General features: G+C 39.9%; 1 protein-coding gene across 1 annotated transcript; it reads right to left on the bottom strand.

Annotated features, from left to right (window-relative positions):
- Nucleotides 1-49,736: 49,736 nt before the first annotated feature.
- Nucleotides 49,737-139,295, bottom strand: ELOVL5 (ELOVL fatty acid elongase 5). The gene is made up of 8 exons (XM_036767848.1): nucleotides 138,878-139,295; nucleotides 79,038-79,103; nucleotides 76,677-76,864; nucleotides 63,075-63,152; nucleotides 59,027-59,198; nucleotides 56,722-56,846; nucleotides 53,272-53,406; nucleotides 49,737-51,713 (listed from the first exon to the last, which is right to left on the bottom strand). The coding sequence occupies exons 2-8, from the start codon at nucleotides 79,093-79,095 to the stop codon at nucleotides 51,582-51,584; spliced, it is 888 nt and encodes a 295-aa protein (XP_036623743.1). The 5' UTR covers nucleotides 79,096-79,103; nucleotides 138,878-139,295; the 3' UTR covers nucleotides 49,737-51,581.
- Nucleotides 139,296-144,179: the final 4,884 nt, after the last annotated feature.

Genomic DNA, 144,179 nt, shown 5'->3' with positions numbered 1-144,179 from the left:
AGGTGGTGTAGAAATATAACTTGTGTACCATAACACCTCTTGCCTGTTGGAGCTTTATTATTATTATATTCTAAATCAAGGTCTCCTAATACAGTGACCAAATATTTTGAAAAAGGGGGGAGGGAGAGGGAACAAGCATTTATTAAGTGCCTGTTGTATGTCAGGCACTATGCTATTTGTTTTACAATTCTATTGCGTTTGGGAAATTAAAAATTCTGGATGCTTTTATCTACATACAGCCTAGGGTTCTTGTCTTGGCTCTGATCTTGTCCAGACTCTTTGTGACCTGGGCAAATATTTAACAGTCTAGCTCTGCTTGAACAGGGCTGTGTGCCATAGGGAAAATGGTGGCAGTACCTGGGAGCTGAAACGTGTTGAATAAACAAGGAAGGTATTGTTGGCTTTGTGTGGTGCTTGTGGAGTCAAAGGCCCTGAGTTTAATTCTCCCCTATGATACTTACTATCTATATGATTTTGAGGAAGTTATTAAACCTTTGTGGGCCTTATTTTTCTCATCTCTGTGTAACAGGAGACTCACCAATGAGAATAAATTTTAAAAAATAAATGGGAAGATAATAACTGCCACTGGCAATTGATATCGGGGAGGAAACACTGGAATGGGATCTCGTGTCAATAGCAGCAAAATGCCCCTTAGCTTATTAGGGTACCCCTGTAACCTGAGGGGATGTGTAGCCAGCACATCTGCGGACACAACTTACAAGAGTGGATGTGTGTTGGCTAAAGTAAGTCTGGACTCTTGTTACATGTGAAATGACTGTGGGTTGTGAGGGAGGGGAGGACTAGATGATCTCTGAAACCCCCTTCCAGCTCCAGATCTCATATGTAGTCTTTAAAGATGCAGGTACACTCATCTTGGTTGTTGAACACAGGATTATATACGAACTTTTTCGCTCCAGCTCAGACCTTGATCACCTGGTGTCTTTTAACCCCAACCTGTGTTTTTCCCCTCACTTAATAGTATTTTATTTTTTCTAATTACATTTAATGATGGTTTCCAACACTCACTTTCATAAGATTTTGAATTCCAAATTTTTTTCTCCTTCCCTCCCTCCCTTCCCTCCCCAAGATGGCAAGTAATCTGATATAGGCTATATGTGTACAATCATGTGAAACATATTCCCACATTAGTCATGTTGTAAAAGAAGACTCAGAACAAAAGGGAACAACCACAAGAAAGAAAAAACAAAAACAAAAAGAGAGAGAAAATAGTGTGCTTTGATCTGCATTCAGACTCCATAGTTCTTTCTCTGGAAGCGGTTAACATTTTCCTTTATGAGTCTTTGGAATTGTCTTAGAACAGATCATTGTATTGATCAGAAGAGCTAAGTCTACCAAAGTTGATCATAGCACAGTGTTGCTCTTACTGTGTACAGTGTTATCCTGGTTCGGCTTCCTTCACTCAGCATCAGTTCATTTAAGTCTTTCCAGGTTTTTCTGAAGTCTGCCTGTTCATCATTTCTTATAGCACAGTAGTATTCCATTGCATTCATATACCACAACTTGTTCAGTCATTCCCCAATCGATGGACATCCCCTCAACTTCCAATTCTTGGCCACCACAAAAAGAGCTGCTATCAATATTTTTGTACATGTGGATCCTTTTCCATTTTTTTAATCTCTTTGGGTTACAGTCCTACTAGTGCCAACCTTCGATCTCCTGGATATCTTTTTGCTGACCTATGCTTCTTAGAACTAGTCCATCTTGAGTGTCTTTTACAATGGGATAGAGTCATACCTTTAGGATGTCTGTAGTTTAGTGATTAAAGTCCATTATCATAGCTACCCAGGCCATGTCAGGGAGACATTTGGAGTGGCTAGAGTCATCGGGGGTTTGGGCCTAATCAGGCAAGCAGCTCAGAGGATCAAACACAACAGATGGAGTCCTACCCTAGATAAGGCGAATAGTACATAGTCACAAACCCAGTAAATGTCAGAGGTGGGATTCAAACCCAGGTCTTTTGACTTAAGACTTTGTGCGCTTAGCTTCATAACAAAGCAGGTAAGAATATAATATACAGGATGAATGAAATTTTTTGCAGAGGTAAATAATGAAATCAGAAGTCAGCAGATTTAAGGGTAAAGATAATAAGTTTAACTTGGGACATGAAGAGGTAAAGGTGCCAGGATTCTAAGTGGAGATAGCTTATGTTTTATTTGTTTAGTCGTTTTTTCATTCATGTCTGACTCTTTGTGACCCCATTTGGGGTTTTCTTGGCAAAGATATTGGAGTGATTTACTATTTCTTTCTCCAGCTCATTTTCATAGATGAGGAAACTGAGGGAAATGAGGTGAAGTGACTTGCCCAGGGTCACACAGTAGCTGTCTGAGGCCAGATTTGAACTCACAAAGATAAGTCTTCCTGACTCCAGGCCTGGCACTCTATCCACTGTGCCACTTAGATACCCCAGACATCTTATAGAAAGTTGGAAATGTATTTCCTAGAACTCCAAAGACTGGTCAGGACCAGAAATATAAATATGGGAATCTTCTCCAAAGAGTTGGTGGTTGAAGTCATGAAGCGAGTGACATTACTTGGGAAAGTTGTGTAAAGACAGAAGAAAAGGGAGCAAGGCTAGGCATTTGCAGGATTGCCCACATTAAAAAATTGGGAAGGTAGGGGTAGGCAGTGTTATAGAGTAGAATGCTATCTCTGTAGTCAAAGGACTTGGGTTCAAATCCTACTTCTGATGTTTACACCCCATATGACCTTGAGCAGGTCACTTAATTGGATCTCAATTTCCTTATTTGTAAAATGAGGATGTTGGATAAAGTGACCCCTGAAATCCTTTCTAGCTCTAGGCCTATGATCTTTAAGGACCAGCAGCAGAGACAGGGCTAGGGCAGGTAGGTAAAAGTAAAACCAGCAGAGTGTGAAATCAAGGGAAGAGAGTGTGATCAGGAGGAGTAATCTGTATCCCACATCTTTGATGTGGGAAGTCCCCCATGCATCAGCAGTAGCAAAAGATGCCAGGAAGAATGAAGATTGGGGAAGGGGCAGGAAGGACCTTGAGTATGGCAATTAGGGCACTGGAACATTTCAGGATTTCCTCTAGAGTAGTTTCAGTAGAGTCATGGGAGAAGAAGCCAAAGTGAAAGGGCTTGAGGAGAGAGTGGGAGGTAAGAAAAATGGAAGTATTTCATGTAGATAGATTTTGAAGATGTTCAGCACTGAAGTAAGGAGATAAAAGGTCCAGGGAAAGGTGCCTTTTTGTGTTTCTTTTAAGGAATGGGGAATCGAATATTTTTGTAAGCAGATGGCAAGGAGCCACAGATATTGGCGATACAAGACGATGATTACTAGAGTACGGTCCTGGAGAATCGCAGGATCACAGAATCTAAGAGTTGGACTGAACTTTAGTGGTCATCTAGTCCAACCTATATACAAAAGAAACCTCTACTATAACACACTAACAAATGTTTTCCTGGTTTCTACTTGCTGACCACCAAGAAGCAGGAACTAAGAACAACCCAGTTCACCTTCAGATAGCTCTGACTGTTCAAAGTAGTTTTTTCCTGACATCAAAAGCCCAAATTTGCCTTTTTGCAGCTTCCACCCACTGTTCCCGGTTCTGATCGCTTTGGTCAGATGGAACAAGTCTGCTCCCTTTTTCATGTGACCATCCTTCAAATACTTGAAGACATATCATGTCACCCTGACTTGTCTTTTCACCAGGCTGAACATGCCTAGTTTCCTCAAACTATTCTCATATACTCAATGCTGTTCATCACCCTGGTTACCCTACTTTGGATGCTCTCCAGATTATCAATATCCTTCTTAAACGGGGACACCCAGAACTGAATACAATCTTACAGATGAAGTCGGAAAAGGTAAGAGTACAGTGGGACTATCACCCTGGATTTTGGAAGCCATGCCTCTCTAAATGAAGCCTAATATTAAATTAGCTTTCTTTTTTTCTGCCACCTCACACTGCTGACTCATCTGGAGCTTTCAGTTCACTAAAAACCCCAGATCTTTTTTAGAGCAATTGCTATCTATCCATAACTCCTCCATCTCATGGTTGTGAAGTTGATTTTTTGCACCCAAGTATAAGACTTTACATTTATCTCCACATAATTTCATTATATTTGATCTTGCCCAGTACCCCAGCCTGTAAAGATCAAATGAGGTAATATTGATAAAAAGCACTTAACACAGTGCCTGGCACATGGTAGATGCTATCTTTAAGAGCTTATTCTTTTCTCTTCCTCTTTCGTTTGGTATGACAGTTATTCCTCAAAGATTTTTTCATTTTTAAATTTGATGAACATGCCATCTATGTCTTTATTCAAACAATTGATATTAATTTTAAATGGCGCTAGGGAGTGAGATCAAGGGTTCAGGTAGGGAATTAGCCTTAATGAAGAATACAAATGCCTCTTCTATGACTAGAGGGATAGAGAAAAGTGTAGACAGGATCCTGAAAAATTCAGAGGAATAGAACAGGGAGAACAGAGAGAATTCATGTTGTTTAGCCCCAATTTTATAAGTAAAAGGTTTTGTAGAGGTTAAGTTGAGGTGCCAGAGGGATGACCCACTGGTTAGTCTGGTCCTAGGCGGCTGGAGAGGTGGATCCAGAGTTTGGGGCTCAAGATATAGATGGGAGATTCGTTTGTTTATAAGAGGTAGCTCAAACTGTCCAGGCTACTAATTCTTGCCAGTGGGGATTGAAAGAAGAAAACGATTTGGAATCATTACTATGGTAAATACGAAATGGAGCTGATAATATATGTTAGAATAATTCTTGAGCAACAATAAGGACTCAGATGATATTATGTACCATTTACTTGTAGTGGTGAAACCAGTTTGATTTTAGGATTGTTTTTCTCTATTTTGCTGGAACAAGAGAAAAGATACCAGATGGGCAGGATTACCCAGGGATAAAGATTTTGTGACAGGAATAGAAAGTCAGAGGGAGTCAAGTATCATAGGATCACAGATTGTACCTTAGTGATCATTTTGTGTAACACTGTCTTTTTATGAAAGAGTTAAGCCCAAAGGCATTATGGTCATACAAGTGGTAAAGGTCAGATCCAGCATTTGAACCCAGGTCCTCTGACTCCAAGTCTGTATGGAGGAAGAATGAGATTAAAGTGAGGAGGTAGAAACATCGCGTTGGCTATAGTGTTTGAGGATAGAAAGGGAGCTTGTTGACAATAAAGTGAAGACTTTAAAAGGGAGTTTTGGAAACTGAACATAGGCTGAACTATAACTAGGATGAGGTGACTGGGGCTATGCTTTAGGGCACTGAAATTTAGGAGTGCTGACAGTGCTTATATAACTTCAGCAACTTAGAAACAGTTGAGCTTAGTGCCTGGTCTGCAAGAATAATCGGCAAGATAGAAAGCTTCCAGGAGGCACTCATTTTTTCCCTGTGGTTGACAAAGCTCAGATGAATTCTTCTCTGTCCTGACACCTTTTCAACCCCTGCTTACTTTGCTAGCATTTGTATACGTTTTGTGCTATTTGTCCCAGGTGCAAACATTGTTCGTTGCAGATCTGAATAGAGATATAAACCCCTGATAGATGTGGTTTTGTTGTTCAGTTGTTACAGTCATGTCTGACTCTTCGTGACCCCATTTGAGGTTTTCCTGGCAAAGATACTGCAGCAGTTTGCCATTTCCTTCTCCAGATCGTTTTACAGATGAGGAAACTGAGGCAAAACAAGGTGAAGTGACTTGCCCAGGGTCACTCAGCTAGTAAGTGGCCACATTTGAACTCAGGAAGATAAGTCTTCTTGACTCCAGGCCTGGTACTCTATGTACTGTGCCACGCAGCTGCCCTTTCATGTAGGTGGTTAGGTAGAAAGAATTCCTTGTCAAAAAATTTTAGACTTGCGAAAACTGTCATCTCTAGCACTTTTTAGGGTGGGAAGGATATGAGGCAGCAAAGAGAACCTGATAGCTAGCCTACAATCTCTATGCTCAGAAATTGGTGGGTACTTTAGGACTACTTCACTGAGCCCAAGAACACGGGCAGAGGATCCTTGACAAAGGGCCAGGTAAGGAGTGGGATGTTGGAATGAGGAAACCAAGCAGCAGGTGAAGATTATTTTGGGAAAAAGGAGGGTATGGTTAGCACCATACATCCAGGCTTCAGAGAACACAGGTACAAAGAATGTGAAAAAGAGTTCAAACGCTTGGCTAAGTACGGACTTTATTGGGCACCTGGTTTGAGTCATTGTAGTGAAGAAGACCGACTCCTGCTGAGGTCATGGAACTTGAGTTAAAATTCTGGCTCTGACACTTTTTGTGTGATGTTCAGCAAGTTGCTTAACTTCCTCTTTAAAAAAGTGGGGTTGGATCTGATGGCCTCCAGCTCTAGATCCACAATGATCCCATGATCTTCAAGTTATAGCCTGACCTCATACTATTTCTTTCTTTTACCTTGGGTCTCAGTAAGACTCCATGATGGACCTACTCCTCCAAGGCCCAGGTATGTCCCACTGCTTACCACCATCAATGATGGCTGCCACTTTTGCTCCTGGTCCCTCACCAATGGAAACTACCTTTGCAATAACCTACTGGTTCGTCTCCCTGTCTCAGATCTCTCCCCATTCCAATCCATCCTCTACTCAACTATCAAATTATTCTTTTTTTTTAAAAAATAGTATTTTATTTTTTCCAATTACATATAAAGAAAATTTTCAACATTGATTTTTTGAAAGATTTTGAGTTCTAAATTTTCATCCCTCCCTCCCTTCCTTTCCTCCTCCCCAAGATGTCAAGCAATCTGATATTGTGCTAACATGTAAAACATATTTCTACATTAGTCATGTTGTGAAAGAAGAAACAGAATAAAAGGAAAAAAAACACATAAAAAAGTGAAAACAATATGCTTCTATCTACATTCAAACTCAATCAGTCTTTCTCTAGATGTGGATAGCAACAAATCTATCTTAAAGCTCAGGTATGAGTGTCACTGGCCACCCCCATTTCATAAACTCCAATGGCTCCATATTACTTACAGCATCAAATATAAAATTCTGTGTTTGGTGTCCAAAACCTTTTATATCCTCTCCCCCTTTCTAGGCTTCTTACACCTTATTCCCCTTCCTGTATTCTGCAATTCAGTGACACTGGCTTCTTTGCTCTTCCCAAAATAAGGGACTCCATTTCCTGACTGGGCATTTTCACTGGCTGGTACCCATCCCTGGAATATTCTCCCTCCCTATTTCTGCTTTCCAGCTTCCCTGGTTTCCTAATATCCCACCTTCTACCAAAAAAGTCTCTCCTGGTACCCTCTTAATTCTAGTGCCCTCCCCCTATTGATGATCTCCAAGATAGCCTTAGAGTTCTGGGGCTACCAGTCCTTATTTCCTGATGCAGGTCTTGCCATCAGACTCTGATGTTCTGGGGTTGTTGTTGTGTTTGTCCTTTGTTTTCGAAGAGGACCACGGCATCAGGGAAATGATGACATGACTTACAGTTGACTTTGATTTGAGTGAGGGAGGGCTGCGCAAGGTTACCAGCCTCTCTTTCTTCTCCAGAGCCATCTGGGGCCAGTGGCCAGATATTCATCAGGACAACTGGAGATGACACAGGATTCAATGGGAGACCCTGGCCCTTTTAGGCTAAGGCCTTTTCATGTACTCACTTAGAGTGAGGTGACGACCATTCCATGAATAGGCCTCTTTAAGAAGTGCGTCTAGAGATGGCCTCTTTAATTAGAAAAAAAGAAAAAAAATCAAGCTGGAAGGGATGGGAAGACCATCAGGGTTGCTCTTCCAAAGAGCAAATTACCATTGACATTCACTCTTAGCCAGGAGGACCCAAATATTTGCCCAAGATGTTCTGGGGACTCTGCTATTGATAACAATGGGAAATCCAGGTCATCGGATTCTCCATGTGGGTGAGGGGAGAAGACAGAGATTTTTTTCTCTCCCCTTTCCCTCACCCCAGAACTTCCCTCTCTGGGGTTTATCTGCATCTGCTCAACCATTAGGCTTACTTATTATAATGCTAGGTTCTGAGGTCGCTTGCTGTTTTATCCAAGCCTTATAGGGCATGACTGAAACTCTGAAAGTTTAATTAAAGGGTTAGTGGAAATTCCTGTTTATTGGGAAGGTGGAGTTAGCACCAGAAATTTAGTAATTACTGACACTGGGAGAACTTAGGGATGAAGCTTCAACAATTAGCTTTGGTATACACAGTATCTCCATTTCCAAAGATCCTCGCTGGGGTCAAAGATCCTATATTTCAGCTATTATTACCGTCAAATATATTTCTTTTCAGACTTTAACCACACCAGAGTTCCTGTATCATGAATACATTTGACCAGGGATAATTTAACTTGAGAATCTACAGGCATAACTAATCAGAATTTAACCAGACCAGAGTTAGCAGAATCTGAGTGATCCCTAAAATAATTTATGACTATTCAAGGCAGGATTGAGATATATGTCAGCTTTATATCATTAGTGATAGGGATCCTTTTAAAAATTTAATTTATTTTAAACTTAAGTACTAAAACTTAAATAACAGTAAAGAAGAAATATATTATAAACAAATGCAAAATAAGAAAAGAAAAGCATTGCCATGTGCATAGCAGAACATAAAAGCAGATTCAAAATAAACAGCAATAAATTTCCATTTTAAGAAAGCCTATAGAAGATGATGGAGTAAAAGCAGGGATTAGCTTGAGCTCTCCCCCAACCCCCTCTGAATACCTGTAAAAAATAACTCTAAACAAATTCTAGAGCTGCAGAACCCACAAAATGACAGAGTGAAACAAATATCCAGCCCAAGACAACCTGGAAGGACAACAAGACAGGTCTATCAGGCAGAACTGAGAGCAGAGCTCAGCTGCCACAATGGCACAGATGGGGCTGGAGCAGGCCTCAGGGGACTGAATCACTGGCAGTTGCAGTGGTTTCCAGACTTCTCAACCCACAAACGCCAAAGACAACACAGAAGTTCAGTGGGAAAGGTTTTTTGGACCTGGGTGAGAGAAGAGCACAGTCCAGCCCCAGCCCCAGAGTAGTGGAGGTGGCTTTCCTTCCAAGGAGTAAGCATCTTTTAATTTCATGGCTTCAGTCTCTATCTGCAGTGATCTTTGAGCCTAAGAATTTAAAATCTTATACTGTTTCCATTTCTTTTCCCTCTATTTGCCAGGAAGTGATGGGACTAATTGCTAAGATCTTAGGGGTTTTTTTGAGATTGAGTTTCAAGTCAGTTTTTATATTCTCCTCTTTCACCCTCATCTAGAGGCTTCTTAATTCTTCTTTACTTTCTGCCATCAGAATGGTATCATTTGCATATCTGGGATTGTTGATATTTCTCCTGGCAATATTAATTCTAGCTTTTGATTCATGCAGCCTGGCACTTCACATCATGTGTTCTTCATAGAAGTTAAATATATAAGGTTACAACATACAGCCTTGTCATACTCCTTCATCAATTTTAAACTAATAAATTGTTCCATGTTCAGTTCTAACAGTTGCATCTTGGCTTGTATATGGGTTCCTCAGGAAACAAGTAAGATGACATGATACCTCCATCTCTTTGAGGACTTGCCACATTTTGTTGTGATCCACACAGTCAAAGGCTTTGGTGTAGTCAATGAAGCAGAAGTAGATGTTTTTCTGGAACTCCCTTGCTTTCTCCATAATCCAGCAAATGTTGGCAATTTGGTCTCTAGTTCCTCTGCCTCTTGTTTTAACAATCTGGCTAGCAGCTTCTGTGGAGGTGTAAGATCCACCCACAGCCAGCACCCAGAAAGCTGCCGGCACGCTGGGAAAGCACAGGTTCTTTTGATCTGCTTAACCAAGGAAAAGCAAGGCGAAGGGGTTGACAAGCCTACTTTAATCCAGCATACAGACAGCATTCAGTTAGTTCAGGGGAAAAAGCCAGCACCCTGAACTTCAGAACAAATACGAACAAATTACAAGCTTACTTCAGGGGAAGAGACCAGCACCCTGAACTTCAGAACAAAATACAAATTACAAACATCAACAGACAGACCCAATACAATTCATAGTTATCAACATCTAGGTTCAGCCCGAGAGCTCGGAACAAGGGCTGGCCCAGAGTCACACTCGCCACCACTGCTGCTCCAACTGAAAGGGGATCTTCAAGCTGTCTTCTCTCCTGTTATAGGGTTTTTGACATCATCAAGCATCGTCTGAATGACCAGAGCCGATTAGTTCTTGAGTTGGCCCCTCCCCTTAGGACCCTGGGAGGTTCACATCCACGTAGATTAGGTTAACACCCAATAGGGAATGGCTCTGGAGTTAACACCTCCCCTTAGCCGGCCCCATGAATCATCACAAAGAGGCGGACTTAAACCCATGTGGTCTAAAAGCCTCTGCTGTCCCAGACATGCAAATTAGACCCTCCCTGGAGTTAGCCCTACCTTGGGCCCCAAGGGCCCAGCACCTAGTATGGCTTAATGAAATAAACTGAGGCCATTTTGCCTACCAACACACCTCTTCAAAAACCAGCCTGTTCTAATAATTCTCAGTTCACATACTGCTGAGCCTAGCTTACCGAATCTTAAGCATAACCTTGCTGATGTGTGAAATGAGTACAATTGTTTGGTAATCAGAACATTCCTTGGCGTTGCCCTTCTGTAGGATTGGGATGTAAACCGATCCTTTCCAGTTTAGTGGCCACTGTTATGTTTTCCAGATTCACTGGCATGTTGTGTGCACCACTTCAACAGGATCACCTTTTAGGGGTTTAAAGAGCTCAGCTGGAATTCCATCACTTCCACTAGCCTTATCGTCAGCAATGCTTCCTAAGGCTCACTTGACTTGATTCTCCAGAATAAAGTTTGGCTCTAGATCATTAACCACACCATCAATAGTTATCAGTAATGTTAAGATCTTTTTTGCATAATTCTTTTGTGTATTCTTGCCGCCTCTTTTTAATCTCTTCTGCTTCTGTTAAGTCCTTAGCATTTTGGTTTTTTTATCATGACAATTTTTGCATGAAACTTTCCCTTGATATCTCTAATTTTCTTGAAGAGATCTCTATCTTTCCCATTCTATTGTTTTCTTCTATTTCTTTTTATTGATCATTTATGAAAACCTTTTTATCTCTCCTTGCTATTCTCTGAAATTCTGCATTGGGCATATCTCCCTTTCTCTTTTACTTTTCACTTTCCTTCTTTCCTCAGTTATTTGTAAAGCCTCATCAGATAGCTATTTTATTTTCTTGCTCTTCTTTTTCTTTGGAATTCTTTTTATTGCTGCCTCCAGTATGATACGGTGAACCTCCGTCCATAGATCTTCAGGTACTTTGTCAGATCTAATCCTTTCATAGGTTCCCAAAGTGGGCAATACTTCCCCCTGGAGGGCACTGGAATGATCCAGGGGGGTGGTAGCAGTCTCTCGTGCAATTGGGGGGTGGTGCATTAAATAAAAATAAGGAAGTGGTGAAAACATAAGGAAAGAAGAGAAGAAAATTTTGAAAAACCGTTTGCACATTTTGCATCTGTTGTGTAACAGAGTTAAAGCTGTAGTGATTACATTATTTTTCAAATAAACACACAAAATGCAAGTTATAACTGATCAGTAGTCAAGTCCATCAACAGGTCTTAACAAGCAAGTCTTGACAGGTAAATGTATGAGCACTGTTGGAAAGTCCAGTATGCATCAGCAGGAATATGTGTGTGTAATGACTTGTTTACGACATGATACTATATGGTTACATTATTACATCATCAAAATTTCAATGCAAGAAAAAACCTACAAATTTACAATGAATTATTAAATTTAAGATAGGTCATTTAAAAATATATATTTTTTTGAAATGACACAAATTTTGAAAAAATATGTTAAAGGGTTAAAGAAACTAGATTTCCAGGGGGTCACTGAATATTTTTTTTAAAAGGGGGCAATAGGCCAAATAAGTTTAAATCTATTCATCACCTCCACTTCATATTCGTAAGGGATGTTATTTAAGTCATACCTGTTATGGTCTGATGGTTTCCCCTATGTTCTTCAATTTAAGTCTCAATTCTGCAATCAGAGGTTCATGATCTGATCCACAGTAAGCTCTAGGTCTTATTTTAATTGATTGCATAAATCTTCTCCACTTTTGGCTGCAAAGTATATAATTAATCTGATTTCTCTATTGACCATCTGGTGATGACCATGTGTAGAGCTGTCTTTTGCGTTGTTGAAAAAGAGTCTCTGCCCTGCTTTATTTTGTACTCCAAAGACAAACTTGCTTGTTATTTCAATTGGGTTGCTCTGTTGCTTACTCGCACACCAATAATAGTTTCCCACTTTGGATCAATGCTTTGTTATGGCAGAGGGGGCTTGCATAGCTCAGTGAAACGATGAGCTGTGCTGTGTAGGGTTACCTAAGAGATAAATCATAGTGGAGAGTTCTGACAAAAGGTAATCCGCCAGAGAAGGAAATGGCAAACCACTCCAGTATCTTTGTCATGAGAACCCCAAGGATGATACTAAAATGATAAAAGAAGTAACATTGGAAGATGAGCCCCTCAGGTTGGAAAGTGTCCAATGCACTATTTGGGAAAAGCAGAGTACAACTATAATTAGCTCCAGTACTAATGAAGTGGCCAAAGCCAAAAGTAAGCTCAGCTGTGGATGTGTCTGGTGACAAAAGGAAAGTCCAATGCTGGAAGGATCAATACTGCGTAGGAACCTGGAATGTGAGATCTCTGAACCAAGGTAAGTTGGACGTGGTCAAACAGGGAATGGAAAGGTTAAATGTGGACATCTTGGGTGTTAATGAACTTAAATGGATGGAAATGGGTGAATTTAATTCAAATGATCACTATATATACCACTGTAGGCAAAAGTCCCTTAGAAAAAATGGAGTGGCCCTCATAGTCAATAAAAGGGTGAGAAAATCAATACCAAATGGTATCTGTTTGAATCCAAAACAAACCATTCAATGTTGCAATAATCCAAGTCTATGCTCCAACCGCTGATGCCAAAGAGGCCAAAGTTGATCAGTTCTATGAAGACCTACAACATCTAGAAATAACATTTAAAAAAAAGATATGTCACATTCATCATAGGGGATTGGAATGCTAAAGTAGGAAAGCAAAAGATAATTGGAATGTAAACACATACATAAGCAGCAAAAAAAATGGGATTTTATAGAAAGCAGGAGGGGAAGATGAGGATATACTTGTTTGGAAACAGGTGACAGAAGCAGGGAAGATGAGGACACCTGCCAGCTGGCCAAAGCAGAAGTTATGCCTTCTTCCCAGGCCTTGATTCTGCAGATGGTGTGACCTTCTAGCTTCTAGGAACAGGTTTGGAAGCTGAAAGCAGAGACTGGGACACTGTCCTTTTCTTATCATACTAGTGGCAAGAAGTCTGGGCCAGATTTTGTTTCCCATCATGGTCTTTCTTTTTGTCACAATGACAGCAATTTCTGAGCCAAAATTCTCTTGTCACAATATCATATAGGATTACCAATAAAATCTGTTTTTTAAAAAATATATAATATTTTATTTTCTCCCAATTACATGTTAAAACAACTTTTAAACATTAAAAAAGTTTTGAGTTCCAAATTCTATCTCCACCCCCACTCTCCCCGAGATGGTAAGCAATCAGACATAGATTACACATGGATCACCAATAAAATCTTTAAAAAGATGGGCCTTTTCTATAAAAAGGAAGCATGGAGGTCAGTTTTCCAGAATGCAAATTTCTCTCTTCCTCCTTTGTAATTCTGAGCTATATTAAGTCAAAAACTACCCCACACTGAGAAATCCCAGATGTTTTGAATTTGGGGGTATAATATATTTTCTCATACTTACTGTGGATTATTCCCCAAAATCTGTTGATTTATTTGTGTGGACAACTCCTTGGTGGAAATTTCCTCTACCAAAGCAGACTGGCAACTGTTGGGTAACTATTCTGTATATGTTTGCATTTATTCACTTTATATTTAAGCTCTATATATTTCTATATGGATTTGTCTTCCCCATTAGAATGTGAGCTACTTGAAAGTGGAGATTGTTTTATTCTTTTACTTACATTCCCAATGCTTAACACAGTGCCGGTAGGTGCTTGATATAATACTTGTTGATTGATATTTTTTTTGGCATTTCAATCACTATTCACCAATTTATCCCTGTAGAAGCCCTCCTTTGCAACAGAAATACACTTCTTTCCTTCCTTTCTTTCTTTTTCTTTCTTTCTTTTTTTCTTCCTTCCTTCCTCCCTCCCTCTTTCTCTCTCTCCGCCCCCCTTCCTTCCTTCCTTCCTTTCCTTCTTTCTTTCTTTGAATTAATATTCTTTTATCTGGAATCAGTCATAGAACCTTAGAAATAATTTAATACAGCACCTTCATTTTATATAGAAAACTGAAGCCCAGAGAGGTTAAGGGACTTGCCCAAAGTAGTAAGTGGCCAAGGAGGATGGGAATCAGGAGAGCAATCCCAGTGCTCTCTCCACTTTAGAGATGTCTGAGGGGCAGAAAGACAGAACTAACAGCTCTTCAAGGACTTTTGCCTGTATTTTCCCATTGACTTTACTGATGGGGAAATTGAATCACAGGTGATTAAGTTACTTTGCCCAAAGTCATATGGCTAAGCTATAGCAGAGTTGGAGCTGGAAATGAAGACTCAGTGACAGTCCCAGGCTGGTATAACCAGGTCATGCTGCTTTAGAAGAGAAATAATGAGCTGTCTGCAGTTTTCTCCACTTCTCCAGTCTCTTTCCCTGCTTCACCTACTACCACCCCCTACTCCATCCACTGCCACCTGCTCAAAAGAAACTAAATATTATTTGAAGCAGGAAACATAACAAGGAATACTTAACATTGTGTGACGGGACAAAATTCTTTCTTGTAAGGAAACAGTTTAACCACATTACAGGTATGTCTGTAGCTTGCCTATATTCCCCTTTCCCCTCCTACCTTCCACCCCTCATGCAGACATAGCTTGTTTCAAAGATGAATCAGGAAGTGAGGGACCATGTTTGATGTAATGGAAGGATGTCAAGTCAGTTTTGTTGGGATGACTTTATTCTGCACATGAAAAATCTCATTGATCCAAGAGATCTGTCTTCCTGTCCTTCCTATCCAAGAAATCTGTCTTCCTTCCTTTTCTTCTTTCTTTCTTTCTTCCTTTCTTTCTTTCTTTCTTTCTTTCTTTCTTTCTTTCTTTCTTCCTTCTTTCCTTCTTTCTTCCTTCCTTTTTTCTTTTTCCTGTCTTTCATTCTTTCTTCCTTTCTTTCTTTCCTTCTTTCTTTCTTCCTTCCTTTTTTCTCTTTCTTCCTTCCTTTCTTTCTCTCTCTGTCTCTTTCTTTCTCTGTCTCTTTCTCTCTCTTTCTTTCTCTCTTTCTTCCTTTCTCTCTTTCTCTCTCTGTCTCTACCTTTCTTTCTTTTTCTTTCTTTCCATCATCTCTATCATCTATCTATCTGACTATCTATCTATCCCTCTGTCTCTCTGAAATCTCACCTTCTACAAAATCTCTTCTCTGGTCCACACATGCTGCTAAAGCCTTCTCCTCCAAGGTTCCCTTCCATCTATTATTTCTATTAAAGCTTAGGGGCGGCTAGGTGGTACAGTGGATAGAGTACAGGGCCTGGAGTCAGGAAGACTCATCTTACTGAGGTCAAATCTGACCTCAGACACTTACAAGCTATGTGGCCCTGGGCAAGTCGCTTAACTCTGTTTGCCTCAGTTTCCTCATCTGTCAAATGAGCTGGGGAAGGAAATGGCAAACCATTCCAGTATCTTTGCCAAGAAAACCCCAAATGGAGTCACAAAGAGTCAGGTCTCACTAAAAAAGGACTGAACAACATTAAAGCTTTAAAAGACTATTAAAGCTTAAAGTTGCACTAAGACTTTTGGAACACCCAGTATGTATGCCTCTTGTCATCCCCTCCATCAGAATGTGGACTCCTTGACAGTAGAGACTGATTTGTTTTATTTTGTGACCCCTAGTGCTCAGTACAGTAACTGACATGAATCTCTGTGGACTATCTATCTTATTAGGCTTCAGAGCTAGGAAGAGCTGGATTCAAATCCCTCCTCTGACACATACTAGCTGTGTGATACCCTAAGCAAGTCACTCAACTTTTCAGTGCTTTAGGAAACCCTCCTAGACTCTGAATTGAAGAGAAGCTGCCCAGCTGTGTTACTAGAGGAGGAAGCTTCTTACCCGTATCAATGAAATCACTGGTCTGGCCTAAATATACACAAGCAGATTAAAAAGATGCTTACTGAATTTACCCAAATGGTATTTCATAAAATTGTAGTTTGAATACTGAGTGCCATTTTCCTTCCTTCCTTTCGTCCTTTCCTTCAGGAGCCAGAGTGCGCTCTTCTATCTGTTAGCCAATCCATTTGCTTACGCATCTCACCCTTGTGATTTAATGCTTTTCACTCATGGCTTCCTAAGAATACTTTGCAAAAGTCAAGCTCAGTTTATATAAGTGTGAATACCAAGATTTGGCTACGGAAAGAGGCTTCTCTGAGATCTCACAGACCTATTTAGAATTCTGGATTTGTCTTCCCACTTTCTTTCTTTATTTTTTTCCTGAGCATAAGATGGATCTATCAGCTTAAGTTAGCATTAGCATCTAAGTTTAAACTGAATCATCTCCTAAGAATGGGGGAAATGGCCCAGGATGAACCCTTCCCTGCATCAGGGGGACATTTAATACTCAGACCCTGAGTTTGGAAGACCTTCTGAAATATAAATTGCTTCTGCTTGGGTCTAGTTGGTTCCTTTTAACTCCTACTCTGGGCTGGGGCTTTGGGAGGGCTTTTTAACCTGGGATCCATGAACTTCTTTTAAAAAACATTTTGATAACTGTTTTTCAATGTAATAAGTTTCCTCTGAATTCCTGTGTATTTTATTTTATCCATTTACAAAAACATTCGTAGAAGGGGTCCATAGATGTTACCAAAGGGTTCCACAACACAAAAAGGTTAAGAACTCCTGTTTTTTTCAGGGAGAAAAAACCAGGGAAGCATCCTGCTTCCTGCTATAAGAGAAAGGAGGAGGAGGACTCCAGAGATTTTATTGTTCATTCATTTTCCTGTTATGTCTGACTCTCTGTGACCCCTTTTGGAGTAGTTTGCCATTTCCTTCTCCAGCTCATTTTACAGATGAAGAAACTGAGGCAAACAGGGTCAAGTGACTTTCCCAGGGTCACACAGCTACTAAGTGTCTGAAATGGGAAGTGAACTCAGGAAGATAAATTTTCCTGACTCCAGGCCCTGCACTCTATCTACTGTGCCACCTAGCTTCCCAGAGATGCCCACCTAAAAAATAAAAGGATTCCAAGCTAGGCCATAAGATTTGGGCTGGCCTGACATTGGAAGGATCTAAAAGAAGGGGAAGCAGGGAACAGCTGGGGAGGGGTGGGGATGGAGGAAGGGATAAACTAAGAGGGAACAATAGGATTATCCACATATGGTTGGGACCTCAGAGACCCTAATTTTACAGATGAAGAAGCTGAGATTTAATAAGTGCTCTTCCTCACAACAGCACCATAAATTAGGTAATGCAAATATAATTAGCCCCCATCTTCCCGATGAGGAAACTGAGGACCTAAGTCATTTGCCAGTGATAACGTAGCTAAACAGTATCTAAAAGAGGATTCAGATGGGAGTTGCTTCATTCCAGGTCTAATAATGCCACATTATTCCTAATGTATTAGTGTGAGCAACCAGGATTAATTGATTGACTTCTATAAAGCTGAAAATTTTCCCTTCTGTTATTTTAATCTCCTATGTTTAACCTCCTGCAGTACAGAACAACAAACCCCTAAAAAAAAAAAAGCCTGAAGGAAGACCGTGTACTATTTTCTAGAACAATTGCCCAAGAACCTGTCCTTCCCTAAGGCTAGAGGCAGAAGGAGGAATTTAGAAAACAAAAATGCTAGCAACTCAAACTGGAATAGGATATGAATGGACCCCTAGGATTGAAAAAAAAAAAGAAACAATGAGGCTATGAGGTATAGGATCAGCACCTCCCACCCTCACGACAGAAACAAAGGTGCAAATTAGATCCAGGAAAAAGAGAAGTGAACCCAGCTTGAGCAACCGGGCTGATGGATATAACCCACATTTGCAGCAATTTTAATGTTTCATCATTCACCAACAAATTACCTTCCCAGTTTGGCAAGTGCCCAGAGGTCGAGTCAGGAAATCAAATCTGAGGCGGTCTTAATGCCAAATCAGATATCAGACATCCTTGACCTTGGACAAATACCTTATTCTTTCTGTGCTTCCATTTCCTCAGTAGTTGTTATAATAGTAGCAGTAGTAGGAGTAGGAGTAGTAATAGTAGTAGTGATAGTAGTAGCAGTAGTAGTGATAGTAGTAGTAGTAATAGTAGTAGTATTAGTAATAGTAGTAGTAGTAGTAATAGTAGCAGTAATAGTAATAGTAGTAATAGTAGTAGTAGTGATAGTAGTAGTAATAGTAGTAGTAATAGTAGTAGTAGTAGTAGTAATAGTAGTAGCAGTAGTAATAGTAGTAGTAGTAGTAGTAATAGTAGGAGTAGTAGTAGTAGTAGAAGAGTAGTAGTAGTAGTAATAGTAGCAGTAATAGTAATAGTAGTAGTAGTAATAGTAGTAGTAGTAGTAATAGTAGTAGTAGTAGTAGTAATAGTAGTAGCAGTAGTAATAGTAGTAGTAGTAGTAATAGTAGGAGTAGTAGTAATAGTAGTAGTAGTAGTAATAGTAGCAGTAATAGTAATAGTAGTAGTAGTGATAGTAGTAGTAATAGTAGTAGTAATAGTAGTAGTAGTAGTAATAGTAGTAGCAGTAGTAATAGTAGTAGTAGTAGTAGTAGTAGTAATAGTAGGAGTAGTAGTAGTAGTAGAAGAGTAGTAGTAGTAGTAATAGTAGCAGTAATAGTAACAGTAGTAGTAGTAGTAGTAGTAGTAATAGTAGTGGTAGTAGTAGTAGTAATAGTAGTAGTAGTAGTAATAGTAGTAGTAGTAGTAATAGTAGTAGTAGTAGTAGTAGAAGGAGTAGTAGTAGTAGTAATAGTAGCAGTAATAGTAATAGTAGTAATAGTAGTAGTAGTGATAGTAGTAGTAGTAATAGTAGTAGTAGTAGTAGTAATAGTAGTAGCAGTAGTAGTAGTAGTAGTAGTAGTAGTAATAGTAGGAGTAGTAGTAGTAGTAGAAGGAGTAGTAGTAGTAGTAATAGTAGCAGTAATAGTAATAGTAGTAATAGTAGTAGTAGTGATAGTAGTAGTAATAGTAGTAGTAATAGTAGTAGTAGTAGTAATAGTAGTAGTAGTAGTAATAGTAGGAGTAGCAGTAGTAGTAGAAGGAGTAGTAGTAGTAGTAATAGTAGCAGTAATAGTAATAGTAGTAGTAGTAATAGTAGTAGTAGTAATAGTAGTGGTAGTAGTAGTAGTAATAGTGGTAGTGATATAGATAATAGTAGTAGTGATGGTGGTGGTGGTAGTGGTGGTGGTAGTGGTGGTGGTACTGGCAGTAGTAGTATTATTAGTAAGAGCCAGCATTTATATAGTGCTTTGGCTTTTGCAAAGCCCTATACATGTACAGTTATCCTTTCCAAATCATGGGGGTTAGAGGTTCAGCTCCTCTGGCAATCTAGAAAATCTGTGTAGAATTTTTTGGTCCTCCTTTCATACCAGAGAAGTCTGGATTACTATGGTATTAAAGGATAAAATATGTTGACATTATACAATACTATACATATATTTTACGCATTTCTGAATTTCTAAACTTTATTCTCTGTTGTCTTCTGGCCTTCACATGTCATCTATGGCTTCTGCAAAACTACCCCCAAAATCCCCTTTAATTTCTTATGCTGACCCACGCATGATACATTGAAAACACAATGGGGAAAGCTGCAATGTGGAAGGGGTAACTGTATTAACTTATTTGATCCTGTGAAGTAGGTGCCACAATGAAGCTTATCTGGTCTGTTTCACAAAGAGGGCTTTAGGAATCACTAACAAAAGACATGTGATAGTACTATGACATGCGACTATTTACGTAGCTCTTTAAGGTTTATAACACACCTTACATCCCTTAGTTGGGGAAGCTAGGTGGTGCAGTGGAGAGTACTGGGACTGTAGTCAGGAAGATTCATCTTTGCCAGTTCAAATCCAGACTTAGTTTACTAGCTGTGTGAATCTGGGCAAGTCACCTAATTCAGTTTCCTCATCTGTAAAATGAGCTGGAGAAGAAAATGGCAAACCACTCCAGTATCTTTGCCAAGAAAACCCCAAATGAGGTCACAAAGAACCGAACACAAGTGAATAATAAAAACAGGCATTTGCTTTAGTCATTCATCACCATAACCGTGGGAAATATGTAGGGTAAATATTATCATATTTATTTTATAGATGAGGAAACTAGGGCCAAGTAACTTAACCAAGAGAGGTCAAGTGACTTGGCCAAGGTCACATAAGTATGCAACTCTCCTTATGTGGGGTATACTAACTAACCATATATATGTATATATGTGTATACATACACATACACACACATATATGCATATGTGTGTGTATATATATATGTATATATATATGCATATATATATATACATATACTAACTTTATAAAACTAACTCCCCTATTATTCTTACACCTTATACCCTCCCCCAGTGACACCCACCTCCTTGCAATTCCAGGAACACTGCAGACATTTTCACTGGCTGTTCCCTCTCCTTGGAATGCTCTCCCTCAACTTCCTGGCTTCTTTCAAGTTCCAGCTAAAACCCCACTTTCTATGGTAGGCTTTTCCTCATCTCTCTGAATTCTAGTGTTTTCCCTCTGCAGATAATCTCTAATTTATCCTGTATATATTTTGTTTGTACATAGTTGTTTGCTTCTTGCCTCTCCCATTAGACTGTGAGCGCTCAGAACAAGGACTGTCTTTTGCCTTTCTTTGCATCGCCGGTGCTTAGCACAGTGCCTGCCACATAGTCTTTTCTTAATAAATACTTGCTGACTGAGTGACTCGATGAAGGTCACCCATCTAGTAAGTATCTGTTGCAACAATCTGCTAGCAGCTGCTGTAAGGGTGTAAGACCCACCAACAACCCAGCACACAGAAAGCTGCCAACACAGATTCTTTTGATCCACTTTACTAAGGAAAGTAACGTTAGGGGGTTAACAATCCTATTTCAATCTGATGTACAAATATCATTCACCTAGTTCAGGGGAAAAAGCCAGCATCCTGAACTTCAGAGCAAATGCAAACAAAGTATAAACATCAACAGACAGACCTTGTCTGATTCAAATCTCAATGCATAGATACCAGAGTTTAACAAAGTCCAAACATCTGGGTTTACAAGCTATAGGGCTCTTAACTACAGCTGCCCAGAATCTTCACATCAACACACCTCCAAGAGTGAGAGCCCCAAGCAAATAGCTCTGTTTTCTCTTTTTATACTCTTTAGCCGTCATCTGAGAGACCAGAACTCAGGCTCTGGTCTTAGCAACTCCCCTTAGGACCCTGAGGGCTTCATGCCCACATAGGCTTAGCACCTAGTAGATAGGGGTTTGGGCCTGGGGCTTTGCACCTAGTAAGGCTCAATCAAAGACACCCAACTTAACTGATATTACAGTATCTAAGGCAGGATTTGAACTCAATTCTTCCCACCACCCAAGTTCACGTTTTACTATCCATGCTGCACAGCTTCTCCAACTCTCCTAGGGACGAGATGAGAAGCAAAGGACAAAGTAGCAAGGGATTAAATATGATTTTGAATGAGGAACTAGAAAGAGCCGCAGGGTAAGATGAAGAAGAGCCAAACAATGAATTAATATTTGCAGGGCTTGACTTAAATCAGTGTTGAAATTTGTCGGCACATGGCCTCTGAGAACCACGTTTAGAAACCTCTATCTTCTATGGCAATCTTTTCCACCACTGGGGCCCTAAAGGCCTTTGGCCCTAACCTCCTTTTATCTCTGCCGAAACCTGCTCTTAGAAAAGAACCTCATAAATATAATCACACAAAGGTTTAAAGGACCGAAAAGGCTTAGTGTATTTATACTTGGGAATTATTTGTTAATGCCTTTTGAATCAAACAAATTAATCTCTAATTGTGAATTCTAGGTATCACAGAGTTGGGAAGGGAAAGGTAATTTGAAGGTCAGGATAGCTTCCCAGATCTCTGAAGTAATTGAGTGTAGATGGTTATCTACTCTTCCTGGGTAGAAGGTGAGGACTTCCTTGAGGCTGGGGGTTAATCTTAATCACTTCTAGAAGCCAGTTCCAACATTGTGAGTCCACATATTTCTGGTACAGTAGCTCAGGATGCACTCATGTCACTGTTCAGGTTCGGATAGCAGGGTAGAAATTCCGTGACAGAGTTTGTGGCTTACAGCACAAAGACCTTGGTCACTGATGAAGAGAAAAATTCAGTACTACCTACAGAATAGAAATGTCCCTTAAAAGATGATGACAAAATGTTCAAATAAATCAAGTGCCTTTTTCCTACTGACTCACACTATTAAATGCAAGCAATAAAACTAAATATAGAGGCAGCAAGGTTGTGCAGTGGATAGAGCCCATGACCTGGAGTCAGGAAGACCTGAACTCAAATCCAGCCCCAGACTCTTCCTAGCTGTGTGACCTTGGGCAAGTCACTTAACTCTGTTTGCCTCAGTTTCCTCATCTGAAAAATGAGCTGGAGAAGGAAATGGCAAACTACTCCAGTATCTTTGCCAAGAAAATCCCAAATGGCATCATAAAGAGTCAGACATGATTGAAATGACCAAACAATAACAAAAAAGACTAACAAAAAGCCACAAATAGCAGTGATTGTAGTAATTCAGAAAAGTTCAGCCTCATTGTTCATGGAGGAAAAGCCACGTGAATGGAAGAGTTCCCTTGTGAAGGCCAGTGTTCTCCAAACCTTGGTGGCCACCTCAATCAGTAAGAAATTCTTGAGCATGTGCCCCTAGTTTCTTTCCAGGTTCAGCTCCACTGTCACCTTCTACAGAGAGCTTTTTCTGATCCCCCAAACCTTGCTGGTGCCATCCCTCCCCACTGTCCCACCCCACCAAGTTATCTTGTACATACCAACAGGCAATATGGCATAGGGGAAGGAGACCTGGGTTCAAAGCCAGTAAGACCTGGATTCAAGTCTCTGATACATACTAGTAGGGAAGCATATTAGAAACCTTTTTCATTTGAATAAAAATATTAAACTGTAACATTTTCCTCCAGCCTAAGACCTTTTCCAGACTTTTCCCTTAAAAAAGTGACAGAATAAAAGCTTTTTTTTATTAAGAGAAATGACTAAAGATGTTCACCGAACTTACTCTAGTCTAGATAAAATCATTGCCTCCCAGACTCAACTCACCGGAAGCGATTCCTGCTGTGAACCATCCAAAGGACAGAATTCTGCTTTGCATTCAAGGTCAAGATATTGGTAAGGGAAGAAACCTTTTTCAATATTCAAGGAGAGTGGTCCAAGAAGGAATTGAATAGGGACCACTTATTCTGAAATGTTGACCCCCAAACTGTATTTTTTACATATTGAGATTTTTCTTCTTCACGATCCCTATAAATATTATGGCAAATTGTCTTGGCGTAGAGAAAAACACATCAAGCGACATGGGAGAACTATACCAGTTCAGATATTTCTCTCTCTTTCTCTCTCTCTCTCTGTTTCTGTCTTTGTCTTTCTGTCTCTGTTACACACAGAGCTAGAAATGCTTGGATATTATTAATGTTAAAATAAATACTATCGTTTTTGGCGGTCTTGTGCCTAAAATGCTGAGTACAGTATTTACATTTTTTTTTCTTCAAGAGTAGCTATGTGACCCAGAACAAGTCACTTGACCTCTCTTTTCTCTAGGGAACTCTCTAAGACTATAAGTTACAAAAGTACCACTTTACCTGGTAGCGTAACTACAGCTGATTAGGTTTAATATTTTAAAATGGGATGGAACACTACTGTGCTGTATGAAATGATCAAGGGGATGATTTCAGGAAAACCTGGGAGGATTTGTATGAACTGATGCAGAGTGAGACGATCAGAAGCAGGAGAACAACCTACACAGTAACAGCAATATTGTTGTTCAGCCGTGTCTGACTCTTCGTGACCCCATTTGGGGTTTTCTTGGCAAAGATACTGGTTTGCCATTTCCTTCTCCAGCTCATTTTACAGATGAGGAAACTGAGGCAAACAGAGTCGAGTGACTTGCCCAAGGTCAGACAGCGAGGAAGGGTCTGAGGTCAGGTTGGAATTCAGAAAGATTCCTGAGTTCAAGCTCTATCCACTGAGCCACCTATTGTAAGGCTAATCAACTGCAAAAGACTTAGTGATTGGTCAATACAATGATTCACCACGGTTCCAAAGGTATGATGATGAAGAATGCTATCCACCTTCAGAACGAGATAGACTCAGAAGTCAGATTGAATCACATTTTTCCTCTTTTTTTTCAGAATATGACATGTTTTGCATGACTTTACACATATAATGGATATTGTAATTCTCGCCTAAATGGATGGTGGGGGGGGGGCTGAAGGGAGGAAAAGAATTTCGAACTGAAAATAAAAATAAAGTTGAATTTTAAAAAGAGTTAATAAGGAAAAATGACTTGAAACTGCACAAAGATTTTTGGGTCATCTCCCTTAATTCTAATGCTTTCCCACTGCTGATCATCTCCAATTTATTCCACATATAGCTTCTCCATACGTAGTTATTTGCATTTTGTCTCCCTATTAGACTGTAACTTCTTGAGAGCAGAATTATCTTGTTGCCTTTCTTTGTATGCCTAATGCTTATCAGTGCCTGGCATATAGAAGATGCTCAAAAACGTTTGTTGTTCTCTGAGGCACCACCTCACACTTGTCAGATTGGCTAAAATGACGGTAAAGGAAAGTGATAAATGTTGGAGAAGATGTGGGAAAATTGGAACACTGATGCATTATTGGGGGAGTTGTGAACTGATCCAGCCATTCTGGAGAGCAATTTGGAACTATGCCCATGTGTGGGATGGATTTTACGAATCCAAGAATTAAAAACAGAGGCATCTCAAGGCGAAAGTAGAAAGGAAAATTTATTACGATCCCATGGGAAAGGGCCACCTGGACATCGAAAGGACTGGGGGGTCCTCTCAGTGTCAGAGCACACTGGACACAGAAAATTGGGGTGTTTATATAGGTCCCTAACTGCAATTCCCCCTCCCAACCTCCTTCCTCTCAGCTTGTAGACGTAAGCTTTGAGGGTACAATCTGGACGCGATAAATCTATCCAGGGACAATGGCAAGGAACAAACAGTATGGTTATTTTTGACAAGCAGGTGACAAACATGAACTTCCCACCATTCTTATTTCATTCTACTATCAACCTCAAGGTAGTAAATCTGTCTTAATAACAATGACAATGATGAGTGAACAAACAGTTCGGTTATCGGTAACAGGCAGGAATTAGTTGTTAGTTACTTCATCTTCACATCTGTGGCTATGACGGATATCCCCAGCACCCTTACACCTTGTCTCCCATCATTCATACCTAACTGGTCTTGCACGTCTATATTGCACCTGGCTTTCCGGCTTTTCATTCATTTTTCTGCTGAGCTGAGGGTCCATTATCCTGGGGTCAGTACACAGGGGGTGAGCATCCTGTGTCCTATCCTTACTTTAAGAGGATTTTATGGTTGCTGATTTATTCACCTCAACCCTTCTTTCTTTCAGGCCTCTCACCATGTGAGCATCCTGTGTCCTGTTCTTAACCTTGGGGGCCTTACGGTCACTAGCTAAGCTTGTGGAGGGGAAAACATCTAAGTAGAGAAATGACTTTACAGAAAGGAAAATATCTAAGTAGAGAAATGGGACTCACTATCCTACTTATTTCTACTTATTTAATTTGTTCCTTTTTATGAGAGGTCTTCACTCGTCCCACACACCCAAAAGGCTATAAAAATCTTCATACCCTTTGATCCACCAATACCACTCTTCCAGTTCTGTATCCCTAAGAGGTCATAAAAAAGGGAAAAGAACCCACATGTACAAAATATTGATAGCGGCTCTTTTTGTGGTAGCAAAGAATTGGAAATTGAGAGGATAGTCAACAACTGGGAAATGGCCGAACAAGTTGTGGTACAAGAATGTAATGGAATACTATTTTGTTATAAGAAATGATGAGCAGGCAGACTTCAGAAAAACCTGTAAAGACTTCTATGAACTGATGCTGAGTGAAGTGAACAGAACTAGGAGAACACTGTGCACAGTAACAGCCACAGTACACGATGACTGACTTTGATAGACTTGGCTCTTCTCAGCAGTGCAAAGACCTAAAACAATTCCAAAAGACTCTTAATGGAAAATGCCATCCACATCCAGAAAAAGAAATATGGAGTCTGAATGCAGATCAAAACGGATTATTTTATTTTTTGTTTTATGTTTTTCTTTCTCATGGTTACTCCCATTTGTTCTAATTCTTGTATACAACATGACTAATATGAAAATGTTTAATAGGAATGTATACGTAGAGTGTATATAGAATTGCATGCCATCTTGGGGAGGGGGAGGAGAGGAAGGGGGAGAAAATTTAAAATTTATGGAAGTGACTGTTGAAAACTAAAAATAAATAAATTAGCATTACAAAAGAAATGATGAACAGGTGGCTTTCAGAAAAACCTGGAAAGACTTATATGAACTGATGCTGAGTGAAGTGAGCAGAACCATGAAAACATTGTACACAACGACAACATTGTGGGATGATTAAGTACGCCAGACTGAGCTCTTCTCAGCCATACAATGATCCAAAACAACTCCAAAAGACTTGTGGTCAAAAAATGCTAACCACATCCAGAGAAAGAACTACAGCGTCTTCGTGCAGATCAAAGCATGCTCTCTTTTTTGGTTTGTTTTTTCTTTCTCATGGTTTTTCCCTTTTGTTCTGATTCTTCTTTCACAACTTGATTAATATGGAAATATGTTTAACATGATTGCACATGTTTATCCTATATCAGATGGCTTGCTGTCTTGGGGAGGGGAGGGAGGAAGGGAGAAAAACTTGGAACCGAAAATTTTACAAAAATGAGTGTTGAAAACTATCTTTCCATGTAATTGGAAAAAATAGAATACTACTAAGGAAAAAAATTAATGTTGCCATTTTTGTTGTTTGCCCTTTGTTCTCAAAGAGAGCCAACAACATCACGAGTATTGTGTCTTGACTTGCACATGAGTTGGATTTAAGTGGGTCAGAATTGTGCAAAATCATTAGCCTCACTTTCTCCTTCCAGAGTCAACAAAATCCAGTGGCAAGATAAAAGTCAAGACAACTGGTGATGTCCACAATGCAGTGGATGACCCTGGCCTTTCTAAATTAAGGTCTTTCCCAGGTTTGAATAAATATTCATTGACTGGCTGACTATCCCTGAGGACCTTATAATCTATTATATTTATATGTGTATGCATCTAGCCGTCAGTCAATAAACACTGATTAAATGCCTACTATGTGGTGCAATGGTTAGAGCAGGGGTCTGGAGTCAGGAGGACCTGAGTTCAAATCAGACCTCAGACACTTACTAGCCATGTGACCCTGGGCAAGTCACTTAACTCCATTGCCTTCCAAAAAGAAATATATTTTTTAAAAAATGCTTACTATGTGCCTAGCACTGTTCTAAGTACTGGGCATACAAAAAGAGGCAAAAGACAGTTCTTGCCCTTAATAACCTTACAATCTAAGGGAGAGACAATAAGGAAATATGTACAGACAAGCTATATAACAGATAAATTAAAAAATGAAAGAAAGGCACTAGAATTAAAAGGGTTTGGGAACGGCTTTTCTACAGAAGATGGGACCTGAAGGAAGCCAGGAAGCAGAGGTGAGGATGGAGACCATTCCAGGCAGAAGGGGCAGCCAGTGAGAATGCCCAGAGCCAAGAGGTGGTGTGATACAGCCAGGGGGCTAAGGTCATTAGATTGTAGGATAATTGTAGGGGAATAAGATAGAAGATGACCAGGGAGGTTGAAGGAGTCCAGGTTATTAAGGGCTTCGAATGCCAAACAGGATAGGGATTGTTTTGCTGTCACCTTTGGATCCCCAGCACCTTGCACAATATTCAGCACATAGTAGGCATTTGATGAATATTTACTGCTTGATTTTAAGTAGTCTTGCTAGGTCAGAGAACTGGAAGAGACTACAGAAATCACCGAGTTCCTTCCTCCTTCTCCTGTTTTATAAGTAAGAAAAGTGAGGTTCGCCCAAGGTCATACGGAAGAAGAGAAGGAAGGGAATATTTATAAAACACCTACTATGTGTCAGGCACTTTACAAGTTTTATTATCTTATTTGATCCTCACAACAATGCTGGTGGATAGATGCTACTATTATTTTTTACATTCAAAGAAACTGAGGCAGACAGAGGTTAAATGTTTTACCCAAGGTCACATAGCTAGTCTAAGTTCACATTCGAACTTGGGTCTTCTGAACTGTGACCCAGCTCACTATCCACTGAGCCATCTCACTGCTAGAAGAGGTTGAACTATTTCCTTGGTCTCCTGATTCCAGATCTGATATGTATTTTTTTTTTTTTACTTCCCAACATGGGACAACATTAGGACAAGGGAGTAGCCCCTACCACTTGCTGAAAGTTTGCCCTGCCTTTTTGCTGATGTCTTGAATTAATTTTTGGATAAGTATGACTTAAAAAAAAAGATGGGCCAATAACAGGAAGAAGAATCAATAGCTCTGAATATCAAGGGAATTAGGGCACGGTCTCTAACATGGTGGGGGTGGGGCAGTCTGTGGACATGCTTTCCACAAAATGGTCAGGAATGGTTGAGTGGCAGTCTATACCACTGCAGGAAGTTATCTGCAACAATATGATCATAGATTCCTCGAACAGGAATACAGCCTTTCCTTCCACAATTAGACTTAAAATGTATCTTTGGGGAAGGTAGCGAGGGCATCTAGAGAGGAAGCATGTTGTAGTACTGCATCTGGACCCAGAAGACCTGAGTTCAAATCAGCAACTTCTCTGTCATTGTGACCTTGGGCAAGTCAATTTATTTCTATCAGTCTTAGCTTTCTCATCTGTCAAAATGAGAGTGTTGGATTAGCAAACCGCAAGGGCCCTTCCAGCTTTCTCCCTCTATGATCCTGCGATCCCTTTGGGCCTGAGGGGCTACAGAAGGGTTTGACACCATCAAGGAATTTGGGTGTCATCCCTGTCCTGCCCCCAAACTTCAGTCCCCAGCACCTAACCCAGATATGATTTACCCTCCTAATAGAGTATAAGTCCACCAAGGGCAGGATCATCAGTTCCTAACACAGTGACTGGAACACATTAGGTACTTAATAAATGCTTGTTGGTTGCTTGATTGGTTGTATGACTTTAGTTTACTAAGGGCTAAATGAATAAAGGGCAGCTATACAGCACAGAGCACAAAGTGCTAGAGTCAGGAAGACTTGAATTCAAATTTGACCTCAGAGACTTACTAGCTGTGTGACCCTAGGCAAGTCACTTAACCCTGTTTGCTTCAGTTTGCTCATCTGTAAAACACCCTGCAGAAAGAAATGACAAACCCCTCTGGTATCTCTGCCAAGAAAACCCCAAATGGGGTCAGGAAGGGTCGGATTAAACTCAAAAGACTGAACAACAAAACAACAAATGAATGACTTGAGATCCCTTGAAAGCAGGAAAAAGATGGAATGAAGACAATGGGCACCTGAGGCGTAGAGGCAAAGGAGAGGGAAAAGTGGAGTCCAGGGGTGTGGAAGTAAAATTTCACAAATTTTGTCTTGATTGAGGCCCTTTTTGCTAATAAAGCCTTCTGGGTAGGCCAGTTAATATGACCCATCAGTTATTTTTTCTGTGAAGAGACAGCAGCCGGCCTCCTGCGGGAGAAAGTCTGAGCACCAAGCTTGGAGTTACTCAGACCTCCAGATGGCATGGTGATCAAAATATTTAGCAACAATACTTACTCCCTTGTTTTGGAAGATGCCGGATTTGAAATCTTGCCACACACCTTGGTAGGCGACCCGATTGATAAAAATTTTCTGCTGTCTCTGTACTTCTTGGCCAAAAGCTGGGTTTAGTCAAGCATGGGAGCTGCATTCTTGTAGCTGGCAAGTCTCCCCTAAGCAGGGATTTGTCCTTCTCAACCGGCCTTGGCCTTCCAGGGCAAGATGGATGCCTTGTGCCAAAGACAGGAGAAATGCTCATGGTAGAGATGGTGTGGAGGAGGCCAGTAGGGATTACATTTCCAAAGGCTCATCCTCCTCGTTTGACAGATAACCTTACTGGTACTTCCCACTGCTCCCGTATTATCCTTCCCCTGTGCCTGCCCCAATTCCTCTTATCTAAACATTAATAGAATGAATCATTCATGTAACATGGCGTTGTTACTATTATTCATCAAGGGCAGAGAGTATGAGATAATTCAAGGAGTTAGTAGCTGACACTTCATCGTCAGCGGATTTCCCTGAACTGGAGGCCAGCATGGTAGGATGATAAAAGTACTGTCTCTAGAGTCTGAGGACCTGGGTTCAAATTCTGCCTCTGACAAAGGGACATTCCTACCTCTGATCACCCTCTAAAATGACCTTTATGGTTTGTTTGTTTGTTTTTTTGGTGGTTATAACTTCGAAATTTATTTTTTTAATTTCTATTTTTGGAGGGAGGAAGGCAGGACAATTGGGGTTAAGCGACTTGCCCAAGGTCACACAACTAGTAAGTATGCCAAGTGTCTAAAGCTGGATTTGACCTCAGGTCCTCTTGACTCCAGGGTGGGTGCTCTACTCACTGTGCCATGTAGCTGCCTCTCGAAATTTATTACAACTAAAAATTAGAAAATGAGATGTTGAAAATCTCATAAACTATTTAGTTTTGTATTGTTGACTGACATCTTTAGATAGAATACACAATTCAATGGGCGGGGGGGGGGGGGGGAGGAAGTAGGAGAAGAGGAATGGGAGGAAAAGTTGTCAAAAATTTCTGCCTTTTCGCTTCCTTGTTTTAGGACCTCAGACCATACCGACCTGGGATGGGAGCAGGCTCTCTTGATAAGAGGAAGTCACTGTCTCTAGCATGAAGCTCCTTGTGACATTCAGACAAGATAAGCGCTCTGGCCGATGTATCACTGGATACACTGTATTGACGCCTGGAGCAGAAGCAATTCTAGGAAGGGGAGCAGATACATTTATCACTGCCTTGCCCTCATGCCATGAGCTGCTCTGCAGAAGAGATGGGAAAGCTGGCTGAAAAAGGATTAACTGTTAATGACTAACCTCTGTCACAGAGAGGATGAAACACACTTCTTCTTGATAAAGATATAATGATCGCAGGTTATGCTGTTAAATTCATTCCTTCCCGTCAGCTGATTTTGCTTGATTTTGGGCTGTATGTTTGTTTACTCATTACAAGGGAGGCTTCAGTAGGAACAGGGTGGGCATGAACATGTAAGAAAAAAAGACTTCGATAAAACCTTTTGTTGTTTTTGTTAAAGAATATCGTCTTTCTTGGTTGGGAAAATGTAAATAATGTTCCCATCCTGCTCAGGAATGGACTCAGTGGCTAGAAGGTCATGGCCCAGAAAAAGTGAAATGGGTCCCCTTATCGAGGGATAAGGGTTAGAAAAAGAACAAGATGTCTAAGTTCGGGGAAGACAATTTCCTAGGCCGGAGATAACAAGAGCTCAAATACAACGAAGAAGTTAAGAAACAAAAAGGGAGGGAAAGGAAAGAAGAAATGTGGTAGAGGGGCAGCTAGTGGATAGAGCACTGGCCCTGGAGTCAGGAGGACCTGACTCAAATCTGGCCTCAGACACTTACTAGCTGTGTGACCCCGGGCAAGTCACTTAACTCCAACTGCCTCTAAAAATAAAAGAAAAAAATGCGATAGAATGGAAAGAACACTGAGTTCACATCCTACCTATCTGTATGACTTCTGGCAGGTCATTTACCTCAGTTTCTTAATCTGTGACCATGTTCCATAATGGACAGAAAGTCAGCCTTGGAAACGGGAAGACCTCAGTTAAAGGCCTTCCACTGACACATACTGCCTGTGTCATCCTGGACAAATCACGTAAACTCTCAATCCCACTGCCATTGTGGAGAAGATGCTGAAACCTTAACTCATAGAAGTTTCCTCATTAGGGAGTTCCCAGCACCAAAGAAATCATAGGTCTATAGTTATTTCTTCCACATCATGGGGGTTAGGGACACGCCACTGCCCTCCTTTCCCCCATCAGGAAAATTCGTGTAAATTTTTTGGGGCCTTCCTTCATACCAGAGAAGTCTGAATCATTATGGCATTAAAAGATAAGATATGTTAATGTTATCAATACCATACATACATTTTATGCATTTCTGAGTTTCTGAACTTTTTCTGTGTCATCTGCTGGCTTTTACATGGCATCTGCAGCTTCAGCAAAACTCCCACAAAATTCTCATTTAATTTTTTTATGCTGACCTGAGATATATCGAATCCTTAATGAGGAAAGTCACAATGTGGAAGTGATAACTGAAGTACCTTTCCCTAGTCCTTTTATTCTTAAGTGGTAAAAGAAGCTGGGGGGGGGGGGGGATGGAGGAGGTGGGAGGGTGGGGTGGAGCAGGAACTAAGGTCCTTTCTAACTCTGAGTATAAGATCCTATCAGGGGTGGGGAAGGGGTGCGAAGGGGAGCAGAACAGGAAAGAGAAGAGAATTTGGGAGGAAAAGAGAGGTCAAGAGAGGGAAAAAATTTAAATGACCTAGACTAATTACTAGTATTACAAGTCTTCAGATTGCTGGAGTGGCCTTCCTCTGTATAAGTAAAGACTCATTTTAGGAGAAGCATTCATTTTGAAATAGTTCTGGTTCTTTGCAGTTGGGACAAAAATGGTCCCATTCAGATTAAATTATGCTCCCTGTTTTTATTTTTCCTCTGTTCCAGTTAAAGTGGAATTTAAGGATATGTTGTCAAGGAGTGGGAGGAGGGTTATAAACATTTGCTTTTCTTTCTTTTGTTTTCTTTTTAAAACTTAATACCACTACTAGGTCTATTTCTAAAGATGAGTAGGGAAAAAGGCAAAGAACCTATATGTTCTAAAATGGTTAGAGCAGCTCTCTTTGTGGCGGCATAGAACAATGGCTGAACAAGTTGTGGTGTATGATTGTGGTGGAATACTACCATGCTATAAGAAGTGCTGAGCTTGATGATCTTACAAAAACATAGATAGACTCGCATGAAATAATGAAGAGGGAAATGAGCAGAACCAAGAGAACACTGTGTACAGTAACAGCAATATTCTTTTAAGAATAACTTTGGGCAAATAAGTTATTTTGACTATTATAAATGCCCAGATTAACTACAAAGGACATACAAAGGAAGATGCTGTCTGCATCCAGAGAAGGAAATGATAAATAGATGTATAAAATGATTTTATATATATGTGTATATGTATATACATGCATGTATATATGTGCATGTACATATATGTGCACACACACATATTTGTGTCTAATGGTAGCCCACTCTAGGGTGGATTGGAGAGGGAGGAGAAAAGGGAAAAAAATTCAAAATTTATATGATCACTTTATCATATATCTAAAAGGAATAGCAAGTTTTCAATTTCATGTGCAATTTTTTTTATTATACTGTGTTATAGAAATGCTTATTTTATTCAACAAATTAAAAAATAAAAGAATAAAACTAAAAAAAAATTCCAATAAAAAAGAGACAAACAAAAGAACTTAATGTAAGGCCTCTATGCATTTCCAGCTTAATAAAATGTCCCAGAGCTTGAACCCTCTCCCCTTTCCCCCCAAAACCTTCAGGAACTGTCATCTCCATACAAATCAGGAGAGAACTTTAATATCTGACAGAGGCTTCATTTTCCCCAATTCAACAAATGTTTATTGAGCACCTACTAAATTCCAGGCACATCCCTGTTCTCAAGGAGTTTGTGTTCTACTTTAATTCTTTTCCTCATAGACTTTTTTTTTACAAAGAATATTATTTTGCAATGAAATTAACTGAGGTCTGGGTTTTATTTCCAAAATGGAGGGAAGCCTTTGAATGATTCTGTGGTGGTACTCAGGAGAAGTTATAATATTTCTTGTAGAATGGTACGATGGGGTACAAAGATTCTAGAGTTGCATGATATGGGTTCAAATCCCATCGCAAGTCCCATGCTGACTAGCTGTGTGACCTTGGGCAAGTCATTTAACTTTTCTTGCCTTAGTTTCTCCTTTGTAAAATGAGGGGGTTGGACTAGATGGCCTCTGATGTCCTTTCCGCATATAGCCCTTTGATCCTATGAATACAATGAGATTCCAGGTAGAAAAGACTTTGTCAGGTGGGGCTTTGGGAGAAGAGGTAGTAAGTGGGAAGAAGGCTCTTGGCTGACCCGACTCTGGTCCTCTTTTCTTTTCTCCTTTACTACAGATGTGAGGGGTAAAGTAACCTGTATTGTAAATTAGGCCCTGACACAAACCATACTCCATCCTCTGGAGTTACCTTAAAGAGAGAGCCTCCTTCATCCATCTATGATTGGGTAGAGGGCAAACTTCATCCCTGAAGTCCTGGGGTCCCCATACATAACCAAAATGCTAATAGGTACGTCACAATTGGGACCTTTGATGTCCTTTTAAATGACAGGCAAAGCTAGGTTTGTGGGGAGAAAGAAGGGTCAGATGCTTAGGTCTTTGGAGTTGGGGGGTAGAGAACTGGAGGGCCAGATGTTTTTATAGCTTTTGTGAGTGGTGAAGCTAGACTTGGATAACTGCATTCTCCCAGAGATGTTGTCAGAGCCTCAGTATGCAATCTGGAGAGACAACATCTCAAATATTGCAACATTTTAAGAAGTGCATGCTCTAGATCATGCAGATAAGAGCTAGAATGGTGTACGATCTTGCATTGTATAGTCACCATGCACTTCACTGCAATGCATTGCATTCATTTTGGGGCAACGTTTTAGGAAGAGGCTATTAACAGGCTATTGAAGGTCCAGATAAAAGCAGCCAGAATGGCCAAGGGTGTTGAGATCACAACATATGATTAGTTATCAGTGAAAAGGAATTAAGAATGTTTAACCTGGAGAAAAGAAGACTTGGAGGGTGGAGCAAAGACTGATAGCTGTCTTCAAGTGTTTGATGGATGGTTCTGTGGAAGAAGGACCAGATTTGCTCTGCTTGGGTCAGAGGGCAGAACTCGGAGCCATGGTTTGCAGAGATAAATTTAGGCTTGATGCAAGAAAAAAGAGATATTCAGAAGTGGAATGCGATTGCCTTTTGAGGTGGTGGGTGCCTCATCATTAGACTTCTTCAAGCAAAGGCTGGATGACATCTGGTCAGGAACGTGGTAGAGGAGATTCTCATCTAGGTATAGGTTGGATTAGATGCCTCAGAGGTTTCATTCACATCTGGTATAATGTATTGTCATCTTCTGATTCCAAATCCAGTCCTCTTTTCACTGTATCACACTATACCTCTCCATCACTGCCTACTGACAATATGTCCTTCCTTCAAGGCCAAGGTGAAATGCCCTCTTCTCCATGAAGTCCTTCCTGATAATAATAGCTGTAACACTTGCCTTTGAAGCTTTTTTTTAAAAAAATCTATCTTTCTATCCATCTAGATGGCACGATAAATAGACCATTGGTCCTGAAGTTAGGAGGACCTCAGTTCAAATCTGACTTCAGGCACTTAATAGCTGTGTGACTCTGGGCAAGTCACTTAACCCATTGTGCCTCAGTTTCTTAATCTGTAAAATGAGCTGGAGAAGGAAATGGCAAACCACTCTAGTATCTTTGCCAAGAAAACCCCAAATGGGGTCACAAAGAGTCAAGAAACAGTTGAAATTACTGAATAACAAAAAAATTATGCTATTTCTTTGTCCTCCTTTTCACACTGTTGATTTATATTGAACTTATACTCCAATCAATCCCATAGGCAATTAATAAACACCTACCTCCTAGGGTTGTTGTGAAAATCAAATGAGATAATATTTGCAAATTTCTTAGCACAGTAATTGGAGCAGAGTAGGTGTGATGTAAATGCTAATTGTTGTCCTCACAACAATCCTGGAAGGCGGGTGCTAATAAACCCCCATTTTATAGGTGAAGAAACTGAGGCAAAGTAAATGAGTTGCCCAGGGTCACACAGCTAGGAAATGTCTGAAGCTGGATTTAAACTCATGGCCTTCCTACTTCCAGTGTCAGTGCCCTAACCACTTAACCACCTAGCTGCCCAAATAAAATAACATTTTTTTTTCCTGAGGAAATCAGACTTAAGTGACTTGCCCAGGGTCACATAGCTAGTCAGTGTTTGAAGCCAAATTTGAACTCAGATCCTCCTGATTTCAAGGCCAGTGCTCTATCTAGTGCATCACCTAGCTGCCCCAAATACATTTTTTTTAACTGTACCATATATAATATTTTTCTCCAAAATCTTGTATCCCATTTTACAGATGAGGAAATTAAAGCCCAGAGAGATGAAATGATTTGCCTGACAACACTGGGCTGGTAAAGGGTAGAACAAGGATTTGAATCCAAGTCTTTTGACTACCAGTCTGATGCTCATGCCATTCCTTATTCTAATAGATTCTCAATAAATATTTGTTAAATGAATGGATAGTTGTCATTAGCCTTAATAATAACGATAACAAATAGCACTTTCAGGCTTTGTTTGCCAAGGGTTTTACATATATTATCTCACTTAGTAACTTAATAATAGGTTTTTCCTATTTCCTATTTCCAGGATAAACTCATTATCACAGAAAGTGCTTCAGCTTTGGTACTCATATCGAATCAGTAGGCTCAGTAGTCTCTGCCCCTCTGATTGGAGGGCTGAAGGGCAGAGCATAAAACTTTTCCAATACCCTCTTCTCTAAAGAAGGTTCAGAAGCCCAGCCAACTCTTCATTTCTGACCAGCTGCACTGCCTGGTTTTGACTCCACCATCATCATTCCCCCAAACTATGTACTTTCTGCTCCTCTCTCCCCTCACCTCATTTCAGCTTTCTTCTGTATTGCCTTCCTCCATTAGATTGTAAGCTCCTTGAAGCCAAGGACTTTCCTTTTCTTATTTTTATTCCCACTCTACTTAGCAGAGTGCTAGGCACATTGTGTTTGTCCTTCATTCTTGAAGAGGACCATGACATCAGGGAGATGATGACACGACTTGCAGTTGACTTTGATTTGAGTGAGGGAGGTGTGCAAGGTCACCAGTGTCACTTTCTCCTCCAGAGCCATCTGGGTCCAGTGGCCTGATATACATCAAAACTCCCCTCCCCCCCAAAAAAATCAAACTGGGAGGGGAAGACCATCAGGGTTCCTGGGCAAAAGAGAAATACTTACTATTTAGTATTTATTTTCACTCTACGCTGGGAGGGCAGGGACCTATTGTCCAATCTATGAGCTCCAAAGTGAGCTGGGTTTTGATTAAAGGGGCCATCCCTTGGTAAACTTCTTAAAGAGGCCTATTTACTGAATGGGCATTACCTCAATCAAAGTGAGAACCTGAAAAGACCTTAGCCTAAAAGGGCCAAGGTCTTCCTATGCATCCTGGGCCATCTCCAGGCATCCTGGTGAATATCAGGCCACTGGGCCCGGATGGCTCTGGAGGAGAAAGTGAGGCTGGTGACCCTGCACAGCCCTTCCTCACTCAAATCAAAGTCAACTGCAAGTCATGTCATCATCTCCCTGATGTCATGGTTCTCTTCAAGAACGAAGGACAAACACAACCTGTGAGCAGCCTCTTCTCTCCCCTCTTCCCTCCCCTCCCCTCTCCTCTCCTCTCCTCTCCTCTCCTCTCCTCTCCTCTCCTCTCCTCTCCTCTCCTCTGCTCACCTCACCTCACCTCACCTGAGGGTGCTATGCCCAAAGGAAGTTACACCTCGATGGCTAAAGGCTGCCTCCTTAACTTCAGATTTACTGGCTAGGCCCATAGTAGACACTTAGTAAATGTTTATTGTATTCTATTATTTCATTCTCACTTCCTTACAAAGTTATGAAACACCACTGTCATATCATTTGTTTATCCATTTATGATATTTTTAGTGTTATTCCAATTGAACTGTCCATTGCAACGCTGTTTCATCGAATACCTTGTATTCTTGGCACCAACCGAGGATTCTATGTTCACAATGAATGCTCAAACATACAACCAGCCAAGTCCCATTCTTCAATGTTTGCTGTCTCACACTAGCTTTTGAAATGCCATTTTCTAGTTTTCTCTTCAGTGCTTGAAAAAAAAATTAGAAACTAAATCATCAGATTAGGTTTATTTATCCGCCATTGCTGGAGGGGCGTTTCCATTTTGAACAATTCAACACACATATGTTACACTAAGTACTATGTACAAGGCATTGAAGATACGAAGGTGAAAAATAAAAATAAATAAAAAGTTCCTGCCCTCAAAGAGCTTACCTTTTAGTGGATTTGCTAGTTGGTGCACCAGTTTCTCAGAGGATACCTCAACCAACAGGTAAAATGTTTATAGTCTCTGATATTGGAAGTAGTGAACCTTTTATGAGCTTGTGGCTTGTGGATTTTTAAAAATTCTCAACATTAGAGATCAAGTTAATGTTTCTTGAGTTTACTTCCCACCAAGGACTATTCTATTATTCTTAAAAGTTGTCATTTATCATTCTCATACTATACATGAAGAGTTTGAGATGCTGGAAGGTGATCAAGTCCAGTAAAACCCAACCTGGAAGCCTTCTTCTTAAACTTCATTTGCCCTAGGATTCTAAAAATAATAATTTTCCTAGTACTGTCCTTCACCTTAAATTATTTTAGTCTTCCCTTTGAAGTCAGCACGTTATAGCATAGCAGCATTGATAAATTAAGCATAGAGGAGGATGGGAAGCTCATTAATTTTTGAACAATGTTGGTTTGGTGTTGACTCTTAACTGTGATGTGTTTTTTTCAGCAGAGCTGGGCCTAAGGGTAGGCAGGGTGGGCAGTTGCTAAGGTTAGAGGTAGGTGATGAGCAAAAATTTTAACATTACCCTTATTTTTATTTTTTTGTTTAAGACTATGACTTCAGTTATGTAATAGGGGATCCGAAACTCCCTCAACCAATATGGATCGACAACTATTTAGCAATTTATAGTTCCAGAGGCAGATATGTAGCAGAGTGTATAGAACGCTAGGCCTGGAATCAGGAAGAGATGAGTTCAAATCCAGCTTCAGGCATTTATTAGTTCTGTGACACTGGGCAATTCAACCAACCCATCTGCCTCAGTTTCCTCAGTTGTAAAATGAGCTTTATAGTAGCACCTACCTCACAGAGTTATCCTGAGAATAAAGAGCTGAAGGAGAGAGTGAGGCTGATGAATTTGTGGGAGCCCTGCTTCATTTAATAAAATTCACGGGCAAGTCAAGGTGTTGCCCTTGTGATGTCACGGGTCTTCTTCTTAAGAAGAAAAGATTAACAACGACAACAAAGTGCCTGGACACATAGTAAGTGCTTAATGAATGCTCGTTCCCTCCTTCCCTTCTCCCTCCTTTACTGAATTAAAGGGTTGTCAGAGACCCTCAGAGCAAAAGTGAATTGTTCTGAATCACACATAAAACCGGCTCATGTCAAAGGCAGAATTTTTATGTAGATACATATCTTAACGGCATAGAATTATGTGATTCATGGCACACGGGTATTTATTTTGGGGTTGTTAGGCCATATGGTGTCGTGGATAGAGGACTGTCCTCAGAATTTGTAAGACCTGGGAACAGTAGTCAGATCTCGAAAGGACTTGTCAGTCAATCGCCCCATGACTTCAATCACCATCCCTTTGGCTTCCCAGCCCTGAACACCCCTCCTTGACCACTACTCCCCTGTCCTCAGGTCTTCTACTACTAGAATGTAAACTCTTTGAGGACAGGGACTGACCCTCTGGCTGGTATTTTTTATCCTAGAATTTAACATAGTACTTCCTTTTGGAGAGGTATTAAGTGCTTAATAAATGTTTTTTTTTTTTCATTAATCCATGAAAAAAAAATGAGAACCTTATCTATATCTCTGGAAACGTCACATAGCTAGAATCCTGGCTCTGCCACTTACTACCTGCATGATCTTGGGGAAATCATTTCCTCTTTGTCATCTTCTGTTTTGATCTCTATAAAATAAAGGGATTGGATCTTTCAGTAAGGTCCTTTCCAGTTCCCAGTCTTTGATCCTCTCTCCTCCTGAATTTTCAGCTACTCAAGTTTCACGTGGACCTTTATGTCACACCTTGGACTTCTTCCACTCTTTCCCTGCCCCCAGGCCTTCAGCAAAACCTTTGAGGGGCCCCCAAAGGCTTTTGTATGTCCATGCATGTGTATGTGTGTACATGCATGCATGTGCAAGGGATGCATGTATACAGAAGTACACAGGCATATATTGTATTCATGTGTATACATGCATGTGTATACGTGTAGTCTGTGGATATACGTGTGTATATGCACGCATAGGCATACTGTGTTTACATGTATATATGCACATGCATTGTGTATACATATGCATGTGTTACCTATGTGTATTGTGTCCGGGCATATATATATGTATGTATGTGTGTGTATATATGTACTATATAAGCATCTACTATATATATATATATATGCCAGGCACCATGCTAAACATGGGGGATACAAAGACAGGCAAAAAACAGTGCCTGATGTCAAGTTGCTCACAGTCTAATGGTAGAGACAACATGCAAACAACTATGTGCAAACAAGCTATGTACAGGATAAATAGGGAATAACCAACAGAGGGAAGGCAACTAGAATTAAGAATTAATTACCTCCTGTAGAAAGTAGGATATTAGCTGGAACTTGAAGGATGCCAGAGAAGCAAGAGGCAGAGATGAGGAGGGAGGGCATTCTAGGCATGGGGCATAGCCAATGCAAATGCCTGGAGTCTGGAGATGGAGTAACAGCGACAGTCAGCCATTGGATCACAGTGTAAGATTTAAGAAGACTAGGAAGGTGCGGAGAAGGCCAGGTTATAAAAGACTATAGATGACAAACGATTTTATTTTTGGTGCTGAAGGTGATACACACAGATATATGTACATGTGTGTGTATCAAATCTTAATAGCTAAAATTTAATGAAGACTTTGGGGACACAATATACATGTACACACATGTATTTACATACAGGTATGCGTGTATATATATATATATGTGTGTGTGTGTGTGTGTGTGTGTGTGTGTGTGTGTGTATACACACACACCTGTTCCTGTTTTTTACTCATTTTGGTCATGCCCAACACTTCATGAACCCAGTGGGGGTTCTCTTGGTAAAGATATTGGAGTTGTCTGCCATTTCCTTCTCCAGCTCATTTTACAGATGAGGAAACCGAGACAAACAGGGTTAAGTGATTTGCCCAGGGTCACACAGCTAGGAAGTGTCTGAGGCCAGATTTGAACCAGGAAGATGAGTCTTCCTGACTCCAGGCCCAGCACTCTAGCCACTGCACTCCCTAGCTGCTCCTATACACAGACATACGTGTATACATATGCAGACATATTTATATATACACATTACATCCTGGTTTGATGTCTTGATGCCTAGGGGATGTTAGAGACCTTGAGGTTATTTTTAGTCTTCTGTTCTAATTTAGATCAGGACCATATTTCAACCACTCTAGATCTAATCGATCTATCCTATTTTTAAAAATAAAGCGAAATCGATATGGCCTGTGAAAATCAAGAAGTCGCCTTCTTAAAATCCATCTCCCCACCTCCACCTCCGAAGCAAAGGGCTAATCTGGATCCAGTACAGATTCTGTTGTGGCATAGAAAATATTAATGGTTTATTGTAAAAAAAATAACAAAAAACCAATTCACATTGCTATAGTGTTTTAATATTTGTGGAGCACTTTACAGCCGAGAACCTCAGGAGATGGCACTGGTAACAATTATTCCCATTTGACAGATGTGGACATTGAGACTTGGGTTAACAGACTTGCCCTGGTCACAGAGTAAATAAAGGGCAGAATGAGAACTTGAACTCAGGTGTCTAATTCAGGTCCGGGGATCTTCCCACAGTACCACAGACTCTCTCGACTTGGTCATGTTCCTAAAACTGCTAGCTTGCCTCTTTCCAAGCACTGGTATTAGATACATCCTTATTAAAAAAATAAAATAAAATCAAAATAAACATTTGGATTTTCCCCCAAGGGTGCTACTATTTGTGTACCAGTTTTTCCAAGATGTTCTAAAGGAGGTGGTGGTATGATTGTTGTCCTTCGTTCTCGAAGACGACTAAAATGACATCACAATGCTAGAGTCAAGTTTCAATGTGTCCCACTGTGGCTGATCAGAGCTCAGAATGCTCTACCACAGGGCAGGCACAAATAGTCCATGTAAACATTTGGGATGGATTCTCTAAATGTGCACATCTCGAGTTTCTTTGAACTACTTCATTTCTGCTTTGCTCCTAGAGCATGGCACCTTCTCTGATGAGGCCACGTCCTGCTGGGTGGTCCTATGCCAATGTCTCCCACATCATATAATCAATTCTAAAGTTCGTAAGAGTGTCCTTGTATTGTTTCTTCTGACCATCATGTGAGCACTCGCCCCGTGCGAGTTCTCCATAAAATAGTCTTTTTGGCAAGCGGACGTTTTGCATTTGAATAATGTGGAGTTGCGCTCTCTGCTCAATATGGCCTCTGAAGCTGAGATGCAACCACGCATGGATCGTTCCTCTGCTGCTTGTGTTAATTTTGGCCTGACATTTAACACCAAGAAAACACAGCGGCTCCATCAGCCAGCACCACACCATCCAAACGTCGAACCATCAGTTACAGCGAATGGAGAAACTCTGAATACCATGGATAAGTGTACTTTCCAGGGGTGCACACATTGATGCTGAGGCTGACGCATGCATTGCCAGAGCAGCTCAGTGTTTGGAAGGCTCCAGTGAAAGACAGGGGAGAGAAGAGGTATTAGACTGATTACTGAACTGAACGTCTACAGAGCTGTGGTGCTGACCTCATTGTTGTGTGCCCGTGAAACCTGGACAGTCTACCAGTGCCATGCCAGGAAACTGCATCACTTCCTTTTGAGTTGTCTTAGGAAGATTCTGGAGATCACCTGGCAGGATAAGGTACCAGACACGGAGGTCCTTACTCAAACTAAACTGCCCAGCGTTCAAACTCTAAAGGAGGGAGTACTTTCCGATTTACTCTATGATGGTGTTCTTGAGCTAAATAAGGGAGTAAAAGAAAAATGAGGTGCCTTTTTTGTGGTAGCAACAGGATTGAAGAACACATTTGGAAAAGTGGTCAAAACTAGAATATATCTATCCAATTAATATTTTGAAAAGTTTGTTGAAACCCAAATCTTGGCTCACAGTAAACATTTAATAAATGCTTGCTGATGATAAGTAAGCATAATGTATATATGCTAAAACATGTCAGCATGCAGAATATATCATTTAGGTTTGGGAGGATGTCCCTAAAAGGGAATGACTAAAATAAGCAAATTGAGGCTGTTTCTAGTGCCGAACGTAATCACAGACTCCAAAAGCTAAAAGAGACCTTGAAAAATAAACCCAAACCTGGAGAGATCAGGCAAGAGAGAATTATTTGTTAGTTTAAGACCTTGAGATTGGATAACTGTTGTTAGGATTTATTTGTGAACTGTCATATAAAAATCCTGGGGTGAGGCTAGTCCCCAGCTGCCAAATGTAAAAGATGTATAGATCTGAGCCTGTTTGAGTTATTTAAGGAAGGCCTCTATTGTTAACAGTTGATAACTATGATAAACCTCAGTTTAAACAAGTAGTGATAACAACTGTCAATACAAGTCTCAACGCAACCTGTGATAATTCAATTTGCTGATGGTTATTTCCTGATAACTGACTCCAGCTGGATCTTAGAAGCAATATATAAATATATAAAAGCATATTTATATGCAAAAAGTTTTGTATCTGTGCGAATATATACATACTCAGTACGTATCCATACATATATTATGTATTGTATTCATATATATGGAGAGGAGAAAGAAGAGAAAGAAAGAAGGAAAGAAAAAACAAAGAAGGAAAGAGAGAAAGAAAAGAAGGCAGAAGGAAGGAGAGGAGTGCAAGGTGGGGGAGAAAGCAAGCACATGCACATAAAATACATTCCACGTTAGACACAATATGTAAATGTTTCACCTGTCTCGTGGCCCAAACTTCAGTTTCTAAAGGGAAGTGTTTTCATGTAATATTAACTGGCATTTATATATCGCTTTATGGCTTGCAAAGTGCTTTACAAATTTGTCCTTCAATTGTTTTGGTGTCTGTGATCCCATTTGGGTTTTCTTAGCAGAGATACTGGAGTGGTTTGCTATTTCCTCCTCTAGCTCATTTTACAGATGAGGAAACTGAGGCAAACAGGGTTAAGCAACTTGCCCAGAGTCACATGGCTAGTAAGTGTCTCAGGCCAGGTTTGAACTCAAATCAGCACTCTATCCGCTGGCCGCTTGGTTGCCCGCTTTACAAACACTAACTCATTTAATCTTCACAAAAACCCTGGAAGGTAGGGGCTGTTATTATCCCCATACAGATAAGGAAACTGAGACAGACCCAGATTAAGTGACTCTCCCAGGGTTATCCAGATAACATCTGGAGCTGGATTTGAACTTAGGTCTTCCTGACTCCAGGCCTACTGCTCTATCCACTGAGTGACCTAGCTACTTATCTTGTCCTCAAACTATAACTACTGTGCATGTATGTAACTGTGAAAGTAAAATGTAATAATGTTAGCATTTTTTGTGGTCATTCAGTCACTTTTCAGTTGTGTCTGACTCTTTGTGACCCCTTTTGTGGTTTTCTTGGCAAAGATACTGAAGGGGTTTGCCATTTCCTTCTCTAGCTCATTTTACAAATGAGGCAAACAGAGTGAAGTGACTCACACAGCTAGTTTCTGAGGCCAGACTGGAACTGAGCATGAGTCTTCCTGACTCCAGGACCAGTGTTCTATCCACTGGGCCACCTAGATGTCCTGTTAGCATTTAGATAGTGCTATAAAGTTAATAAAGTGCTTTGCAAATATTATCTCATTTTATTATAACAACCCTGGGAGGCAGGCGATATCATCATCCTTACTTTACAAATGAGGAAACTGAGGCCCAAGTCAGAGTCACAGTTAGTGTCTGAGGGTGAATTGGAACTCTGGTCTTCTTGACTCCAATGCTCCATCCACTGTATCGCCTAGCTGCCATAGGAATACGAAGACCAATATGTAGGCTTTAAAGATTCATGCAGGGAGCCTGGATCTAATAAAGTACACGCCTCTTCAGTTACTATCCAGTTCTTTAAGGGAAAGGTATAATGTGGAGATTTGCTAAGAGATCACATCTTTGACCTAGTTTCTCTTGGCAGGAATAAGCTCTGTGCTTGGAGACTTGCTTCTGGATATTTGCTTAGAATTTGGCAAGGGAAGGGTCTGACTTTTGGCCTTGGCTTGTCTTGCAGATGTGATCCAAACTCCTAAGGCCCTAAGCCTGGTGTATTGTGGAACAAGACCCTGAGTAGCTTGAACCGGGACCTCTGTGCCCAGCAGGATGCACCATTGACATCTCTTGCCTAGGGTCTCTGATGTGTGTCAGGGGTTCTCTGTGTAGACATCTTCACCACCGAGGCTGTCAAAAGAGTACACTCACTGCTTGTGAGCAGGGACTACTTCATTCTTTGCATCTGTTCTCCCAGTACCTGGCACCTAGTAATAATTAACTGATAGAAATAGGCACCTATTTCAATAAACTCCAGGGCTCCCTATTACTTCCAAGATGAACATAAAATCCTATATGGCTTTGAAAGTATTTCATAACCTGGTACCCGCATACCTTTCCAGTCTTTTACACCTTATTGACTGCCACATTCTCTGTAATCCAGCGACACTGGCCTCCTTCCTGTTCCTCGCACAGGATGCAGTATCTCCAACTCTGCCTTTTCACTGGCAGTTCTGTTCACTGGCCTGTAATTTTCTCCTTCCTCATCTCTGCCTCCTGGCTTCCTTTTAGTTCCAGAGGAAATCCCACTTTCTACCAGAAACCTTTCCTGTCTCCCCTTAACACTAATGCCTTTTTAGTGTTGACTACCTCCAATTTATCACATATATCTATACATAGATACATGCATGTGTAATGTATATATAAAGTATGTGTGTACGTGTTTGTGTATATATGTGTGTGTATATACATACACACACACACACATATATATGTATATGGAGACAGAGACAGAGAGAGGCAAAGACAGAGAGAAGCAGAGACAGAAACAGAGAGAGTAGTTTACATTTTTATCTTTCTATGCACCCTCAGTACTTGGCACATAGTAGGCATATAATAGTAGGCCTAGTAGGCATGCTCGCTGACAGAGTGGAGCATTGTCAGTATGAAATGGGAAAGTCATCTTAGAGAAATGGCACACTGCAAAATTCCAGGGCTCCGTGCCTTTGACAGAATGGGTGCTCGTCCTTGGGAAGGACTGAATGCATTAGCTGCTGCTATTCTCGTATGCGATAATTTGTCAATTTTAAGACAGCAAATGAAATCAATCTGGACAGTTACATGGTATAATTAAGAATGGTGCAAAACCTAATATCATTCATAGGTTAATAGAACTAAAGCTGGAAAGGAGCTTAGAGGCCATCTATTAATCCATAGAAAATCCTGTATTTTTATAAAATACAGGGCTTTTCTTAAATCCCTTATTTTGCAGATGAACAAAATGAAGCCCAGGGAGGTTATAGTGATGTGTCCAATGTCACACAGATGGTAAACATCAGGTGGGACTTAAGCCCAGGTTCTCTGACATCAGCCAAAGCTAATGCTCTATCCAGTGTATTCTCTCTTATTCTAAAATAAGGTAGGTAGAGTGAGATAATGAATGAGATAGATACATATAGCTAGATGGATAGATAGGAAGAGATAAATATGGATAGATAGGGAACAACAGGTAGATGTAGCCAGATGGGGAGACAGTAAGAGATGGACAGATGGATGGATGGATGGATGGATGGATAGATGACAGAACATTTATTAAGTGCTTACTATGTGCTAGGCGCTGTGCTAAGCTCTGAGTACACAAATACTAGCAAGCAAGGAGTTTATATTCTTAATAGAAAGGGGAGCTGGAAAAGGCGGGGTATACAGTCATCATGACCAGGAAGGAGTATAAAGGCCTGGATCTGGGTAAAATAAGGCAAAATTTCACCTACTGGAACCTGTCGGGTTAACCCAAGTTCCAAAGGGTAGATATAGAGGTGTGGGGCAGGGAAGCCTATAGCACCATGTGGAGATGACTAGTTATGTCCTTCAGTGAAGGACATTGCCATTTTTAATCCCCAAAGCAAAAGATCACATCAGAGGGGAAACTGGTTAAAAACGTGGAGTATGAGACTACTGTAATCTTTTTCCTAAGGAGTCTCCAGAAAGCTTACATGAAAAATGGAAAAAACAGGAGAACAGAATTTACTCCAGAAGATGCTCTGATAAATGGTCTGACAGGTTCCACTGATTTTGGAAATAAATATTTCACTATTCATTATTTATTCCAAGGCTTTTTTTTCTTTCCAGTGCAAGGGGGGAAGGAGAGAAAATGGATTTTTGTTAAACTGAAAAGGAAAAGAAATTTAAAAATTACAAGGCTCAGCGTACTTTGATATCAAGATGCTTGCATTCATCTTGATTCTCCACAATGCTACTGGAGCATACAACCATACTCCCTTTATAACTCTGCAATCCAGCCCAACTAGCCTTCCTTCTGTTTCTCACATATGTTTCATGTCTTAGACATCTCCCAGTTTTTTTCACTGGCCACTTCCCATGCCTAGAATGTACTCCCTTATCCTTATCTGTGCCCCACAGCAGCCCTCTTTCTAGACACAGCTTGACCAGAAGCCTTTTCCAATCTCCTCAGCTGCTAGGCCTCTCCAATATTCTATATTTAACTTCATACTTATTACTTATTCTGCATAAATTTCTATATGTGCTTGTTTCTCCCATTAGAATATAAGTTCATTGTGAGTAGGGATTTTTTTTATTATTTATATATACCTGTATCTGCAGTACCTAGCATAGTGCGTGGCACATAGTAGGCACTTAATATTAATTTTTTGATCAAATGAATCCTTCACCTCATTTCACATTCTTGGCTACAAGTGCAAATCACTCTCCCAAAGCCTTCATACAGTTGGCATAGCTACATATTTTCTCCAGACATTGCACGTGTTGTTTTTGGGACTGGACCAAGAATAGGACCATAGGGCTTCAGGGGATGTCGAGTAGCCTTTTAACAGTTATGTATCTAGGTGGTACCGTGGATGATAAAAAGTACCAGGCCTAGAGTCAGGGATACCTAAGCTCAAATCCAGCCTCAGACACAGAGCTCTGTGATCCTGGGCGAGTCACTTACTTAACCTGTTTGACTCAGTTTCCTCATCTGTAAAACAGGGATAATAAAAGCCCCTACCTCTCAAGGTTGTTACGAGGATCAAGTGAGAGAACCGTAGCATGACATCTGGCACATAAGCACTACATAAATGTTAACAACTATGCTACATCAAGGGTTGGGAAAGCATTCTACTGTCTGTTCTGTTCCACTTAAATGGGAAGGCCAGGTGTACAGATGCCTATTCTTACCTGAGCATTCAGAAGCAAGCATAGCATTTCCTCTAGTTCAGACTTCTAGGTACCTAAATGAAGCCTCTAGATAGTAGTTCATTTTTATCCCAAGTCTTGGTTTAATCCTCATCTGGATTTTCACTTTCTTTCTTATGTGAGGGGACCCTCCGCCAGCTATTATATAAAAGGGAAAGGGTTTTCTTTGATTGGGTGGTAGCTGCTTTTAGTCACAGAACCATGAATCTCAGAACAGGAAGGGATCCCTAGAGATTACCAGTCTTGGCCTGATCAGGAATGCTCTTTATCTCTCTGACAAAAATGGTCATCCAGCTTCTACTAGAAGACCTCCAAGGCATAAGGAACTCACTACCTGCTGGGTCATAGCTGGTAATTTTGGCTCCTAGGGACATGTGGCCAAAAACTTCCTTTATACTAAACTTTGTAATTCGTGAAGTGAAATTAATACAAGTAAATTTGAATGGGAAGGGAGAGCCTACAGCAGCAGTCCAACTTGAGGTCTCAGAGACACCAGGGTGCCATGAAGCACTTTTTCTCTGGGAAAGGACTCACCAGGTTTGAGTCAGGGTACAGCGCAAGAGGGGTAAAAGGAGGAAGAATCCCCTCTGGAAGCTTCCTATTTTGAATAATTCTTGCTAGATGAGGTGCTAAACTCAGTTGTTTCTATGTTGCTGAAGATGTACACATACTGCTAACATGCAAATGTAGCTAATTTTAAAATTGTGCAATTTATTAAATAAAAAAACCACAACTTTTTATACCGTTTAAATGTCAGTGCCCTGGGACACGGACTGAGGTTTTGTAATTCCTTGGTTTACCCATCTTAGTTATCTCTGTACCCTGAGGCAGTCTGTTCTGCCTTTGGACTCTTAATTATAAGGAAGTTTTTTTCTTAGATTGAGCCAAAGCCTGCTTTTTTGTAATTTCTACCAATTGCTGCCTCCCTTATCTTGGATTTCAACACACCGTTAACCACTTTAGCCTTCCCAGTCCAAAGATCACTCTTGTTAAAGAAAACAGAAGCAAAATAGGAGATCTTAAGTTCTGTCCTCTCTGTCTACTATAATTGTCCAGTCCACCCCATGTAGCACTCCTGTCCCTCCTTTGACTTAACTCTTGCCCTGCTCCCCTCAAAGTGTCCTTTGTATTCCAGGGGGGGCCAGCACCTCTTGCGGCCCTGGCACCCAGTGACTAGTACAACTGGTTTGGAAAGATGTGGGAGCCCCTCTTACCAGTTTGAAAGCGCACAAACACCAAAGAGCCCAAGCACAGATAATCAAAAATGTTTTAATGATTAACGTTTTGACATTGTTTAACAATGTGGGTATATCCAGATGAGCTAAGGATTTACTTCTAGCACACTTAGCACTGTTGAGTATTATAGCTTCTGTACTGAAATATGTAAAGACTTTTGCAAACTGGTACCTAGGAATGAAGACGTACACATACACACACACATACACTCTCTAGTTTTGATAAGGTAAATGTAAACAGATGCCATGACTTCTTCAAAACAAGTAAAGAAAACCCACAAGACTAATAAGAGAACTCATTAGTTCTCCTAAGATATGGATGTGCAAAATTAAAGCATGGTAAACTGATATTTACATAAATATCAAACCAACAGTCTATACATTTAGGTCAATGATTCTCTAAGATATACTGCATGAGTGGTTAAATGTAATTGCTGCTCAGTGAATAAGGTATTTATTTATAGGCTAAGTTCCAACACTTTAAAGGACATATACAATAGTTCTTGTCTGTTTTTGCCACTCGAGTGCAAGACAAGATTTTACGGTAAGCAGTATATCATTTTTTTTTTAAATAAGCAGCTCTAAACAAATCTTTAGATACCAAGCAGGAAAATTACAGGTGATATATAAGACTTACACAAAACAGTCATCTCCAAATTTCCCAGTTCTCTCTTCTACTCTAGCTATCTGTTTAAATTTTACCTTTTAAAAAAAAAAACCCAAATTTGGGAAAGTGTTCTCTCTTTTCGGTAATCTAGGCACATTAAAAAAACTTTGCATCTGAACAGATAGCAGTACAGAAACCAATCAAAATATAACCCCTGCCAACCAATCATAGATCATCTGTAGGACTGTGTTATGTCAAAAGTACTCAGTTGTCTTTTTGGAAAGGTGTATATCCTACCCATGATGTGTGAAACGAAACCAGCATTGTTCCCCTGTATAAAAGCCACTTAGCAATTTGGAGTTGAGAAATTAAAAACAGTCGGTCCACCATACACTCTTCTTTAAACCTTAAAGACAAGCTCTCCCTATATATACATAGACATGCATGTGTGTCTATGTATACATACACACATATATCTATCTCCTGTCATGGTTGCTCTAGCGCACATTTTTATTTCTATTTTCTTACATTAATAGCGGCACGCAAAATAAAAAAATATGATCTGTTAAAAAGTTAAACTGATTGCTCCATTAGAATCCAGGCCTGCTTAAAGAAAGCCAATATTATAAAACTGGAGGTGCCATTGCTGATTTCACTGAAACTTGACAAGCCACTTAAAATTATGCTTCAGACATTAATCATCTCATGAACTGTGGTCTTTGATCTTTCTAAATGGAACAGATTAAGAAAATCAAATTTAAAAACAAAAAACAAAACTTATAACTTTAATTTTAAACTGAAAAGCTTTGGGCCCTGCTTTTTTTTTTCTGTTAAACTCTTAAGGCATGTGTGTTTATCTCTACTAAAACAACATACAAATTTACATTTACAATCACATGCATGATCTACGGTAAAAAAAAAAAATGAGACTGGATTACAGTGTTTGGAAATTGTGAATCACAAATTCAGCACCTATCGTATTGACTAATAAGGCAACAGCAGTGTCATTTACTATAATAATACTCCCTTCCACAGTCTAGAGCAGGGTCAGTAAGAGCCCAGAATTGTTAAAAAGTCTTATGCCTACTTTAATAATCTTTATACAGTTTTTCTAGTTTGCACTGGTTAAGTCCTACATGAATCACACTATTGCAGGCAGGAATAGTTACAGTAGCTGTTAGGAGTATCAGTGCACAACTCACATTGTGCTTACAATCAGATGATTTTGTTGTCTGGGGTTTCTAAACGTTTGGTCTTCAATCCTTCCTTTGTTTTCTGGGTTTCACATTGTTTTCCAGAGAAGAAAAGCTGTTTGTGTGCCCGTTCACGGCAGCCATGGACCCATTCTGATAGTCTTTCCTCCGGGCAGATGCCTTCTTGTTGTAAGTCTGAGGGGTGCAAGGGGAAATGGGATTTTAATATGGTGGCCAAAATGACCGCACGGGGGAGGGGCAGGGTGGGAAGGCTACTACTTTCCAGCATAAACCGGATGACGTTAGACACGATATAAAAATCCATTGCGGGGGACCCCCTAGTTTCTTCTCTTTTTAAATTGTAGTGTGAAATGACCTTTGAGGTCAATAACTAAACCTGAAGTTCTATCTTCTAGTTTCATTCACTCATTCATCTGTTAAGGCTCAGTACTGCCCTTAACAATACACCACGGCCTTCAGTAAATCAGCCAACAGAAACCTCTCATTATGTTCTCCTCCAAGTACCGAGATTAATAAGAAAATGAACACGCTGGGGGCAGGGCGGTGTTGTAGAGACGGTGTGGGGCTTTGAATTACGGAAGATCTGGATTTCAAACTATGTCTCTAACACCTATAAGATGAGTGACTATGGGCAAGTCACCTATCCTCTGAACCTCAGCTTTCCTGTCTATAAAATACTGATGGATAATAATGTCATTTCTTACCACAGTAAGTAGCTCTCTAAGACTCTGAGTTACCAAGCAGATGGTGGTTGTTGTTTCAGTTGTGTCTCACTCTTTGTGACCCTATCTGGGATTTTCATGACAAAGATACTGGAGTGATTTGCCATTTCCTTCTCTAGCTCATCTTACAAATGAGGAAACTGAGGCAAATAGGGTGAAGTGACTTGCCCAGGGTCACACAGCTAGTAAGTGTCTGAGGTTAGATTTGAACTCAGGAAGAGTCTTCCTAACTTCAGACCATGTATGCTATCCACTGGGCCACCTAAAGCAGGTACTGAGCTACATTGGTAAAAGCTCTTTTCCTAATGCATGAAATCACAAGTCTGATCCAAAAATACCTGCAGTATCTACGTGAAAGGAATCTTACAGTATCAGAGACTTGGTGTAGGAAATGCATAATGAACAAACTCCCTTTATCGGGGCCGATCTGTCCTGCTCTACAACTGAAAAGTCTTAGCTGGCTGCTCGGGACACTGAGTGACTTGTCCAGCATTCCACAGCTAGTGTGTCAGAGGCAGGGCTTGAACCCAGGTTGAGAGGCTGGCTCTCTATTCACTGCACCAGACTGCCTCATCGTCCTTGATCATCTTTAAGTGAGAGCACAGTAAAGGGTATGTACAGCAAGATCTGAGACTTCATTAGGGCGTACATACTAAAGGATCATTTCCTATTAGTCACTAAGAACATGTGAAAATCTTCCATTGGTGAGCCCTGGAGTGGGAACACTGAGGATTCTGGGTCATAAGCCTTGGGTGGAAATCACTATATATCCTATAAAGGAGCACTTCAGAAAGGAGTGCTCACTTAAAAACCAATCATTACATAACCTTCATGAAACTGGTTTTTTTTTTAAAGTTTCTAATATGGATTCTAAGGTGAGTTACCTGTAAAGCATCTAGATTCAAATGGCATTGGAGAAAGAAGTCTTTAAAGTCACCCTGGATATGCTACCAAAGCAGGCCCAAGTTACAATCAAATACAAGTTGATGGGTTCTTTTAAATGATTTTACCTGAATGTAGAAATTTGTGAAGAGGGTAATCAATGAAATCATGTAGCCAATTTGGAAGTATAACCAGCCCAGAGGGAATGCACAAGGCCACACGACACCACAGCTAGTCTGAACGATTGTCAATACAAACTGGAGCTGTTGGGAGAGTGTAGAAAGAGTTAGCGTCAGAACTCTTCATCATAGCATCATCTAGAATATAACATGCGTGGAACTGCCTCTACGGGTCTCTAGATAACCCAATGACAAGCCTTTCTGAGACAGTATATAAGAAACGTATGGACAAATTGGATTCTAAGGCTTTGTAGCTTAGAGGAATATGTAAACTCCTTCAGGGCAGGGGCTGTATTTCGTTTAGAGTCTGTGTATCCCTGGCACCTACTAGTACAGCAGTGATAAAAGCAGCAGTAGGAGAAATAATAAACTAACACTTATATGGAGGTCTACAGAGTGATACATACATACGTATACACACATACACGAAATATATGGAAATATATGTATATATGTATTCACACATACATACACCCCTCCATATGTATGCATGTATGATGTACATATATACACACACAAACATATAATCACATTTGATTCTCACAACAACCCTATGAGGTGGGTACTCTCAGTTTATAGTAAGAGAGTACTAAATGCTTGCTGAATTAATGAGTACATATTGGTAGGTTTAATTTTTTTTTTTTTAAAGGGAAGGAAGAAGGGCACAAATGTGATCTGGAAACGGGTGATGTGCTGTAGCAGGAAATGTGAAAAACAGATAATAGAATGTTGCTTATTTCTCATGCTTGTATATCTCTTTTGGGAAAAGGCACCCTCTGGTTTGAAAATTTTATGGGGAGGGAAGTTAAGCTAAATCTACGCGCCAGTTCTGATAAATAAGACAAAGGCAAATCGCACAAGGCAGCTCTTAGAAAAAAAGTTAAAATGTTGGAGACAGCATATTGCTGAGTTTATATTCTGTTAAATTAGCAACAGTGTAAGAGTGCAGTTCACTGTTTGAGATTTAAGAGGTTGTTCTTGCTGAAGATTTAAAGAAAAAATAATGTACAAGTGCATCTGCTAAGAATAGCCCTGAAAATAAAAAGAGGGAATTTAGGGGTAAGTCTTCCCTGCTCCTGTATTGTTAATGTATTTTTGCTTAATGGAAAGATCTTTCCCATCCATTAATAGGCCCATGTGACCTGCTTAAGTCATGTGAGCCTGGGTCACAAAGGTTGTGATGTCCTCTGACCCTGAAGAAGTATATATATACTCTGAGGTTAGCATTTTGGTTTGGGGCTCACTCATGGAAAGAGTGATGTAGCCAGATGAGACCCCTGGCCTTGAAAAACCCAGATGTTGGTTCTTCTCTCTCTGGCAACTATGTATGTATTGCTTTTGGTCAGACAGTTGGAAGCCCTGTCTGTTAGTCTTTGCTGTTTGTATCTGCTCTGTTTATATAATTTCTGCTTGTAATTTCTGTTTGTATTTTCTCTGAAGTTCAGCGTGCTGACTTTTCCCCTGAATTATGTGATTAAAGTAAGATCGTTGACCCCTTTAAAGTTGCTTTCCTTTAGAAAAGCAGATCAAAGAACCTGTGCTAGCAGCCCTCTTGTGTGCTGCTGCTATTGGTCTTACACCTTCACGGCAGTTGCAAGTAACATTTTTGTTACAGCTCCCAAAAATATGGGGTCCTCAATAAACTGAGTTTCCAACAGATCATTAGGATTCTGTAAACTGGAGAGCTAGTCATTCCAATCTTTGTTCTGTTGGGTGATATTGTACAACTAAGGCTATTTCTTCTCTTCAGGTTATCTATCAAATAACTAAAAAACAAGCATTCATAAAGAACCAACCCACTTTGTCCCAGGCACAGAGTACACAAAGATAAAAGCAATACAATTCTTGCCCTCAAGGAGCTTATATTCCATCAGGGAAGATAATAATGTATACAAGTATATCTAAAATATAGATGAAATAATCTGGGAGAAGAGGCCCTGTTGGTTGGGGGCCTCACATCAGAGGTGCCTTCCCCTTATGTATTTTGCATTTACGTACATACAGGTTATTTTCCCTCAGTCCTTGAGGGCAGGGCCTGTTACCATCTTTTTGTCTTTGTATTTCACACAGTGCTTAACACACAGTAGGTGCTAAATACCATAGAAAAGACTTGGGAAACTAAGGAGGCCTATAATGAAGACCTACTCTGAATAAAAATTCTATCTAAGAAAAATCTTTCAACAATGAGAAAAATTTATCTGGAGGGCTCTTTATTAACTTAGTTTATTTAAAGTACATTGCTATCTTTTTTTTTTGTTTCACCCCACCGGGCACTTGGGTAATGTTATGAATAGTTAACGATGGTGCATGTTTTCCCTCTTCTACATTGTTGGCTACTCAAGGTCAGGAATATAATTTAAAACAGAACAAGTGAACATGAAGTCTTTTCTGCCCCACCCTAGTAGCTAGAGGGATCAGGAAAGAACTCGCATTAAGAGAGATGTGGCCCTCAAGTTGAACTCTGAAGGAGGCTGGGATCCTAAAGAAGGAGTGCACTCCAGTCATGGGAAAGGGTAGGTAAAGGTAAAGAGATAGAAGGTGGAATGTCAGGTATGGGAAAGAATGAATAGGTACATTTGGCTGGAATGGAGAGTACTGGAAGAGTGGAGTCCAGTATGATAAGCCTGAGAAGGTACACTGGAGCCAGATAGGGAAAAGGATTTGCGACTACGTGAGAATTCTGACAGGTCACACACCTCTCCTGGCTATATATAAACTCAGACTCTCAGATGTCTAGCCACCACAGGTATTACACAGCTAACCCCTACTTGGAAGAGATGTATCCCCAGAGGGTGATCTTCTCATAAACCACTGCAATAATACAGTTACCATCAATTAATTAGGGAATCTAAGGAGACCAGGATGATGACAATTACTAAGAAATTCTTTGGAGAAGGTAAGGTAAGGAAGAAGAAAGAATCAAGCTCAACCAAGTGCATGGAGGCTTTTCTTTTGTTATCAACTTTGGCAGCAGGGTCAGCCTTTTGATGAAGGGCTGCTCTGCCCAACCTCCAAAAAACACCTGCTGACTGAAGAGCCATTTAGCTCTCCTACTTTTAGGCTGAACAGACAGTTCTCAGTTGACTGACCCACAAGAAATGTTCTGAAATTTGGCCATTCCTTCATTCTCTGCATAGGCATGGAGCTTAGATAAGGATCATACATTTAGAGCTGGGAGGGATTTTAAGAGGTCAGAGAGTCTGACTTTCTCATTTTACAGAGCAGGAAGCTGAAGCCCAGAGTCTCCACACCTTAAATTTTGGTACAGGGTGTAAACACACACACATACTCCACAATGGCACAGAAAAGAACAGCAAGATAGCTAGCACGACTGCCTGTCAGAGGTAACTAAGTTCTACCTGATAGCCACATCCAGAAGAAGAGGCCAAAGTCACTCACCAGCTGTCCCTGAGTGATGTACTTCTTCCACCACAAATACGGGCGCATGGACGGCACAGCAGACAGACCGTAGTAAGAATACATGAGGACGTGAATAAAGCTGTTAAGGGTGGCACCGAAGTAAGCTGTAGAGATTGGAGGGGAGAGAAGAGGGAAGGACATGTGATCATGGTTTTCTACATCACAGGTCAAAAAGTTCACAAAGCTTAGGAAATGGACTAAGATTTTAAATGTGTGATCACACCAGTGGGAAGAGCATGAGGCCTCCAAGAAGGCCAGGGAATTAGATCCAAGATCTAGTCTCACCCACAAACCAACTCTGGGCAAGTCACAAACTCATTACGCCTCAGTATCCTCATGTGTCAAATGGAAAGAGTTATACATGCCAGACCTTGTACTTTACTGGGCTTCTAAAAGAATCAAATGCAGTAACAGACCAAATTTTCTTGAAAAATCTGCAAGATGATGTTATTGCTATTAGGAATTTAAAGCAGTTAAATTATGTGCAAAAATCAGCCTTGGTATAGTGGAAGCAACAATAAACTCATGAGTTGAGAGATCTCGATTCTAGCCCCAACCTGCTACCAACTGGATGGGTGATCTCCAAGCAGTATATGAAAAGTCAGAAGAGTTCTAGGCATGGAGTCAGGATACAAGTGTGACTATGGGCAAATCCTGGTAACTTCTCAGAGCTTCAGTGTCCTTAACTGAAAAATGGGGAGAACTCTTCAGTGACCTACTCCATGTGGCTGTTGCCAGAGACTAGCTTTGCCAACCCTGAATTGCTGGAGAATGTGAGTCATAATTAATGATCACTGTCTCTCCGAAGTCTAGTAAGCACAATTAATCAAAGGGCAGCACTATCGAAGGAGCTCTTAAGTGGAAAGAAGACAGTGTGATCCTAGTCCTGGTACTTAGTTCCTACAGAACAAATCTTTTAACCTCTTGGGCCTCAGTTTCCTTGCCTGTAAGAAGAGAGGGTGGGCCTGGATGACCTCTAAAGCCCCTTGACGCTCTAAGGCTAAGATCCTATGAAAAACGAAGCCTAAAGAAATCAGCCAGACTGAATGGGCCAGAAGGTAGGTAGCCATCAAAATTCAGGAGGGTCTGTCTGTGGGGCAGGAATTTTAATTGAAGTCATTTGTTAAATCTTTTTGCATAATGAGATTCCTATCAAGAATAGCTGTTCTGAGCTGAACTCAAAGGTGACATTTTGAATAGTGAAAACTGAAGCTCTCAAGCCCGCCCCTTTAAAAACAGAAGAGACTCCCCTCAGACACTGCATTTCCAGTTTTCAAGTTTTGTCAGAAATGAAAACTATACACATGCTGATGGAAAATGAAATGGATTATATCAATATATGTGAGTAGGGTTAAATAACTCTATGATAATAGCAGCATTTATATACAGTGCTTTAAGGTCTGCAAAGCACTTAATGCATGTTATCTCATTTAATCCCCAGGACAACTCAGTGAGGTAGATGGTGTTATTCCATTTTACATATGAGGAAGTAGGCTAGTAAAGATTAAGGGACTTGCTTAAGGTTACACCCCTTGCTAAGTGCCTGGGACAGGACATGCTACAGCTAACCTGGCAGGTGTTTAGCCTAACATTCTCGTTTGACACACAGAGAAACTGAGGTCCAGGGAAGTTAGGTGTGGAAGGGACCTTAGAGGACATTTAGTCCAATTATTTTACAGATAGAGAAACTGAGGTTCAGTGACTTAAGCTCATAAGATCTTAGATTTAATGGTGGAAAGTATAATTGCGAGAAACAGGATTTGAATCCAGGTCCTCTAACTTCAAATCTGATGCTCTTTCCGATGTGCTGCTTGGTCTGCTCCTTTAAGAGAGACCCAAACACAGTTTAAGAGGGAAAGAAAGTCCATCAAATCACCTTAAAGAAGGTTTGAGGGACTTAAGCAGAAGGGTAAAGAGGAAAAAAAATTGGGAGAAGAGGTAAGAAGGTCAAGGTGTCCCCGGACAGCAGGTACATAGCCAAGAACGCTGACTTAGCCTAAGGCTGGACCTCTCGTGAGCTCCCACTGTCACTGGTCCCCCAGTCTCTTCAAACATCACCGGGGTGCCTTCTCCTATTTGTCCCATTAGGGTAATTTGCCAAATCAGCACAGAATAATTATTGTAAGAGGGAGGAAAAGAAAATGTAGATTCCGATATTCTCCTCTCACAAACCTTGACTATACAAGCCATTTTAAATGGGCAGAACCGGTCACCAGTCACTTGGGGCCCCAAGATTCAGCTCAGCCTGCCATCTTTGCATGTGCATCGTCTGAATGATACTTACAGTGACCACAGGGCACCCAGTTCATGACGAACCACCAGATGTTCAGCATGGAGGCGTGGTGGTACACGTGCAGGACAGTAATCTGATGGTTGTTCTTCCGTAAAATAAAGAAGAAGGTGTCCATGAACTCAATGAGTTTGGAGAAGTAGTACCACCAGAGGACTCGGATGATCTAATGGGAATAGTAACAGCAATAAACCTAATGAACGACCTTCGTTTATACAAAGCTTTAAGGTTTGTAAAGGGCTTTGCAAACATTAATGCGTTTGATCCTCGCAACTACCCTGGAGAGCCAGGTGGTATTATTAATCCTATTTTACAGAGGAGGAAATGAAGGCAGGTAGAGGTCAAGTGACTTGCCCAGGGTAACACAACTAGTAATTGTCTAGGGCTGGATTTGAACTCAGGAAGACTGATCTTTCAGTCAATTACTAGCTGTGTTACTCTGGGCAAGTCATTGAACCCTGTTTGCCTCAGTTTCCTCATCTGTCAAATGGGCTGGAGAAGGAAATGGCAAACCACTCCGGTATCTTTGCCAAGCAAACCCCAAATGGGGTCATGAAGAGTCAGACACAACTGAAAACAACTGAACAGCAAAACTTCCTGACTCCAGGTCTGGTGCTCTAATCACTGTACCCCCTCGCTGCCTTTAGCACAAGAAAGGAAGAAAGAGGAGGAAAGCCTGGTTCCTGCAGTATCCGGACACACAGGGTATCCCAGAAGTCACAGTATGGCTTTAAGCTAAAGCTCATTACCTTTGGGATACCCTGAGTTTCTTAGCTTTTATTTATCTGATTTCTTAGCTTAGTTTTAGCTTTGAATTTTTAACTTAAAACTGTACTATGACTTTTAGGACACCCTGAATTTCTTTTTAGTCCTCAAAAGAGTCATATGGAGCATTTGTTAACATCCAACAAAGACACAAAGGACTCCAATACATTCCACTGTGGTCTTAAAGCCCTGTACTGGGGGGGAGGGGGTCGGAGGAGGGGAACAACTGAAGAATTATAGGAGTGAGGTGACCAGATTCAATATTCATGTGAAAGAGAGTTAACCATCAACAAAGTGTGATATAGCTACCAAAAACAAAACAAAACAAAAACCAACAAGACCTCAAGTTGGATTAAGAGCCTAATGCCCAGAACAAAGAAGCTGATGGTTCCAGAGGACGACTCTGCTCTGGGTAAAGATCATAGAGTCACATATGAAAGAGACCTGAGAGGGTACCCAGACTTATCCCCTCATTCCATAGGAAATTGAGGTGCAGAGAGGTGCAGTGATTTGCTTAACCTCACACAGATAATCTACAGGTGGCAGATTTAGGATTTGAACCCAGGTCTGCTGATGGCAAATCCAGTGCTCTTTCTATCACATCAGTGGTCCTCAAAATACAGTCTGCAGACTCCTTGGGGAAGGGCAGTAGTGGTTCCTAAGACCCTTTCAGGAAGTGTACAAGATCAAAATAATTTTTGTAATATTAAAATTATCTGACTATTAAAAACTTTTTCTTCCCTTTCCCAACTATATGTCTGTGGGAGGCTAAATGCAGAAGGTGATGAGAATCCAGCTGTTTTCTATTATGCCAGGCATTAAAGAAATTTGCAAAAATATGTAAAACAAAGCTACTCTTCTCACTACTTTTTTTGTCTTAGAAAATAGTTACTTTTCATTTTTAAATGTTGGTTTATTATTTTTAGATGAACCAATAAATATATTTTAAAACTATGCTTCAATTTCAAACATTGCAAATATTGATATAAACCACACAAACAAAAGCTTTTCGGGATCCTGAATAATTTAAGACTAGAAAGGCATCCCAAGACTGCAATGTTTGGGAGCTGCTATGCTCTGCTGGACACAGCAAATCTGAGTATATCTGGAAGAAAATGAACAAGATGTCACAGGAACCTTTGAAGGAAACCAGGCACTTAACCTAGAGAGAAGAAGACTTAGGGACTACTAAGATATAATCACAATCTTCAAATACCTTAGGAAAAGTAACTATATGTAAGAGGTATTAGAATTAGACTTTCCTTTGTGGCTCTAGGGGACAGGCTGAGGATCCATAGGCAAAAGTTATAAGGAAACAGGTGTAGGCTCAGATGAAAAAGCAAAAAGTAAGTTTGAATCGTTTGAGCAATCCCGCAAGTACACTGCATTGCCTTATGTGAGTTCCCTGTCCCTCGGAGTATTCAAAGCAGAGGTTGAATAGAATTACTATTCTGTATGAGAGGTGGGGAACTCCTGCACTGGGTAAGAGGTTGGACCAAATAACCTTCAATGGTTTTAAAGAGATGAAATCACTCCCAGAGCTGAAGTTCTAGCCACAAAGTTAAGTTCTCCAGTGCTTATAACTTTAAGAACACAGCAGGAAAAGCAAGAAATGACAATGGGGAAGATATTTAAATGGGGCCACCAACGCCCATTAATAAGTGAAAAGTACAAGCCTTTGGATTCCCTTTGAAAGCACTCATATTAATAGGTACAAAAAGCGACTCATTTGATTTCAGGGACTGAAATGAGGCAGAGCAGAAAGGAGGCCTGATCTTTCGTTTCAGGAGTTTGCAGAAGAAGAAGTATCAGAGAGAGAGAACAAAGTCACTGAATGCCAACTCTGAACTTGGAAGTGATTTCTTTTAAGAGGGGAGGGGGTGCACTTCAATGACTACCCAATAAAGTAAGGCCTCCCACAATTTGATTCCACTCTCTGTTTTGAATGTCTCCCTCTCCATCTCAAGCTCTGCCAGTCTAACTCATCTTTCAATCAATAAGCATTTATTAAGTGCCTACTATGTGCCAGACACTGTGCTAGGCCAAAGAGAGACAAAGAAAGAAATGAAACAGTCCCTGCCCTCTAGGAGCTTACATTCTCTGAAGAGATATAGAATATAAAAAGTAAAATAAAATAAAACCCAAACTCAGTTCAAATGCCATCTCTTCCACAAAGTTTTGGACAACTTCTATGGACTCATCACATTCTATCTTATGTCATAAGGTTATTTCCACTTGTCTTATCCTTACTAAGAGTATAAGCTCCTTGAGGGCAGGTGCTGGATCTCATTCACCTTTATGTCCCTTCCCATAACTCTCTTTAGGTAGCAGGCACTCAACAGAGCACGCCTGTGGTTTCACGAGTGTAGGGAATTCTTCTCAGGGAAGAAATTCCCTTGGCCAATGCAGGTTGGTCCATGACTTAAGAGTCTTAGAGAGTCGCCCAGGGCACTACAGAGTTTAGGGATTTGCCAAGGATCTCACAGACCCGACTCTAAGGTCAGCTTTCTCCATCCACTAGGAAAACAAATTAACGTGGAAATCAATCCATCAGTCAGCATTTATTAAACAACCATTCTGTGCCAAGCATGGCACTAGGCCTCTGGAGATAAACAGAAGTGAATCAGTCCCTCCACAGCCTCAAGGAGCACAGTATATTCTATTGGAATCTTGGCATCATTCACTCACCACATATTAATCACCCCATTCAATGTCAATTTAGTCCAAAAGCATTTAGTGAGTGCTTACAGGGCAGCTAGTTGGTGCAGTGAATAGAGTGCCAGGCCTGGATTTGGGAAGACCAGAGTTCAAATTTGACCTCAGACACTTGTGTGACCCTGGGTGAGTCACTTCACCCCTGTTTGCCTCAGTATCCTCAGCTGTAAAATGAGCTGAAGAAGGAAATGGCAAATCACTCTAAGTACCTTTGCCAAGAAAACCCCGAATGGGGTCATGAGAGTTGGACATGACTTAAACAACAAAAAAAAAGACTTATAAGTGCTTAAGTCTGGGGGTACAAACGAAAATAAGAAAATGGCCCCCGTCCCAAAGGTGCTCACATTCTAAAGAGGAGACAATTAAAAAAATGTACCCACAAAATATTTACAAAGTTAATGGAGGTAATCTCAGAAGGAAGGCATTCGCATAGGAAGAGCAGCTGGGAAGGGTGGATGGAATAGATGGGGAAGGGCCAGGAAAGGCCTCCTGCGGAAGGTGGGATGTGAATGGAGTTCCAAAGTGTTAAAAGGCTAAAAACAAGAACAAAATTATAAATTACCTTCATATCTGCTTGTCCTCCGCTGTGAGTGTCCTGACAGAAGAAATTGTATTCTCCTTCCCATACTCCTGTTACTAACTAAAAAGAAAAAAACAACAAACGGCCCATCAGCTCATGAGTAATGATAATATTAAGAACTGACACTTTTACATAAATGCTTTAAGATTTGAAAACACTTTACAAATATGATCTCAACTGACATCCCAACAACCCTGTGAGGCAGGTGCTGGAGATGTCATTCCTAATTCATAGATGATGAAATGGAGGCTCACCAGAGACATCGCAGAAATTAGACCCCAACATGGGGGGGGATGTGCAGTTTCAGGACATGCGTCACACTGACACAGAGCCTGACTCCATCATATTCTATCTTATCTTATGGTGGTTTTTTTTTTTAACTGATCTTATCCCTACCACTCAACAGTTAACAAATATTTATTTAGTGCCTATTACTTGTGCTAGCAATACAAAGGAGGGCAAAAGACAGTCCTTACTCTCAAGGAGCTCACATTCTAAGAGGGAACCATTATGAAAACAACTATGTACGAAGAAAGATATTTACAGGATAAATTAAGAGACAGTCAACAGAAGAAAGGCCCTGGGTTTTAAAGGGGGATCAGGAAGGGGCAAGATCTTTCTCCCTTCTTTATCTCTCCCAAAATGTCCTTAACACAATAGTACACAGTGATCTGTATTTGTGATTTCACTAGCATAGGGAGAACTCCCCAGTAATGTGGCTTGGTCTGTGACTTAGAGCCTTAGAGTTACCTGGGGCACTGAGAGGTTAAGGCACTTGCCAATGGTCATATGGCCAGCAGATGTCTAAGATGATGTTTGAACGCAAGCTATTTTAGAACTTAAAATTTCAAGAGGCTACCAGGTAGCCGATTTTTGCTCTCCAATCTCCCTCTGGCTTGGCATCTATGCTATAAAGGAGTAGCCAGAACTAATAACATGGTTGTATGACCAAAGATTATTATTATTTTTTTAAAGAGGCATTATGGTTTCCATGGAGGAATATAGAACTGAGAGTCAGAAGATATGAATTCTTGACCCAGTTCTTCCCCTAACTAGCTTGGGTCCTTTATTTAACTTCTCTAGGTCTCATGAGGTTTCCTCCACTATAAAAAAGAGTTGGACTAGATGTTAGGGCTAATATTTTAGTAGTGTTGGTGGCAGTGGTAGCAGTAGTAATGACAGCTAGCATTTATATAGTGTTTATGGCTTGTAAAGCACTTTATTATTTCAATTGATCCTCACAACCACCTAGGAAGGTAGGAGACCCATTTTATAGATGGGTAAAGGTAGAGAGGAAGACAGAGTTGCTCAGTCACACAGGGTTAAGTGTCTGAGGTTGAACTTAAACTCAGGTCTTCCTGACAGGTTTCACTGTTGTTATTCACTGGGCCTACCTAGATGCCTCTAGGTTCTGTGATAAACCAGAAATGGAGATAAACTGAATACAAGGCTGGGCAGCTAGGTGGCAAAGGAGTCAGGAAGACTCACCTTCCTGAGTTCAAATCCAGCCTCAGACACCTACTAGCTGTATGACCTTGAGCAAGTCACTTCACCCTGTTTGCCTCAGTTTCCTAAAAGGCAAACACTCTAGTATCTTTGCAAGGAAAACCCTAAATGGGGTCACAAAGAATGGGACATGACTGAAACAACCCACAACAATGAGAAGAATACAAGCTATACAGAATAGGATTTGGAAGGTTTGCTTGCATGGTACATCAATTTTACTAGAAACAAGTTAAAATCCTTAGTGGGACTTCAAAAGGAAAAAAAAAACAGTCAAGTGGGAGAGTAAAAGGATGTCCTCTGATAGAGGAAGGTAATCAGGACAACTGTATACCTGAAGGTAAAAACCAAATGTGAATCTCTTCCCAAAGGGGTGGCTGGATGTCCTTAGGAGGACAAAGTTCTTTGTTCTCCAAGGTACAGCCGCAGCAGCTACCAAGTGAGAGATTGTCCAGTAGAGGTCGGAGGAAGAAGATGAAAGCTCTTATCAGGGGTGACCGAAGTCTTTGTTTTCAGACCTGAAAACTACAATAAAGAGGCCTCTTTTCTTCCTAAGGATTTAACCCAAGATGTAACCAGGGAACTTTTCAAGGCCTGTCAAAACAGATGAAGACTCCCAATTTCTGGTGATACTGCTGGAAAGAAAGCGCTTCCAGATCTTGGGCCAGAAACTCAAGACCATAGTATGGGCTGCGTTTTCCTCTCTGCTGCTCATTGAAAGCAAAGGATACTGAGCAGAAAACTACTTTAGGAAGTCAGCAGCTAAGAAGGTGGTGTGTGAGAATGGGAAGTTTGATCCCTGGACAACAGCTGCAAATTTAGGGATGGATGACAGGTAGTCCAACAAAGGCTGGTAAGAATGTGCTCACTTGATGTGTCTTGCAAACCCAATCAGAAAGAGCTAAAATAAAAATAAAAAAGCTGGGAGATAATACTAATTTTTATATGGTATTTACCATATGCCAGGCACTGAGCTAGGTGCTTTATAATCGTTATCTTATTTGATCCTCACAACAACCCTGGGAGGTGGGTGCTATTATGAGTGTCCCCCCCCCCCATTTTACAGATGAAGAAACTGAGGCAAACAAAGGTCAAGTGACTTGCCCAGAGTCACACAGCTAAGAAGTATCAGAAGCTGGATTTGAACCCAAGTCTTCTACAGCTCTATCCACTGTACCACCAATTGCCACCAAGCCCCAGCAAGCTACATACCATAGAGTATATCTACAATGAAAAAGGCCACCACTATGTGAGATACCTGTAAGTTGATCAGGGACAAAATGCAAAAAAAGGGAACTGGTAATAAAATCTAAAAGCTTCAAAATGTCTATGCTCAGTTTATGCAAGAAGGCCTGAAGATGGTAATGCACGGACATATATTTTACCTCATAGGTCTCACTGAAAATTGATGGCTCTAGATAGGCATCCCTGTATTCAGAAAAAATAAGAGATGTTAAAAAAAAAAGATAGGAACATTGTCTGCTCTACTGTGGGCGAGGCAATGATAACTGAGATAGCAGAGCTGCTCAATCCTTACTTTTTTTGCTGATGACAAAAATGGCTAACAGGAAGTCCACTCCAAAAGAATTTTATTAAGCACTAATTACTATATATTACCTAAGATTAAGGGGATAGCAAGAGAGCACCTAGCTGTCCCTGATGAATTCTAACCATCTGGCCCAGCTGAACTATAGATAGATAGACGGATAGATAGATAGATAGATAGACAGACAGATAGATATCGATATAGATAGATAGATATTGATATAGCTAGATATAGATATATAGATCCTGGAGAGCAGGAGAGGCACTGCTATTCACCGAATAAAGACAAAGGACAAAAAAAGCAACAGAGCCAGCAAACTATAATATTAGCTCAAATACTACACCACCACCAGTGCTTAATGTTTGTACTTGGCCTACCCTTCCAAGTGGCTCTAGGAACTACCTATTTCCTCCAAATAAAAACTCCTATTTTCTCTGAGGCAGCCCAACGGCCTCACGTCGTTACTCCTTTGCCAATGGACAAAACAAACTATCTGGGAAGTGATTAAAACCAGCCTACATCATTGGGCAAACCAGTTAGGGAAGTTGCCACTAAGATACATGACTTCTAGCTTCTTCAAGATAGTAAATGCTTTCTTGTTTGAAAAGTTTGTTTCCAATTCCAGAATATGAACCATGGTAAATACTATTCAGTGTAAGTGTATGCATTTCTCTCTCTCTCTCTCTCTCACACACACACACACACACACACACACACACACACAGATCTACCGCTGGAAAAAGGCCTTTGGAGGTCATCTAGTTCAATTCCTTCATTTTTAACAAGTGTAGAAACTAAAGCCTGGAGGACTTTAAGAGATTTGCCCAAGGTCACATCTCTAGGTCGCTAGATGCCTTAGTTTCCCTTCCAGGGAAGGGTGGAGAGACAACCTCTGATAGGCAGGTTTTCCTGATCACCTTGGACTTGACTTTCTCAGATAACCTGGATTTTACTTATTCGTGCACACATGGTAGAATGTAAACTACTTGAGGGCAGGCAGGGTGTTTTGGAGTTTTATACCAGGTGTTAGTTGAATGAGTGGATTAAGCAAGGGAGGAGGCAGTGGAGGATGAAGCTAGGTGACTCAGCGGGCCTGGGATCGGGAAGACCTTAGTTCAAATTCAGCCTCAGACACTTACTGGCTGTGTGACCCTGGCAAGTCACTTAACCTGTTTGCCTTAATCCACTGGAGAAAGAAATGGCAAATCACTCCACTATCTTTCCTAAAAAAAAAAAAAACAAACAAAACAAAACAAAACAGACAAACAAAAAAAAACCACCAGGACCATATGGTTCACAAGATCAGGAAAAGTTGGGCAGGACTCAACAACAACAAAAACCACCACCACAGCGGAAGCAGGCAGCAGCAGAGTTGGGAGGATTACTGAAGTAAAAGAAATGACCTTCAGGCACTGTAAGTGTCCTCATAGGAATGAGGTGGCCCAAATTCAGACTGTCCTTTTAGTTTCTTTACAGTGAATATAAATACAGCCTCCTTCCTTCGCAGGGTGGGTGGTCTGGATGCAGTGGCATAATTTCTCACCTTCCTTAGAACCCCTCCGACCACACACAAAACGTGGGGGGATCCTATAGCTTTGGTTTTTCAGGGAATAAGGCTGAAGCACTGCTGTGCTCCCAAAGCAGGTTGGAACAGCCTCCCCATTACATTTATATTGTTTCCCAGGGTTGCAGAATTGATTCCAAAAACAAACAAACAAACAAATAAATAAATAAAGCTAGGGATTGTTATTTACTCTGTTCCTTCCAATGAACCAAGATTATTTTCAGCCATATGTCAATAGGTACCAATCTTGTCAGAGTAAAGCCTGTTTTAATTGGTACTAGTGGATGTGATGAGCCTATAATTAAACCTGGCATACATTTCTTCTCTTCTGATGTGTCAAATTAAATTGCCAATGACGGTGTGGTGCATCCTGGTGCTTAGAGGACAAGTACTGCACCCCTGACAACAGCTGGCCTGTAACCAGTCTGACAAACAGAATTGAACCTTGCTGTTCAAACATCTGCTACAGTGAGATGTGGGCACTTTAAAGCTAACATTTCATTTCTCCACAAATGAAGTCATTAGGTATTTGGGTATTCACTCTGTCTTAAGATTCTTTGCTTGGAATCTGGACAAATCAAATGGATTTTTCAAGCTTGAGAGCTACAGGCATTTTAAAAAAAATACACAGAACTTCTTGGAATGCTACCAAAAGCAAAAGCCAAAAAACAAAAAAACATCTTCAGAAGCAAGGTCATTTTAAGAATTCAGAGTGACCGAGGGGGACAAACACAGTAGGGTAGGACAAAGTCTTTCAGTCCCATCACCACTGCTACCAAGGACTGAATGAGTAGGCAGGCTCTTGTCTGCGGCCTCTGCATTCCAGAGATGTACGCTGTAAGGATGACGAGGCAGGACCTCTTCAAGAGAACCATGAGTGAGAAGCAGAAATATGGTAACACAAATACAGAGCTGACAAACTACTCGGTATTGTTTCTTTCCATGACTCCTAGGAGTACACAGTTAGAAGGGGTCTTAGCTAGTCCAACCCCACTCCCATTTTACAGATGAGGGAGTCAAGATGTAGGAAGGGGAAGTGATTTGCAAAGCAATAAGAAAGGCCATTAATGGCAGGCCTAGAAAGGTAACCCAAGTCATTTGACTCCCTGGTCTCTAGGTAACCCTGAAACTCAGACCCTCATCACTCTGGCTTGTCTAGACAGCTCTAGAGTTAGCTTTAGTGGTTTTTTTATAAAACATGCCCTTACAAACAACTTTACCCATGCTGCCCAATGCCAGCAGAAGTACCAGTGGCCAGTACCTTCAGGAGAAATTTTATTTGGGGTTGCTTATCAGTCCTCTAAAGTAAAACTAACTTGGGTGGTGTCACTGAAGAGCAAGTCCAGGTGGAGTGTGAGGTTTTGAATTACAACTGTAACTTATGCAAGGCATACAAGGATGCCCATTAATGTCCTTTCACACCAGTGGCCCAAGGCAGTATTTGTTTTCTGTTACCAGGAATCCCTTTGAGCCATAATTGAAAGTGATTTCAGCTAAGTCACAAGACCTGGTTTTGTATGTCTGAGAAGCCCTTAGAACCAGGCACAGAGAAACAAGAAGTCTTCTAGGCCCAACCTGAATCAGGTATGTGTGGCATTTTGATACCTAACCAAAGTCAGGTTGCAATACTTGGGTCTTTGAGGGCCTCCTACTTTCCTGAGTTTGTTTACCACTCGTGAACAGTTCTCTTTAGGGCTTCCTTGTCTATTGAAGGTGTGAAGTGGTAGTTACTACAGTTACTGTTAATACATTGCTCTGCAAAAAAACAGAGGAACTCTATCCACCTATTCCCTCTTGTCTCTCAAAGTAACATGGATAAACCAGTGATTGAGAAGAATCCTGTCTACCTACTTCTCACATCTTTCAAAGTAACAGATAAGTAAGTGACTGAGTTTTGGAGATGATCTTCGATCTCAACACATTGATATCAATAAACATTTAGTAGATGCCAAAACACAGAGGATGCAAAAAAGATACAAAAATAGGGAAAAGACAGCGCTTGCTATCAGGAAGCTTGTAATCTAATGGGGGAGACAACAAATGCCAACAAACATGTACAAAGTAAGTTACATTCAGGATAACTAGGAAATAATTAACAGAGAAAAAATGCTAAAAGAAGGACTGTAAAAGACAGGATTTTAGTTAGGATTTAAAGGAAGCCAAGGAAGTCAGTGAGTGAGCTGAGGAGGGAGAACATCTGGGCACGGGGGACAGCCACAGAAAATGCTCAGAGTGGAGAGATGACTGTCTTGTTTGTAGAACAGCCAGGAGGCCAGGGTCACTGGACTGGTGAGTACTTGACAGGGAAGAAGGTGTAAGAAGATTGGAAAGGTAGTAGGAATAGAGACAGAGGATTTAAAATTGTGAAATACGTGTATTTAGTTGCTGACCGTCTTCTTTCTGATAGGAAGAAACTTTTCTCCTTACTCAAACTCAGGAGCTCAATGCACTCACTTCCCCTTTATCTTTCCTACTTTTCTGCCAAAAATCTCTTAACAAAGAACCTGGGGGTGGAGAACTCCAACTTCATTAATCACAATGAGATATTTTAAAAAAAGCTAAGGCTGAATGAACTTGTTGGCCTTTCAAGGTAAAGGAAGGACAGAAAATTAGGGACATGGGTTGGTACTATAAGGGACAAGAGGAATCATAGATTTAGGGCCAGAAGGCACCTTAGAGGCCTTCATTTTTACAGAGTAATCTGAGGCCCAAAAGATGTTAAGTGATTTGCATATTTACTGAATGATAGTCAGAATTCAAACTCAAATGCTCTGACTTCAAATCCAGTACTTTTCCCACAGGACCACACTATCTCTGGGGAGCCTTTACTAGACATATTACCATCTCCTGACCTTTAAAACCTTTCTGTACCCTCCGTTTCTACACCCGTTAAGTGGGAAATAAGAGTTAGTCAATAAGCATAATAATTACATTTTTGAAAATGCAATTGAAAAAAACAACAACCCAGAGTTAGTGTGCTGTGGTCAGAGTGATGAAATTTGGAGTTAGAGGACCTGAATTGTAATCCTAGCTGTGTCACTATTTCTCTGTGGGACCTTAGGTGAGTTCACCCTCTCCTTCTGTGGGGTTCAGTTCTTTTCCTATAAAAGGATGGGGTTGGACTAGGTAATCTTTAAGGTCCCTTCAACTTCTAAATCTATGTTCCTAGAAAGGGACCACCAGGACCCACCCAAATCGTGAACAAGAAATCTCTCTATAACACATGCAACTCACAGTCATGCAGTCCCTGCAACCAGTAAGAGTGGGAGAGGCCCAAATATATGCCTTTCAGTGAATTGGGAGAACAAAGGGAACTGTGCTGAACCCTGTATAATTGGTACATACATGTTTCTGCCACAGCAAAATAACTTAAAAATGCTTAAAAATCTGAATTTCCTCAAATTGCTGCTGCTATTTTAAGAACACCAAAAGGGAAGGCCAGAAAACCGACAAGTCAATTTAGAGAGCGGTGAGCTTCCCAAGCCACTGCTGTTCATTTCTATCATGATACCTTTCAAAACGTGCAATAAAAAGGATGGCCTGTCAGCTTGGTGTAAGAGAGCTTTTGTGCAAGTACTAATGGGATGCTATTAATATCCCTGTAAGTCCTCGAGAATTCAGAGAACACAGATAGAATTGACTGGCCAATGAGCCCATTAAATATGTATACCATCAAATGTTCCAATTACTTTCTTGCTTTACAATAAACAAAATCACTTCACAAATCTTCAAAAAAAAAAGCTACAAAAGAATGTCATTTGAGATATATATATATATATATATATATATATATGTGTGTGTGTGTGTGTGTGTGTGTATACACACACACACACACACACACACATATGCTCAGACCTTTCCATTTAAAATAGTAGCATTTGTGATTTTTTTTGACATTTTGAGAGGTGAAACATCATATTTTTTTTCTGGAAAAAATACAAACCCCATTTGTTTGGCAATTACAGCCCTCACATCCTCTACCTTCTAGCCAAACTGTCTTATACTTGCTGTTTCTCATGCAAATACTTCCATTCCTACTTTCGTGCCTGACTCCCCACCCAACATATCTGTAATGTTCTTTCTAGCTTCTACTCATAAGCAGTTAAGGATCATCTCAGGTCCATTCCCTTCAAGAGAGGTTTTCCTAATTCCCCTACTTCATAGTGCCTCCTAAAGTAATTCTGTATTTATCAATCTGGGACAACCCCCCTCCCATCCCTCTCCACCCCCCACCCAGGAAACGTAAGCTCCTTAGCCCCAGTGGAAAATAATTAAGAGAATGGAAGCTTTTTGAGGACAGGAGCTGTCCCAGCTGTAATTGTATCTGCAGAATTTGGCACAAAGAAGGCACATGATGCTATTTAACAATTACTTGACATCTAAGAGTAAGAGAACACACATACTTTGGTGCTTTTAATTCATGAATTGTTTGGAACAACAGTTCCAGATAAGATAAAAATGGGGTTCAGGTATTTGTGTTTATGTGTGTTTTCCCCTCCTGGCCGCTCCATATATACTCTTGGTAGAATAATTCAGTTCAGAAACAGTAAGGGGGAAATGGGTACAGAGGAACCTCTTGCAGATTATATTGTATCTTAACCTGAAATTCTAATTTCCCTTCTTGGTTCAATCAATGACTGACTGACCTCAGGTTAATTCAGTTTAGATAAAATTTTAAGTTGTTTTTTTTTTTTAATCAGTGCAAATGTATACTGAATCTATGCTCTGACAGGCATAGAATGAAAGATGCTCATTTTTTTTCTCCCAGGAACAGAATCTAAAATAACAGACAACATCCACCTGGAAGCAGTGGCTCTTAAGTTAAAGCAATAGATAATGAAAGGGGAGGGGCTACCATTTATTATAACTGTGTGACCAACCCACTAAAACTCTTTGGAGCTGGTTTCCTCATCCATAAAATGTTGAGGATGGATTAGGTGACCTCTAAGGTCCTTTTCTAAATTCCAAATTTACTATATCTGCCCCCGCCCCCCCCCCCAACCTCCCGCCAGTTCTTTTCCCTCTTTCTCTTAGTAATAATTGCACTGGCAAAACCACACTTAAATGATGAACCAGGCTATGGTCTACATTTTAAAATTTAATTTCATGGTCTTCAAATGTAATTTTAGTATTTTTCCCCTTATCTTACTCCCAACTCCCTTCGCTTAGTAACTAAGTCTTGGGTCTTCCAAAACCACTTTATCCTTCCTTCCTTCTTCCTTCTGTATCTCTCCCCTACACTGACTGAAAGCTGATTAACTTCAAACTCTTCAAGGCTGGTCTGGCTTCTATGTTAACATAGAATTAAGAAAACAAAAATCTTCATGACAAGCAAGAAGGCAAAACAAGTCTCCTCTGTCCTTTAATGTTCAACAGAAAAATGAAGACCTTAACCTTACGATGACTAGTATAACCTGGAAAGTGATTTGATGACTGCCAGGTCTACCCAGGATCAAGTAGAAATCAGACATCAAATTCAGCTGGCACACCAACATCAATCCTAGTCTAGGAGTATCAGTCCTTGACCTCAAATCTACTTAAGGAGAACACAGCCTACTGTATTTATTCAAGCACTTTTTCTTGTTCTGGTCCCTCTTCTCTTTTCCTGAGTGCATCCCTGATCCACCTCCGCCCCCATGCCCTATACAAAACTGAAAAAGACAATACAGTGTGGTTTTTTCACTTCAGGTAAGTCCTAACCTTCGACCCATTTTCCCAATTTTCAAAATGAAGGGTAAGAACAGCAAAGGCAAGGTAAATGGCCTTATTTGACAACAAGAAAGAAAAATACTTTCAGAAAACTGACAGTGAGAAAGTTACATTGTCCAGAGGACTCTTTCGCCAGTATGGATCACACTAGAATCTGAAGTTCCTTCTAACTCTTAAGATTCCAAGATACTTAAAGAGTTCTAAGTATTACTTAGCAGGGCACAGAAGGAAAAACCTACTTCTGGTCATATGGGCACTATAATGCCCCAGGTTCACCTACTTAGGCAGCAGTTTATACGCAACTCCCTTTGCTTTTTATAGTACTAGTATACCTGCTAAAAAGAGCATGAAATTTAAAAAACCAGCAATGACAACAACAAGGAATATATAAGCCGTATATTGTCCAGAAAGGCAATCATGATGGTGAACCAGATCCTGATAATGCTATATGAGGATCTGTGGAAGGAACCTGAGGGTTGTGAACGTAAGACTTTAACCAGTGGTTCTTAAGCTTTTTTGTATCGTGGACCTCCCTAGGCAATCTGATGAAACTTATGGATCCCTTCTCAGAATAATTTTGTTGACTAGGTTCATAACTAAAGGAAATGTTGGATTTTGGTTAGAAAATACATATTAAAAATACAAATGCATACATATTTTTTTCCCCATTCAGGGATTCCCCGAAATTTGTTCACAGACTCCATCTTGGGAGGTTCACCGATACCAGGTTAAGAACCCCTGACAGCAGAGCTTTCTCCAAGTATTTGGAGGCCAGTCATGTGGAAAAAGGATCAGACTTGTTCTTCTTGGCTTCTGGGGCCAAGACCTAGTATCAGTAGGTGAAAGTTGCAGAAACAATTTTTGGCTGATGTTAAGGAAAAACTTCCTCACATTTACAGCCACCCAAATGCAGAATGGGCTACACTGAAGATAGTGGCTTATCTCTAACCAAGGCTACAAGCAAAAGCTGGATGGATGAACACTTGTTGGGTATGTTACAAAGGGATCCTTTTTCAGGTATGGGTTGAACTAGTTGGTTTCTGGAGTCTCTTCCAACTTTGAGTTGGAGTCTCTGGAGTCTCTTGAGTCTCTTCCAACTTTATAGTAAGAAAAATGCTGGAGAGCTATAAAGTTGAGTCAAACATATTTTAACCTGCCTGTCACCTTACATTTATTATATTAATTTGTTACTGATTTAAAATTAAGATCTGAAGCCTCTTCTAAAATATACTGGCAAAATATAAAAAATGCTCAATTTATAAAAAGGAAGAGAAAAAAAATTGGAATTTTATACTAAGGAAAAAAAGTTAGTATGCCAAATACCATCATGGTTTTTCATTTCTTAATCTGGCTATGTATTTTTAAAAGTTGCAGAATGTGGTTGTACAGACAAAGAACAGAATACTATCTTTTGAATTATATAAACAAAAGTTTCCTTAAGTAGAGGGCTCTATCATCTATGAATGTAAAGGGGAAAAATAAAGCATTTACTCAAAGGAATCTGACTGTATTGTTGTTAAGTCCCTTGTATACTGATCAATGTTCTGCACACATTGCTGAGGCCAGGAAGTCCCTGAACTTCATTTCTGTGAATAGCCCCTGCCTCCAATCCTCCAACATCCATCACGGAGGCTAATTAAACTTCCTTTGTTCTAGAACAGGACAAAAAAAGGAAAAAAGGCAAAAAAGGTGAGAGCTTTACATGATATTAACAGCTCATATTAAATTACAATTTAAGGTTATATGGGATTATAACGAATACCAACAAAATGAGAGTATATAGTAAAATAAAGACACTTATCTGTCTTTTGATTTAAAATTACCTTTGTCATTTATAATACTTTAATTTAGTTGCTTGTGATTGTAAAGACAATAACTTTTTATTCACTTAGTATTTGATTAAACTTAGCTGTTTTAGTAAAGAAATCTATTCTACAAAATAATTATTTTTTTTAAAAAGAAAAGAACATCTCTATTCACAATCTAACCACACAGGTTAGACTGGCCTGTGAAAATATCTGGGAAGAATGTGATTTAATTAAACAGAATCTTTTACACTGGGACTCAGTAAGAGATCTGTCTCTATAGGAGAAGGATTTTATCTGCCCAGCTTAGATGAATTATAGAGATTGCTATTTTCCACCAGTATAAATCTTACAGCTCCAATCCTCTCCTTCAAACTCTTAACTTCAGGAATTAATATCATACTTCAATATGAAGGAGATGAAAAATGTAAATGTGATGAATGGAAGTTTTGAATACATTCTCCATTGCAAAATGGTGGTTAGAGATCAGTCTTACATAAACCTACAGAGGGCAGAGCTCTGAAGGTTCCCAAGAGGGTGGAAGACTACTTACTCTTGTCCTAGAAGTCACGAAGAGCAAACTATCTAGCCCCTGTGGCTCAGAGGCATATAGATGCATTCCATAAAACTAGGGAATGGGAGAAATAAGGTGGGTTTAGATTGTACGTGTCCTTTTCATTAAGCTATAGCACTGTCTCAGAAACAATGATGATCTGATGAGCTCTTGGTGATGTAGGAGAAATCACCAAATCTGAACTGAACTCTAGTCCATGTGTCCAGTGAATGCAAAACCTAAAACCAGGCTTTTTCCCAAGCTTTAAAAATGGGTACCAATCTTAATAGCTAAATCACAAGTTATTTACTTTTATCTGCTCAAGGTAGAGTTTGCTCACATTCACCAAACTAAAAAACACCTCCTCCCCATAATCCCTTTACATCCATAAAAAACAAACAACAACAAAAAACCCAACCCCAAATTCTCATCAAAATGAAACCAGCAAGCAACAATAACTTATTTGGTGCTTATTATTATTAATAAAATACTCAACTTCCCTCCCCCCTTTTTCTCAGGTTTGGCCCAAATATTCCCCTTGAATTCTGCTGGCATTACAAAAACTCTTGGAACAATGCTTTGTAAGATTCTAAATCCTAAAAATGTGATACGTTAATCATTAATTAACTAGCTAAAAGTTCAAACCTGTTTCCATTAAAATAATAATAAACAGTAATACTGAAAGCAAAGAACTGCTTTCATATCCCTCTTTCTGTAGGGGATGTTTATATGAAGACACCTTGGGCGTTTGGATAAAACCAGTGAAAACAGATATTTCATTAGTGGGACCCTTTCTCTCTGCTTCCTTTTCTTCATCATTTTCATGTCAGCAAAATGTAGGCAGACAGGAGGGAATGAAGAGTAACAGTTAGAAATAAAAATAAAATCTCAACCCATCTCCTACCTCATAAAACATATATAGAGACAGCAGCGTAAGTCCAAGGTTATAAACCACTAGAATGCCCCTGCAGGAGACTGGCTGTTTATTTTGCATGTACTTTGGTCCTAGCCATACGATTAATAAGTATAAGACAGAGAAGACAAAAGTAGGTATATAGTTATCCAGAAGAAACCACCCTTTTACACGGGAATCTGAAATAGAATAAAAAAAAAAGAAAAATATTTAGTGAATGGAAACAAACAGTACAGATATTAAAATAGCGGAAACATGTCAAATATTTCTTCAGAAAGGAGCATTTCTGACCAATTTTTTTAGACTGGCCCCTTTAGCAGAAGGTCATCTTAATAAAGACACAAACAAAAACAACACCTGCAGTATATTTTCCCAGGTGAATTTCCAACAAGTTTTACAGACAATAAACTTCCTCAGGATGGGTTCTGAAACATGTGGGAATGAAGATTTTATTTAAACTTGTTGCTAAGAGAAATAATTCATCCAAAACAAACATTCCTTTTCAAAGAAATTTTTTTTAAGTAAATTAAGAGAGGGCCAAATACTACATTTAAACTAGGTCTTTAGAACTGCATGTAGAGAAGGAAGACAAAACCAAGAAGTGGTAGCTTTTGGAATTCGGAAGTTGATTGTGCAGGCCTTATCTCCGTCTGTGCGGCCAACAAAGCCAAGCCCAAGAGACGAAGGGACTGCTAGGTTAATGATGTGGTTACCCTAAGGAGGTGAGGAGGAGCTATTGTGAAAATACTCAGAGAAGAAACTCCAAGAGATGTAACAGCAGCAAAATAGGTAGAATATTTAAAATGGGCAGAATTGAATGACTAAAAGCAATAGAAAAGAGGAGAAGATAGAGGCAGAGAGGGCATGGAGGCTTAATGGGAAAGGCCCTCTAGGTCCGGATACAACCTTCCGCCCGAGGTGTGGCCTTAGCCAAGTCACTTTCCCTTCTGCAGGCCTCAGTTTTCTTATCAGTTAAATGAGGATTAGATCAACTCTAAGGTGCCCTTCCAATTCTAAAATCCTATAAAGCAATGATCTAAATTGGTGAGCTGAATGTGTAGAAGAGAAGGCGATGGTGCTGTCACAATGCCATGATCAGGAAAACCAATCTTCCTTTTGAGCTGCCTTGAGATACAAAACAGTTGCTTTGTTTATTAATGATATCTGAGGTCCTTTCCTGAGTCTGGAAGCCTGGTTTAATCACTTCACAGCTATTCCTTCATTTTCTACAGCTTAAAGGAAGGCCTAATTTAAATCTGGGTACCAAATTGCAAACTGAAGGTTTTTCACCCTTAAATGAAATTGTATGTTTTCTCCTCTATTTTGATAAGGTCCCCCAAAAGGTGGCGGGTTGTGGGGGGAGCAAAGTGGATATTTAGTATGATACAACAGAAGGAATACTAGCTCTGGGTCAGAACCTGGCTTACAGTTCAGACTCTGAACTCCCTCTACTACCTACCTGTCCTTGGGTAAGTCACTTAATTGCCTTGGCATCCTCCTATGTAAAATGAGGGGGCTCGATTAGATTATCTTTGAATTCCTCCCCAGATCTAGGTCTGATCTTATTCCAAAGAAATTTTTAATAAGACTGTCATTCAAAAATCAGCAAAATGCCCTACCAATGGATACTGCTCTTCTTGTTAAAAAAAAAAAGGTGGTGGGGTTGAGATATAATGTTTATATGAGTAACTGCTGGAAAATATATTTATATGCACACCTACATATGTGCATATATAGATGTATATATATTTATATATATAGTTATATGAGTTCATGTACTCATATATACATACACACACATAGGCAAATAAAACACTAGGGACAGGAAAAAAGTAACAGGGAATAAGAGGTAACATTTAACCTTTGCAATGATCTAAAAAAGGAGGGTATTTTAAAAATTAAATGGTGAAAGAAGAAGAAAAGTAGGCAAAGTCTTCACTTAAACTCCTGGCCTGTCAGCCTCTGCCTACACGGGATTTCTACCTGGCCAGGGCATTCAGCAATATTAAAAAGAATTCACTGGATTGAACCTGGAACTTAAAATCCCAGTGGTAATGGTAAAGTTATCAAAGTTGTCAAGCCACAAACTTTGGGGGAGGGGAGGACGACTAGCCTTGATTTTTAGCTAAAGTCAGGAATTGCTGTGGCTTCCTCCCTGCTCCAACAACCATGTAATACTATATAACTTGCTAAATTATAGGGATTTCCAAAAGCTCATGACCACAGTTTCATCCAGAATACAGAAATGAGCCTGCCTTTTTCAGGCTGGAACAAGTCCTAGTATCCAAATAGTTCCTTAAACATAGCTATACAAGTGTCTCTAAGAAGGAAACAAAAATTTTAACACCTTACCTCTTGGTCCAAGCCATGTCTGCATATAACTATTAAGTGATGCATCAAAGGCTTCCATTTTTTACTCTATTAAGAGAAACAAAATAGACTTTGATTATTTTTCATTCAAAATGTCTTTTTTCCCCTAAAAGTATAACCTATTAGGAGGCCTGTAAAGCATTTATCTGAAAACAAAACAAATAAATCTCATACCTTAGTCAATTGCTCTTCAATGCATTAAAAAAAAAAAACTTAAATACAGTTCTATTGTAGATACCAAAAGGACACAATCCTGACTTCATTAAAATTGCCAGCTTCCCAAACTTTCTCAGTTCCTCAAGAACAATTTTTCCTGAAGTTGAAATCTCATTGGAGAAAGGGGGATAAGAAGAATAAGTAATTATTCAGAGCTGGAAATATGACTAGCAAGAGAACCAAAAAGAAACAAATCCAAAAAAAATGGGACTTTTGCGAAGACCAAAACTTTCTTTTTAAAATAAATTTATCTATTTACTTATCTTTGTAAGAACTTATTCACACCCTCCCTCTGCTTCCCCCACTGAACAATTACAAAAAGAATAAAACAAATATTCATGGTCCAGCAAAACAAATTCCCACACAGGCTATGTACAAAAATGTATGTCTGCATTTTAAGTCTATCACCTCTGTGCCCAGAGGTGGTGGTGGAGCTGCCTGTTCCCTCTGTAGTGCTCTCGATTTGTGGCATAGCATTACATTGATCAGAATTCTAAAGGTTTTCAAAGGCCCTTTTCCCTACAATGTTCTCATGGTGTAAATTGTTCTCCTTATTCATTCACTTTATTCTGCATCAATTTATAAAGGACTCCTCAGTTTTCCTCTTAAACTGTCCATTTTATTATTTTTAAAGTAAATCAATCTGGAACACTACTGTGCTGTAAGAAATGACGAGAAATTGGTTTTAGAAAAACATGGAAAGACTTCCATGAAATAATGCAGAGTGAAACAAGTAGAACTAAGAGGGCATTGTATACAATCACAGCAATATTGTTCAAAGTTACTGTGAATGACAAAGCTACTCTGAGTAATAGGATCATTCAGATCAACGATGAAGGACTTATAAAGGAAAATGCTATCCACCTCCAGAGAGAGAACTGCTATGTGGAAGTATATATTGTACGGTTGGTCACACACACACACACACACACGCCTTCTTTAGTGCAGGGTGGGAGCGGGGGAGACAACTTGGAACTCAAAATGCAACTAAAGAAAGGAGGGGAAGGAAGGAAGTTGGGAGGGAGGGAGGGAGGAAGAAGGAAGGAAGGAACTAAAGGAAGGAATTTTCTCTCCCACACACATACACACACAACTTCATGATTTTCTAAATATGATCAGTTTTTCAGCCTTTTGGGAACTGTTGCATTAAATAAAAAGTACTGAAAAGGCAGAACTGCCAGAAGGCAAAGATAATGGGGAGACAGCAAGAATAGATAACCTTTCTGTAACTGGCTTTGGTACTTGTCATATAGCCACCCCACTTGATTAATCTGTTCTTCACATTTTTATTTATTTATGCTTCGCCACTCTGAAAAGTATGCAGAGAATAAACAAGAATTATTTAATAAAACTCTGGGGTTCGCAATTTATACTAAACTACTAGTGTGTAAGAAAGCTGGTAAAATAAGGGTCAGCAGCCATATATATGTAAATTTTTTTTCACATGGCTTGCCTTCTCAAGGGGTAGGGGAGAGGCAAAAGGGAACAAGAGAATTTGGAATTAAAAAAATTTAAATGAATGTTAAAATAAAAAAGTATTGGGGAACTATTTTACAAAATAAATAAAAAATATATTAAGAAAAAAGTTATATACTATGGGTTTTCCTCACTCCCATGGTCTCACCCAGATACTGAGGGGGGTGGTGTGTGGAAGAGGGAAAGGGTTGGTTTATGTGTGAATTGTGATGTATTTATCATTCCTGTCTCTGTGTCCCCTTTCCTGTTTAAGGAATAAGCTGTATTAGAAGATTTGTGGTGTTATGTACAACCCCTATTTTTCAGGTCTTCTCTGTGTATAGAGATGTTGTGTGAACAGTAATTCAGAGCCAGACCAAAGGATGCTGCATTCACTGTTTTCCCTCAATCTAGTTAAATTCAGCAAGCATCCATTAAGAAGCTATTATGTGCTGTACACTTATTCTTTTGGGTTTACCCCCCCCCCCAAAAAAAAATCAAAGCCATTTAAGGAGCTTAGACTTTTATAGGAGATGAACCATTTTTGTTTGCCCTGAATCCTACCTTAATATAATCTACAACACATCCCCTTCTTTTCCCTTTCAGCTCTGACTTCCAGTGTTCTTGACTTGGGCATAGCAAACCCTGACTAACCTCGAGTGTCTGACCTGGCTTCCTGCTTGCTGTGTCTGTTTCTCCTCAGATCCTGATTGTGCTCCCAACCCTCTCTGTTTATAGGATCCTAACTTCAGGTTGCCGTTTTTTTCTGGATGACTGATTCTGGCTCCACCAAATCTTCAAGATATGTCTGTCTCCCTTGTCCTGAACTTCTGTAGTTGACTTTTTATTTATTCCAATTAAATTTCATCTCATGAGTCAGCTTTCTGGTTTAACCTGTCCATATATTTTTAGATCCTAATTTAGTTACCCAGCATGTCAGATGTAGCTCCAATGCTTTATAGCACTTGAAAATTTGCTGATTACGCTCTTTATGCCTTCAGTCAAGTCACTGGTAAAAATGTTGAACAGAAGTTCAACTTGGAGTAATGATGAAGCCTTGGAGTAATCCCTTGTGTGACCCTGGGCAAGTCACTGAACACTGCTTTGCCTCTGTTCCCTCAACTTATAAACTGAGGGCATTGGTCTGGCTAGCCTAAGTTTCCTCTGTGCTCTGAATCTAGGATTTTACTATCTCTTCAAGACAGTCCTACAGGCTGACATCAAGCCCATTTAATATCAATATTTGGTTCTAATCATTCAAAGCCACCAATTCACAACTTAACCACAGAGATGCTGCTAGAGACAATTGAATACTGTGATTTTTCTTGATCCAGAGATAATGGGAAAACACTGGAAACCAAGGAGATGTGCCCATCCATTGGAGAAGGGCTAAACAAATTATGATTTAATAGGATACTAGTGTTTGCCGTGAGAAACGAAGAAAGTGACCATTTCAAAGAAACCTTGGAAGACCTGTATGAACTGATGATACAGGTTGAAATAAGTAGAACCAGGAAAAAAAATTACACAAAACATTCACATGGTAGAAATGAACAATTTTAAAAGGCTTAGAAATGTTATCAGTGCAATGACAACCATAATTCTACAGTACCGATGATGAATTCTCCTGATGTAGAGGTGATGGGTAAATAAGAAGTCACACAGTTTTAGACATGGCCAATATGGGAATTTGCTTTCTCTCTTCTCTCTCTCTCTCTCTCTCTCTCTCTCTCTCTCTCTCTCTCTCTCTCTCCCTCCCTCACCCTCTCCCTCTCTCTCCCTCTCTCTCTCCCTCTCCCTTTCCCTCTCTCACTATGGGGGAAAGAAGTTGTGAAGGAGAAAAAATGATAAAAGTTTGATAACTAAAGTAAAATAAAAAAGAAACAAAATGTTGTGAAATTAGAGCAACCAAATTTGGTTCTGAAGAGATATGAGAATACTTCTCCCTCTCTTCTTTGAAGCGGGGTGGGGGGGGCGGCTATGGGTGCAGAATACTGCATATACTGTTGGATGCAGTTGACGTGTTTATTAATTTTGTTGACTACTTTCCCTCTTTTCTTTGTTGCAGGGGTTGGCTGTCTAGGTGAGGGAGGGGAGAGACATATTGGAAAATGAAGGTGTTGATAATTTTAAAAGGGGGAATTGTTATGCTTGTGCAAGGGAGAGGAAGCCAGGAGGAGTCAGCAGGTCCCTAGTATTCTAACTACCCCTGTGCTACCCCTCCTGCAAAAGGGCAATTCTTCCCTTTCAACACTGACATAAAGGCAAGTCATTCTCCTTCATCCTTCTTCGATAATAATCATCTACCAACCTCTCACATTCATGGGGTTTCAACAATGACCTTGGTCCATTATAGGACCTGGAACAGGAGTCAAGTCACACATGCAGCATTATGGAAATGCTGCTCAAACCCTATTGGGCGAAAAGAAAATTTGCTCCTTCTTTCAAAGTCTTAGCTCCTCAATAACTGACCCAGTTTTAGAAGGCTCACCTAGTATATTAAGACTACAACCTGAATTTCAAAAATTCAATTTATATGACTTCTCAGAAGCAGATTTATACAGTGAAAAAAATACTAGGATTTGGAATCAGATGACGCAAGTTCCAATTTCAGCTTGTGTGACTTTGGCAGGCCACTTTAACTGAAGCTAGTTCCCTCGGCTGTAAAAATAAGGAAATTTAACTACATAGCATTTAAGATCCTTTACAACTCCTAACCTATGATTCTTCAAGATAGGATGCACTTGGAGTAGAGAAGCAGTATCCTATAGGGCAAAGAGGGATGGGCTTGGCATCAGGAGAATGCTGGGTTAGACATTTGTACTCCCCTCTCATCTTGGAATTTTGGAATTCCTAGTTCCTGTCAAAGTTTAGCTCAGATTTATTGGGAGAGGGGAGACAGTGGTCAGAGAGAACGATGGTGACGTTTTTCCTTTAAGTGTCATTTAATTCCTTCAATAAACAAAGTGCCTACTATGTGCCAGGTACTGACTGTGCTAAGTTCTGTGTCAATAAAACACAGAAAAAAAAATACAAAGAATAGAAGATTCAGAAGGGGACACAGACAAGAAGGGAAGGGCTGATATTATCATGGTAAAGTTGACACATACTTTTAAAAGATCCAATAAGCTATGGTAAAGCATGACTTCATATGTAATTCTCTTTTTCTGTCCTTTGTACATGGAGATATTAAAAGTATGTTGAATGCCAAATTCTTATTTTAAAAAATATTAAAACAAAACTTCAGTTCAAATATCTCCTGTATGAAACCTTTCCAGATATTCTTAGCTACACCTCCATAAAAACTTTGTTGTTGTTGAGTCGTTTTTCAGTAGACTCTTCGTAACCCCATTTTTCGTTTTCTTGGCAGAGATACTGGAGTGGTTTGCCGTTTCCTTCTCCAGCTCATTTTACAGATGAGGAACTGAGGCAAACAGGGTTAAGTGATTTGCCCAGGGGCACACAGCTAGACAGTGTCTGAGGCTGGATTTGAACTCAGGAAGATGAGTCTTCCTGACTCCAGGCTTGGCACTCTATCTACTGCACCACATAGTTGCATATGTACCCATACACATGTGTATGGGTGTCTCCCATGAGGAAATGTAAGATCCCTGAGCTAAGGGACTTTGATTCTCATCCTTCCATCTCTAGTACCTACCATAGAGTAGGCATTTAATAAATGCTTGGGCATATTTGCTAGCTGTGGCACTTGGACAAGTGCCTCTTCTGTAAAATGGGGAGGGCTAATATCTGTCTTACCTCACAGACTTGCTGTGAGGATCAAACAAGATAAGGGATATAAAGTGCTTTTCAAATATTCAAGTGCTTTAGTCTTAGGTTTCAGAATCCAGATAATGTTGAGATATTAGTAATATTCTAGATCCTTCATAAACCACCTCACAGCTTCCTCATCAGTCTGAGAATGAAAATGAAAGGAATACGCAATTATCCTGAAATTACTAGAGCACTTGAGACATGTACTAAAGACTGTTACAGCAAGCTGTAGGCACATTCCATCTAAACGATTCAAGGGAAGAAATTCTGATTATTTCCTGCTTTGTACCTACCAAATGGGAATTGTACATTCTGTTTTATATCCCTGCCACGAAAATAACATGATTGACATCTATGTTACAGGCTAATCCTGCTTCAGTGGTGCCATGAGCCTGGCGAGCCAATGACATAATTACCATCCATGTTACTGGCTAAAATCATGCCCGTGAGTTCATGCATGCAGTGGTTACTTCCTTTCATAGTGCAATCTATCCCTGCCTTCTCATCCTATGGGATCCTTGTCCATGTCTTTCAAGGCCTCCAGAGGATTTATCAAACATACTGGCATAAGGGATGGATTAGTTCTATCATATTAAATTTTCATTATACGCAGTGGACTTTTTTATACAGGCATACTCCAACGAACATCAATTCAATAAGCATCTATCAAGCATCTACTAAGAGCAAGGAAGTGTTATTTTCCCAAGGTCACACAACTAGTGTCTGAGGTGGATCAAATCCAGTACCCCATCTACTATACCACACTACCTCTGCCTCCCAACAGCGGGCTTGGTGTGACTAGCTATTTCACCGCACTTGAAGTAACTATTCTTTCCTCTCCTCCTTTTTCTGGACAAATTCCATCAGAATGTCTGGGAAAACTGGGTTGAGGGGGAATAGTCTCGATAATATTGGTATTACTCTCAGGAGCTTGTCCTCTGCAGAATAGCTGGTTCCCAAGGTGTTATCATGTAGGTCCTGCTAACTTTCCAACAGATTTGATAACTGCCAAACCACTCCATGTTCACTGTGCCTAAGACCCTGGGGAGTGTGCAACACCACCTAATACTTAAGACTTCCCTAGGCAGACATGCAACACAGGGGGACTTCAATGCACAGGGAAAGCCTCCTCAAAATAAAAGACTCCTCTCTCTGTCTCTGTCTCTCTCTCCGTCAAAATAGTTCTCTCCAAAGATATTTTACCTGGCATTCACTCTCTCTTCCACCTTTAAAGAGGATCAGCTGTACAACTTTAGCCCAGATGCTGTTTCTCCCTTCTTCATGGGGGATTCCAGTATGGCAAAGACGCTGGTGTCCTCCTGAGGGCTTCTCGAAACAGTACTTAAGTACTAGCTTAGATCGTTGCCATCATCATTATTCAAATTGTGCCTTGGGCAACAGGCTTGAGGTTCGTGGGTTTTTGCTATATTAACACAGTATTATTTATTGTGGTGCATAGAACCATGTTGGTTGGGGGAAAAGTACCTGGATCTGGAGTCAGGAAGCCTGAATTCAATTGCTTACCTACCCTTGGTTAGTCACTAAATCTCTTTGAGCCTCCTGCTTCCTCATCTGTTAAATGAGGGGGTTGTGCTAGATGACCTTTGGGTCCCTTTTGTCTCTATGTCTATGATCCCACAAGCTGAATTTATATTGTTATGGTCTGTTATAATAAATGGATTCAACAGTAGACCAACAGGTCATACATCAAATGTTACCGTAAGTCTAAAGGAAAAAACAGAAAGGCTTAAACCACATGACCATAAAATGCAGAATGATGGAAATACTGTAATGCCAACAACACAAAATGGCAAAAAACTAGTTCTTCAAAGAGCTGGCTGATGTGGGAAAATCCATCTATCTCCTGGCATAACGTTGCTAGGTGAGTCATCTCTGTGCAGTCAAAGACACAACTGCTTTCACTCTGATCCAACATCAAACAGACCCTTGTAACATGTCTGAGGAGAGGTAATACAACAAGCCTCTTCCTTATTATTAGCTCCTTCCTTATATCCAAAATGCCCAATAAGCACAAAAGGCTCTTCCTCCCCACAAAAGACTTAGGAAAACAGATTAAGAAAGCATCCAGCAGGAGGCCTTCATATCAAATGATTCAGACACTATTCCCTACATTAGAATGACCTTAGCTTAGCCCTAGGAAGTTGAGAAAATACAACTCTGTCCCTTTATCACTGGAGAGGTGGGAAGGTTGAGGGATATTGCATGTACTGTTAAGAAATGATTGATGGGCTCATCAGCTCGTTTTGTTGGACTGCGGTTTTTTTTGCCTCCTTTTTTATTTTTTAAATTATTTTTTAAAATCTTTGTTTCAAAAGAAGTCTCGCTGGATAGGGGAAGGACAGATTTGAGAATAAAGATGATATAAAATCAAAACATATCAGTAAGATTTGTTTTTAAATGAGTAAGAAAAAACGCATAAAAGAGTCGGAGTCAGCACATGAAAGGAGACTGTGATCTTAAATCAGTCAACAATCACTCCCTCACTAACCATTTTTTCTGTCACAGACAGACAGACCCAGTTTGGGAAGCCCAAGGACCTCTTCTCATAATGTTTTCAAATGTATAAAACAAAATACACAGAATAACAAAGGAAATCAAATGTGCCGAAATAGTTATCAAAATATTAAAGGCAAAAATCTACAGATACCAGGTAAAGAAACCCTGCAGTGGAGTCATTTTTGTGATAGGTTAGGATAGTTAAGGGAAGAAGATAATCTGCTGCATTTTACTTCATACGGTCCTACTTTACAAACATTAAAGTACTATAAAAATGCTAGTTGTTATTAATTATTATTTGTAGAGGAGGAGGAGGAAAATAAGAAGAGGAACAAACCAGTTAAAGAAATTTGCTGGAGTAATTCTGTTCTTCCTGACAAGACTTTCTTAACGGGTTGTTCTAAGAAGAAACCTCCCTTTCCCATGAGGCAGGCAGAATCTCATTTGTACTGCTTTAAAAACAGACCTCTCCAGAAAAGCCCACTTATCATAACCTGCCTTGTTACTTTTGCATCTCACACCGTTAAGTTAAAAATGAGACACAGAATTGATCCTACAACTAGGGGGGAAGGAGGTATAGGGGAGGAGGGAGAGGGAGGGATGAAATTTCTCTCTGGTTTTCTCTCTTCTCATTCAAATTCATTCCCTTTAAAAACAGTCTGCTTTTGTCTCAAGTAGGCACGGGAACATTCTTTAACTCTGCTGCCAGTGATGTCACAAAAATTAAACACTGCTTTGACTCTGTAGTCCCAACACAGGTTCCTGAATTTAAAACAGAGGGTTTTAAGTTTGAAACAGCAGCAGCAACTGGGGGGCGCGCGCGCACGTGTGTGTGTGTGTGTGTGTGTGTGTGTGTGTGTAATTAACCATTCTACTCTGATCTTCAAAAATAAAAGGTATCATTCATTTCCAGCTGTGTGGGAGGTACTTGTTTGTACCAAGTACTAGAAGGGACACACAAAAAAGAAATCAGGCCTGATACTTGATCCCTGAGGTTAAGGACCTGCCTGGGTCATGGAGTTATAGTCTGGTGGGGCAGATGAGACATATATAAATACATAAAATGAAAGGGTGAGAGTGTGTGTGTGTGTTCAGATATTAAAGACCTTGGATGAATATCTGGAAGAAGGGTTGTATTATGATAGTTGCATTATGAACTCCTTCCCCTACCTTAGGCTAGAGAACGGTGCAAATAAAGCCAGGGTTACAGGTTTGATCACTCTATATTCCCAGGAGGCAAGCTACACCCCAAGGAGCCCTCTTGAAAACATACATATGCTACTGAGCTTGAGAAACAATGAGTGAATGAGCCAGGACAGGTCTGTGCAAGCCCATCTTTGCTACTAGGAAAATAATAATAATTCAGAGTACAACTGTCACTCCTGGTTCTAGGTAAAACTGTGACCTGGGTGAAATTTGTTTTCATGCTTCCAGTTTCATGGTCGCCAACTAGGCTACCCAGAAATTTATTATTTTTTTATTTTGGGGGGCGGTGGGGTAGGGAAGGGGAGAAAGTGGGAGGGTGTGAAACTCGTTCACACTAAAGTGTAAACGGCTGACAGTTTACAAGCACTACTCTCCTCTTTGAGATTTACATTTTAAACAGGGACTAAATCCTTAAGGGGGTAACAAGGTGGTTGGGTGGAGAGAGTGCTGGACCTGGGGTCAAGAAGACCTGGGTTTAAATGTGGCCTCCGATACTTCCTAGCTGTGTGACCCTGGGCAAGTCACTTAACCTTGTTTGCCTCAATTTCTTATCTGTAAAACGAGCTAGAGAAGGAAAGGGCAAACCCTTCCAGTATCTCTGCCAAAAAAACTCCAAATGGATTCATGAAGAGTCAGACAAAACTGAAAAGACTGAACAACAAATCTTTACGATAAGCTTTCTGATACCATCTACTTGACCAAGTGAGAAAGATTTGGAGATGGGGAGGTTGGAGAGACTTCCTTAAAAAAAAAAAAAAAAAAAAAAAAAACCAAGCCACTTGCACCTAGTATGTATTAGATGCTACACTGAGCACTGGGAATACAAAGAAAAACAAAAATCTATCCCTGCTCTCATGGAGCTCAGATCTAATAAGAGAGACAATATACAGTCACCTATGTACAAACAAGCTACATACAGATAAAATCAGTGATAACCTTGGAGGGGAAGAGCTAAGATTAAGGGAGACCAGGAAAAGCTTCTTATCTTAGATCTGAAGGAAGTCAGGGAAGCTAGGAGACTGAGCTGAGGAGGGAGACCATTTCAGTCCCAGAGGAGTGCCCTCAGGAGGAACAGCCAAGAGGCCAGGGTCCCTCAAGCATAGAGTACAGAGGGTGAGGCCTAAAAAGACTGACTAGGTTTCCTTTGTAATTCTAAATTTTAGGTTATGCATTTAAAAACCTTATCTGAGACGGTGTCCCTAGGCTTCACTATATTGTCAAAGGGGTCTATAACACACACAAGAGTTTAAGAACCTCTGACTGAGAAGAGAATAAAAGTGTTAGGGAGGAGCAGAAACTCTCCAGGGGAAGAGAGAGTCTCAGGGAGAAGCTGGCAGGCTTGTCAAAAAGCACCGGGGACAAGTATGTTCAATTGTACTTTTCTTGGTCTAGCACCATACCTTGCTGTGGTCTTGATACTGAATCATTCCGCCTTTCTCAAACCTTGAGAATTTCACCTCTATTTCTTCCCCTTTGGGTACAGGTTAGTTAGAAAAGTGTCAGAACCTTGACCCTGGGTCTTTCTCATTTCAAACATGATCCACCAGGACTAAGGAGAGATAAGGGTGTTCTTATGGTTAAATGGGCATTTGGGGCTGGAAGGCAAGAAGTGAAAAGGGAGAGAAAGCTAGAAATGTGCACTGTAGTTCAGGGCCTCAGTCTAGTTCTTGACCTACTCTAGCTGGCTGTGTGATAACACCCTCCCTTGCCCCCCGAAGGTCAGTTAACTTTAGTGTCCCGGGCACCTCTCTGGGCCTAGAATTTGCAAAACAAAAACTGGGCAGAAATGAAGTTCCCTAAACAAGGGACTGGAAAATGTTTATCAAAATAAATAAAAATACAAGGAGATAGTTTTGATATGTGGTTTTCTAAGTCAATGTGTGGCCTGTAGGGATCTGTCCCTATTTGAGTTTGACAAATGTCCTACACCAATGAAATTACTGATGCGGAACCATGACCCACACCATCCCACCCCACTGCCTTTTTTGGCCCAGTGATATAATAGGTTTGTAGATCTCTATCTGCGGAGGCACCATTTCCTACCAACTGTTGCCTGAGGACTAATGACTTGCCAAGGGTCTCTGTGTCGGAGGTGGGATTTCAGTCCAGGCTGTCCAAAATCTGAGACTGGCTCTCTGAGATACTACTCTACCCAAAACATACCACCAGACATTGTCTGAATGAATTAAATAAATAAGCAAACAAACCAGCAAAGCAGCTCATGATTTTTGTAATAAAAATCTGTTCTTAAGAACTGAAATAAAGAACTTCATCCATCATACCTGGACCCCTCTTCCCTCCTTTTGAATAGGTTTAGTTTCATGAATTAAAAAAAAAAAAAGCTCTGCTCTTTCTTCCCCAATTAAAACACCAAGATGTTTACTTTGCCATAAAGATTAAGATATAGATCGCAAGGTACAGAAGAACTCCCTGCCTGCTGGTTGTTTAAAATAAACAAAACAAAACATTTGTTTCCTAAGCCCATTTGAGCCAGGAGGATATAATCCCTACTCTGTGACTTACTACCTATGTGCTCTCCACTAATCTCTCTCTGAACCTCAGTTTCCTCCCCTGTAAAATAAAGGAAATGGATTAGCAAACTACAGGATCCCTTCCTGCTCCTGGGTCCCCAGCATGCCTTCTGCTCCAAACTGGTCTCTGCCCCTGCCTTTCATTTCACCTTTTCCACCTTGCCTTTCCCCACTTTCATCAAGAAAGCTTCCCCAAAAGCTTAGAGGCCCCTTGTTACACTAATGGTCTGCATCCCTTAGGGACTCTTCTTGGATCACACTAGCATTCTTTACATAGGAGGTCACCCAACACGTCTGCTGTGGCCAAGGAAGAAGATGAAATAAAAAGTCAAGAAGAAAGAACTAGGTAAGCACCGACGCCAAAACAGTTCTAATGGAAAGTGTTCTGGATATGTGAAATCTAACACGCATTCAAGAGGGTCGTTCACTTCTGTCGGAGTGATTCAGAAGAGACAATGATGTTAAAACAAGACAGCTGCTGCTGCTGCTGCTGAGGACGATGCTATAAAACTATTGGGGGGAAAATGAAGAAACGTTGAGATGATTAAAAAAAACTAACCGACTGTTCTGGATATGTGGAGTCATACATTCTGAACATGCAGAGAACTTTCTCCAGCAGAGATCGTGAAGTGAGAGGGTATTAAAAAGAAGGCATCAACAAAAAATTTAAAAAGGGGAAAAACAGCGAAGTGATTCGTCCAACACAACACAACCAGTAAGCAGAGCCAAGATTTAAGTTCATATCTTTTGACTTCAAGTTCAGTTACCTCTCTGAAGAAAGTTCTCTTCTCTTCCCTTGGAGGAGGGACCAGCTTCCCATTAGAACATTAACATGACAGAAAAGGAAAATGCCAAATGTTGGAGGATGTGGAAAAACTGGAACACTAATGCGCTGCTGGCGGAGTTGTGAACTAGTCCATTCTGGAGAACTGACTAGGAACTACACCCAAGGGGCTATAAACCTTGCGTACCTTTCGACCCAGCAATACCCCTATTAAGTTTATATCTCAGAGATCAAAGAAAAGGGAAAAGGACCCATTTGTGCAAAAAATATTTGTAGCAGCTCTTTTTATGGTGGTAAAGAATTAGAAATAGAGGGAGTACCATCAATTGGGGAATGGCCGAACAAGACGTGGTATATGATTGTGATGGAATGCTATTGCGTTAAAAGAAATGATGAGCAGGAGGGTTTCAGAAAAACCTGGGAGGACTTATGTGAACTCACGCCAAGTGAAGTAAACAAAACCAGGAGAACAGTGTACACAGTAACAATATTGTAAGGATAATAAATTGTGAAAGATTTAGTTATGCTGATCAAGACAATGAACCAAGATAATTCCAAAGGGCCCATGATGAAAAATGCTATCCACCTCCAGAAAGAGAACTGATGAACTCTGAGTGCAAACAGAAGCATACTTTTTAGAATTTTTTAATCTTTTTTTCCAACGGCTAATATAGAAATATGTTTTGCATGACTTTGCATGTATAATAAATATTAAATTGCTTGTCCTGTCAGGGAAGGGGGAAGAGCAGGAGGAAGGGATAGAATTTGGAACTCAAAATTAAAAAACAAAGAACGTTAAACATTTTTACAAGTAAATTGTGAAATATTTAATGGGAAAAAAAGAACAGGGGAGCCTTACACCACTCATTCTCTTAAACTGAGTTACAGAGTGCAAATGTTGTAAATGATCACTGAGCCACTCCACTGAAATCCACTAATCCAGGTCTATCATAATTGAGAAAGAAGAGGACAGAATCACAAGGATGCTTACTTGATTTAGAACATCACTGCTGGAATGCCACTGCGACAGGTGGCATTTTGAACTGAATATTCTACTGTACCCTGAGACCAATAGTAACTGACCACATAGCTACCATGAATTGAGTTTCAAAATAAAGCCAAACAACAGTACAGCAAATAGTTTGTTAGGGGCAGTGAAATAAGTGGATGGAGTGCTCAACCTGAAATCTGAAAGTCCTGAGTTCTAATGCCGCCTCAGTTGCGTGACCCTGGGTAAATCACTGAGCCTTTCTGATGACCAGTTTTGTCACTATAAAATAAGAATAACTGCACCTACCTCCCGGGGATGTTTGAGGATTAAATGAAATAATTTATGTGAGGTTCTTTGCCAACTTAAAAGTACTATATAACTGTGAACTATAAAAAACCAACCAGCGCCTCCTTGTTTAGGCTGATCAATTAGGGTGTTTCACAATTTTCGTCATGACTGTTCCAAGCTGAATATGATAGGTGAAAGACCGATCTCCACATCGGAGTACAGATTTAATGTCCAGTTACTCTTACTTATTCTACTTTTGCCTGCTATCTATAAAGTCCATGCCTGAAAGTAGAATGGTCCTGTCAAGTCTTGGAACTGGAGTTGGGAAGAGTGTTTTTGCCAGGGGAGTGGGAGGTGGGGTGGTGGTGTTGGAACGGGACACTCATCTGAGTCTCAGTTTCCTCTGGGACTAGAAGTCCTCTGAGGCCTCTTCCAACTTAGAATCTCTGAAGCCTGATGATCACAACTCTTGATCTTGCCACCCACTCTAAGTATTTCACTTTCATGTTCATGAATTCTGAAATTCCTTAATCTGAGTATAATCTTATAATTGTGTCTTTCCCCTCTGCTCCTCTATCTGATGAAATTTTTTTAATCATTCTATCTTTCCTCCTGCTTTACAACCCTTAACACTTATCCCTAGTTCTTCATCCCCATGGTTACCTACAAACCCTCTACACCCTTTAATTCTTTCCCAGGCCCTTACTCTTACACTGACTTGTCTCTCCTTCCTTCTCTAATCTCAACCCCTTGTTAAACCAGTTAAACTCTATACTAACTTTTAGACCTGGGTCCATTGTCCCCTTATTCTATTGCCGACCATGCCTTACAAAATATCAACCTTAGATTACTCCTCCTGTCTTCACTCTTATTCTCATGGTACTCAATGGAACTGGAGAATAACCAAGAAACTGTGTTGACTGGGGGCACTACAAGTTTAGGTTACATAATCTCAACCGGGCCCTCACTGCAGCAAGGCAATTCAAACATATTTCCCCTTTTCTTTGGACCTCTGCATAGTATCTCTCATCGAGAGTAAGTTTCCTGGGAAGTAGAGAAAAAGATAGGGAGCCTCTCTTCTCTGAGCATCAATTTGACAATATAGGCAGAACCTCATTTTAATAAAAATGCAGATGAAGAAAACTGAGATTAGGGACTCCCAAGGACTTGAGCCCAAGGTCACAGTTAAAACTTAGCTCCCCTATCAAAACAGTGGAATTCCACAAAGATTTTAATCCCTCTTTAACTTAGTAGTTAAGTCTTAAATAGGTGCTTGAGGTTAAGAGAGATGCCAGTCCATGATTATACAGCTAATATGTATCTGAGGCAGGATTTGAACCCTTGTTTTCAGGTTCCAGGACCTGCACTCTTAGATACCACGCTTCCCCTCTGTAGCCAAATCTTATAAAAAATAAAAATCTATTAAGAATAAATCAGTAAGTATTTATCAAGCACCTACTAGTCAGCCAGTTGGTCAACAGGCATTTATTAAGAACCTAATGTGCCAGGCACTATGTTTAGTGCTGAGGACATGAAGAAATGCAAAATGACAGTTCAGGCCTGCTCTCAAGGAGCTCATAGCCTAATGAAGAAAAGCTGTATATCAGGCTGGGGATATAGAGACAAAAATGAAATAGTACCCCCTTCCCTCAAGAGGCTTACATTCTATCAAGAGGATACTTATTTGTAGTGCACTGGCAGTAGTGTAAAAGTTACAAATATAATCATACCCTCCGATCCAATAAAATCCTTGTTGTGGATATACCTAAAGTGTTATAAAAAGAAGAAAGTGTTCCATAGAAGCATTAAGTGCATTCATTCTCCCCCTCCCCTCCAAAAAAGGGCGGGGGAGGGAGGAGACCTAAATGTCCAATAACAGGGGAATGATTAAATGGTGATATGTTACTGTAACGGAAAACTGTAGCGTAACTTTAAAAGTTTTGAGAGGAGAGAGCTAGCAAAGCTTGCTGGACAGAGTTGGCGCAAGGCTGTGTGATCTTGTGTGAGTCACCTTTCAGTGCTCTAGACAATCTTCTAAGACTATAAATCACAGAGAAACTGATGACTGTATTATAACTTCCTCATCTGGGAAGATTCTCTATATCAATGAAATAACAGGTCTAGTTCCTATCCCTAAATATAAGGAATACAAAAAGTCCATTAACACACCCCTAAACCACTAAAACCCCCACATCTTATTCAGGACAACTGGAATCCAACAGTGCCTTCCTCCATCTTGGACTTGTGAAGGTGATTTTTTTTACTCAAATCTATCATTCCTACTGAATTTCACCTTCCCTTTAGAATGAAAACTCATTGCTTTTATTTCATTCTTCATTCTTACATGTCCCAGCACAGTGTCTGGCACATGGCAGGTGACTAATAAAATTCTTATTAGTGCTTTCAATATTCCAGTCTGCCAAGATCATTTTGGATGCTGTCATTCAGTGTATCAGGCATCCCTTCCATTTGGATGGCATCTGGAAATCGATGAGCATACCTACTCTGTGTTATAAATATGCTAAACATCATAGGACCAAACCCAGATCTCTGGGGGTCTCTATTGGAGACCTCCTGTTGCGGTGACTTTGAACCATCAACATTTATTTCTTGAACCTACACATCCAACTCTCTCCATCCTCTCCACGAGAAGAGGGTGAGACACTTTATCAAAAGCTTTGCTAGAATTTTGATCACACTACATCCACAGCATTGCCCCCTTCATCCAGTAGTCGAGTGATCCTGTCAGAAAAAGAAACAAGCTTAGTCTGGAATGACCTGTTCTTGATGAAGCTATTCTGGGAGTAAATGAAATAGTACTGTGATAATTTATGCATTGAAATTCGTTTAAATGCAAATGATTACTAAGCAAATGTAGTTCTTTGTACTAATAGCTAATGTGAAATTCTTTTTAAAAATAAAATTCAAACGAGTGTAGATTATGGATAACTAAAATGGATTTCTTATAATCTTTTCAGCTCTAAATCCTATAAACCTATTGAATGATACCTAAAATTTAAAAAAAAAAACTATTGAAAGATAGGATTACTATGTTTGTGCACTATACCAGAAGAACATCATCCATGTCAAATATATGCCACCTGATGAATTAGTAACAGGGGATTTGAACACACACACATCAACGGCACAGAAACTTGGTTAATATAATGGCTTAAATGCATGTTGGCAAAGACAATCAATATGGGCTGTTAGTTAGTCTCCAAAATTTTTTGACCATACACTCTAAGTGAAAAGGTTTATGAACATGTATTCCCATTACATGAATATTTGTAAATTATATACACATACTGCTGTGCTGATATATTATGTATATTATAAAACACATACCAAAATTAGAAACAGAAAAGGGTGATCTAAAGATCAAATAAGCAATATGTGAATAGTAATTCAGTTTTATTAAGTTAAAAAAAACTTTTTGCCCTCATGCAAAATATTATTTAAAATCTTTTTATTGCCGGCATTGTGACTGAATATGCCATTGGAAAGTGTGATTCAAAGTTTCATTTATTTTAATACTTGGTTTTCATGGCTGTCTCAGATGAAAAGGGTCCCTCACAAAGATGCTGGAAGAAATGCATCACTGGCTGCACTTACTAAAAATTGATAATCCTTTTTCAATCCTATCCAACAGCTTTTGTTGAAATTCAGCTGGTACATTTCCATCTTCCCTGATGTCAATCAGTTGTTCTTGCAAACTAATTAGAAGATGGTGCATGTAAATGTATTTTAACAAATGGATTGAAAGCCTCTGAAAATTCATTTGGAAGATTTTTAAACAGGTTATAAAAGTTGGTTTTCGGGTTTGTTTGTTTTAAAGCTTATTAGAGGTAGCAGTGCATAAAAAAGTTGGCCTTGAAGGCTGAAAGCCTTGGATTCAAGTCCTACCTCAGACACAAACTGTCTTGTGAAACCCCAAGCAAGTCACTTAACGTTAAAATGCTCAAGGTAACTATAAAGTTGTAAAGAAGGTGCCCACACTTGGATTAATGAAGGAAACTTCCTCACCTGGGAATTTCCTATACCAATGAAATCATAAGCCCAATCAGTCCCTTTTTTTTAGTATGCAGTATCTTTAGGGGTGATATACATTATTTTCAACAAATTTTGAAATGTCTTGCTGGTTTGACACACAAACCTCAACATCTGTCCTAAAACACATGGAAATGCTTGTTTTATTTGATTTGTCAAGTTCAGAACAACAAATAGGTCAGGCCAATTGTAATGACTTTATACTATCATTAACTAATCTCTCCTATACACTTAGGATGGGGCTCAGAAATAATGACAGTGAATTTAAATGCATTTCAAATAACCTTGATAATTTAAACTTTTTTTTTTTGCTATCTTCTTGCCAACAGAGAATCATGGCTGGCAGTGACCTTGAACTTGGAGCAGGAGTGTTGTTCAGACATTTTCTTATTATTCGCTTACGACTGCACTATTAGTCTTGCCTCCAAGATTCACAGACTCTTTGCAGGCATCTTTTTAAGCCACCGGTCTATTTTGTGAGGGTTAGTTTAGTTAAAACTATAAACATAATCTGTTAAATCATTAAACCAGGGAATCTAATACGCTTAAAGCAAATGAACAAGTGAGGAGACAATGTGTCAATTCCACTCTGCTGTGAAACTCATGCTTCACGACACTCACGTGTCTGAGTAAAGGTGTCAATTCTCAACCTGATCAAAGATTAATAACAAATATTTTTCTTCTTTCAGATAAAAATCAGATACATAAATAAATCAAATTTGAAATTCTAATAACTTCTCACACCCCAAAGATGGTGGAGCATACATATTTCATTTGGAGATCACAGAATGAGAACATGTAAACAGCGTCCTTATACAGGACTACATGATATCATCGTAGAGGTTAAAATAGGTTTGTACTTTGTACCACATATTTCACCTATGTGCCCATCAAGGATGAATAAGCATAAAAGTTATGGTTCTTTTGGGGCTTTCATATTTTGGAAGACCACATGCTGCTTCAATTAGTAGCAAGTCTAGCTATGACTACACAGTATACAAAGTGTCCTTTGACTAGAGTCCTGTGGAGACCATGCTGCCTAATTCTCAAATGCTTCCCTGCCTTCTCTAAACTCAAGGTCAGAAAATACTGCTGAGGGCTCTCTTCCTTGCATGCTTAGTTTTTGATATAAGTTTTTGATATAAAAGTATCTGTCTTTTTCTTAAGTTTTTGATATAAAAGTATCTGTTTTTTTCTAACGAACTAAGGCAGGGTGAAAGGAAGAACAATTTATACAACAGCAACAGCGTGAACACAAACAACTTTGAAAGATTTAAAACTGATCAACGCAACAGCCAACTGAGATTGCAGAGGCTGGATGATGCAGACATGGCTAATGTGAGAATCTGTTTTGCTTTACTATACGAATCTTTTAAGAGTTTTATCTTTTCTTCTCCAACGCGAGACAGTGGGAGGGAAAGAAAATAAATGCTTACTCATAAAAAAAAAATACCAAGTGAGTGTTTACTTCCTAGAGTTTTCAAGGCAGTGCTCAACAGAGGCACTAGACACACACTCAGTGAATGCTACTGCTGTTGCCTAAAGTTAGGGCAGCTGTCTTTGTTATCTCTGACCATGTTCCTTACCCTGATGGAGTAGAAAACAAGGGTCCTCAAAGTGCAGTCCAAAGACAACTGAGAGTCATCAAGGTCAAAACTATTTTTATAATACTAAGACATTACCTATTAAAATACCCTTTTCCTGCCTTTTCTAACTATGTATCTGTGTGAGGCTAAATTATCTTCACAAACTTCAACCAAAACAACGTATCACAACAAACTGAATGTAGGAGCAGATGAGAATCTAGTCGTCTTCTGTTAAGCCAGACATTAAAGAAATTTGCAAAAATAGGTTAAACAATGCTACTTTTCTCACTACTTTTTTTGTTTGAGAAAAGTTTTTTTAATTGAAATATGTTGTTTATGTTAGCATGTGAGTTCACTAGTTTTATTTTAAATGAATTGATAAATTTTAGAATTTTATCAGTTTTCATTTCTAATATGATAAATACTAAACAAAAGCTCTTTGAAGTCTTCAATAATTTTCAAAGACTGTAAGGAGGTCCTGAAATTAAAAAGCCTGTCAGAAAGATCCCTGACACTCTAGGATTTTGGCTTGGGAAGGAAGTACGGGTGATTGGAGGTTGGAGGATGTCAAAGGCAAAATATTCTTTAAGCTATGAATTCTATTCTTCATCATTTCTCTCAGTCACTTCTTATCACAAAGGGACCAAAATATGGATACATTTACACTGTAATTTAAATAGAAACAGTTTTAAACTTTGATTCTTTTTTGTTATATTACGTTAAAAGATGCTACCCACAAGGTTACATCCTTGATCCTCTGGCTCTTTTTACTCTATACTATCCCTCCCTTGGCGATCTCATCTACTTCTATGGCATCAATTATCACTTGTAATGATTTTGGATGGCTCCCAAATCCTTCATCTCCACACCCATCTCTACCTATCATAGAGCTCCAGGAATCTATTACAGCCTGCTAGATTTTTCCTTTCTCAGGGTCCTCTATATATCCCAAACTGAATTTATCTGCTCCCTAAAAACCTGTACCTCTCCTCCCTTAATAATTTTTCCTTTTCTTAAAAAAATGATGATGCTGAATCATATGTACTAGAAAATTTCATTGTAAAGAGATCACCAAGACATTATTGCTTTGGGTCACTGGCTGGGGCTTAAACATACTGAATGAATTTCTGTGATGGGCATAGGGATTTGCAATGAATTTTGCAATATCCCTTTAAAAAGAGAAAAGAGAGGCAGCTTTGGCAGAGCAGACAGACAGCTGACCTCAAGTCAAGAAGGCCTGGGTTCAAAGTTCCTCTTCTGAACACATACTGTGTAACTGGGTAAATCATTTAACCTCTCAGCAACTCTCAAAGAACAGAAGTTACAAAGCGGGTAGAATCTATCTCAGTAGAGGGTGTTTTTGTATGAGGAGTCTGCTGCACGGATGAAATAGGAACAGGTTGGTCCAAAACCCCCCCCTAAAAACCCCAAAACAACAAACAACACAACAAAAATAATAAGGGAGTAGCCATCTTTTCATTCTTATGACTACTATGAACAAAAATAGCATCTGACTATGGATATTTTTGTGTCAGAAAATAGCCAAAGCTTTATATATTATATACATATATATAGTGTGTATGTATACATACACATGCGTGTGTATATGTACATCTCCACATATATGTATGTGTATGCACACATATGTATATATACACATACATACATATATACACATACGCATACATATACACAACACACACACACACACACACACACACACACACACACATACACAGATAGCTAGCTGGCACAATGGACAGAGTCCTGGGCCTAGAGTCAGGAAGATCCGATTTTAAATCTGGCCTCAGACACCTACTAGCTTAGAGTGACCCTAAGCAAGTCATTTATTCTCTGTCTGCCTCAATTTCCTTGACTATAATATGAGGATAATGATAGCACGTCCCTCCCTCCCTGGGTTGTCGTGAAAATCAAATGTGACAGAAAAGTAAAAACATTCCCTGCCTTCCAAGAAAACCACACAGTTTAATGGAGGAGACGTCCTTGACTAGTAAACTTACAAGATAAATACAGAATACATGGAAGGTAACCTTGGAGGAGAATGCACCCTGGGATGAAAATTCAACAAGCTGTATTTTAAAATAGCAATAATGTCAGAAGAAAACAGAGGCACTCCTCATGTGGCCAGCTGTGCTCTAACACAGTCCCTTGAAAAGGGCAACTGGATGACAAGGAAAAAAAGCTGTCCTCCTCACGGGTGGGGATGGGGAGCCAGGGAGGATGTACAGTTGCTTATTATAGTGACACTACTATCGTGGATCATGACCCCCAAACATCAGGATTTTATCTCCAATTGAAGTCACTCTAAAAACCCTGATGTTTTGAGTTTCCCGGATTGAGATGAGGAAGGGCGTATTAACTGTTTCTGAATTTTATCATGGTCTCAGCAGCACAAAAATGCTTTAAATATTGAAGGGACATTCAAGTAGCTCTAACCTTTTGCTGTTTGTTTCAATTACTCTGATGACTGATGATCAGGTCTATAAGGAATGAAAGCCTTGGGTTAAAAGAAAACTCCAAAACACTAGCTTCTTTCCCTAACTATATACTCTTTTCTTTCCTTCATGTCCTTGCCTCTAAATTGTATTCTTCTGAAATAATCTGTATGGTTATCTATCTATACGAATATGTGTATATATGTATATTATTCATATAGCATTAGTTATTTTCAGACACAACAAAAAGATTAAAATATCCATAGTATAAAAGATTTTAAATTCAGAGTGGTTAGGAATTAGTAAATTTTTGTAAGGTACCACCTCTTTAAGGCGCTGCAGGTACATATGGAACAATTTAGAGTTGAAAGGGATATTCCCCTAAAGGACAACTCTGGGGAAGTCCTATGTTGCTGTTTATAGTAAGAATATATGACCACTGATTGGCAGAGAGACTTCAGGGACAGAAGCAGAGGCGAGAGATGAGGCAAGAGGAAATAAAGGGGGGACTTTAAACGGTGATATCTGGAACTGTTGAAATGTGGGGACAAGATAGCAGCTCAACAAGCCCTTTGCCTTCCAGTGCCTGTATTCTCAGACACTACTAAGAGTGGACTTAACAGATGAGATCATTCATTCTCTTCCCAAATGAGCTGAGATTTCTTCTTGTTCCCATTTTGCAAAGTCTCCCAAAACTCTTGTGTATCCTATTGATGAAACAGATCTATATGCCTTCCCAGAATCCCAGTTTTACTTATCTGCTTTGATAGTCTATGTTTGCTCACTGGCCTTCTGTGTAATAAATGTATAGTGGGAAGGGTAGCTAAGCCAGTCAGTTACCCTCTGGTTCTTGGGTAGAATTACCACTCCTCCACCTAGTTAAACCACAAAGCAAAACTGCTAAAATATGCAATAAAGAAACACTGTTTTCAGATGGAGTTTGAGCAGTTTTTATTAAACCAAAGTTCTTTTCTTACTCCTTTCAGGCATCAAAATATTCATCTGTGACAGAGGCTATTATCTTACATCCCTTGCCAACTGATTTCAATTATTTTATTTTCATAAAAGTACTGTGAACTGACACACCCTAAAGGAACAATGCAGTTGTTAACACTCTTGTTAGCTGAACATTGCCATAGATACCATACACAGATCACCAATCATCAGAGAATTGGAAAAGGATAAAATAGCAAACACTGACAGCACATCACACCTAATGTAAGGTGATCCTTCATCCAAGGATCAGGAGTGGCACTGCAGGGTAGCACAGACCTGTAGAGTAATCCTAACACTAGCCATATACAAGTTATTTGATTTCTGATTTCCTGATTTCCAGCAAGGTGTGATAATATTTGTTATTGTCTACCTTACAGATTTCTTGTGACAAAAGCATGTGGTACCCCTCAAAGCACTAGAGCAGGTTCCATGACCTTTTTGTGTGTGCCATGGAACCCCTTTGGCAGGGTGGGAATAAATGCTTAAGAGAAATATGTGTCATTATGGTTATCACCAAGTGTCAATTTGATTTATGTATAGAAGAATGTGGTGAGACTAGACTGTCCCCTCCTATGACATGCCCTGAAAGTGGCTTGCTTAAATCAAATTTTCCGTATCAGTTAATTTACTTGTCACTGCTGTCTCTTATAAAACTAGAATGCTAGGATGGAGTCAGGTCAGTCTTGCAATCAGTAAAACTAGGGTTCAAGGCCTGATCACTTAACTGCTCAGGTGGAAGTTTAAGATAATTATAATACTCTTAAGATTACAAATGAATTGCTGACCCTAGGTACTTCCCAGAATAATGAAATCACAGTTCCAGGTAAAAATGAGATAAAATGAAAATAAAACATAGTGGGGTAAACCCCTGATAATCAGATAAAATGATAGAACACTGAACAGAACCGGGGCGGGGGGGGGGAGGAGGAAGGAAACCCTAGAAATTAGATAGAATGAAATTAGAACTTTGTGTGTGTGTGTCTGTGCGTGTGTGTGTCTGTGTGTGTGTGTAGGTAGGAGAAATGCTGGTAATTAGAGAAAATGAAAGTAGAAACTAGTCAGGTGGGGAGAAAGCCTGGTACTTTTAATTTTCTGGTTGTTTGGATTCCAAATAAAAAGGAATTTGGTTTTTGAAAAAAGAAAATGAAAAATGCTACTTTTCTACAGCAGTGCTCTCAACATTTCACTTTATTTCGCTGAGGATGGGAAGAGATTATAAAGCAATATTCTAGCCAAATCACCACTGGACTCTGTGATAGTTTTACTTAGTTAAAGGTTCAGAGAGCAGCTCGGTGTTTTCTTCTCATTCATAGTGGACAAATCTACCCCAAATAAAGCTTATCTCATTTATGCTGATGCTAGAATTCAAAGTAAACCTGGAGCCATTCCAAAAGGCCAAGACACTTGTGACTCTGTCTGGAATGGGATTCTGTACCAACAGCTCAGTGACAAATCCCAGGCAAGGTTCTGACCATGAGAGATGAGAGGTCTCTGTCCCATGCAAGATTGAAGTGACTTACTCTTCCTTTTCCCCAAAGTAGCTAGACTGCTTAAAAGTGTTCAAATCTGTCAACCTTTTTGTAAACTCCTTCAACAAGTATTATGACTCCGTGGTCCTCTTGTAGGTATGTGTGTAGTAGGGGGCAGGGGTGATGATATTTTATGGAGGCAGGACTCTCTAATCTGCTAAAACTGCAAACTAAACATTTTGGCTTGCTTTGACTACTCTGGGCAAGTTGCTGAACCAGAGCTCTGTTCTTCAGTTTCAGAATGATGGCCTCCGACATCCCTTCAGACACAATTTACTCATGTGTAAAATGAGGGGAGCTGGATTTGATAACCTTTAAGGTCTCTTTCCACTCTAAATCTCTGATCCTATGTCAGATTTTCTCCTTAAAATTGCCCCTGAATCCCAATAACCAACTTGTAACATTCCATGTGGAGAAAATGAAGGGGTAGTAAATAAAAGTCAGGATCTGGCATCATGAACACCAGGGCTTCTGAAATCTTGCCCCTGCCAGATAGGAGCAAGTAAGTCACTCGACCTCTGAGGTGACTCAAACATAAGCTAGGATATAAGACACAGATTTGTTTCGGGATGTTTTTTGCCCTCCATTATAAGCCTAAGCAAGCATTAAGCCAGATGAGCTCAGTATGAAGTACAGACTTTAGGGAGTCGTATTATTTTGCAAATTACAATTTCTCTCCACTAAATAGGTCACTAATCATCAAAAGAATGTGGCCACTCTTGTCCTAAATTCACAGAGTAGGACTAGGATGACATGGTGATAATGCTTTTGGCAGAAATAGGGAAATATAGAGGAGCAGGTTCACTTATCTCTATGCAGACACCTTTCAAATTTACATACCTAGCACTAGACTCTCCCAAGCCTCTAGTCCTAAAATGCCAACTGTCTGCTGCTGGACATCTCCTTCTAGATGTCCCATTAACATTTTAAACTCAATATGTCTAAAGAAAAGTAAACTGTACATTAAAAAGGTCTGCAGTTTCATGCACAAGTTCATCTGTGTGTGTATGTATATTATATACATATATGAGAGAAGCAAGAGTGGACGTGGACACACAGGAAAAGACTGATGACATGGGGCAGTGGGACAGACTGACTGAAGACAGACAGAGATAGAGGGAGGTGGGGGGAGGGAAGGAATAGCAAAGTTCTCTCCCAGGGAGGTCTTGATTTAAGCCCCTGATCAGGGATCTCTGTGTGTCTGTTCTTCTACTTTCTCTTGGAGGGTTTTTAGGGGTTATTTTTTTAGTTGGGGAAGGGGTGGGGTTGAGAGGCTACTGAGCATGAAGCTGAGGGGCAAGAGCAGAGAGAAAGAGAGAGCACAGAACTGCACAATTAAGTTAACATAGGTGTTGTTTTTGGAATGTGGATTTCTTTCAGAATTCTTTATATATAGTCAAATCTGCATAATGCAAATTATGTAAAGAACACTGTGTATAGACAGTTTTTGCTTTACAGAATAAAAATAAAATTTTTTAAAAATTAAAACATGTTGAAAGCACAATTCCATCTTTCCCCCTTATATCAGTACCTCCTCCAAACTTCCCTATTCCTGTCAAAGCCATCAGCAGCATTGTCACCATAACATCCCAGGCACCTAGGTTTTCAACCTCTGAATCATTCCCACCTCTTCCCTCTCCCTCACCCCATCATATTCAGTTGCCAAGTCTCTCTCTATAAAATGTTTCTTATGTATCTTTTTCTCTACTTACACAGCCATTCCTTACACCTTTGGCCTCAACTAGTGTAAAGTATAATAGCTTCCCAGCTGGGTCTCCTAGGTTCTAGTGTCTCCTCTCTCTAATCCATCACCCCCATACAAGTGACAAAGTGATTTTCCTAAGATATAGATCTGAACATGTCGTTCCCCTATCCAAACCATTCAGCGTCTCCTTGTTGTATCCAGGATAAAATATAAATTCGAGCTGTCATTTAAGGTTCTCCAACAGTAAGGCTCCCACCAACTTTCCCGGGGCTTAATCAGTATACCGTTCACACTCTTGGTTCCAGGCAAACAGGACAACTAGATGTTGAATGAATGCCTCAAACCTGGCATTCCACCTTGTGCCCGTGCATTTGCAGAAGCCATCCTCAGAGTCTACAATGTATTCTCCTTATCTCTGCACCTTAGAATCCTTCTCCTTCTTCCAGGCTCTGCTCAACTGTCACCTTCTCTGTGAAAGCATTCTGGAGCTCCTTGTTATCTTCATATACTCAATATGGAAGAATATAAGCTCCTAGACAACAGGGTGTTGCGTGTCTTTGTACACCCAGGGCCTACTATAGTGCATGGCACATAGTAGGTGTTTAATAAAGTATCCATTGATCTGAATCTGAATTCCTAGTATATTCTATTTCATCTGCACAGGATCATAGAATCATAATTCTAGAAATGAAATATGAGAAGGACCTCAGATTATCTAAACATATTAAATCTGTCTGACTAATCAGAATCTTTTATTTTCTAGAAAATAACAAACAGAAACACTAAATTTATATTCACAGACACCTTTTATTTTCTAGAAAATAACAAACAGAAACACTAAATTTATATTCACAGACATACCTTAGCTGGGCAGGTAATATACTTTCTTATAGTCCATATCCAATGAATATCTATAGCAAAGAAGATCAGCAAAACCATTGTTTCTTTCTACTTCTGGTCTTGGGATAGCAGTTTGTTGGTTTAGGGTCATATTTTTATTAGGTAGCAGGTTCTCCCTTCATTAGGTTAATGGAAATGTGTCTATATTTCACCTAGAGAGAGACACTCAGATAGCAGGCTTAAAGATGAACATTTCTAATCATCTAATTATAGGGTCATAGATTTTGAGCTGAAAGGAACCTCAGAGCCCATCTAGTTCAATGAGAAAAGACTCAGAGGCTAAGTGACATACCTAAGGTCACACAGAGAATAGAAACAGGATTTGAACTCAGGTCCTAAATCATTACTTAAACAAAGAATTATCCCTGAGAATAATTAGGAACAGAAGCACATTTTATGATTTTGCTATCTGTCCTTTCCTTTTGCCTAAATAGCTGATTTATTTCCAAATAAGCCCAAACAGCAAATACAGGAATCAAATAAGCCAAGTGGAACACCACTGAGTTCAGTTAGAGAGGTATATTAAATTGCCTTCTTTTTTTACACAATTTTTTTTATATATTTAAGACATGCCTGCTTCAAATAAGATCCTTACCTTGACTTAGTAATAACACAAATATTAACTTGTACACTGCACTTTCCAGAAACTAGAAGATTCCATTAATGCAGACATATTCAAGTTCAACAGTTATTAGCCTCACGTAAGCAGAAGAAAACGGCCTCACTTTTCTAATACCAAGGGGGGACAGTGAGTGACCAGATAGAAAACTAATTTGACTTGTTCATATAGATAGTCCCTATGGCTGTCACAGAGAATAAACCCGGAATCCTTTTTCTAAGCCATTCTGTATGATCACCACACTTACAATAAACAAAGGGGACTAAAGGGTAACTTCAATTTAGAGTCAGACAGCACCTATTTAAATCACAATCACCAAAGGGAATGGTAGAGTAGGCAAGCAGGCTAACGATTCATGCTAACACTGGCAAGAATATCACTAAAATGTTGGGCAAGTTTGAGGTAGGGACTGGATCTATGATTTCATTAGTACAGGGAACTCCCAGATGAGGAAGTCCTCTCTACCAATACAGGTTTAGCATCTTCTCAAGCACTAAGATGTTAAATGACTTGCCCAGGGTCACACAGCCAATACATATGGAAAGTGAAATGAACAGTGGTCTCCTTTGCTCTTAGGCCAGCCTTCTAGCTTACATCATTCATCCTGGCCCTCAAATAGATCTTACATCATTATCGGTCAATAAGCATTTATTTATTAAGCCCCTGCTAGGTTCTAGGACCTGTGTAAGGTGCTGGAGATACAAAGACAAAAAAAATTCAAACAATCTCTGCTTTTGAGTTTACATTCTATCATTAACACTGTTAACCCTTCATTTGTGGCATCGTTTATGATATTTGACAGAATTTTACTGCAAGATCATAATACTGTCTTTTGGAGAGGCTGTGAGTGAATTTTGAGGCAGCTAAGTGGCGCAGTGGTTAGAGCCCTGGACCTGGAGTCATGAAGACCTGAGCTCAAATCCAGTCTCAAACACTAATCAGCTGTGTGACCCTGGGCAAGCCACTTAACCTGTTTGCCTCAGGAGATGTTAATAATAGCATCTACCTCACAGGATTTTCATGAGGATCACCTGTTTGCCTCAGTTTACTCACCTGTAAAACTGGAGTAATAATGGCATCTTCCTCACAGGATTTTCATGAGAATCAAATGAGATAACATTTGTAAAAGCACTTAGCACAGTTCTTGGCACAAAGTAGGTAATATATAAAAGTTTATTCTCTTCCCCCTCTTTCTCTTTCCTCTATGGACTGAATAGAAAAGTGCTGAACTATTCAAAAAGGTAATTGTAAGATCTATCTTCAAAAATGGAAAAAGGCAATCCAACACTACCCAAATATCTATGAAAGAGAAACCAGATATATAACATAAAAACAAACCATTCAAAACTGCAAAGTCATTCAACCAACCAAGGAATTACTCTGAACATCTCCTTCAGAAGTCTAGAACATACTTTTCCCTCTCAGGGGACAAATACTCTGTCCACAGACCACTGTTTTGTGGTTTTTTTCTTAGCCTGGAGATAGTGAGAGGTAAAGGGACCTGATGCATCTTCAGCTAATACGTTTCAGATGCAGGACTCAAAGCCGAGTCTTCCTGACTCCAGAGCCTCAATCCACTCTACGCTATGTTACTCTTGTCTTCTAGTATATCTAATAACACAAAAGAATGGTTTGACTTATTTTTTTCCCCTCACTAAATGGACTCATCTGATGAGTTTTTGGTGTGCACACACAATGTAATTCAGGCCAATTTAATGAGAGTGGTCAAGTCCAACTCCTTCATTTACAGATGAGGAAACTGAGGCCAGGATAAATCAAGTGACTTGTCCAAAATCACAAGGGCAATATTATGTGTGGCAGAGCTGGGCATCAAGCTCAAGTTCTCTTGAAATCCAAAGCTGTCAGTACCATATCATTAGGAAAAGAAGGCAGCTTTTCTGTGAATAGACCTGCATTTCAGCAAGGCTTACTTCTCCTGTGAAAATGTCATGCAGGGAGTTAACCATAGGCTAGCATGTAGGGAAAAAAGCTCAGGGCTCATCTAATCCCACCTAGTCTTTTACAGATGAGAGGTGTTCTTAATGCAGAGGTGAAGGGACTTCACCAACGCTATGCTTGTAAGATCATACTCTTAAGGGGCAGAGCTAGGACTGATTCAAACCCAAACTGAAAGTCAGCGGTCTTGCCTCTGTTAGGCAGGTACCATCAGTATCTCCATTTTACAGATGGGCCTTAAGAGGTTAAGGCATTTACCCAGGTTCAGGCTGCTGCTCTAATCAGTAAAGTGAGGGTGATGATTACGCGCATCATCTCACCTGAGCCTTTTGTTATGAGGCAAAACATGTAAAGGGCTATATAAATGTCAGTTTTCATTATCTGAACCTTATTATTATTAAGTGGATCGATTTGGTTGGAGTGTTTTACCCAAAAGTATGTGACGAGAACGTGGTCATTTTAAATACTCCTACATATCAGCAGGTCCATCAAACTTGGCAACATTTGCAAATTTATTCATGATATTGGTTCCACTTTCTATATTGCTCATCTAGATATCAAATACATGTCAGTAATGATCTCTGCAATATCAATCAAAAATATACACAATCAGATTGACAATGAGCTGCTGATTACCACACTCTGAGAAGTCCTAACCAACCAAGTAAACCTAATCCTTTGATCTTTCCACAGTGAATTCCAATAATATACAAAGTATTTAAGTGGTACAGAGAGAAAAAAACATTAAGTCATCGAAAAGAAATGAAGAGGGAAAAGGTAAAGCTATTAAGACCCAGAGAAGAATGGAAGGCACCAAGTTGAAAGAGTCAGCAATATTGCCAAAATAAGGAAGGTGATCCCTGCGGTATATTATTGGGAGGAGGTGTATTATTAGAAGGAGGAGGTAATGGCAAACTATTCAAGTATCTTTGCCAAGAAAACCCCATGGAAGAGTTGGACACAGCTGAACAACCAAACAATTTCTTATGAATTCTGTGACTAGTTTAGAATTTGTCTATGTCTCTTTTCAGATGTGGCTATCGAGATAGTCTTAGGTGGTCTCCTTTTTTGGTAACTGATTACAAAACTTTTGAGTAGATGTCAAAGGAGGAATTGGCCCCAGACTCCTGCAGGTCACTACATTCATTTCAACATCATTTATTAATTATAAAGAGCTGATCATGTGCACAGCACAATACTAGATACTGGGGAAGATACCAAGTTTAATTAAGACACAGTTTCTTCCCTCTAATAAGCTTAAATCCAGGGATAGATCTGAAAGCCAAAGAAGCAGCTTCTGCAGGGCTATTGATAGCACTGGCCAGCCAAATTCAAAGAAAATATAATCAGAATTGAGAAGTCATCAATTCTAAGGCTGAACAAAATAAATTCAGACAAGAGAGAGATAAGGAAGGTAGGCTAACTGTTCTAAAGCTAGCTGGTAAAGGGACCATGACTAAACAGAAGGACTTTTGTTCTTGTAACCTGTGGCCCCAAACCAAACATCTTGAGTTTGTGGTTGTTTAGTTGTGTCTGACTCTTCGTGACCCCATTTGGGGTTTTCTTGGAAAAGATACTGAAGTGGTTTGCCATTTCCTTCTCCAGCTCATTTTATAGACGAGGACACTGAGGCAAACAGGATTAAATGACTTGCCCAGGGTCACCCACCTAGTAAGTATCTGAGGTCACATTAGTCTTCCTGACTCCAGGTCCAGCACTTTATCCACTGTACCACATAGCTGCCCTGTTGAATTTATACTGACTCAATTCAAACTCAGGGGCTTGTCCGGAATATTTGGCTTTTCTTTGGGACTTATGCTTCCAATGGTAGCAATAGCCAAGTTAAGCTAGAGCTTTGCATGTAAGCACCAAGGCCACCCAATGAAAGGCCATGTTAGCCTTCACCAAGGAAGGCTGACTGTTTTACTGGAGCATGACTTCCTGGTACACATAATCAGAGCTATAAGAAAGGGCCTTAATAAAGGTCTAGTCCAACCCCCTCATTTTACATTTGAGTATCCTGAGGCCCAATGAGGTTAGATCACACACAGTTAAGTGGTAGTGCCAGGATTCAAATGTCATTCTCTGACTCCAAATCAATTCTTTCTACTGTATCACATTCCCCAAGAAGAAAAAATAGGATTACAAGATGAAGGTGGTTTGCAGGCCTTGGATAACACTAATACCATGAGGTATATATGCTTGCCTATATGCCAGGCTATATCCAAACATCCTGGCCTATTAGGACCATCAGTCAGAGCCAGAAAGGACTTCAGAGGTCACTGAATCCAAACCAGTCATCTGAAAGCTGTGGAAGCCAAAGCTCCAGAAAGATTAAGTGACTTGCCTGAGACCACACAGAAAATGATCTCCCACAACAATGTCATGTGTTTAACATTGCCTATGACCAACCTAGTGACATGATCAAAAGTGTCAGGCACAACCAGGAGATGTGGAACCATAAATGAGTCACGGGCTTTTTGGTACCCAAAAGGTAGATTTTAAAGAAGAGTTTGCACTCAGACATTTATTTTGGAAAGGCAAAAATTCATCAGGCGAAGGAAATGTTCCTGTTTCATATGCCAGTTGAGTCCCATTCAGCAGCAATGACATCCATCCACTTTTCTTTTGAAAATGTTGAGTGCTATGCTGTCACTACAATTCTAGCGTTATTCTGGTTACCTACTTTAGCAAGTGAAAAACAGTACTGAAAATAGCAAGCTTTGACTTCCCTAGATTAGAGAAGGCAAGTCAACGAGCATTTATGGAGTGTTTACTGTGTGCCAAGCACTGGGAACACAACTATAAGAAAAGGAAAGACAGTCTAGTTCTTCAAAGATCTTACATTCTAACATGGGAAGAGAGGCCATAAACAGAACCTGAAAGCGGGAGGGTGTTCTCTAAGGGAGTGAAGAAGGTACCCATAATGAGGAAAGTGAGGTAAGGGAGAGGAACAAAGACAGTGGCACATTCCACCCAATACATACAGAAACAAGAGACAGCTTTCAAATCAGGAAAGACCCGGGTTAAGTCAAGTACCAGACACGAGACTAGTCATCACAACTCTGGCAAGTCATAAATTGCAGAACAGCTGTTGATCCACACTGGAAGACTGAGTTTCTGGGAGTCCTTCCTCTACACAGAAAAAATCAAAGGTGTGCCACCTGCCTCCTCCCTCAATACACAGAAGCAAAGATTCTAAAAGCATGGACTTTTTGACAGTCCATAGTCCCAGGGTTCTTTACTTCTAGTCACATGAACGGGAATGTACTTTACATTCTACCACATGAATATTTTCTAATTAAGAATTTTTAATTCTTGCCCTTATTTTTGTATTAGATTAAATTTGGAACTTGCTTGAGAGTTTGGGATTTATACCTTCTAGATTCTACGGATCTTGCAAGAGAAAACGGACCTCTAGTTTTGGTTTGGTTTTTTTCACGGCCTCCTTCTGCCCCATTCTCATTATGAAAATGTAAAACATTTGAAAAGCAAAACCTGGCTCTACATTCATATTAAAAATTCAGAATCAGGCTGAGTCAAACTGAAAAACCATTGAAGGTCCCAGATACCAGAACATGGATCCCTCTTACCTCCTGGCTGAGTAGTATGACAGAAAGTGTATACATTACTTAAGAAGGTATTAGACCTTTTTAAATTCTGGTTTTTTTTGTCTTACCAGAGGGAGCTCAATGTGGGGAAGGGGGAGGGGCAGCTGGAATGAAATGATGTAAAGACAAAAGTCACCAAAATGTATTTTTTTAAAACAAGTCAGCAACACCAGCAAAGTTTTTAAGAGAATGCTACATGTCAGTGGATAAGGTATATTAAAAGAGAATCGAGGCTACGATGGCCTTTGGTGAAAATTTATCATAACCACTAATATAAACCTAAAACAGCTAGCTGTTCTGTATTACATTGTTTAAGGTTATTTATATGACCACTCAGAAAACAAGAGAATGAGGTGGCCTAATAAATTTGATCCATACCATGCTGAATTTGCTGCTTTTAAAAGAGGATTCACTATCTACCTTTCACTGTTCAAGTACAGATTTTCAGGACCAGATTTTTCACACCCAATCCTTTTACCTCAGCATATCATGGCTCTCCTTGTACAGCTACACGGCTCAAGATATGGAATACCTGGAGGAGTCAGGAACTGAGTTCAAAGCCTCAGACACCTAGCTGTAGAACCCTGGGCAAGTCACTTAACTTCTGTCTGCCTCAGATTCCTCATCTGTAATACCCTCCCGAGGTTGAGGATCAAATGAAATATTTGTAAAGTGCTTTGCAAACCTTAAAGAGCTATAAAAATGCTAGCTACTGTTGGTTATTGTATGTGCAGAGCCCTTTTTCAATTCAGTCAATAAACAAGCATTCATTAACAACCTAAGTGCTAAGCCCTGGGGATATAAAGAAAGATAAAAGCCAGTGCCCCTTTGAAGGCACTCAGAGTCTAATAAAGGAGATCACATGTAAACAACTATGTAAAACAAGATACAGACGGGACAAATTGGAGATGATCTCAGAGAAGGCAACAGTATTAAAGGGTATCAGGAAAGGTGTCCTGTAGAAGGTGAGATTTCACTGGGACTTGAAGGATGCCAGCAAAGCAGTGAAGATGATGAGGGAGAGATTCCAGGCCTGAGAGAGAATTAGTGAAAATGCAGAGTCAGGAAATGGAGTGTCGTGCTTGAGGAACAGCAAAGGAGTCCAATGTCACTGGACTGTAGAGTACAGATCTAAGAAGGCTGGAAAGACAGAAGAGGACCAGGGACTCGGTTTACTAAGGGCTTTGAATGCCGGAGGAACTCGATATTTGATCCTGGACAGGGTGAGGAGGGGAGTGATGTGGTCAGACTTCCACTTTAAGAAGATCAATCTGCCGACAGAGTGGAGGATGGACTGGAGAAGGGAGAGGCCTGAGACAGGGAAATCTAACAGCGGGCACTGCCAGTCAGGTGTGAGGAGGTGATGACCTGCACCAGACTGGTGGCAGTATCAGAGGAGATGTTATAAAGTAAACAAAGAGCAAACAGAAGAGGGCAGACATGGCATGTTATGAAAGTAGAAGATTTTTGCAACGGACTGAATATGGGGGTGAAAAGTCCAGGATGATATCTACATGTCAAGTCTGGGTGACTGAGAAGATGGTAGTAGCTTCGACAATACTAGGAAAACACCCCCACTAACTTCCTAAGTCTGAAGTTCATTGGGGGCTAACCTCTTCTAGGTAAAACATCCAAGGAGGCCCAGTTTGGGCCTCTTTAGGGAAAGAGCTCTGAAGAGGGTTTTTGCCTTTAACAAACTCTACTCAAATCAAATTTTTCATTTCAATTTTCTTCAGCAGTCAACTCTTATTTATCTGTTAATTACTCAACTTAACGGATATATCTGCACACAGACTTTAAATTCTCCATGAGTCATTTTATACTGCTTACACATCAGTCCCTAGCTTGGGGAAGAGGAGTAAAGGAGAGGCTGACATGGTCTCAGCACTCCCTCTGAATTTGGTTGGCTCTTCTGTAACTCCTCCCCCATTCAGAAGGCCCGGGACTCTGTAACATTGCTTATTAAAGGTCATAACCTGCAGCCACAGAATCACCAGTTGGAAGGTACCTCTTAGGCCATTTAGTCCAGCCTCTACCTGAGTAAGAATTCTCTTGAATTTCCAAGGAATCCATTCTCTCGTTAGAGTATCTCTAGTAAATGGGAAACCCACAGGCCATTTAACAACACCCACTGTCACAATGTTTCTTACATCAACCAAATCTAAATCTGTCCCCTCTGCAACTTCTACCTATTGTTGTATCCCTTGAAAGCCAAGCAGAGTAAGTTTAATCATTTTCCCACAAGATAACCCTTCAAAGACTTGAAGAGTGTCACCATGTTTCCCCTAAGTATTCTCCAGGTTAAACATTCCATTTTCTTCAACTGATCTTTACGTGGCAAGATTTTGATGTCACTCACCATCTTGGCACCCTATTCTGATCATGTTCTGACTTCAACCAATGACTTTCCCGAACTGAACATACACTACTAACTCAAGGCCCAACAGAAGCCTTTCTGAGAAAGGCAAGAAAATGGAAAGAAGGTAGAGTGGACTGATGGATTCAACAAGAAGGACAACTCATCTGCGCTTCCCATTGCCTCCTTCAAGATGTGGGAAGAAAGAGAAAAAATCTATCAGACTCTAAAGTTTCATGGCACAGCCTTTCCCTGAGGTAAGGACATCTCAGCAGTATTCTCCACAATGGTGTCAGTATCCTAAGACACTGAGCTCCCAAACAGCAGCAGATCATGGGACCTTGACTCACTAGCAGGCAGATCTAGGTGATTTCAGACTTCCAGGAAGCAGCGCTGCCTAAATAACAGTAAGAAAACAGTTCTATCCGGCTGGGAAATGCAAGCCAGAGGTTTTGCCTCACACCCAGCAAACTGGCAAACATGACAAGAGATGGAAAGGTCTGTTGAAGGGGGTCATGGGAAATAATATACAGTTGGCGAGTTGTAAACTATTTTAACCATGATGGAAAATAAGTTGGAATTATGAATAGAAGTTACTAAATTGTTCATTCCCATTGACTGAGGAATCCCACTACTGGAAATCTACCCCAAGAAAATCAAAGAAAGGTCCTAAAACTTCTAAGACATTTGTGGAAATCAAGTAGGTGCCCGCCAACTGGAGAATGACTAAGAAATAACAGCATATAACCGCAATGGACTATTACTGCACCAAAAAGAAAAACCAATGAGGCACTCAGAGAATTTGGGGGAGACCTGAATAAACTGATGTATAACAACAAAAAAACCCAAGAGAACAACAGATGAATAGGGACCACAATAAGAGAATAAAAACAAGCCCCAAAGACAACAGAACTGAGATTAAATTCAACAACCAATGATAAAACACACGTTTTTCCTCTTAGGAGAGAGATGATATACGATAGGCAGAGAGTGTTGAATAAACTCTCAAATGCAGTCACTCTTGTGGTTTGTTTAACTTTTTTCTTTATTCGAAGGAAATACTGGGAAGGAAGGAAGGACCTAGGAAGTGACAGTGGCATAAAAAAAGGCAAAAAGCAAAACATTTTGGTGTATTGAAATAAACAGAAACTACTGAAGACTTATGATGACCGATGTGTTGAAATTAATTTTGTCTAACTGAAAAAATGTGTCAAAGCAAGTTTAAAATTAGTTGCATTGATGATTAATGCTGTTTATAATAAGTAAAATAAAATATGATTAAGGAGTGTAAGTTGATTTATCCTAACTTTGCAGAGCTCTATTATATTAGCATCACAGAATCTCAGAATCTTGAGGTCTCTATAGCCCACTCCTTTCAAAACAAGCATTCTAAAGGACAAAAAAAAATCACCCCAGAAATGCGTTACATTACCTTCAGGATTGTCATCTGACACAGATTCCTTAGACTCTTAGGTTACATACAGAATCACGAATCTAGAGCTACAAGGGATTTCATCCGAACCTATGGCTCAGGAGGATTAACTGATTTGCCTACAGTCACATGGGTAGTGAATGTCACATCCTGAAAAAGCTACTGGATGTAAGGTAAAATGAATGTGTACAAATATACATATGCAGTGAAATGTAAACACATAAATGGTATTCAAGAGAACAAAAACTAGGTGACTACAGATGACATGTGTCAGAAGGAAGGCCTAAAACCCAGGCCCAACCCTCTATCCACTCAGCAAGCTGTCTCTCGACAATTAAACAGCATACTACTACAATGAACCAAATGAGAACATGCAACTTAAAAAATGTTTCAAAAGTCAACCAAGCAGGGGAGAAAGAAAAAAACAAGTGATGTAGTAGGCTGTACAGAAAGGTGGTAAATTGAGAGATGTAAAGGAGGACCTAGGATCCACTAGGGATAAAGAGATCAAGGAAGATAGTCATCACAGTTAGATATTTTATAGGAAGATTAGTTAGCTACAAAGTAGATGAAAATTTATGCTTAAGAAAAGCTCCTTACTGAACAGCAAGGCAAAAACATTGCAGCATTTGGTAGAAGGGTGCCAAACCTTTTCCAGCTTAGTTAAAATACCAGAAGTAAAACAATACTCAGTAGCCTAAATTAAGGATACCACAAAAAAAAAAAAAAACAGGCACAGGCACACAAACACACACACACATCCCAAATTGCTGGTGTCCTTTAGAAAAGGAATTCTGAACCTGGAGAATGAGAACTTGTCTTTTTTTTTTTTTTAAACATTTTGATAACTGAATTTCAAAATAATGTTTCCTTTGTAACCCTAAGTATTTTACTTTAGGCATTTAAAAACATTCTTCTGAGAAGGGGTCCATAGTTTTCATCAGATTGCCAAAGGGACCCATGACACAAACAAGGTTAAGAACCCTGGATCTACAGGAACCTACTGTGATTAACCAAAGAAGAATGTGTTGAACTTCACAGTATTCTGCTGACTCGGTCCAAAGGTCTCTCTTGGTCTCTAACCACGGTACTGCATGCATCTCTCTCTCACCACCCCTTTCTCCCTCCCTTCTTCCCTTCCTCCCCACCCCGCCTTCTCTCTCTCTCTCCCCCTCCCTGCTTCCTTCTTCTCCCTCTCCCCACTCCCAAGGGGAATGACAAATTACATTCTTTTTCAGACATTATCATCATAGTTCAGCCCAGTCTTTAAAAACAAGCACAGAAAAGAGTGAATGCTTCCTGCAACACAGCCACAAAAACTTTTTACCTTATCATCCCCCAAAATCCTCTCAAGCAAAACATTGTAGATATTTAGAAATGCAGAGCTGAACAAGTCCGACCTAAGTTCATTTTTTTTTTCCTGACTGCAACCTGTCATAACAAAATGTCACCTTTACATTTTCCATTGCCCTTCTCCCATCTTGGTATCACATTTTTACCAAGTATGAGTTTCCATGATTATTTCTGCGAGATAATTCAGAATACCAGAGTATAAGGCATCTTTCAAAACTCCTTTTAAATGGTTCAGTATTTGAAAATTAAAAATATTCAATTACAAATGATATTTAGTCACCATTCAATTATAAAGTAAAATTCAATAATTAATAATTATTGATATTTATATAATGACAGGATTTACAAAGTCAGTCAATAAGCACTTATTACATGCCAGGCTGGGTATACAAAGAAAGGCAAAAGACAGTTCTTGATCTCAAGGAGTACACAGTCTAATGGGGGGAGATGATGACAATGATGACAAACAACCACAAAGTATGTGCCATGGCACAATGTGCCAGGCATCGTGCTAAACACTTTTACAATTATCTCATTTGATCCTCACAACAACCAGATGAGGTCATTGAAGCAAAGAGAGGTTAAGTGATTTGTCCAGAGTTACACAGTTAGTAAGTGCCCAAGCCCAAATTTGAACTCAGGTCTTCCTGACTCCAGGCCTAGTGCTCTATCCAGCTGAACCATCTACCCGCCCCAACATGAAAGCAAATATATACAAATAAAATACATACAGAATAAATTAGAGATAACAGAGGGCAGATAATCAATTGAGGGGACCAAAATGAAGGGAGACCAGGAAAAGCACTTTATAGACATTATCTTATTTGATCTCATATTATGCATTCCCTTTTTCTTAAGATCAACATTTTCCACCAGAGGACTAGAATCACAACTTATTTAAGGCTGACAAAGTCATCTCTCCTTCCAGATGGGCACTCAGGCCTTCCATTCAACGTTCCTCTGAGACTAGCGTCAATCACAGGAGGGTTCCTAAACACAGAGTACCACCAAGTGCCCAACTGAATTTAGTCATGCTCACTGATGTAAGGCCAGTTTAAAGGGAGATACAGTGCAACAACAACAACCATAAAGTGTAAGTGCATGTGAAATCAGAGGCTACTATACCAAAAGAACCCAGCTTCTCTTCCATTAGCGAGAGTCAAAGCTTGGCCATCTGATGTCCCCCTCCTCCTCCTTTTGATTTTCCCCTGCATTAAACAGCCTCTCACACATCTGAACCAGGGTTCCTTTACTATAGCAACTTGGCCCATGGCTTTTTTCTTTATGGGAGAGAAAAGATTATCAACAATACTGAACATAAATATAACCAAATTTACTTCACAACTATTTATATTTAAATAAATGAAACTCGACCTAAAAAGTCCTCTTTTTTATTCATTCCTTCTAAGTTTCCAAGTCAACAAGCATTTATTAAGTGACAGACACAGTGCTAATCCCTAGGTTGGGTTTTTTCCCCCTTCTTCTTTGCTTTCCTCCTTTCCCTCTCCAAAAAACTCCACATGGCCCTCCCTTTGGATGTCATTATTACTATGCAGCAAATTAAAATATACAGAAGTTTCTAAAAGCAGCAAAAATATATTTTAAAAAGTTACAAAATTCTTAACAGTTGGTCTTGGTCTTGTTTAGAAGTATATACATTAACTATAAAATAGTTAATCCTGGTCTTCTAAAAGAACTATATTCTCATTTCTCCCTCCCTCGCCTGAGCCATTTCTCTCCAACCTTGTTCTAGAGTCCGCTGTGCAAACTGTCAGTACTAGATATTGGACAAAATCCAGATCTCACTCATGTAGATTCAGTAAGGCTGTGAGTTGTATCAGTCCCCAGGGTCAACTTCCTTCCCTGTATCCACATCCCAGGGTATGGAACTAACCTCTCAATGTCAGGAAGACAGATATTACCACACTACCCCGCCCCTACATAACAAGTCTTTTTCTTAAACTGCAGGTTATAAGGACCTTGAAAGCATCTTTCTAAAACCTGCCTCCCTAGAAGCCCCTTGCCAACCTAAGTCTCCAAAGATTCCTCCCCACCCACAGCAACATTTCAGCCTTTGTTGTTATTCAGTAGTACCTGACTGTTCCTGACCCCATTTGGGGTTTTCTTGGCAAAGATACTAGGGCAGTTTGCCATTTTCTACTCCAGCTCATTTTACAGATGAGGAACTGAGGCAAATAGGGTGAAGTGACTTACCCAAGGTCATTCAGCTAGTAAGTGTCTGAGGCCAGATATGAATTCAGGAAGATAAGTCTTCCTAACTCCAGGTCTGGCACTCTATCTACTGCACTACCTATCTACCTAATATTCAGCCTCTCTAGTGGTCATCTATTTGTTCTTCCTGTATGGGAGGATGACTGATTATAGCCCCTGGAAGTTCTCTCTCTGGCTCTAGAACCACTTGTTTAGCTACGGTTGACTTATCTGCTGCAGATCCCTTTGCTAGCTTTAACAGTGGGTTCAACCTTGTTTGATAAAGTTATCTTTTTGGTTAGAAAGTAATTTAGAAGGAGACAATGACAAAGAGGGCAGTTTTGCTAAATTTAATACACACTTTTAAAAATGCAGACTATATAAAAACTCAGTTTTTATATATAATTCTTTCCCCATTCTTTAAAAGATGAAATATTCACTTTTAAAAATATCTGTCAAGTTCATGATGAAATAAAAAATTTATTTAAATAAAAATATAAAATTTCTTTACTCCATTACTCTAGGGTGCAACATGGGTCTCTTATTTTTTGGGCTTCTATGACTAGTCACCATACCTCTGGCCTCACCTCATCCACATGAAATCCCAGATCTCATTCTGGGAAGCAAAATGGGTATCTTTTCAAACTGAACTTCTTTCTGTGGCCTCTTCTCCATCTCTCTCGAACAAAATGTTTACTTGAGATTCTCAGACTTCAAGCTGAGTGGTAGAAATGTGATAATAGACATACTCTGGGGCAATGAAAAACCCTGAGGCTGCTTCTTACTGAACAAAAGAAAATACTGAAAGACACTGGAACTATGATCAATTTATAGACCAATCCTGATTTCAGAAAATGAGTAAAACATGACTCCCCTCCTCTCTGCAGAACACACTGCTGGAAGTGTCAATTTGTTTTAACTGTACTTTCTAGTTACAAAACAGGGATCTGCCCAGGGTGCGATGTGATAGGTTTGGTTCAAGGGGATCACTGGAAAGTGATAAAGATGTGAACAAAAAAAAAGTTCATCGATAAAATACACACATACACACACGCACACACTTAACTTATTAGACCCACTTTCCCTTTCCTTACTTCTTAAATGACTCATTCTCAGGTCTCATTTCCCACTCTAGGGGGACATAATGGTTTTCTAGACTATAGGTTTCAATGTAAAAAGCACCTTAAACATATCAACAATTACATCCTACTAACAGAGGTCAATGTCATGGTATAAGAATGTAACCTTCCACCTGATCCTTCAAATGGCCAGAGGACACACACTAATTCACAAAAAGAGAGACATTTCACCTTTCTAGGAGTGCTTTCCATCACCCAGGAAAGCAGGCCTTACCCTAAAACAGTAATACTTCTTTTGAGCTTCATACATGTTGTGAAGTAATGAAAAACCAAATAACAAAGAATCAGGCTACTGTTACTAAGCAAACATCCGCACTTTTCCTTTCTGAGAAATGTTCTTGTTTGACTTTTTAGTGCTAAAAATTATTACAGAGAAACAGACTATCTCACTAGGGAAACCTTTTGGTATCAAGAGAGAACTCATTAACATTCTAAATTCTGGGTCAGCACACAGTTCAGGGAAATACAGTAGAAGCTGATGGATGGACCAAGTTAAAAGATAATCATCTTTTATGGTGATCATAGGCATTTACCCATTTCTAAATCTATGTGCATTTCAATCTACTTTAAAGCATGGTTAGCCAATCTTTAACCAATACAATCAAAGGGCAGAAAAGAAGGAGACAGAGCCTAGCTGGATAAGACAGGAAAGAAAAGGTTACTCATTTCCTTTACTTTATTGTACCAGACGATTATTAAAATGGTTCTGAGGACAGACTCCAGAAACCACATACTAGTCTCACTGTGCTGTCTTTTTTAACATTCATTTTCCTCATTTCTGAATTTTTTTCCTTTGAAATGTTCTACATTAGCTTTTTTCTTCTTTCTTTCTTTCTTTTTTTTTTTTTTTGGAAATAAAGCCCTGCAGAATAGTAAAAAAAAGAATAGCATAGTAGAAAGACCAGCCTACTAGGAATCAGGAGACCTGCGTTCTAATTAGCACTTCTTAAACCGTGGGTCTCCAGTGGAAAAAGTTTAAGAAGCCATGTTCCAAATGAAGCTCTGTTATTCAACAGTGTTGTGACCAATTCCATCAGTTTCATCCTCTATGCAAGAAGGAATGGACAAGGTCCCTGCTGAAGGCTCCTTCCAACTCTAAAAAGATAAGACTCTTAAATCATATGTGGCAGGTACCATCGAATATGGAGGAAAGTACCGGGATACCACATATATAAATGCCATCAGTGGCAGGAGGATGTAGCAGAATGGCAGTGATTGGTGATTAAATGGCAGAAGGGTGGTAAGGTTAGTATCAAAGATTATTATCTATGAAATGCATTGTTTTATATATTACAAATAGAATACCTATTGAGCCATAAGAAATGATGAGTTTCATCAAAACCTGATATAGAATGGAGAACTAAGAGATTATACTGTTGTTATGCAATAAAACAATAATACCCTAAAACAAGCCTTTGAAATGCAAAAAAACATTGATGAATGCAATCACCAACCACCATGATTCCAGAGGACTGATGCTGACCCAGAGGTGAATGTCTCAATATGCAGAATATAACATATTTTTTTAAATAAATAGCAAATGAGGGGATTTGTTTTGTTCAACTGAATATGTTACAGAGGTTTAGTCGTTTTTTTTTTAAATGGGGGGGGTAGGGAAAAGAGGAGAAAAAATGCTTATTAATTTTTAAAATATAATTAAAACACAAACAAAAAAGGAACTGCTGATGTTTTAATTTGTTACAAATATAGTCACACTGAAGGTTACAGGAAGCTGATTAAATAGTTCTTTTATTCACAACATAGTTATTCAAAGGAAGATCAGATTATAACAAATGAAACACATCAATAGGGTGTTTGTTTGTTTTTTTTAATAACAAATGTGAGAACAGGCAAAGGCTCTTTTTATGATATAATTCCTCTGACCTTTCTCATAGGATTTAGAGCAGAAAGGGAACACAGAAATCATTTACTCCAAATCCCTCATTTTACAAATGAGGAAACTGAAGCCCAGAGATTATTTTCTTGGGACTTAACCAATATCATTCAGTTATTAATATGGTTAGGATTTACACGTAGGTGGGAAGGCGGATAGAGTGCCAGGCTTCCAGCCAGGAAGACTCAACTCATCTTCCTGAGCTCATATCTAGCCTCAGATACTTACCATCTGTGTGACCTGGCCAAGTCACTTAACCCTGTTTGCCTCAATTTCCTCACCTATAAAATGAGCTGGAGAAAGAAATGGTAAACCACTCCAGTATCTTTGCCAAAAAGAAAAACAAAACCCAAATGAGGTCACAAAGAGTTGGACACGACTGAAAAATGGCTGAACAACACAAAAACAAAAGCTGCTGATTCCAGTCCACTGAACTTTTTACAACAAATATTCTTACCACATGTTAATGGTCATGGATGTAAATAAATTGAAAAGTTTGTAATACTAAGTTATAATTATTAGCAATTTTTTAAAACCAGATAAGTCATATTAATATTACATCATCTTTAAGTATCCTATATTCTAATCAAGTTGGACTACTCCCCATTCCCTAAACAATGGCATTATAATTCCTAAAAAGCACTTCCTTGGTTCGAGTCATTCCCTACTATTTCCTGTGCAAATCTTATCTTTCAAGGTATAGGAAGTTGGGAATAAACTCAAGGGCTGCTCTATTTGTATACAGAACAGCCAGAAGGCTAGTTTGGTCAGAGTGTAAAATGTGTAAAGAAGAAAAATACAGAATACCTGGAAAAGGAGTCTGGAACCAAACCATGAAAGGCTTGAATGCCAAATAGAAGAATTTCTATTTGACCCTGTATTTAAGAAGGGCACACAGTTTACTGAGTTACTGGAATGATGTGCTCAGACCTATGCTTTAGGAAAATCAACTTTGGAACCACAGTAACACTGTAAAAATGAACAAGTCTCAAAAACTTGAGAACTGTAATCAATACAATGACCAACGAAGATACCAGAGATATGATGATAAAGGATCCTACCCATCCCCGGTGACAGGGAGAAAGAACGAGCCATGCATTTCTTGGGACATGGTCAAAGTGCAGATTTGTATTGTTTAACTATGCATATTTGTTACAAGAGTTTTGTTTTTCTTTTTTTTTTCCAATGGAGAGGAGGGGAAAGTGGGAGGGAAAGAAAATAAATGCTTGCTAATTGAAAAAAAATTAAAACAAAACATGAAAGCCAAGTATTTTGTGTGGGAAGGATGGATTGGAGATGGGACATATTTAAGGTAGGGAAATTAATTGGGAGGTTGTTATACAAAACAATAAATTCCTTCTAGAAAGCTGTTGTTGTTCAGTCATTTCAGTCCTGTTTGACTCTTAATGACCATATTTGGGGTTTTCTTGGCAAAGATATTGGGGTCGTTTGCAAATTCCTTCTCCAGCTCATTTTATAGATGAGGAAACTGAGTCAAACACGGTTAAGTGACTTGCCCAGGGTAATACATATGTGTCTGGGGCCAGATTTGAACTGTGTTAGATCATCTTGACTCCAGGTCAGGCACTCTATCCACTGAACCACCTAGCTCTCTGTTAGGCAGCTTAGCCTATGACAAATTGTTTCCTTTTGGGAGGCAAAAAGGAAATGACCAAATTGAAGGTAAGGTGCTATGAAAAGGGGTGTTAAGAGTGTCTCAGGAATTTCTTGGTCTTTACTATCTCAAAATGCTAAATTGGAGGCTCTGAGATTAGCAATCTAACGTGGCAGTCTAGATGCATCTTCATAAAACATGTAACAGTAAAAGGCATTTTTGTCTACAGTGAAATCTGACAAAAATAGCTTCTCTTTTTAAGGTATATATTTCCAGATTGGAGAGAACCAGGCTCTTTAAAAAAAAAGTCATTTAGAATTTTTTAAATGAACAAACTAAACTATAGATGATAACTGGAAGAGGCAGATATGCCAAAGGCTTTTAATCAACATTTTATGCTGTGCCTAAATGGCTTATAAATCTCTTAGCTGATTAGAGCCTGATGAGATTACTTGAATATGCAATTACATTAGTCATGTTCCTCAAGCTCAAGAGTGCAAAAACTCTAAATAAATGCAACCCCAAAGAAGTAGTCACAAATAAGCTACATTAAACGTTCCCTAAGAGAAATATTAGATTATGTCATTTCATACCTTGAGGGGGCAGGGAGTGGGTGAGGGTGGGGAGAGGGTTAATTGTGTTAAGCTGAGGCCATCAAGTCACTTTCTTCTTCAAACTCAATCTCACTTCCTAAATGCTAGTCAAATATATGTGCTGGTTTTCCTTTTACAGGGCAAGTTTAAACATCCTACAGAGGTGCATGATTCTTAAAAAAAGGCCAAATGCTGATATAATCACCTGTCTTATAATTTTAATAAGAGCTGTTTTAACACCTAGTCAGATGTCAAATTCACAAATTACCTGCCTGGTAAATTATGTAATCAATTTTTTGAGAAAATACAGTCTGGCCATCTTAACAATATTGTTAGTTTCTTCAGGTGAAAAATATTTACAGTAACTGTTTGTAGTGGCAAAGACCTGGAAACTAAGGGGATATGTATCAACTACAGAATAGCTGAAAAAATCATGGCACATTCATAAGATGTAATAGAATGCTAATGTGCTGAAAGAAAAATAATGAAAAGGATGGTTTCTGGGAAACCTGGGAAGCTTTGTATGAAATGAGCTAACCAGGAAAACAATTTACATGACATCAACACTGTAAAACTATTTTGAAACACTTAAAAAAAAAATCTGACCAAGTAATTATCAACCATAATTCCAGGGGACAGATGAATGCTACCCACTTCCTGACAGAGAGGCAATTGATTAATATGAAGACTGTGACAGATTTTTGTACATAATGACTGTGGGAATTTCTTTTGTTTGATTATATACATTTGTTACAACGGTTTTGTTAAAGTGCTTAGTATAGTGCCTAGCACGTAGCAGATGAAGGTAAAAGAGAAATAAAAAGCCTGATAATTGGATAAAATAAATTTTAATTTAAAAAGGTCACTTATTAAATATATAGTAAATTATGCAATTAATTTTGAGTGAATACTGTCTATGCGTCATAACAATACTATCAGCCTCTTCTGTGTGTGTGTGTGTGTGTGTGTGTGTGTGTGTGTGTACAGCAAGTGAGTGGCAGGCTAGTTTGGTCCTTTGAATTTTCTGTCTACAATGCTACAAATGTGCAGGTTTAGTGCCTAGAATGCAGACTTTTCAGCCATAGAGTTTTCCCACAAAATTGTCACTGGCAATTTGGCTAGGGCTCCCTGTTTCTGGCTCTGGAGGAGAAAGTGAGGCTGGTGACCTTGTACAACCCTCCCTCACTCAAATCAAAGTCAACTGCAAGTCATGTCATCATTTCCCTGATGTCATGGTCCTCTTTGAAAACAAAGGACAAACACAACCTGTGAGTAGACTGAGCTGCCTGAATGGGGACCCAGCCAGTTGGGTAACTCAGCTCATCCTCTCTCCCTCTCCTCTCCAAAAGGTGGTCAATTTTGATGGCCAGAAGCTGCCCAGTTAACTTCGAGTTTACTGGCTAGATTCCTTCCTTGATTCCTTCCTCCCTCCCTCCCTCCCATCTCTTTCTTTCTTCTTTCCTTCCTTTTCTCAAAGACCAAACCTTAAACCCATTTCACTCTGGAGCTCATAGACTAGACCACAAGGCCCCTTCCCAAGCACCACTTAATGGCTATATTTTGGGCCTACCTGGCTCAGAGTGAATGTCCATAGTAACTGTTTTTCTTTAGATCAGCATTCCTGAGGGTCTACCCCTCCCAGTTTGATTTTTTTTTTTAAATTACAGGGGCCATCCCTTGACTCACTTCTTAAAGAGGCCTTTTCACTGAATGGACATTACCTCACTCAAAGTGAGAACCTGAAAAGGCCTTAGCCTAAAAGGGTCTCCCAATTAGTCCCAAATTAGTCTCCCAATGCATCCTGGGCCATCTCCAATCATCCTGATGAATATCTGGCTCCTGGACACAGATGTCTCTGGAGGAGAAAATAAGGCTGGTGACCAGCCCCTCCTCACTCAAAGTCAACTGCAAGTCATCATTTCCCTGATGTCATGGTCCTCTTCGAAATCAAAGGACAAATACATATTTCCACGATGAAAAAGAAACAATCAAGGCTCTGGAAAAATTTGGAGGGTACAAAAAACATTCAAAAGCCAGTATTATCAAAAGATAATTGAATGCCTTTATTTCTTATACAGATTCAACAGGGAGAGAGGAAAAAATGAGAAAGAAAATAAATGGAAAAATCACAAAGCAGAGACTTAATTATAAAATTCTACAGCCAAAAATTTTACAAGTAGAACAACCTCTTTTCTGAGGTATGGGTATAGGAGTTGAGGAAGAAACCAGAAAAGACTTTAAATTTGCATGTGTATACTTAAATGCTTCCACAGATATATGTGGTCTTCAATTTGAGGACTCCCTCCTACAAATAATACAAGTCTCAACCTATACAGGCCACCTCATCCTGTGCCACTCTTCCTCATTATCCAGGAATTTTTCCACAAAGGATCCACCCAATGAACTTCTTCTAAATGCCTACAGTGCTCCGGTACATGCAAGTCTCTGTCAGTTTTCTCTTGCTCAGCCAACATGACTGGCCCCACCTGCAGACTAGGACCAAAGAGCCACTCTAAGGAAAATTGGGTACAAAGCTTTTAAGGTAGAACTCAGCTCAAGTGCTTTAAAAAGCTACTTAAAAGGATTATTATATTGTCACCATCAATATTTAGTATTCTGCATTTACAAAACACTTATATACATGATCATGATCTCAATTAAATCCTCAAGAACCCCACCAAAACTTATTATCCTCATTTTACAAAGAAAGGAAACTGAGGCTCAGAAAGGTTAAATGATAAAAGATCATACAAAGTGGTAGATTTGGGACTTGAACTGAGGTTTTCCAACTCTTTTCTACTACTAGACCATATTGCTACTCAAGTAATTACCTAGGTTGCTATGATAGGGATACAGCATTAAGAACTGCCCTACCTTCCTAAAGCTTCCAGTCTAAATAAAGACTATCACTTAAAATATGTGGAGCAAAGCTGAGAAGCCACTTGTATTAAATCCAGATTTACAAAAAGCTGAGATCAAATAAAATAAAGAGAAGGCAGTTATCTACAAATTTTCATTCAAAACTTAAGTAAGTTCTTCTATAGTTGAGCAGTGCAGAGTGCCAAAGATAGGAGCAGAGGTGCCCTGAACACCACCCGTAGGGATAAGCACACCAGACGGCTATTACACCCTAGGGAAGCAAATGAATAATTACTGAATTTGGTATCCTGAGAACTATTCCCTGGGGAAGGAGAATTTCATAACAATTGTTTCACAGGAATAATTCCTGGCATTGTAGAGTGGGAGGAACACCAGATCTATAGTTGGAAGCACTGGTTTTGAATACCAGCTCTGCTACTCAAAAGCTATGTGTTCTTGGACAAATCATTTTTACTATGCTGAACCTCAGTTTCCCCACCTGTAATATCAGGGGATTGCACTAAATGATAAACGAAGTCCCTTACTAATCTATAATCCTATGATAACAACAGAAGATAAGGGCCAGTTTTTATAAGATGGTGTTGCTGAGGGTGAAGGCATGGGAGGGAAGTGCAAGTTCATGAAGGCAGGGAAAAAGTGATTGATACTATGCTAGATTGGGGGGTGAAGTTTAATTCCATAGATATATCTGTAACCACAGCTCTGTTTTGAGAAAGCTGTTATTCTTTCCTTTAGGGTCTATGCATCACTCTAAAAGGAGGTGCTATCCCCCTTAATCTGAGTGACCCAGAGCAAAGTCACTTAACCGTGTTTGCCTCAGTTTCCTCAACTGTAAAATGAGCTAGAGAAGGAAATGGCAAACCATTCCAGTATCTCTGCCAAGAAAACCCCAAAAGGGGTCACGAAGAGTTGACTCGACTAAAAATTGATTAAATACATCCCCTAAATCTCTGAGCCACTTAGGACTCTGCCAAAAAACAAGAGCAAAGGTCTCTATTGTGCTTCATTATATTCCTCTGCAGCAGCACTGGCTTTTCTGTTTAAAAGCACCCAGCTGAAGCTCAACTAGAGGAGACATGGAATTTGGTTGGCTATTTAATGTTTCTAAAAATGTACTAGTCAGATACTTTTTGATACAAGGCCCATGTAATTATAAAAACAAATAGACACAAATCAACTAAAAATGTTCCCACAGTGGGAACATGCCATAGTTCAGTAGGAGTTGAACAGCTTGGGAATGATAACATTTAGAGACTAGTCAGGTGGTGTGTTCTACTATGGAATGGAAACTTCGAATTAGGTCAGATCTTTTTCATTTTCTTGTCCAACGTACTTCACAGGGACAGAAAATTTCCTCTTAAAAAAGCCTGTTAATAGCAGCCTATTACTGTTATTTCCAGCAATAAGTTTATTTCTGTCTATTTTTTAAAAATCAATTTTTCTTTTAACCTGAATGACTAGTATAAACAAACCAACAAAATACAGATAAGTATATTCTCTGAAAGTTATTAAACAAAACAATACAAATAACTATTTACAACTAATTTTGAAATTTACCCTTTGTTAACTGAAAGACTGTGGTCTAGCTATGTCTTATTTACTAATCTAACCTAGAACCCTCAGGTCAGCCTCTCTTTTGGTCCCATTATACAGCCCTGAGGCAGAAACAATGAAGTGCTTTGGAAAAGGATGGCACTGCAGAATGGTGACACCAGATGCCATGGCAGTTTTCAGACATCCTCCATAACAACTGTGTCTTTTCCATTAAATGTCAAAGGCTGAAACTACCAATACACTAGTAGGCGAGTTACAGCCCAAAATTAAATGACATGAGGGGATACGGGTTTGGAACCAGGGCTTACAGCATTCATAACATCCTCCACTTTTCAGCATTCCACGAGGAGAGAGAGCTGCTGAGCCTGCTTCTGGAAATGAGAAGTGAGGGAGCCTTAAGCTCTGTTTTCCTGCACGCAAATACACCTCTTAATGTGGTGATACAAAGCCTTTTACTTGTCTGCTAGCCAGAACGGAGTATGCGTACAAAAGGCTCTAAAGAACATACAAGGCAAGAACTGTTGTGGGCATCTGGGACAAGGATGGAGCTTGGCCTCTTAATCTGTCACCATGTGGTTGTGAACACATGGCTCAAGTGTGTCATCTCTGTTGTGCTTATTCTTTCTTGATTTTAGCTACAAATAGAAGTAACCAGGTTACAACCCTGTGAGTTTCAACAGATCCGGAGAGTCACCAGAGGTCCAGCAGTTGGTATCCATGGTAGAATCTGTAAATAGCCACAGCAGCTGAGCTCAGTGAGACAGTGGCATGGAGCTTGACCTATCCCAGAAGTGAACTGACCCAGCAGCCAAGACACCTTGTCTACACTCAGAAGTGAACTTGATGGGCATATGTTTGTTAGTCATCACTTTAAGTGTGAGCCCACACTCCCAGGGATCAAGTTAGTGTATAAAGGAGAGTGTGCCTTGGTTTGCAGAATATTTCTGTACCCCTGTCCTTGCTGTACGTTCTAAGCAAACATCCCTTTGTAAAAGCTAATTAATATTAAGGGATTGATACCGAGGAGCGATCAACTGGCCAAGCTGATATTGGCAGGATAATAATTAGTCAAATAATTGTCCCAAGGGAACAAACTGAATGGTGGCTTCTGTGTGACAGCATTAGAAAACCTCAGTCTCTCAGGGATGCCCCAAGAACTCTGAAAGAAAACATAGCAAGCCATGTGTATTCTGTGGATTCAACCTCATAGTCAGAGTGTGACTTGGGACCTTGAGCCCAGACCCATGCTCTACATGTTATATAAAATACTATTTTAAAAAATAAATTCTTATGATTATTTTGTTACCTTAGGCACTGGACCAGAAGGAAGTCAAGATATTTGTGACTTCAATGAATGTGTATTCAGTGATAGTGGGTACAAAGAAAGCACTGGGTGCTAAGCAGTAGGGATACAAAGAGAAAATTGAAATTGGCCTGAAGGGTCTTACATTTTAATGGATGTTTATTTAACTTCTCTATTTACTGGAGTGGGGTAGAGGGGAGGGGGGTTTAGAATGGATGATTTTAAAGATGATTTTCAATTCTAACATTCTATTGATTTTCTATGAATGAGCCAAATTACAGAATTATGTGGACAGCAAATTTTTTCCTTTAATTTCAAAAGAAATTTTCCCTTGGCAACAGGGTCCAGGGCAGAGGATGTGTCAGAACTGAGGCTTTGTGAGATTCTTCCAACTTAAACGTTATGGATCCACAGAAGAAATTAACTTTGATCTTAAAGATGATAATGACAGAAAAGAAAAAAATACAAGTCACAGAATGAAGGCAATAGAGACATGATGAAGAGGACTACCAGGGAAGAAAAGGAGAAAAAAATCTCATAGCTCATACCTGTCTTCTGAATTTTAAACTTGTATTTCCAACACGCTGGCCATTTATATCTGGATATCCATCCAGCAACTCATATTCACCAAATTCAAAACTATGATCATTTCCACATGCTACTTCCAACTTCTCATGAGTCCAACCAAAGCTCTCTGACTTCTGTGTATTTATTAATGGCATCATCATCCTCCTAATTAGGCTCAAAATCTGGATATTCTTCCCTTGTCATCGTCCCCCCTCCCCCTCCTTTTACTCTTTTATCCAATCAGTTGCCAAATCCTGTGGATTAATTTCTCCCAATATCCTTGGCATCACCCTGTAACATTCCATTCTCTGTGTTCTAACCGCAGTTCAAGGCTTTCATTGTTACAGCCTGGAATATTGCAATAGACAGATCATCATCATAACATGCCACCTAGCTATGGGTGTACCCCAAGACTTCAGACTGAGTCCTTTGTTTTTCTTCTCTTTCTTGGTACTCACATCAGTTCAAATGGGTTTAATTATTTTCTCTGTGCTAAGGACTCAGACCTGCATTTCTGGTCCTAGATGCAACAACTGCCTAGTGGACATCCCATCATCATTTACATAATAAAAACTAGCATTTCTATAGCACTTTGAGACGTCTACTTGATCCTCACGACCTTTTGAGATAAGTGCTGTTATCATCCTCAGTCTTTTCGATGAAGAAAACTGAGGCTGCAAGAGGATAAGTGAATTGCTCAGGGTCACACAGCTAAGTAAGTGTCTGAGGCAGAATATGGTTAAGTCTTCCTTATACCAAGACTATCATATCAAATTCAGCTTTTCCAAAATAGCTCATTATCTTTCTCCCCAAACCCAACCCTCCATCTGAACTTCTCTATTTCTGTTAAAGGCACTACCATCTCTGTGGGACAGCTAGCTGGCACAGTGGATAGATCACTGGGCGTGGCATCAGGAAGACTCATCTTCATGAGTTTAAATCTGGTCTCAGACACTTACTAGTGACCCTGGGCAAGTCACTTAATCCTCTTTCCCTCAATTCCTCATCTGTAAATGAGCTGCAGAAGAAAATGGCAAATCACTCCAAGATCTCTGCCAAGAGTCATAATGAATTAGACATGACTGAAACGACTCAACAACAAAAACCATCTCTCTAATCACTTGGGTTCATAATCTCAGTGTCATGCTTGAATCCTGACTCTCTCTCACCCCACATATCCATTTAATGGCCAATCTCCATCTCGTGGATCTGTCCCCTTCTTTCTACTCTATATATACCACTGTAGTTCAGGGCCTCATCACCTTTTACCTATACCACTGCAACAGACCCCAAATGGTCTCCCTACCTACCTGAAGTCTCTCCCCTATACAATCCATCCTTCACAAAATGTACATCCATATCCCACCACCATTTAATTAGATAATATTCAGTATTTATTAAGCACCTACTTTGCGTCAGGCACTGTGTTAAGCACTGGGGATATAAACATGAAAAAGCCTGTCCTCAAGGAGCTAACAATTTAATAGAAGAAGACAATATACAAAAAAAAAAAAGCTAGAGAAGCGGGAGGAGGGGAGGAAGATGCAGAAAGTAAAACACCGGAGTTTAACTTGCCTAGGGTCACACGACTAGTAAATGCCTAAGAGCAGGATTTGAACCCAGGGGTCTTCCTGACTCTAGGCCCACTGATCTCTGTACTACACCATGCTGCTGCTTCCTTAGTGGCTGGCACATACAGAGACACTTAATAAATGCCTGTTAACGGATAGTTCTCCACTACCTCTCCATCCCCTATCCCCCAATTTATTTCATACCTCACTGTATAATTAAACTTCCCAAAAGGACATGCAATGGTCAAGTCAATCCCTTGCTTAAAAACTTTCAATGGCTTTCAAATAAAGGCCAAATGTCTTAGTTTAGAATTCAAGTGGCACCTGCTTTATGTCTACCTCACTTAACCCAAATTCAACCAAACCAGACTAATCCTTCCTGAACATACTGTATGCTTGCCTTCCTCCATGCTATGGTCACATAGTTCTCCCTCAGCCTAAGAAGCCTTCCCTCCCCTCATGCCAGTTAAAATGCTACCTAGTTAATGCCACCTTGTCTATGAAGTATTATTATTAAAAAAATTATGATAATATTCACTTTAAAGTTCTTCAAAGCCCTTCCCTGATCTTCCTAGCTACAAGAAATCTTTCCACTGACATCCCACAGTCCCTGGTTTTAACCTCTCCTACTAAAATGTGTATTTTCTACCATTATGTTACAGTTATTTTTGCATAACTATTGTCTCTTCTTTTAGAAAATATGCTCTTTGAGGGCAAGATTTCTCATATATTGAAGGCTCCTTAACACTTACCTCAGTATCTTACACACACAGGAAAAAAATTTTTACTGAATGAATCTGTGCATGACATTCTGTATGACAAGTCATAAAACAAATCATACACCCAAGGGTCCCATGCCCGCAGGGACCAAGGCTAATTAAGATGTTAATATAAAAATGATAAATTAAGCATAAGTAGGATATATATTGAGTAACATAGATCATAAACCAAATTTAGATTTCATACAAGACAAATATAAAGAAATGTGGCTTAAATCAACTGACAAAGTAATAAATTTACTGTGATTAATAAACAGTACAGTAATACTCTCATTTTTTGTCACAGCATAAGTTTATAAAAAACCTACTTCTAAGGACAGCAATGATAAATTATAGACACACACGAAACCTAAAAACAACACAAAACTAAGTGGAAACTTCTCTAAGAGGTTGTATATTGTGAACAATATATATGAACTTTGATAGCCATGTTGATTCATATGATCACTAGTGTAAAAAAAAGTAAAAGCATACTTTGCCTTTTATTATTTAGAAAATATATGACATACGCGAAGCAATTTGAGGGAGACAGAGAAGGAAAATGGTTAAGGATAGACAAAGGATGTTCCAAGCAAAGAAAGTTATATTTTAAAAGGAATGTAGCCAAGCAGCATGGTAGTATTTGGAGAGGGAGTTGGAAATTAAGGACTTGTTGCTGGGAGGGACATCTTTCATTGGATGACAAAGTCAGAATCCAAAAAGATTTTAAAAGGCTGGAAGGACAGGCTGAATATAAGATGAAATTTAATGACATAAATGTAAAGTCTTACACCTGGGGCTCTTAAAAAAATCAACTTCACAAGTATAAGGTGCCTATGGAGAAGTTATGGTTTTAGTGGACTGCAAAGTCAATGATTCAACACTGTGACACTTTGATTTCTGACATGTGGAATCATCAATGCCTGGCACATTGTGGGTGCTTAATGCTTACTGATTGGCTGAAGCTGAAAAATCTAAAGCAACTTTAAGCTACATTAAGAGAAGTATTGAACTCACGGAAGGCGACAGGCCACTGTATTCTGTCCTCGTCAGACCACATTTGGAATTTTGTGTTCAGTTCTGGACATCACAGTTTAAGACAGGATGCTGACAAATTGAGGACTTATTTAGTGGAGAACAAGAAGAAGCGTGAGGAAAAGGGAAGCCCTGCCAGGAAGATGAGTTGAAGGAAATAAGGAGAAAAGATTCAGGGAGAACATGATAGGTTGTTTTTGAGTCATTTTTCAGTGGTGCCCATTTGGGGTTCTTGGCAAAGATACTGAAGTGGTTTGCCATTTCCTTCTCCTGGTTATTATACAGATGAGGAAACTGAGGCAAAGTGGATTAAGTGATTTGCCCAGGGTCACACAGCTAACCAGCTGTCTGAGTGTCTGAGGCTAGATTTGAACTCAGGTCTTCCTGACTCCAGGGCCATTGCTCTATCCACCGCACCACCTAGCTGCCCCCATGATAAGCTGCAGTGAGACTGTTAAAGAGCTGTTACTATAGAAAAGGACTTAAACATAGTTTGCCCGGCACCAGGTTACAGAACAAGGTGCATCAGATGGTGCTTCAAGGAGGCATATTTAGTTTTGATTTAATAAAGTATAATGGACAACTCAGATTTATGTAACATTTTAAGGTCTGAAAAAGGAATTTCCTTACCACAAGCCCATGAGGTAATGTGATGAACATATTCATTACTCCCATTTGATAACAAAGCAAAGTGAAGCTGAGAGGTAAGTAGCTTTCTCATGGTCACAAAACAGTGTGTGGCAAACAGAACTTGAACCCAAGTTTCCTACCTACAGGTCAAAACTTCTTAACAATAGAACTATCCAAAAGTACTACCGGCTCCCTCTAGAGGTAGTCAATTCACTCAAGGACTTCAGGTCTCTCTTAAGTGAAAGCTATATGCTGGGGATTCTGTTTCTGGTACCAGTTGTACTGAGAGACCCTGTGGTCTCTCTCAGTGAGGGCATATGTTTTCAGTAGCAAACAAAGACTAGGTAGGCAGGAGAAAGAATAGGTATTCCTTGACAATTTGATGGGAGAAGCGTTAGGTAAAAGATGAAAAAAAAAAAAGGCAACACACCTGAGAAGCAAAAGGCCAAAATAGCAGGCAAGAAAATAATAATGTTGCTAGAAGCATTGGAGACAAAAAAAGATTTGGTCATTGACGGGAAATGAAGACATTCAAACTGCCCAAAGGGGGGAAACTTCATTTGGAGTGGCTGTTAAAACACAAAGGATAAAGAGCCATAGATAACCACAAAGTTTCATGTTTTGAGGTTGATGGGTGAAATTTTATCTGCCCTCTGTACCACACAAGTTGCAATGCACAGAAAGAAAGAAATACTTCTACTCTGAACTGTCTAATTCAGGTTAGTAGGCAAAAGGGTGGATGAGGAGAGAAAACAGTGCCTGAACAAACACCAGAGAGAGATACTGGAGTGCAAGAAAGGATGAAAAGGGTGGTGTCAGTCAGCCAAGTAATTAAAGGGACTTTAAGATAAGTGGTCCAACCTCTTCATTTTACATATGAAGAAAATGACCCAGCATAGTGAAGTGACTAGCCTCACAGTACAGTTGGTGATATAGCTGGAATTAGAAACTGAAGTGTCTTTCTAGTCCAGTGTTCTTAATACTAGAGAATATGAATGGCTACAGTTTTCTACAAACACCAAGAGGCAAATATAAAGATAGCCTTTTTAATCTTATCTGTCAAAGTAGATTCAGAGGTGAGGAAATCCAAGTTAATCTAGCTCCTTTACTCTCTGAATCATGAACCTCTTCAAAGGCAGTTTTGAAAAAATAAGGGCATGTAATTCTCCTCCTCCAACCCCTACTGCCCAAATTAACTGTTTTATCTTTATGAAAATGGGGAAGGAAAGGGAAAAAGTTTGAGAAGTTACTGTAGGTATATATTTTGCAAGAATATCAGTAATCTTAGCATTTCTTTTTGGTTTTCACCTTCAGACAAAAGACACAATTTTCTTAAATTATTTATCAATAACTGTCAACCAGAGTTTTCTTTTAAACTGAAGACCAGACAAATAAACAAAAACCACACATACAGGAGAGGAAGAGGCAAACACCTAAGGAACAGAAAGGAAGTTAGATCACAAGGGATTCTCATGGTGGTGCTTCTCTGGAGAATCACAGAGAGTGTTTGATAAGCCAATTTTTTTTTTAAGATTCATTTGGGGCCAGGTAGAACGAATCTAATTGCTTTTTTAGATGACAGCATTACAAAGTGACTCACTTAACAATCATGTCCCCTCAAAGTCTTTTCTCTAAATTAAGAATCTCCAGTACCTTCAACTGATCTCCCTGTATTCATGGTTTCCATCTATTTTCCTCATCCTGCTAGCTCTCCACTGAATATGATCCTGCCTGCCAGTGTCCTATTTAACTGTGGTACCCAGAACCGAACACAAAAATCCAGGTGTGGTCTGATCAGGGTAGAGTACAATTGGACTTTTACCTTCCATGAGGTGAGCATTATATCTAGGGTATTTGTTTGTTTGTTTGTTTTTTTAGCTTTTATGTCACAGTGTTGATTCAATGAACCAAACTCCCAGAGTTTTAAAAATGTGCTCCATTTAAGACGTTAAAAAGAAATTAATTCCTACCTTTTCCTCCGTAACAGGCCAGTGAAAAATTAGTTAAATCTTAACTTTTTGGTTAAATGGAGAAAGCATGCACGAAAAACACCAGCGAGAAACAAGACATCTGCAGAGTTGGAGGGACCAGGTTGCAGTGCTGCAGCTCTTCCGTCTTTTTTAACACTAACACAGCCCTTCCTGTAACTGATCCAGTTAAGCCTCTCCGCACTACTACCAGTCCCCGATTCGCAACTCAGCCTTTACGCCTTCCCACCCGGCAAATAACCACTCACCGAATTTCTCAATTGTACGAGTTTCTGTGACCTGATTTGGACAATACACACTATACTCCAGATTTGCCACCTGGAACCGAGTGGGAAGTGAAGTTAACTCACAACTGTAAGGGGAAATTCTCACCCTTAACTTGACAATCGCACTCAACACATACAAGACACAGACTAGCTCTAGGACGCAGGGCTGATTTGTTTGGGGGGGGGGGTGTGGGGAGAGAAAGAAAAGGGGGATTGCAAGAAAATGCTAAATAAGCTGTCTTCCTTACAAAGTTAAAAAAAAGATACACCCCTCCTCCCGGCTTCCCTCCCTCCCTTGCCCCCCACCATCCTCTACTCAAGTTTCCGAGCAACCCTTCCTTCCCACCCCTTCCTCTCTCCCTGGAGGTAGTCTGCTCTAGGCTCATACACACAGCCAACCAGCTCCCGCCGCTCTCATGGGCTGATGTTGGGGGGTAGACGGGGTCGGCAGCGACGCTCTCCGCTCCCTACCTCCCTAAGACGGCTGCCTTTGTCGTTCCCTCGGAGCCACCCTGCCTCTTCGGCCAGTCTCATCTTTCTCACCACTCATCACAAGGTTTTAAAGCCATTCCTATCTGGTTTTAATAAAACCAAAGCAGTCCCAGGAAAGCAATCTTTCCACCCGGGTCCTGGAGGAAGGGCGGCATACACAGGCACGCGCACATACAGGCAGTCGCACACTGACAAACAGAGACCCCCCACCCTCCTAAAGCCCCGCTTGGTTTGCTAGGGAGGTTAAGTCATGGGGCGAAGGGAGCGGTGAACCTAAACTTCGCCTCTTTCACAGCCCTGAGAGCAGGAACGGACTCAAGCAGCTGATTTCTTCCTTTTTTGTCTTAAGCGTCTGACAACAGCAGGGGAAACCCTACTCCAAAGCGTCCCCCTCCTTCTTCAACATTTGTAAATCCACCCAAACGGAAGCCGCAGCAGCAGCAACAGCTCCCCCGACCTCCCCTCTGCGAATCCATCCAAAGCGGGTCAGCCGACAACCATAGAGAGAGACCTACCGCAGAGAACCCTATCCCGCCCGGCATCTAGGTCCCTCTGCAGAGTTTGTGCATCCACACAGAATCTGTTAGGTGGAGAAAACCAGCTTGCAGTCCTTCCCAACAGCCTAACAGGTGCGATAAGCATCCGTGGAGGAAAAAACTCTTAAGCTTCATATTCCGAATAAGATTGGAGCAAAATGCAGCCCGGGGTGGGGGTGGGGGGCAGAAGAGGAGAGAACCTACAACATCTACCCCTTACTCATCCACCTCCCCAAAAGGCATACTTTTCCACGCCCGAGGAGACCGAAATAAAATAGAGCTCTTCCAACGCACAGTGGTAAAGCGGGAACAGCTGCATTCGTAAGATAAACCCCTCTCAGGCTCAGTCCAGCCTGGAGAGACGAGGGAGAGCAAATATAGCGCTAGAAGGCAAGCCCCTCTGCTTCCTTCGTTTTTGTTCCTCTCTGCCATGGCAGGAGAGAGCTTCGGGACGAAGTTTCCTAAGGCGAATAGCTTACCTCCTTAGACCGAGTGGCAGCAGCTTTGCGAAAACAGCAACAGCTACGGCAGCGGCAAAAGCTGGAGCGGACAGCCGCTTTCAGGCTGTCACGCTAGAGCCGAAGAGGATGTGGGAGGGAGGGCCGAGGCAGGGAGGAACCAAGAAGATGAGGAGAGGAGGGAGTTGGGTACCTACAATAAAACGTGGGCTGATTGTGACGTCACAATGGCGCGATGGGCGAATAGGAGGCCGACTTATGAATCGAGTCCTATGATGTCATGTGTCACGAAGGGCCAATCCTGAGACAATAGAACTTTCGTGATTGTAAATTTGAGAATCCGAGGCAGTAGGGCTGGGAAGGAGGAGGGGGTGGTCCGCTCTCGTTCACGTGTCTAGTCAGTTTTAGCCGCTTTCTTCCCAATAAGCCTGCGTGAGAAGAAGAGTCTGCGCAGTGGCAGTAATGAAGTTCCCGCTGCCCTAAACTCTTTCAGAGAGTCTCTATCCCAAAGAATGCCAGATTGTGTTACTGTTCTCGCAAGAAGCTTAGCTTCGTACTGAGCATGCTCGGCAGGCGGGCTCCTTTCCTGCGCCCGGACTGCATACCGCTACTTTGGGCTTTTAGATTTGAATGAACAAGGAGGCAGGCGAGAGAGAATGGCTTTTAAAAATCACAAAAAGGCGAGGTCGTCAGGGGGAGAGGGAAACCCATTCAAAATACCTTGTCGGTGTTGCCTTGATAGTTTGTAAACCAAATAGGTTGAGTTTGGTTTTGGAGTTTTTATTTTTTTTTGGAGAGAGGCATTTCTATAATGGATGTTGTTGTTTGGGTGGGGGAAGAGGGACACAGACAAGATGTCTGGGATGGTGGAATTAGAGGGTCCTTGCTAGTTGGCAAATGCGGCCGCTTCTAAGACAGCGTTGGGCCCAGGGTCGTTTTCTGCCGTCACTTGAGTAAATTTCAGCTTCCATCACTCGGGGAATCAGGGTTTCCCCTCCAAGAATCCTTGCTCCTTCTCCATCTTCACCTTTCCTTACAGATTATTGAAGCATTTACTGTTATTTCTAGTTTTCCTTTTTAATTGGGAAAACATTTAGATTTGGAGTCAGAAAATCTGGGTTTCAATCCTGGCTCTACCACGTAGTAACCCGTGTCATCTTGGACAAGTAACTTCACTTTTTCAGGGTATTAGTAGTGTCTTCGTCTGTAAAAGGATAGGGTTGGACAAGGTGATTTCTAAAGTCCCCTCTGGCATAGGACCCTTATCCTCCCTGCTCGGCTCTAGTTTTTCCTAGGATTAACAACTAGGATTAACTAGTTAACGAAGGAACTGACATAGTTCTGGCCTTAGACTTCAGATGGTTAATTTGCGTAACCAAATTGGGGTATATATGTGAATATGTCACTTGACACCCACTGGAAGTCATCTATCTCCCCCACTGCCAAGCATAGTTCTTAGCCACATAGTAGATGCTTAATGAATGGTTGCTAAGCGAATAATGTTCCTCTCCCATACACCACTTGAAATGCCCAACATGTGGCTCTTGTGGGGTGTCAGACCAAGGGTTGTCTTTAAATTGGCCCACAGCCACTGTCCTAAGCTCCTTCTTAATGCCCTTGCTCTAACAATCTTCCGTGTGTCTTCATCCATTTTGATTTTGCAATTTCTCTAAAAGTATATTTCTTCACAACTTCTTCCCTACGGCAATCCCTCATACCAGATCTTATATTCTCTCCTACTTTGTTCTCAAACCTGTCTCAGAGAGTTATCTCTCTGGACTATGATCTCTTTTGCAATAAACACCAGCCATTTCTACAGTGTAAGTGCATTTTTCTTACTGTGGCTCCAGCCAGACTGAGGGTCCACATATGATTGGAGAAGGAAGGTTTTTGCTTTTGTTGTGTGTGTGCCGTGAGTTACGTTATGTCATGGTGGAAAGAATACCCAAGTCATCCTTAGTAGACAGATGGGAATTCTCTTTAAAAAAAATGCCCTTTATTGATGACTTTTGTTTTTATATGATCTTCATTTCCAAGTATATCCCTTTCCCCGTCCCACCCAAGGCGCTGGCTTTTATAACAATTAAAAAGAAAGAAAGATCAGAATTACTAATAAATACATCAGCCAAATCTGACAGTATTTCGTTTTTTTTTTTAAGGAAAAAGACAAAGTTTATTAAGGATTCACTAGAATGGGTTGTCTTAAGAAATTTTACCCTTTGTGACGCTTGTTTTCACAAGTGGGTCAGATTCAATCTGAGCTAGATTGAATCTGAGCCAAATCTGATAATATTTCATTCCCATTGTCCTGAGAGAGTTGGTTCTTATTGACATAGTAACAAGCTTAAGCATGAATTCAATTAAAAAAACATTTATTAAAGCACCTTACTCTGTGCTAAGGATTATGTCCTGGAGATAAAAAGACAAAAATGAACCAGTCCCAGCCCCTCAAAAGCTTTTATTCTTGAGAGAGAGGGAGTTTCAAAGTGTACAGAGATAAGTGTAAGTAAATATAAAATTGATAAATTTAAAATTGACAGAGTAATTTCAGAAGGATGGTAATAACTAGAGGGACAGGAATGAACTCATGGAGGCTGTGGCATCTGAATTGTGCTTTGAAGAAAGTTAGAAATTCTAAGAGGTAGAGGTGATAGGGGAGTACATTCCAGACCAGGAAGGAGATGAAATGTGCATACAAGAAGCAGCTAGCAGACCAGTTTGAGTGGAGAGTACAGGAAGGTGGGGAGGGGGTTAGTACAAAATAAGACTTGAAAAGTAGATATAATCTGAACTGTGGGGCTCTTTAATAAATGCCAACCAAAATTCTTTATATTATCCTTGAGAAAAGCTGTTGAAGCTCTTTGAGTTAAGGGATGGGGATTAAAATGCTCAGAAATGTTTTAGGAATATCAATTTGCCAGCTGCGTGAAGATGTGAAGGATTAGAGAGACAGACTAGAGTCAGGGAGAACGTTGAAGAGGTCATTGAAATAATCAAGTGAAAGGTGATGAGGACTTAACTAGGGTAGAGGATTGTAAAAACAAATGTAAGAAATGTTGTGGCTGTGAGATTAACAAATTGTAGCAATTGATTAGCTTGGGAGAGTGAAGGTTCTGAAGATGAGAGGCAGGATGGTGGTCCATTTCAGACATTGAATCTGACGTGTCTCAAACATCATGGAACATCAGGGTGAAATCCAGAAGGCGATGATATGCAGCTGGACTTCAGTAGCAAGGTGAAGGCTTTGCCCATTGGCATCTTGAATCTCAATGACTGGGTCTGAATCAGCAAGTTATCATTTGTCATTTTAACAAGGCCCCAAAGGGCATATCTGTATTCTGTAGGTAGAATTGTTTTCATACAAAGGCTCAGTGTTTTATAAACTTATAAAAATGATTGGAGGAATTATCCTTACAGCTGGGTATAATAATTTTGGAGTCCCCTGCAGAAAGAATATCATTGAACCCAAGGAAGCCAAGGAGGTAACCAAAGGAAGAGGCAGAACTGAAATGCTTCCCCTTGGTGATTTTTCAGATTGACAGAGGTGAGCACATAAGACGTAAGAATCATCAAAAGACAGCATCTTGAGTTTATCAGTTAGTCTTAGAACCATTATATGGCTGTCTAAGAAACTGTCTCGTGTTATGGTAAACTGTGCATTAAAGACTGTTGAGAGGACTACTGTTCATGTATGTAGCCTGTGTCTCTTACCTCATCGCTTACTTGTCCCCTTCCTCTCAAATTTGAATTTAGAAAAAGCATAACTAATCTGAGGCTTCCCTTTGGACAACCAAAGCATTATCCATCATGGCTCATTTTCCTTCAATATGAAAAATGAAGTTGATTAAGTGCATAAAGGCTTGTTGAATTTAGTTTAATTGAATGATACAAACTATATAGTTAAATTATATTGTTTTCAATGGCCTGGTCCAACCCCTTTCTATTCCTTTGCCTCCCAGCAGGAACCCTTTACCCCAGTGTCAGTTTTCACCCATAGTCCTGAACCTTAACATCACCTAATTCGTTGTTTTTTGGGATTCAGAATTATTCTTGCTTGGGATGATGAAAAAGATTTAACACACTGAGACATTTGTTATGTTGTTGGGGTTGACTCAAGGAAAACAACTAAAAGTCTAATTACAGTATTGTTCTAATTAGTGAGAATTATTTGACTTAATTGTAGAGTATGTGTCTAAGGTAAATGTGAGAGACACAATGAAATCTACTCTCTGAGAATGTATTAACTAGATTGCTTGCCTCTGAATAATTTAAAGTTTACTACTAAATTGGATTACACAGTAATTTAGGATTAGGAGCAAAATAGGATTACTATGTAATCCTATGTAGTAGTATTACCCAGTGGTGTAGTACTGTAATAGTTGTAACACTGTATGTGTATTACTGTGGTGTAATAGTGAATAGAGTGCTGAGCTTGGCCTCAGAAAGCCCTGGGTTGGAATCCTGCCTCTGAAATGTTTTTAGTTTTGTGATTCTGGGCAAGTAACAACCTCTTGCTTGTCTCAAGCAATTCCCTAGAATTTACCAATTATGTTGTAGAAAAGTTGAGATCTGTGTTGATGAAGGGAAAGTTCCTATAGACCAACCGTATACATTTCCTTTCTTTCTCCGTTCATTGTCTTTCCATCTTGAGTGTCATGCCCATAAATATTGCACGTTCTTGTGCATAGCATGAAAGGATAACTAGTTATCTTTAACCTTTGGATGTCAGGGTTTCCTCTTTGCCACTTTGATTTGACTTTCTTCCCCAGCGTTCCTGTCATTTCCAAGAAATAGCTGAGTCTACATTCAGCTTTTTGTTATGTATCAACTGATTAATAATTTGTTGACTCTCTAGGGTCTTTTCTTCCCCCATTTAATTCACTGTCATTGGAGTTTCTGTTTTTTTTTTTTTTAACCAAGGTGTAGGGGGAGGAAGAGTAGATGAAATTCAACAGTTTACTAAGCACTAACAGTGAGCTAGATACTTAGATTTGCACAAATGCATAAGGAGAAAGTTGAAGTGACTGGTAAAAAGAGTTTTACTATTGTCTATGCATTTTTAGACATAGCCAATTTGGGAATTTGCTTTGCTGGATTATATATGTTTATTGCAAGAACTTGGCTTTTTGTTTTGTTTTGTTTTAATTGTTCAATTGGAGTGGGAGCAGGGAGAGGTAGTAGAGATAATATATGCTTGTAAATATAAATTAAAAAAAAACTATTGTTGTGACCAGAATAGTCTTTGTTTTCTTTGAGTGACTCAGTTTATCTCATTGAGTCTTGCTGGGTGCTGGGCCCCTGTTAGGGCTAAGTTTGGGGAGGG

The sequence above is a fragment of the Trichosurus vulpecula genome, chromosome 7, assembly GCF_011100635.1.
Source record: "Trichosurus vulpecula isolate mTriVul1 chromosome 7, mTriVul1.pri, whole genome shotgun sequence".
Classification (NCBI taxonomy): Eukaryota; Metazoa; Chordata; class Mammalia; order Diprotodontia; family Phalangeridae; genus Trichosurus; species Trichosurus vulpecula.
Note: the sequence above shows the minus strand (reverse complement) of the source record. Positions and strands in the feature narration are given on the sequence as shown.

What these genes read in the sequence shown, in the direction of transcription:
- ELOVL5 (XM_036767848.1), bottom strand. Translation starts at nt 79,095, where the DNA reads ATGGAAGCCTTTGATGCATCACTTAATAGTTATATGCAGACATGGCTT. An exon ending in ACATCACTCAGGGACAGCTG is followed by an intron (nt 53,407 to 56,721) that starts GTGAGTGACTTT and finishes CTCTCCCAACAG; the next exon opens with CTCCAGTTTGTATTGACAAT. An exon ending in TCACAAATTTCTACATTCAG is followed by an intron (nt 51,714 to 53,271) that starts GTAAAATCATTT and finishes TGCACCCCTCAG; the next exon opens with ACTTACAACAAGAAGGCATC.